The sequence below is a fragment of the Dendropsophus ebraccatus genome, chromosome 4 (assembly GCF_027789765.1).
Source record: "Dendropsophus ebraccatus isolate aDenEbr1 chromosome 4, aDenEbr1.pat, whole genome shotgun sequence".
In the NCBI taxonomy this organism is placed as follows: Eukaryota; Metazoa; Chordata; class Amphibia; order Anura; family Hylidae; genus Dendropsophus; species Dendropsophus ebraccatus.
The window spans coordinates 128,854,793-128,998,971 of record NC_091457.1 but is presented as its reverse complement, the minus strand read 5'-3'; the positions used below and the strand labels follow the sequence as shown (position 1 = coordinate 128,998,971).

General features: G+C 44.3%; 2 protein-coding genes across 7 annotated transcripts; one reads left to right on the top strand and one right to left on the bottom strand.

The window, feature by feature from the left end:
* Window positions 1-31,893: 31,893 nt before the first annotated feature.
* CCDC66 (coiled-coil domain containing 66) lies at window positions 31,894-64,965 on the top strand. Of its 4 annotated transcripts, none has more exons than XM_069967007.1 (19): window positions 31,894-32,042; window positions 38,456-38,520; window positions 38,625-38,650; window positions 38,737-39,148; window positions 40,296-40,419; window positions 41,835-41,914; window positions 42,466-42,593; window positions 43,014-43,172; window positions 49,234-49,365; window positions 49,597-49,814; window positions 51,532-51,616; window positions 53,860-54,021; window positions 55,020-55,164; window positions 58,183-58,317; window positions 59,012-59,517; window positions 60,302-60,342; window positions 61,253-61,518; window positions 62,513-62,640; window positions 64,710-64,965. In XM_069967007.1, exons 1-19 carry the CDS (start codon window positions 31,909-31,911, stop codon window positions 64,761-64,763), a joined length of 3,000 nt encoding a protein of 999 aa, XP_069823108.1. In that variant the 5' UTR covers window positions 31,894-31,908; the 3' UTR covers window positions 64,764-64,965. The 4 variants fall into 4 exon arrangements, with proteins under 4 accessions (XP_069823108.1, XP_069823112.1, XP_069823111.1 ...); XM_069967010.1 differs by lacking the exon at window positions 31,894-32,042 and adding an exon at window positions 32,087-32,149; XM_069967008.1 differs by lacking the exon at window positions 31,894-32,042 and adding an exon at window positions 32,093-32,261.
* A 20,417-nt stretch (window positions 64,966-85,382) lies between these two features.
* TASOR (transcription activation suppressor) lies at window positions 85,383-143,949 on the bottom strand. Of its 3 annotated transcripts, none has more exons than XM_069967004.1 (24): window positions 143,427-143,948; window positions 140,854-140,996; window positions 140,507-140,599; window positions 130,265-130,337; window positions 127,626-127,717; window positions 122,386-122,544; window positions 121,926-122,053; window positions 120,680-120,711; window positions 119,773-119,878; window positions 119,555-119,658; window positions 119,345-119,448; window positions 118,531-118,603; window positions 118,368-118,442; window positions 114,739-115,386; window positions 113,795-114,219; window positions 113,002-113,125; window positions 106,388-106,447; window positions 95,777-96,684; window positions 94,858-94,980; window positions 94,570-94,729; window positions 93,012-93,120; window positions 90,242-90,420; window positions 88,318-88,476; window positions 85,383-87,079 (listed from the first exon to the last, which is right to left on the bottom strand). In XM_069967004.1, the coding sequence occupies exons 1-24, from the start codon at window positions 143,740-143,742 to the stop codon at window positions 86,601-86,603; spliced, it is 4,872 nt and encodes a 1,623-aa protein (XP_069823105.1). In that variant the 5' UTR covers window positions 143,743-143,948; the 3' UTR covers window positions 85,383-86,600. The 3 variants fall into 3 exon arrangements, with proteins under 3 accessions (XP_069823105.1, XP_069823106.1, XP_069823107.1); XM_069967006.1 differs by having other exon boundaries at window positions 87,005-87,101; window positions 143,427-143,949; XM_069967005.1 differs by lacking the exon at window positions 106,388-106,447.
* Between the last annotated feature and the right edge of the window lie 230 nt (window positions 143,950-144,179).

Sequence of the window (144,179 nt, the reverse complement as noted above, 5' to 3'; positions counted from 1 at the left end):
AGTTTGTGTGAGGTATTGCAGCTCAGTTCCATTGAAGTGAATGAAGCCAAGTTGTAATAACCATACACTGAGGACAGGGTGGTGCTGGTTTTGGACAAAAGTTACTATATTTTTTAAATCCCTTTTATCCTATGTTTGCACACCATATAATGGCGGTCAAAGCTACATAATAAGCTGCTAGATAGCCATTTCCTACTGGATATCCATCCATCCGTAGGGCCCCAGGAAAAATTGAAGGATATATAATGGTAACATAGGTAAGAATTTTCTGTGCATGATAACACTGTCATAGTTAATAACACCAGTAAGCAAATATTATCACCACACTGTACACGTTACTGCCATACTGTTACTAAGCAAACCCACCAATATTGCCAATACTACCAGTATATAAGTAACAAATAATATCACCACACCATGAGCACGGCCATTACCACCACATAGTGACTAACACCACTATACTGTGACTGAATACAATCCACTATATAAAACACTAATATTACCAATAATACGAGTAATACCATCACACCATGCCCACTACCCTCACCATACAGTGACTGGATAATACCACTATACCATCACACCATGCCCACTACCCTCAGCATACAGTGACTGGATCATACCACTATACCATCACACCATGCCCACTACCCTCACCATACAGTGACTGGATAATACCACTATACCATCACACCATGCCCACTACCCTCACCATACAGTGACTGGATACCACTATACCATCACACCATGCACACTACCCTCACCATACAGTGACTGGATAATACCACTATACCATCACACCATGCCCACTACTCTCACCATACGGTGACTGGATAATACCACTATACCATCACACCATGCCCACTACTCTCACCATACAGTGACTGGATAATACCCCTATACCATCACACCATGCCCACTGCCCTCACCATACAGTGACTGGATAATACCACTATACCATCACACCATGCCCACTACTCTCACCATACAGTGACTGGATAATACCCCTATACCATCACACCATGCCCACTACCCTGACCATACAGTGACTGGATAATACCCCTATACTATCACATTATGCCCACTACTCTCACCATACAGTGACTGGATAATACCCCTATACCATCACACCATGCCCACTACCCTGACCATACAGTGACTGGATAATACCCCTATACTATCACATTATGCCCACTACTCTCACCATACAGTGACTGGATAATACCTCTATACCATCACACCATGCCCACTACCCTGACCATACAGTGACTGGATAATACCACTATACCATCACACCATGCCCCCTACCCTCACCATACAGTGACTGGATAATACCACTATACCATCACACCATGCCCACTACCCTCAGCATACAGTGACTGGATAATACCACTATACCATCACACCATGCCCACTGCCCTCACCATACAGTGACTGGATAATACCACTATACTGGCACCAAATAACAGCCACTATATAAAGACCAATATTCTCCCAAAGCAGTGACAATAAAACACAGGTGTTACACTCTGTCCCTCCAGCTGTTACAGAACTACAAATACCATCAGGACTGGACAGCTAAAGCATGACGGGAATTGTAGTTTTGCAACACCTGGAGGGCCGGAATGTGTGACACCCCCGATACTGAGGTAGATCCCAGCTGTATAAAGGTTCTGAAGACCTGATAAGTGATTATAGTGCAATTACATCCTGTCACTTTTCCTTTTCTTCTCCATCTGGCTCCGGCCATTATAAAGGCTTCTCTGGCCATGACTCCTCTCCACGGGATCTGTCAGACAGACATTTTAGGTTTCATGCTCCAGCAACATCCTCATCTATACATCCCCCCCATATAGAATAGCCCCCCCCCCCCGCTGTACATCCTCCCCATATAGAATAGCCCCCCCCTGCTGTACATCCCCCATATAGAATAGCCCCCCTGCTGTACATCCCCCATATAGAATAGCCCCCCCCTGCTGTACATCCCCCATATAGAATAGCCCCCCCTGCTGTACATCCCCCATATAGAATAGCCCCCCTGCTGTACATCCCCCATATAGAATAGCCCCCCCTGCTGTACATCCCCCATATAGAATAGCCCCCCCCCTGCTGTACATCCCCCATATAGAATAGCCCCCCTGCTGTACATCCCCCATATAGAATAGCCCCCCCCCTGCTGTACATCCCCCATATAGAATAGCCCCCTGCTGTACATTCCCCCCATATAGAATAGCCCCCCTGCGGTACATCCCCCCATATACAATAGCCCCCTGCATCCCCCTCCAATATAGAATAGCCCCCTGCATCCCCCTCCCATATAGAATAGCCCCCTGCACCCCCTCCCATATAGAATAGCCCCCTGCATCCCCCCTATATAGAATAGCCTCCTGCATCCCCCCAATATAGAATAGCCCCCTGCATCCCCCTATATAGAATAGCCTCCTGCATCCCCCCAATATAGAATAGCCCCCCTGCATCCCCCCCATATAGAATAGCCCCCTGCATCCCCCTCCCATATACAATAGCCCCCTGCATCCCCCCCATATAGAATAGTCCCCTGCATCCCCCTCCCATATACAATAGCCCCCTGCATCCCCATCCCATATAGAATAGCCCCCTGCATCCCCATCCCATATAGAATAGCCCCCTGCATCCCCATCCCATATAGAATAGCCCCCTGCATCCCCCTCCCATATAGAATAGCCCCCTGCATCCCCTCTCATATAGAATAGCCCCCCTGCATCCCCCTCCCATATAGAATAGCCCCCCTGCATCCCCCTCCTATATAGAATAGCCCCCCCCCTGCACCCCCTCCCATATAGAATAGCCCCCTGCATCCCCCTCCCATATAGAATAGCCCCCCTGCATCCCCCTCCCATATAGAATAGCCCCCCTGCGATGCCCTGGCCCCTGGGGGCCACTTCCGCAGTGCTGGTGTTATGAGCGGGCAATGACCGGGGCAGCTGCAGGGTGTATACTTGTCACGGTATAGGCCTGAGGGCGGCACAGCTGTAGGGCCGGTCTGAGGAATCTGCGGGTGATGATGGGCATGCGATTCTTCGCTGCACTTAGTCAGGGCACCAGTTAGTGGACACCAATGCCAGGGTTCAGTAACAGCGGTTTTATTATAGATGAGGTAACTAGTAGCAACAGTTCTGTCCGGATGCAACCGGGTATATAGCAGACTCTGACAAATAAGGCAGGAGTGGTGCTGCATAGGCTGTGAGAATACGTGCCGGATGATGGGAGTAGGAGTATGAGAGAAATAGCGTTGCTGGGTGGATTAGCTTGAGAGTAATACTTGCTGTGAATCCTTGCAGCGATGAGGAGAGATAACGGAATGACACCCAGATGAGAGGAAAAGAATCCGGTCACTTGAGCAGGCAGAAACAGCCGAAGACTGGTATATAGCAGCAGACTTAGTCACTCTTCTGTGGGAGAGGATAGAACCACACAACCTCCTTGCTTGGAAGCAGGGGCTGAACAACTTGTTAGGAGGAAGTGGGAGGTCACATGGTTGCTCCTGGCCAAAGCTAGTCGGCCATTGGAGGAACCATGGTTACAGGTCACGTGATCAACAGCCTTGCATACCACTGTACACTGTAATACACAGGAACACATGAGAATACACATGAGAATGCACATTACCAGAGAATACTAGGGGAAAACCAGCAGCAGTTGCAGTGCAAACACTTACCAGAACAGGCATGGACACAGCAAGAGAAATGGCCATAATAGGAGTAGTAGTCTGCATGTTCTGGGACACTGCATACCTCCCTAGCAAATTTTAGCCGACCTCGGCGAATCTAGAAGGCAGCAAACATGAATAGACTGGACAATCAAACAACAGGAATGAATGATGAGAGTGAGTGTGATGAGGTGTGTGTTTCCCACGCCCAAGGCACAGGTGAGAAGAGAGGGAGAATGAGAAACCCTAGTGGCAGGACTTCACCTAGGGGTGCCTAACGTACTCTGGCGACCAGGTAGCTAGTGCGTGAACCATCTGACGTGTAAGCCAGGACAACTTAACTGCTGGCGGGTGACCCTCAATATTCCAGCCAGTTAGACAGTAGGTTTTCTGTTAAATGTGTTACCCTACTGGAAAAGAGAACTGTGAAGACCTGTGTACTACCTTGGCGTGTTTGTGAAATGTCTTGGATACCTGGAAGAGAAAAGAACAAAATAATAAAAGCAAACATACATGGGGAGCTCCCTTTCATACCACTCAATCACACACACAAGCACTCCACAGGCCAAACACACGAAAAGGTATCCAAGGTGCGATATGTATGGACCAGTGTGAAGGTTAGGTATGACTATGTGTGATAACTACTGTGTTGGGACAAGACAGAGGCGAACAAATACTGGAAACAAAAGGAAGGGAAACACAACAGACAACAAATACTGCAAGGTCTTGAGGAGAACTGGCTCACATGAATCTGAATGAAACCTGAGAGAAATCTGAATGAAAATCTGAGGAAAATCTGCATACAAACTGGCTCAACTAAATCTTTCCAGCTATAGAGATAATATAGACAATAATGAGACTGGATGAGAAAATACACTCCTACATAAACTAGGCTTTCTCTGAGGTATATGTAAACTGACTTCTCTTACTCAGAGGAGGAGCTATCTGTCTTAGACACTGGAAAATATACTGTTTTACAAAAGAGGCACTCTACTCTGAGGCAATCTAAATAACCTTTTGCTTACTCAGAGGAGGAAATACAAAGACTTCGATAACACTGGAATACAATAGTACAATAAGTGCAATAATGAAATAAGTGCAATAATACCCTGTGTGGAACACACAATCACAGGAAAGTGCATTAGGAAGGAATGGGTTAAGTGTCTCTGTTAGGTAGAGTCTCTTTTAGGCAATTAGAACATCGTCCATGTAAAAGGCTCTGGGACAGGCACTAGAGAACCTTTTGTTATTGTAAGTGTCCATCAGCTCATGGCTGGTTAGTACAGGGAACTTGGTCAGGAGGACCAGGCACGAACCTTGAACGTTGCAGGAACTGGAACAAAACAGTTAGACAACAAAAACAGTTTAAGGGCTCTGGTCTCTGTAGCGAAGTGGAGGAATTCCTCTGGTAGAGCGCTCAGACAGTCTCAGCGGAGGATCCTCTTCAACAGTGATTGGTGCAGGTACCGGTGGAAGATCACCCCCAGTGTCTGGTTGTAAAGATGGAGTCGTTGGAGGCACAATTGGAAGTGGAGAAACCGCTGAAACGGGTACAGGGAACGCTGGATAGCCTACGGCCATGAGGAACGGTTCAACTTGGAACATTTCTTCCAGAGAGAGAGAGGTTTAGCTGGAGCTGCTGGGGGAGCCGGAGGCGTGGATGCAGGTACCGGACACGGTGCTGTAAGGCCCTGTAGGTCCTCCTTAGTGCAACGTTTTATCCTATTCCGATGCACCGTCTGTGGGGCTAGCCCAGGCTTTTTGACTTCATACACATCAGTCTCTGGGTAAGGGATAGAGGAGATGACATAGGGCTCAGGCTCCCAAAGGCTTTCAAGTTTGTGAGAGCGATGATATTTCTTTAGCCAAACTTTATCCCCCACTTGTAGTGGTGTGGCATTCGCCCTTAGGTTGTAGGCATCCTCTTGGCGCTGCTGAGCCTCCCCCATCCTCCGGTCAACAATTTCCCGGGCATCCTGGATTCTCCTCTGATGTTCCCGAACCCAGTCCGTTTCAGGTAGGGGGTTGAAGGTGTCAGGAGCTTGGACTCCAAGAGCACGGTCCTGAGGAAGTTGGCCTTGGCGGCCGAACATCAGGTAGAACGGGGAGTAGCCAGTGGAACAATGAGTGGTATTGTTATAGATCTCCACTAGTTCATCCAACAAGTGGGGCCACTCTACTCTCTTGGTCACTGAAGCCGTTCGGAGCATGTTGATAAAGACCTGGTTAACTTTTTCACACAGACCATTCCCTTGAGGGTGATAGGCCGTGGTGCGGAGCTTCTTACATTCATGGTAGGCACACAGCTCCTGGAAAAGTTGCGACTCGAAGGCCGGACCCCGGTCCGTCAGCAGAGACTCTGGGCACCCATAGTGCTTTACATACTTTACATAAAAAGTAAGAGCAGTGGTCTTGGCGGTCAAGTCCCTGACAGGTACCACGACTACCCACTTGGAGTAGTGGTCAACCATGGTGAGGGCGTAGGTATACCCGCATCTTGTAGGGGCTAGCTTCACATGGTCCAGGGCGACTAGCTGATTCGGCCGGTGGGAGGTGATTGGATGCAAAGGGGCCCTGACTTCTCTTCCCCCAGCTTTGGAGATATTACAGGCAGGGCACTCAGCACACCAGTTCTCGATGTCAGCCCTCATCCCGATCCAGTAGAACCGCTGTCGGATAGTGGCCTCCGTCTTGTGTACCCCGAAATGACCGGACCGGTCATGGTAGGCATCTAGCACCATCTTAGCGTCTCGTCGGGGAATGAGGATCTGGTGGCACCTCTCCCCAGAGACCGGATCAAGAGAGTTCCGCAGGATCAGTCCCTTCTGTAAGAAGAGCCTCTTTCTTTGCCTCCAGAGTCGCCTTAGCTCGACATCAGGATAGGGCCTCTTTATCCGCATGGGGACCCGACCAGTAGAGAGGTAGTCATAGATCTCCCCCAGGACACGGGACTCTTCCTGGATGGTCTGCCACCTGGCCAAGTCTTGCGGGGCCCTAGGTGGAGGCGAAGGCGTTTCAGGCCCGGCTACATCAATAGCACTCTGGGTAGCGAACCTTTGATAGAAGGGAGGCATTTCTACGTCTTCCCAATCGCTGTCCTCTGGGGCCTCTTCGCCCTTGGATAGTCGGGACAGAAGGTCTGCATTGACGTTAGCCTTGCCACTGCGGTACTTAATTTCAAACTGGAAATTGGCCAGTCGAGAAGCCCACCGCTGCTCCAGGGCGCCCAGCCGAGCAGTGTTGAGATGCGCCAACGGGTTGTTATCCGTATAGATGGTAACAGGGGTGGCAGCCAGGTAGTCCTTGAACTTTTCAGTGACGGCCCACACTAGGGCTAGTAACTCCAACTTGAAGGAGCTATAATTGTTATCGTTCTTTTCAGCACCCCGAAGACTCCGGCTGGCATAAGCTACGACTCTCTCTTGGCCATCTTGAACCTGGGACAGCACAGCTCCCAGGCCTTGGAAGCTGGCGTCTGTGTAAAGCCGGAAAGGAAGGTTATAGTCCGGGTAGGCCAGGATAGGAGGCGTGGTCAACAGGCGTTTCAGGGTTTGAAAAGCAACCTCCTGCCGTTCGGACCACTCGACGGGGAGTCGTCGGTTGTAGCTTTCTCGAGGGCAACCCCGGAGTAACTCATTGAGGGGCTCGGCCACTTGGGCAAAGTGGGGAATGAAGCGGCGGTAATAGCCGGCAAATCCCAGAAAGCTTCTCACCTCCTTGACGGTCTTAGGGGTATCCCAGTGTTCCACAGCCGAGATCTTCTCTGGATCGGGTCGTATCCCCTCAGCACTCACAACGTGCCCCAGATAGTTCACTTGGGGTTTGAGAAGGTGGCACTTGGAAGGCTTGATTTTCAGGCCGTGATAGATTAGGACCTGGAACACTTCAGCCAGATGATGGACGTGATCTTCGTAGGTACGTGAATAAACAATCACATCATCTAGGTAGAGCAGGACACTCTGAAAGTTGAGATGGCCGAGACACCTTTCCATCAACCGCTGGAAGGTAGCGGGGGCGTTGCACAGGCCGAAGGGCATGCTGGTGAATTCGAATAGTCCCATGGGGGTGGTGAAGGCCGTCTTCTCACGGTCTTCGGGTGCCATGGGCACCTGCCAGTACCCACTGGTGAGGTCCAAGGTGGAGAAGTAGGCGGCTGACCCCAAAGCAGCAATAGACTCTTCGATCCGGGGCAAAGGATAGGCATCCTTGTGGGTGATTGTGTTTATCTTCCTATAATCCACGCAGAACCGGATGTTACCGTCTTTCTTCCTCACGAGGACAATAGGGGCAGCCCACGGACTCTGACTTTCTTGGATAACGTTAGAGTCTTTCATCTCCTTGAGCAGTTTCTTGACCTGCTGATAGCTGGCAGGAGGGATTGGCCGATGTTTCTCTTTGATAGGCAAATGGTCCCCAGTGTTGATCCGATGCTGGACCAGGTTGGTCTTCCCGAAATCGAGGGAGTGTTTGCTGAAGGCCTCGTGATACCTTTTGGCCACCTTGAGGATGCCGTGGAGGTATTCAAGTGGGGTATTGGCATCGCCAATATGGAGTTCATCCCACCAAGGGGCGAGAGCCCTGTTTGAGTCCCTTTTAGTGCCACGGATGGAACTCTGATAGGCGATGGTCTCCTCACAGATGATGTCCTCAGGATCGAGTTGGTATAACATGGCCACGGTGGTGAACTTGGGTAGGTCAGCTGAGGAGTCTCCAAGGTTCACCAGACGGACAGGGACCTGACCATTGGAGACGGTCACCAGGCTTCTAGCGGCCCTGACAAGAGGTTGCCCCTCAATTTCAATAGCATCCAGAAGGGCCACATAATCAGCATTGTTGAGGCCTGGACGGACCCTGCACCAGATGAGGAACTCACTGTTAGCTGGGATGGTGATCGGACGAGCATCTCTAGTGCGGACACGGCAGATTTCTCCTCGAGGATTGGCAAATTTCCGCTGAGCGGCGAGCACCTTTATGGTCTTCTGAACGGCTTGCCTGTACTGAGGAGACATAGCACAAGACATAGAGGCATTCAAGGCATCCAACACTTCAGTGAATACATGACGGATAATATTCATGCCTAATACCACGGTCCCACTATCTCCCTGAGCCTCAGTAACAATGATACCCTGACGCGCTAGCTCCCGCTTCCCTATGCAGACAGTGGGTTCCCAGTAACCTAGTTGCACAATAGGACGACCATTACTAGCAATAAGTTTCAGACGGTATTTCTCAACTGGACCTAGGGTTCTCAGATCCCAATGTTCTTCAAACACATGCCTCGGGATAGTGGTAACCTGGGAACCTGTATCTACCAGAGCCTCCAGGGGGACTCCGTCCACCCAGAGAGTCACATGCGGGCATTGTGAGAGGAACCTTGAGAACCACTGTGCTTCCTGCGGGCCTGGATCTCGACCTCCTGGGTGTTGGCCCTCGGACCCAGGGGTAGCCCGTTTAACTGATAGCACTGAGAGCGGTAGTGTCCATGTCGCCTACAGTGGCGGCAATAGGGGCGCTCAGGGGATCTAAGTCTCGGTGGAGGGGGCCGATCGGGAACTGAATACTCAGGGCAGGGGTCCTGTGGTGGTGGAGGTGTTGGATAGGCCCCTTGTAGCCCCCTTAGGGCTTGGCAGAGAGAGTCAACCACTTGCGTAAGGAGAGCAGGGATCGCTGGTGAATTAGCCGGGATAGACTGTTGGGCAGCTTGTATAGCGGAAACTGGTGGAACCATAGTGGGCACTGGAGGTGGGGGTATAGGTCCCACCGGATCCGGGCAATCCGGACCTGGAGTACAGCCGGCACAGGGATTGTCAATGCCAACCACCCTCAGAGCCAGAGTCTTGAAGTCCAGGAAAGGCATTGTAGGGTTTTGGGCAGCTAGCATACGCAGTTGGCTCTGGATGAGTCTAGAGTCCACCCCCTCTATGAAGCGGTCAGTGATCATACTCTCCACAGCCGAGGGGTCTATGGTATCAACCTGTCTCAGGGCCCGGTAGGCAGATTGGAGTGCTAGTGCATAGTCTCTGAGGGTCTCACCTGGCCTTTGTCGTCGGTCATAAAACTTAAGGCGGACCTCCGTGGGTGACTGTACCTCAAATTCTTTACTCAGCCGGGTCAGGATCTGTTGTACATTAGCTTTCTCCGTAGCTGGCCATGACCGCACCTCCTCGGCAGCGGGACCCTCAAGTTGTCCTAGCAGCAACTGCACCTGCTGAGTGGGAGAGAGTGAGACAAGTTCAAGGGTGCGGGAAATTTTTTCCTTGAAATCAGCCAACGTGTGGGGTTCTCCTTTATAACTGGGAAGATTGTTGGGCCCAATGAAGAATGGGACCGCTGCGGTAGCCATAGCAACGGGAGCCGCGGGAAGCCTTCTTCGGGCCGTCGGCGAACTGCCGGACCCGTCAGAGTCACTGTGATGGCCGGTGGACATGACGAGGGGTTCTGGTGTAAGGCGCCTGGAAGAAAGTAGGGGCGAGGAGAGCTTTCGGGAACAGCAGGCACCGATAGGCAGGGTGTCCGGGACCGGAGAGGAATAGGGCGGAAGTCAGCATCAACACTTCCGGCGGTCCGGGCACAATCTCCTTCCCTCCTGCAACAGAGGCTTGGATACTGCAGGGCCGGGGCGGAGCGCGCGCGCGCGCGAAGACAGTGCGTCACCGGTTGACTTGACCCCTTAGCAGGCCGCAGCGCGGCAATAGCAAAGCCTCTGGGGGGATTAGCAGTACAGTTCTGGGGACACTGACAGTTGGCACAACACAGTCTTGATCCTGTTCGTGACGCCAAAAATGCGATGCCCTGGCCCCTGGGGGCCACTTCCGCAGTGCTGGTGTTATGAGCGGGCAATGACCGGGGCAGCTGCAGGGTGTATACTTGTCACGGTATAGGCCTGAGGGCGGCACAGCTGTAGGGCCGGTCTGAGGAATCTGCGGGTGATGATGGGCATGCGATTCTTCGCTGCACTTAGTCAGGGCACCAGTTAGTGGACACCAATGCCAGGGTTCAGTAACAGCGGTTTTATTATAGATGAGGTAACTAGTAGCAACAGTTCTGTCCGGATGCAACCGGGTATATAGCAGACTCTGACAAATAAGGCAGGAGTGGTGCTGCATAGGCTGTGAGAATACGTGCCGGATGATGGGAGTAGGAGTATGAGAGAAATAGCGTTGCTGGGTGGATTAGCTTGAGAGTAATACTTGCTGTGAATCCTTGCAGCGATGAGGAGAGATAACGGAATGACACCCAGATGAGAGGAAAAGAATCCGGTCACTTGAGCAGGCAGAAACAGCCGAAGACTGGTATATAGCAGCAGACTTAGTCACTCTTCTGTGGGAGAGGATAGAACCACACAACCTCCTTGCTTGGAAGCAGGGGCTGAACAACTTGTTAGGAGGAAGTGGGAGGTCACATGGTTGCTCCTGGCCAAAGCTAGTCGGCCATTGGAGGAACCATGGTTACAGGTCACGTGATCAACAGCCTTGCATACCACTGTACACTGTAATACACAGGAACACATGAGAATACACATGAGAATGCACATTACCAGAGAATACTAGGGGAAAACCAGCAGCAGTTGCAGTGCAAACACTTACCAGAACAGGCATGGACACAGCAAGAGAAATGGCCATAATAGGAGTAGTAGTCTGCATGTTCTGGGACACTGCACCCCTGCATCCCCTCCCATATAGAATAGCCCCCCTACACCCCCTCCCATATAAAATAGCCCCCTGCATCCCCCCATATAGAATAGCCCCCCCCTGCATCCTCCTCCTATATAGAATAGCCCCCCTGCATCCCCCTCCCATATAGAATAGCCCCCCCTACACCCCCTCCCATATAAAATAGCCCCCTGCATCCCCCCATATAGAATAGCCCCCCCTGCATCCTCCTCCTATATAGAATAGCCCCCCCTGCACCCCCTCCCATATAGAATAGCCCCCTGCATCCCCCTCCCATATAGAATAGCCCCCCTGCATCCTCCTCTTATATAGAATAGCCCCCCCTGCATCCTCCTCCTATATAGAATAGCCCCCCTGCATCCCCCTCCCATATAGAATAGCCCCCCCTACACCCCCTCCCATATAAAATAGCCCCCTGCATCCCCCCATATAGAATAGCCCCCCCTGCATCCTCCTCCTATATAGAATAGCCCCCCCTGCACCCCCTCCCATATAGAATAGCCCCCTGCATCCCCCTCCCATATAGAATAGCCCCCCTGCATCCTCCTCTTATATAGAATAGCCCCCCCCCCCCTGCACCCCTCCCATATAGAATAGCCCCCCTGCATGGCCACATGTGAAGGGGTTAAAAAAAAAAAAAAAAAAAAAAAAAACATTCATACCTCACCTCACTCCCAGCAGCTTCTTCCTCGGCTGGATCTTCGGTCCACGGCGGCGGCGGCTCTCCTCTCTCTCCTCCAGGTCCTCAGCGGCGCGTCAGGGAAGTGACGTCACCGCTGGGGGCCTGGTGGAGGTGGCTGCAGACGTGCCTGCGCGCGGCATGTCTGCGGCCCTCGGCACTTGGGGGGGAACAACGGGGCGGAGACACGCCACCGCAGCCCCCTCCCGCCACCACAGCCCGCTCACCTCGGCCCGGCTGACCCGCTCCTGACGTGCTCCGCCAATCAACGAGGGGCCGCTGCGGCCGGCCGCATCGGCCCCACATTGATTGGATTGGAGGAGCATGTCAGGAGCGGGCCGCAGCGGTGATTTTTATTTTTTCCATTAGACAGCCCGGGCGGCCCACGGACTGGTAATCTGGCCAGCCCAGCGGGCATTTGCCCGCCTTGCCAGATTACCAGTCCGGGCCTGCCTCCCTCCCTATTCATCTCATCAGCTTTATTAATTATACTCTTCGGCAGCCCTTCAAATATACAATTACATCAGATTGTCAGCTGTCTCCTTCATGTTAACAAATCTGCTGTATTTAACCATATACTGGTGGATTCTAAACTAAGTGACAGGAAATGCTGGGAATTGTAGTGTATAGATTTGTCTGTGAACCACAAGTGTCCCTCCAAAAAGTTGGGAGGTATGGAGGAAGGGCTGACTGCAAAGCATTATGGGGAAGCTTGATGTCATGTGTTTTCAGTCATCATCATCATCATAAACTTTTCAGCAATGAAGCAGCTTTATCAACCTGCCAGAGATTCGCCTATAGCAACCAATCACAGCTCACCTTTTATATCTTAGCAAGCTCTTATTAAATTAAAGCAGAGCTCTGATTGGTTGCTATGGGCAGGTTAGGCTGTCTAAGTTGCGCATGGCAACCAATCACAGTTCAGCTTTTATTTTACCGAAGTAATTTGAGAAACGAAAGCTGTGCAGTGATTGGTTGCTATGGGCCATATGAAACCATATTATTAAGTGATCTTAGTGTGGCCTAACCATAAGCTGTTTGCTTGGTTACAAGTGTACAATCTGCAGTAAAGCTCATCACCAGTAATTAATGGGTCAATGCTTCAGATGTGTTTACCTGCAGTTACCATGGTAACCGTGCACCGTGATGACAAGCGCTTATGTCATAAAGAAGGTTCCATAAAGCAATGCACCGCGCCCTGATCAGTGCCATCTTGGATGCGCCAGAGGACCTTGAGCTTGTATACTTTACTGCCCCTACCCTTGATGGAATTTGGAGGTTCTAGCAGGGGGAAAGGGGTGGTCTGCTTTAGACTACCCCTTCATCGAGTCGCCACCTTCTTGAGAAGTGGACCTGGATCTGTGAGGGAGAAGAGCTACAGCCACCTAGCCATCAATAAGGAGACATTGCAGCCAGATTTCTCTCACATCCAGATTATATTTATAGTATGGTATTACCCTCTAAGCCCAGGGGAGGGGCAGCTCTCCAGCCATGGCTCCCTCGAGGTTTCCCCCACAGGGGTTTTTTCCTCGCCTGAGTGCTGGATGGTGACTCTTTGTGAGTCGGGGGTCTGCCATTTTCGGTGTCATGTAATTTTAAATAAAATTGGGACCCATTGACACCTGATTTCTTTGTTTTGTGTCTTTATTTTGCGTTCTTTGGTGTAATTTATTATGCTTGGGAGTGTGGGATCCATCACATATTGCAGAGTCATAAAGCTGGACATCTGCCTGCTACACAGATCTATCACCTGCACAATGAGGGCAAGTAGGATGGAGCAGTGGATAGTAGAAATCTTGAAGAAAAAACATGCATCGCAAGGTTTATACCTACATCTGCAAGGTTTGTCAAAAGTTTTTTTTAAGTGACAGGGTCACAGAAATCATAGCATATCATAGCAACATGGACACCACCATAAATATACATCATATACTGTATACACAATATATAAGTATTGCACCCCCACACACATACATCCAGGTGTGGCCTAGGTACCTGCCCCTCCTCCCTAACATCCACAGGATAGGCAATATCAAGCTGATTGGTAGGGGTATCAGTGGTCACAAAATTGTGGGGAACATGTTCCCCTTAAATAAACAGTGGGGATGGTGCTTCAATAATTCTCTATGGGTCTTATTATCCCTTATCCTGTGAATAACTTTGGGAGAGGGGTATGTTCTCATGTACTTTACGGCCGAATTCAGACTAGGCATTTTTCAGAAATATGGCATTTTTGCAGGTCAAAAACGCTGTGACCAGATGTTAGCTCATAGTCAGTGGAGAATGGCGAAACGCAATACCCATGGGACATTTTTCTGTTATGTTTTTTTTTTTTTTTTTGTGACATCGTAGCAGGATATGTGTTTGGTGTTTTACAAATCAAGCAGGGACATCGACCCGGACCAGGTAGATAAAAGAGGATTTCTTCAGAAGATGAAAGCGGAACCAGCCAAAAATCGCACGTATGCCGCTGAATGTGATTAGGACACAAACATGCGCGGCATGAAAATGTATTTAATAAAAAACAATTGCAAGCTCTATGGCCTTTTAAACATGAGGAGTAAAAAAACGAAAGCACAAAAATTGTCTCAGTCCTTAAGGGGGTTAAGGAAGCGCTACAAGGGCACGGGCTCGAGTAAGTATACCCTGCCTGCCAGCGTATTTGCAGCGAGATTTGCTGCGGATCCCGGCCCTATTCTTTCAATGGCCCCGTTAACCCCCAGGCCGCCGGAGCATATACTTTACCTGATCCCGGCTCCGGCCGAGATCAGGTAAAGTATATGCTTGCTCCAGCTGCCCGCCCACAGCCCCGGCCGCCTGATCACCCCCCCCCCCCCCCCGCAGCCCCAGCCGCCTGATCACCCCTCCCAGCAGCCCCGATCACCCCCCCCCCCCCGCAGCCCTGGCCGCCCTACCTCCTCCCACCCCCGCAGCCCTGGCCGCCCGATCGCTCCTCCGCAGCCCCGGCTGCCTGATCGCTCCCCCGCAGCCCGGCTGCACGATCTCCCCCCTGCAGCCCTGGCCGCCCTACCTCCTCCCACCCCCCGCAGCCCCGGACGCACGATCGCTCCCCCGCAGCCCCGGCTGCCCGATTGCTCCCCCGCAGCCTGGCTGCCCGATCTCCCCTCTGCAGCCCTGGCCGCCCGATCGCCCCCCTGCAGCAATTGGGCGGCCGGGTCTGCAGGGGGCGATTGGTCGGCCGGGGCTTCGGGGGTGGGGGAGGTAGGGCGGCCGGGGTTGCGGGGAGGGGGGGGATCGGGGCTGCGGGGGGGCTGATCCGGCCGGCCGGGGCTGCGGGGGAGGGGGTGATCAGGCGGCCGGGGCTGCGGGCGGGCGGCTGAAGCGAGCATATACTTTACCTGATCCCGGCTCCGGCTTGCTGAAGACACCAGGAACCGCCGGAGCCGGGATCAGGTAAAGTATATGCTCCGGCGGCCGAGGGGTTAACGGGGCGGGCTGGGGACAAACTCGCAGCAGGGATGTACATTGAAAGAATAGGGCCGGGATCCGCAGCGAGTCTCACTGCAAATACGCAGCGAGAGGACTCGCTGCGGATCCGGCAAGTGGGTTTGTACCCTTAAACTTGAAACCCTGTGCCAAACGGGAGTATTTGTGTCCTAACTTTGCACCACCCCTCCGTCCCTCCTCCCCACCCTCTTCATCATTAGGAATACTCCAGGCAGATTGCCTCCTATTTCCCACCTGTGGCAGTCCGGCACATGGGCTGGATTGTTAAGCACCTGTGTAATGTTCAGAATGGAGAAAATGTTTCAGTGGCATTCCTAATGATGAAGAGGGTGGGGAGAAGGGACAGAGGGGTGGTGCAAAGTTAGGGCACCGATACTCCTGTTTGGCACGGGCTTCAAATTAAAAGGACAATAACTGCATCACCTGCCGAACGGACCACAGGACAGATCTTGGATTAAAAGCAGCTATCCGAAGGTACAAGTGGTTTGGGGGGTCAGATTGTGGGTACAGAGTGGCTTTAAGCTTACCAAAGTGCGCAGAGCGGAGATGATGGGGCACAGCATGAATGTTAAAGCCCCTTCACTCTAGCAATTGGTGGGGGTCTCAGCACCTAGGCCCAACCGATACATACTTCTGGCATATCACTATGACATATCAGAAGTTTGTTGAAATGATTGGCTCCCTTTAAATAGTACCTATCATTACAACAAACTTCTGACATGTTATAGTGACGTGTCAGAGGTTTGAATCGGTGGGGAGTGTGGGCACTGAGACCTCTGCAGATCGCTAGAATAAAGGGGCAGAGCATGCGTCTGAGTGTGTCTGCCCCTTTATTCTAGCAATCTGCAGTGGTCTCCGCTCTGACTGATAATGTAGCAGTAGACACAAGCTGGGAGACTATGGAACTTCCGGTAGATGCAATTACTGGAAATTTCATAGGCTCCATTGTTATCCCGTCCACCGCTACAAAGGCAGTGACGGCGGCAATGAAGGGGCAGATCACATGCTGCTGAGCATGTCTGCCCCTTCTTTATAGTGATCTGTGGGATCTCCGCACATGGACCGCCACAAATACATACCGGTGACATGTCAAATTTTTTTGTAATGATAGGTACCCTTTAAATAAATGACTCCATGACATTATGATGCTTGTGGATGGTGCATTGTCCTTCTGAAGATGTCCTTCTGCCATAGGGTACACAGCTGCTATGAAAAAAAAAAAGTTGGTCAGGCACAATGCTTAGGTTGGGGGCCATTTACATGTCCGCAATAGACGATCTGTGCACGGACTGTATACTGTGGCCTGGACCTCAGAACTCTTAACATCACACTACTGTACTGACACAACATGTACAGACTGTATATTGTGGACATGTGAATGTGTGAAAGTCTTTACGTTAAAATGTCCATCTATAAGTATCAGAGGACCCAGGGCGTGCAAAGAAAACGTTACTCAGACCATTACACCCACTCCATCAGCCTGAACCATTGACAGACAGGGTTCATCAGTTTACACTGCTTACACCAGACTCAGTCCCTTCCATCAGCAAAGTGCAACAGAAATCTGCATTCATCTGACCAGGCAATGTTTATTTCACTGCTCACAGATCCATTTTCTGTTCCTTCACTGGAGTCTTGTCTTCTGTTTTTCTTATCAAAGGAACTTTAGTTCTGAGCTGTGGGAACCCATCTCCAGTGATGAAGGACAAGCTGTGCATTAAGATACCCAGTGTTATATACCTCTGCATTTTGCCCTACACCTTTCATCAATGAGGTGATTCCATCTTCAGGATCCCCCTTTGAAAGATGTTTTCTCGTATCACACCACAACTCCACCAATCTCTTGAATAAGGGAGAAAAGCATTAGGGAAGGCTTAGAGCTTCTCTACCCATTCTCTGTGCGCTTAAAGGGGTTATCCAGCGCTACAAAAACATGGCCACTTTCCCCCTACTGTTGTCTCCAGTTTGGGTGGGGTTTTGAAACTCAGTTCCATTGAAGTAAATGGAGCTTAATTGCAAACCGCACCTGAACTGGAATCAACAGTAGGGGGAAAAGTGGCCATGTTTTTGTAGCGCTGGATAACCCCTTTAACTGAGATGGTCCTATAGGCATAAATTGGAAATCCATCTCAGTCTCATGACAAATGGGTAAAAGAAAAAATGCCTAGTGCTCAATTCTCTGGGCTCGTTCTAGAAATTGGTAGGAATTTGAACACTCAGACCCCACTCTTGGTATGAGTTATCAGAGTTTGGCTGGTGACCGGTTTACCCACTTTTATGTGGTCTATCCTATTTATACAACATGGCCGGACCAATGTATGAGTAAAGCACCTTCAGCCTGTTGCCTCAATCCTATTCCTCATAGATTGTAAGCACTTGCGAGCAGGACCCTCACTTGTCTGGATTAGTTGTGTGTGATTTTGTAATGTTTGATTTTTGTCTGTATATGTAACCAAAGAATTGTTAAAGTGTCCCTGTCATTATAACTTTCAAAATCTAAATCAACAGTAGATGTGATATCAAGCAAGTTTGCAATTTACATTCTTTATTTTTATTTTAGTAATTATAGAAAACACGGCACTTCCTGTTTTCTGAAACCAGGAAACAGTCAGAAATCAGGAAGTCCTGTGTATCCCAGGCCATCTGAGCACTCACAGAGAGAAGGCAGTTATGTGACTGATGGACACATTGGGGGACATGGAGTATTTTTTTGCAGAAAACGGCCAGATGTGAATAATTTTATTCGCAAACGGTGAAAATATATTTGCATCTGACCATTTTCTGCCTGGTCCGCAAGGGGGACGGGGAGGGGGTGTGGAAGGGGCAGAACGGGGGCGCTTAATTTAACATTATTTTCGCTGAAAAATGAACAGGAAACCAACGCCAGCTCTGATCTGACGTAGTTTTCTACGCCGCACACACTGGCGCCCACGGTATTATTGTAGCAGCAGTGCTGCGGGGACATTTTTAAGTCTGGCGCAGAAAATACCAGACTAATAAATGTCCCCCATTGAGCTGTGGCTGGAATTCCTGTGTTTAGTCTGTTTTTTTTCAACCAGCACAAGTCAGAAAATCTGCCATCAGGAGCCTGAACCTGGATTTCTGGTAAGTACAGCTTTGTTTCACAGCATGAAAACATAATGAATGTAAATTGCAAACTTGCTTTATATCACATCTACTGTTGATTTAGATTTTGAAAGTTATAACGACAGGTACACTTTAACCTCTTAAGGACATAGGACGTACCGGTACGTCCTATGTCCTCATTAGCACTTCAAAGCGGGGCCGCGCGGCGGCCCCGCTTTGAAGTGCCGCGATCCCGGGTGCCGCGTGTAGCCCGGGACCGCCGCTATTAGCGGGCACGGTCCGATCGCCGTGCCCGCTAATTAGCTAATCGGAGGCAGCTGTCAAAGTTGACAGCTGCCTCCGATTACCGGAGGCAACGTTTCCCTGGTGTCTAGTGGGGGAGATCGCTCCTCCGGGACCTTGTCCCGGAGGAGCGATCTCCGTTACTGATGCCGGCCGGGGACGCGTCCAAGATGGCGCCGTCCTCGGCTCGGCACTCGTTTGTTTCCGGCTGCAGCAGCCGAAAGCAAACGAGTGCCGATCTCATGGATCTCTGCAGCATATCTATGCTGCAGAGATCTCAATGAGAGATCCAAGTGTATATACTAGAAGTCCCCTAGGGGGGCTTCTAGTATATGTGTAAAAAAAAAAAAAAACGTGTTGTTAATAGTAAAAATCCCCCTCCCCTAATAAAAGTCTGAATCACCCCCCTTTTCCCAGGTTTTAAATAAAAGTAAACAAATAAATGAATAAATAAACATGTTTGGTATCGCCGCGTGCGTAATCGCCCGAACTATTAATTAATCACATTCCTGATCTCGTACGGTAAACGGCGTCAGCGCAAAAAAATCCCAAAGTGCAAAATTGCGCATTTTTGGTCGCATCAAATCCAGAAAAAATGTAATAAAAAGCGATCAAAAAGTCGTATATGCGCAATCAAGGTACCGATAGAAAGATCACATCATGGCGCAAAAAATGACACCTCGCACAGCCCCATAGACCAAAGGATAAAAGCGCTATAAGCCTGGGAATGGAGCGATTTTAAGGAATGTATATTGGTTAACAACGGTTTGAATTTTTTACAGGCCATCAGATACAATATAAGTTATACATGTTACATATCGTTTTAATCGTAACGACTTGAGGAACATGCATAACAAGTCAGTTTTACCCCAGGGCGAATGGCGTAAAAACACATTTCCCCCAAATAAAAGAAATGCGTTTTTTTTTTCAATTTCACCACACTTCGAATTTTTTTCTGGTTTCGCAGTGTACTTTATGCAAAAATTCAGCCTGTAATTGCAAAGTACAATTAGTGACGCAAGAAATAAGGGCTCATGTGGGTTTCTAGGTGGAAAAATGCAAGTGCTATGACCTTTTAAACACAAGGAGGAAAAACCGGAAACGTAAAAACGAAAATGGGCCATGTCCTTAAAGGGTTAAGTGCTGCGGCTATATAAATAAATAATAATAAAAATAATTATAATAATAATTATTATTATTATTGTAAAGACGACATGTCAAAAGATTTTTAAAGTGATAGTGCTGATTTAAATATTGACAGCTTATCTTCAGGGGTTGAATCAGCAGAATTAATTTGCGCCTTTTAAAGGGGAACTATCAGCAGGTTAGATGAATCTAACCTGCTGATAGCCCCCTCTAATGCCTGGGCTGCTCCAACTTGGCGCCGGTCCTGTGCTGTTAGTCGGTTTAATCTTCGGTTGGGAGCACTATTATTAGCACTACACCACCTCCACCAGCATCATCCAGCCCGCCTGCTCCATTGATAATGAATAGAGCAGGTGGGCCATTTGACGCTGTGAGGGTGGGGCAGTGCTAATAGTACTCCCGACCAAAGACTACGCCGACTAACAGTGAGGGACCGAGGAGTAAGGTAGGTCACATACCTTCCTCATCAGCATTCCCGGCGCTATAGGGGGCTATCAGCATGTTAGATTCATTTAGGGTGCGTTCACACGTAACGGATCCGCAGCGGATTTCTCGCTGCGAATTTGCAGCGGGATCCACTGCGGATCCCTGTCCTGTACACTCTAAGCAGACAGACTCGGAGCGGGTGGACATCCCGCTGTGAGTTTGTCATCAGCCCGCCCGTTAACCCCCCCGCCGCTGGAGCGTATAGATCACCTTCTCCACGCTCCGGTTTGCTTCGGGGCTCCCGACACGTCCCACTCAGCCAATCATTGTGCTGCCAAGCCGCAGCGCACTAATTGGCTGAGCGTGAAGTGAAGACACCAGGAGCCCTGAAGCAAACCGGATCGAGTACCAGGTGACGTTTACGCTCCGGCGGAGGGGGGTTAACAGGGCAGGCTGATGACAAACTCACAGCGGGATGTCCATCCCGCTGCGAGTTTGTCTGCCCAGAGTTTACAGAGCGAGAAATCCGTTGCGGATCTATTACGTGTGAACGCACCCTGCTGATAGTTTCCCTTTAATTGTTTACACTGGTACAGCACTATACATATAGCCATGGCTGTTTCTAGTACCACAGCTCAGTTCTATTCACTGAATTCCCTTCATTCTGCCAATCAGTGGGGGTCCCTGTGGTCAAACAAGCAATGGTAATAGCAGAATCGGTACATTTTACATGAACCTTACAGTGCATCGGTACGTCGCTTTACTTCGTACATCTGACTATTGGGACCTATAGAAATTACCTGTAAACTGTAAGGGAACCCACTAAGTTCTGGGTAAACTCAGGATACCCGGCAAAACAGCATGCCAACATATACTGTGGCATACTAGTGCCAGGTCATCAAGTTTAAGGGAATGAAGGTAGTCTACTTCTATTTCTAATTGTATACTATTATTTTGTGCCCATGGCCCCCTGCGCTTTGGAGTTCCACAAAACTACAGTATACGCTTGGAAATGGACTGTAGTCACTTGCACACTATGTTTAGTCTATTCAACTCTACAGACATCATGAGTACACCATGGTATATGTCACCATACCAGTCTGCTTGTATGCTAAAATATACCCAGAATGTAGGATCCATATTAGAGGTGAACATATCCTCTGCTGCATATATACAAGTCAAAATCCTGAATTCTTTGTTGTATTTTCACCGTGAACACTGGTTTTATGGGGATCACAAGTTACCTTGAGTTCTTTTATTAATCATAAAACCTCCTCATTATGAGATTGTTCATTAGATGCTGCTTACCACATAATGAAAGTAAAGAATTTTATTTCATCAACTTAGATTAAGTATGTGATTTCATATACAGACGAGACACGCGTTACAATAAAATACCTGGCATGTTATTATAAAGGGTTTTTATATTTGGCCTTGAAGTTAATTATTGTCTCCCATAAAAGAAATATGGTAGATATGTGCTACTATGCTGCCCTCTGCTGGAGAATAAGTATATTTACAGGGTTAATATTCCGGGATTTGATTGCCACAAGTATTGATTAGAGTATTGTATGTTAGAAAGCCTCACAAAGCACCCCATTTGCAAATGCACATCCAGAAAGTTTTTTAACCCTTTAGGGGAGTCACAGAAATAAAAGCGAAGTGTGTAAGAAATTTGAAAATTTTTATTTTCTGTGCAGAGATTTTATTGTAATCCAATATCTTTCATAATGATAAACCTATTACCAGAGAAATGCACCCCAATATTGATTGCCCCGTTTCTGCAGTTTATAGAAATACCCCATATGTGGCCCTATTGCGCTATTTGACGCAACCACAAGCCTCAGATATAAGGGAGCGCCTAGTGAATTTCAACGCCTCCGTTATATTTGGTCATTTTTGACCGTACCACTTCAGGTTGGCAGAGACTCTGGGGTGCCAAAACCTAAAAAACACCCCTAAAGTGACACCATTTAGAAAACTGCACTCCTCAAGGAATGTAACAAGGGGTGCGGTGAGCATTTGGACCCCACAGGTGCTTCACAGATTTTCAGAACAATGTGGTGTAAAAAAGGAAAAATTCTATTTTTTACACTAAAATGTTGTTCTAGCCTTCATTTTTCATTTTTACAAGGGGATAAAAGGAAAAAAAAACACCAAACATGTAGCGAGTACAGAAATACCCCACATGTGGACATAAAGTGCCAAGCGAGTACAGAAATACTCGCGAGTACAGAAATACCCCACATGTGGACATAAAGTGCCAAGCGGGCGCAGGACGAGTCTCCAAAGGGAAGGAGCGCCAATTAGCCTTTGCAAGCTGGATTTTACTGGAATGGATTTCAAGGGTCATGTCGCATTTACAGAGCCCTCGTGCTGCCAAAACACTGGAAACCCCCCACAAGTGACCCCATTCTGGAAACTACACCCCTCAAGGAATCTAACAAGGAGTTCAGTAAGCATATGGACCCCACTGGTGACGGGCACAAATGTGGAACAATGTGACGTGAAAGGGAAAAATTTCATTTTTTCACTTTCACGGCACAAATGTGGCCGTCATCAAGGGGTCGATATCCTCACTGCACCCCTTGTTAGATTCCTTGAGGGGTGCAGTTTCCAGAATGGGGTCACTTGTGGGGGGTTTCCAGTGTTTTGGCAGCACGAGGGCTCTGTAAATGCGACATGGAGTTCATCATCCATTCTGGCCACATCCAGGCTGCAAAATCCAAATGGCGCTCTTTCCCTTCGGAGGCTTGCCCTGCACCCACATGGCGCTTTATGTCCACATGTGGGGTATTTGCAGACTCAGGGGGAATTGCTCTACACATTTTGTGTGTTTTTTTCTCTTTTAACCCCTTGTGAAAATGAAAAATTTAAGGCTAAACCAACATTATAGTGTAAAAAATTTAATATTTCATTTTCACGCCATATTGTTCCACATTTGTGCCCGTCACCAGTGGGGTCCATATGCTCACTACACCCCTTGTTACATTCCCTGAGGGGTGTAGTTTCCATAATGGGGTCACTTGTGGGGGGGTTCAACTGTCTTGGCAACACAGGGGCCTTTTAAATGCAACATGGCCCCTCGAAATCCATTCCAGCCAAATCCAGCCTCAAAAAGCCAAATGGCGCTCCTTCCCTTCGGAGGCTTACCCTGCACCCGCATGGCACTTTATGTCCACATGTGGGGTATTTCCGTACTCAGGGGAAGTTGCTCTACACATTTAGTGTTTTTTTATCTTTTAACCCCTTGTGAAAATGGAAAAATCAAGACAAGATCAATGATTTAGTGTAAAAATTAAACATTTTTTACACTAAATGTTGGTCTAGCCTTGATTTTTTCCTTTTCCACAAGGGGTTAAAAAAGAAAGTGAACACAAAACGTGTAGGGTAATTTCCCCTGAGTATGAAAATACCCCACATGTGGATATAATGTGCCATATGCCCAGAGGGCAAGCCACCAAAGGGACAGAGCGCCATTTAGAGGCTGGAATGGAGGATGGAGGCCATGTCGCAATTAAAAAGCTCCTGTGCTGCCAGGACAGTAGAAACCCCCCACAATTGACCCCATTATGGAAACTACACCCCATAAGGAATCCAACAAGGGGGTACAGTGAGCATATGGACCCCACTGGTGACGGGCACATAAGTGGAACATGTGCCATGAAAATAAAAAAATTTTTTTTTTCATTTTCACGGCCTAAATGTGGCCGTCACCAGGGGGCCATATCCCCACTGCCCCCCTCGTTAGATTCCTTATGGGGTGTAGTTTCAAGAATGGGGTCACTTGTGGGGGGTTTCTACTGTCCTGGCCGCACAGAGGCTTTGTAATTGCATCATGGTATCCTCTAATGGGAATGGCGGCCATACCTACTTAGCTGGGAAAAGGGACAATTATTAATTTATTTGGGGGTATTAGGCCAATTATTGGTTTATAAGGTTGAAAATGACAGGTGTCCATCAAATTCAACCTGTGTTGATCCAGAGGAAGGCAAAAAACCCTCGTGAGGCAGACGACAGTAGCCTCATCACAGGGGAAAAATTCCTTCCCGACTCCATAATGGCGATCAGAATATTCCCTGGATCAACGTGACCCCTGAAATAGGAATAAGGGAAAGAATTTAGATAATGTAGAACCCCAGTGACGTGTGGTACGCCTTGAAGCGATCCAGTATGCAGAGGCCGGGGGGATCAGGACAGGTGTCACACTGGAAAATGGTGTCCTTCCTGATCCCCCTGTTACACCACACTCTGCACTTCTTCTGGGGTCTCCCTTTCTCCAGTGTGGGGGACGTCACCTGGAAAATGTTGTCCTGGTGCGATACGGGGTCCTTCATATCCAAAAGCGCTGGGTCCGCTCCATGGCTGCTAAATATTAGGGCTTTATTACTGCTTCTGATATTTTCGGATCGTGCTGCAAGCTACAGTAGCTCGGGCAGCGAGGGACCGGAAGAGGGGGTGCTGGTATAAAAGTTATCCCCGTACAGGTGGTAACCTTTATCCAGCAGTGGGAAGATCAGTTCCCGGACGATCTTCCCACTAACTCCGAGGATGGGGGGGGGGGGAGGGGGCATCTGGGGCTGGATTCGGGTGTCCCTTCCTACATACACTCTAAGGGTACATGCACACTGCGGAATGGCGAAGGATAACCCTTTGTGCATTCCGCAGCTGGCACCCGCCGGCGGACTGATGGAGGCGCGCGTCTCCGCTCGTGTCACACTCCATTATATGCACAGGCGGATTCTGCCCTCTGTCCAAAGAATGAACGTGTTCATTCTTTGGACGGACGACGGAATCTGCCCGTGCATAGAATGAAGTCTTTAACACGGGTGGAGACGCGCGCCTCCATCAGTCCACCGGCGGGTGCCAGCTGCGGAATGCACAAAGGGTTATCCTTTGCCATTCCGCAGTGTGCACGTACCCTGGATCTGTAAGTGTACCCTGAGGTACTGTCACAGAGTGTGTAGAATTTCACGCCATACCGTGATCTCTTATTGGGACGGTACTGGCGGAAAAGACGTGTCTGGGGGGCAGCGTACGCTACGGATGACACATCACTGGATGATGAGGATGATGAGGATGAATGGAGGAAAGAAGGATCCTCACTGGCTGTTTCAGTGTCGGAGACAATAATAGCGTATGCGTCCGACGCCGAAAACACCCTGGGGACCATCTTTATACGGGGATTGGTATATGGGGTATGTAAATGTGTAGTGGTGTAGTGTAAAACTTTATTCCATGTAGTGTGGTGTAGTGTAGTGTTTTTTACATGTTTTTTTGACAGTAAGAAAAAATATCCCTACGCTAGGAAAGGAGTAGCTGAGGGGTGCAGAACCCGACAAAACAGTTTTTTTACAGTTTGATCGCTATGATGGGCCGGCCGGTACTGGCCGGCCTATCACGGCGATCGTGGGGGTGGCATCGGCGCCATCTTTCCCCAGTACACTAATGGCGATTGGTGCTATCTCGGACAGCACCAATCGCCATTGCTTTCCGGGTCACCGGGTCACCGATGACCCAGAAAGCTGTTTTTAGCTGCTATATGCTGATCTGTATTGATCAGCATATAGCAGCGATCGTCGGCACGGGAGGGGTTAATCACCCCACGTGCCGACGAGCAGAGATGGCCTGCTATACATTATAGCAGGCCATCTTCCCCGACCGCTGTGTGTGAACACACAGCAATCGGGGAAACATCAGGCGTAAATATACGCCCGTTTGCGTTAAAGCCCACCCTGCGGGGGTGTATACTTACGCCCGATGTCGTTAAGGGGTTAAAGTCGTATTAACACTGCATGATTTTCCAGGGGAAGCAAGTGCCAACCTGTCAGCTGAGCACTCACTTTTCCTTTGCTGCCTGTGCTATTTCAGGCACAGACAACAAGCGGCTGCACAAACGATCCCTAGATTGTTTGGGCTGTCCACTTAAGGGCCCTTTTACTCAGAAAGATTATCTGACAGATTATCTGCCAAAGATTTGAAGCCAAAACCAGGAACAGACTATAAACAGAGATCAGGTCATACAGGAAAGCCTGAGATTTTTCAAATCCAGTCCTGGCTTTGGCTTCAAATCTTTGGCAGATAATCTGTCAGATAATCTTTCTGTGTAAAAGGGCACTAAGTCAGCTGTGGTCTGCTGCCGCCTCTTTTATTACACAGAGCGACGAGTAGCAGACTGTCGCTGACATAATTGTGCTCTTTCAGCATGTTGAAAGACCATGATCATCTGACATCCTGCTTGTCGACTGATTGCTACCTTTCAACATGTGCTCTAATGGTCCGTTTACACGGAGCAATAAATCGCCCAATCGATCGTTTAACGATCTTAAAGCAACAATTTGATTTTAGACAAAGTGAAAAATCATTTAAAAAATCGTTGTTGTGATCATCTTAAGATCGCTTAAGCCCATCTCACACATAGGGTAAATCTGTGAAAGACTGTTTACACGAAGCGATGTGCAAATTTTTAGCGAACAAACAAGGACAATTTGAGAACATGTTGAAAGATCACAATGAACGATTTCCCTCTCGTTGCTTGATCGTTCGCTGTGTTTCCACAAGCTGATTATCGCTCAAATGTGATCGTTATCATGAAAATTTTAACGATAATCGTTCCGTGTAAACGCACCATTATACTTAGTGATTATCAGCCTGAACGATCGGTAATTGGCCAAGTAAGGGTGCGTTTACACAGAGAGGTTTATCTGACAGATCTTTAAAGCCAGAGCCAGGAACAGACTATTAACAGAGAACAGGTCAAAAAGGAAAGACTGAGATTTCTCCTTTTTTCTAATCCATTCCTGGCTTATGGCCCTATTCCACGGGTCGTTTTAGAGGAGCAAACGAGCGCTATTAGCGCTCGTTTGCTCCTCGTTCGCCGCTCGCTGCCGCCGCTATTCAACGCGGCTGCAGCGAGCGGGTGAGTGCGGGAGGGGCGGCGGGGGGCTGCGGGGGGGCTGCTCGGAGGATCGCTGATCGTCCGGGCAGCCCATAGGATATAGCAGCATCTGCTGCCGATGCTCCTATTCAACGGAGCGACGGCAGCAGATCGCTGCTATATCAGTCGCTTGTTTTTCAACATGTTGAAAAACAAGCGACTGCAACGATCAGCCGACATGAACGATGTCGGCTGATCGTTGCACTCTATTCCACGGAACGATTATCGTCCGTAGTGGTCGATATCGTCCGAAAACGAACGATAATCGTTCCATGGAATAGGGCCATTAGGCTTCAGAAATCTGTCAGATAAATCTCTCTGTGTAAACGAACCAATAGGTGATAATCGTTTAGTGCAGCACTTCCCAATCCCAGTCCTCATGGCCCACCAACAGATCATGTTTTAAGCGAGGATATCCCATACTGTATAAGGCCATGTTCACATGGTGTAAGAGACCGGCTGTTCCGTGACCCGGCCGGGTACTGCAGTAACGGCCGGATGATCTTTTGGGTCGCAGAGTTCTGGTGTGGGCGCATCAGTGCGCGTCTGCATCAGAACTCCCAATAGCACACAATGAAGCAAGCGGCCGGAGCCGCTCACTTCATTCTGTGAACTGACAGGGTTTTAGTTCTTTGCGGCGCTGCTTGGGATCCCAGCCGGAGCATATTCTATGTGTATACGTTCCGGCTGGGATCCCATAAAAGAACATGCAGCGTGTGTAGTCGCACAAAGTACGACCGTTGTTCCCGATTGCAACAACAGCCGTCCTTTTACGCTGTGTGAACATTGCCTAATTATATCACCTGTGAAATACTAAGGAAATCCTCACACCATGACCTGTTGGTGGTCATGAGGACTGGGATTAATGCTGCGTTTACAGAGCGATAATTCGCCCAATCGATCATTTAATGATTTTGAAGCAATTTGGTTTTTGTAACGATCAGCGTTTAGACGAATAAATTGTTAGAAAATTTGGAAGAAAAATCGTTATTGCGATCGATTGTAAGATCGCTTAAGCCCATCTTTCACATAGGGTGAATCTTTGAAAGACTGTTTACACGAAGCGATCTGCGAATTTTTAGCGAACAACGATTTGAGAACATGTTGAAAGATCAAAATGAACAATTTCTCGCTCGTCACTTGATGGTCTGCTGTGTTTACATGGCTCAAATGCGATCGTTATTGCGAAAATTTGAACGATAATCGTTCCGTGTAAATGCAGCAATAGGCCCTTTAGTTCTGCCCACACATAGTGCCCATGATGGCCGCCCTGCCTTCAGACAGTAAGGGTATGTGCAAACTGAGGAATCCAGACGGATTGCCGGCCACTTATTCCGCAGATCGCCCCCGCTCGCGCATCTCTGCCTGTGCCGCAGACTCCATTCTGTGCACAGGCAGATTCCTCCGTCCAACCTTAGAATGGACCAGTTTATTCTTTGGGCGGACGGCGTAATCCACCTGTGCATAGAATGGAGTCTACGGCACAGGCAGAGATGCGCGAGCGGGGGCGACCTGCGGAATCCGTGGCCGGCAATCCGTCTGGATTCCTCAGTGTGCACATACCCTAAAAGTGTTCCACTCCCCAGTGATGGTGGTCTCCTAGTACTTCATGTAGTAACACTCATTGCCTTGGCTCAATAATAATAGTAAAAACTAGAAAATGTACCCGGCGCTGCCCGGGTATAAAGTGTCAGTGTCCTGTATACCTGTAGTGTCCTGTATACCTGCAGGGTCGTATTTACCATTAGGCACCCATGGTCTGGTGCGTAGGGTAGCACCTTGCAGAGGGGCAGTACCCTCCCGTTTAGACTTGACAGAAAATCCGGTGTCTTTTCGAGGGGGTATGGCGGTATTGGTCTGGTATAGCGGTGTTATCCAGTCACAGTATGGCGGTATTGGTCAGGTCTGGTATGGCAGTGTTATTCAGTCACAGTGTGTCGGTATTGGTCATGTCTGGTATGGCAGTGTTCTCCAGTCACAGTGTGGCGGTATTGGTCAGGTCTGGTATAGTGGTGTTATCCAGTCACAGTATGGCGGTATTGGTCAGGTGTGGCATGGCAGTGTTATCTAGTCACAGTATGGCAGTATTGGTCAGGTCTGGTATGGCAGTGTTATCCAGTCACAGTATGGCGGTATTGGTCAGGTGTGGTATGACAGTGTTATCCAGTTACAGTATCGCGGTATTGGTCAGGTCTAGTATAGCAGTTTTTTCCAGTCATAGTATGGTGGTATTGGTCAGGTGTGTTATGACAGTGTTACCCAATCACAGTATGGTAGTATTGGTCAGGTCTGGTGTGGCAATGTTATCCAGTCACAGTATGGTGGTATTGGTCAGGTCTGGTATGGCAGTGTTATCCAGTCACAGTATGGCGGTATTGGTCAGGTCTGGTATGACAGTGTTATCCAGCACAGTATGGCGGTATTGCTCAGGTCTGGTGTGGCAGTGTTAGCCAGTCACAGTATGGCGGTATTGGTCAGGCATGTTATGACAGTGTTATCCAGCACAGTATGGCGGTATTGGTCAGGTCTGGTGTGGCAGTGTTACCCAGTCACAGTATGGCGATATTGGTCAGGTCTGGTATGGCAGTGTTATCCAGTCACAGTATGGCGGTATTGGTCAGGTCTGATGTGACAGTGTTATCCAGTCACAGTATGGCGGTATTGGTCAGGTCTGGTGTGGCAGTGTTATCCAGTCACAGTATGGCGGTATTGGTCAGGTCTGGTGTGGCAGTCTTATCCAGTCACAGTGTGGCGGTATTGGTCAGGTCTGGTATAGCAGTGTTATCCAGTCACAGTATGGCGGTATTGGTCAGGTCTGGTATGGAGGTGTTACCCAGTCACAGTGTGGCGGTATTGGTCAGGCATGTTATGACAGTGTTATCCAGCACAGTATGGCGGTATTGGTCAGGTCTGGTAGGGCGGTGTTATCCAGCACAGTATGGCGGTATTGGTCAGGTCTGGTATGGCAGTGTTATCCAGTCACAGTATGGCGGTATTGGTCAGGTCTGGTATGGCAGTGTTATCCAGTCACAGTATGGCGGTATTGGTCAGGTCTGGTATGACAGTCTTATCCAGTCACAGTGTGGCGGTATTGGTCAGATCTGGTATAGCAGTGTTATCCAGTCACAGTATGGCGGTATTGGTCAGGTCTGGTATGGAGGTGTTACCCAGTCACAGTGTGGCGGTATTGGTCAGGCATGTTATGACAGTGTTATCCAGCACAGTATGGCGGTATTGGTCAGGTCTGGTAGGGCGGTGTTATCCAGCACAGTATGGCGGTATTGGTCAGGTCTGGTATGGCAGTGTTATCCAGTCACAGTATGGCGGTATTGGTCAGGTCTGGTATGACAGTGTTATCCAGTCACAGTATGGCGGTATTGGTCAGGTCTGGTGTGGCAGTGTTACCCAGTCACAGTTTGGTATACCTGTCCTGTAGTGCCCTGTATATACATGTACTGTATAGATGGAGTAGGGGGTCCTGTATACATGTACTGTATAGATGGAGTAGGGGGCCCTGTATACATGTACTGTATAGATGGAGTAGGGGGTCCTGTATATACATGTACTGTATAGATGGAGAAGGGGGTCCTGTATACATGTACTGTATAGATGGAGTAGGGGGTCCTGTATATACATGTACTGTATAGATGGAGTAGGGGGTCCTGTATACATGTACTGTATAGATGGAGTAGGGGGCCCTGTATACATGTACTGTATAGATGCAGTAGGGGCCCTGTATATACATGTACTGTATGGATGGAGTAGGGGGTCCTGTATACATGTACTGTATAGATGGAGTAGGGGGTCTACCAGTTATTACTGTGGATGTTGTGAGGCAGCTTCCCTAGCAACCATTGCTCCCTGTGAAAATGAGAGCAGTAATCCTATTGGTTGCTAAGGCTCCAACTGCCGTGTCTGCTGCAGCTAATTATATCACCTGTGTTTGCAGTGAGGAGATTTTCCCATTCATCTCTATGGGGCGCCTCTCTTCCCCCTCCCCCTCCCCTTCTGTACATCTGGCGAGGACGGGAACTTCGCAATAACCTTCCCGGGCACCCAATGTATCTGTGTGCCAAATTTGGGGTCAAACGGTTCAGGCGTTTGGAAGTCTATAGAGGACAGACAGACAGACAGAAGGACAGGCAGACAGAAGGACAGACTTTCATTTTTATTATATAGATAATAATAATAATAATAATAATAATAATAATAACAATAATATCACTTAGTACATCGGCACCTGAGGCTACATGCACACCTGTCTGTGCCAATCGGCTCCTAGCTACCTACAGCACTGTGGAAAAACAATGGCTATTGCAATAAGGAACAATAAACCCGATCCCCCAACCCACCCCCCAAAAAATGCTGGTCCTTAAAGGGTTCACCAACCTGTGGCTCTCCGGCTGCTACAAAACTACCACTCCCATCCTGCAATAATGCGAGCTGTAGGTTTGCAGCAGCTGGACAGCCACACGTTGGAGAACATTGCCAGTAAATCCTGCTTCTTTCCCATTTGATTTCTATGTCGTTAATCACTGCCTATGCAGCGGGTCCTCTAACCCGCCCTTATCAAAGATGGCGCCGCCAAGCTAACTGCCGACTGGCAGGCAGCCAACCCGGCACCGGATCACAGAGCTTTTTACCAACTGTCACCCGGTAAGTAACGCGAGTGCTGATTGGTCGTCCTACAATCCAATGGCTGCAGGCGTGATTGAGCTGTGCCAGCAACCAACGTACACACTGGGAGTCCGGGAAGTGCTGAGGTTAGGATGCCTGCGGGCTGAGAGAGGAGAGGAGGCTGACAGAGCGGCGCTGACGCTGGGGAGCCGGCCTGCGTGTGCCCGGGAGAGCCGAGCTGGGGGCCATGAACCTGGGGTAATGTACATGTGTGGAGAGCCTTATAATGGAGGGTGCTCATGTATTGTATCCTGACAGTGAGGCTCCAGGCATCACAATGGGGCTGACAGGACTGCTAGTAATAGCTCTAATGAACACGCTGGTCGCTGGTGCTGGTTGATACTGTGACAGTATATAGATGATGGCGGTCATCACTGGGGCGGTATATAGATGATGGCGGTCATCGTTAGGGCGGTATATAGATGAGGGCGGTCATGGTCATGGCGGTATATAGATGATGGCGGTCATCATCAGGGCGGTATATAGATGAGGGCGGTCATCTTCAGGGCGGTATATAGATGATGGCGGTCATCGTCAGGGCGGTATATAGATGATGGCGGTCATTGTCAGGGCGGTATATAGATGAGGGCGGTCATCGTCAGGGCGGTATATAGATGATGGCGGTCATCGTCAGGGCGGTATATAGATGATGGCGGTCATCGTCAGGGCGGTATATAGATGATGGCGGTCATCGTCAGGGCGGTATATAGATGATGGCGGTCATCGTCAGGGCGGTATATAGATGATGGCGGTCATTGTCAGGGCGGTATATAGATGAGGGTGGTCATCGTCAGGGCGGTATATAGATGATGGCGGTCATCGTCAGGGCGGTATATAGATGATAGCGGTCATCGTCAGGGCGGTATATAGATGATGGCGGTCGTCACTGGGGCGGTATATAGATGATGGCGGTCATTATGAGGGCGGTATATAGATGATGGCGGTCATCGTTAGGGCGGTATATAGATGAGGGCGGTCATGGTCAGGGCGGTATATAGATGAGGGCGGTCATGGTCAGGGCGGTATATAGATGAGGGCGGTCATGGTCAGGGCAGTATATAGATGAGGGCGGTCATGGTTAGGGCGGTATATAGATGAGGGCGGTCATCGTTAGGGCGGTATATAGATGAGGGCGGTCATGGTCAGGGCGGTATATAGATGAGGGCGGTCATGGTCAGGGCGGTATATAGATGAGGGCGGTCATGGTCAGGGCGGTATATAGATGATGGCGGTCATCATCAGGGCGGTATATAGATGAGGGCGGTCATCGTCAGGGCGGTATATAGATGATGGCGGTCATCGTCAGGGCGGTTTATAGATGATGGCGGTCATCGTCAGGGCGGTATATAGATGATGGCGGTCATCGTCAGGGCGGTATATAGATGATGGCGGTCATTGTCAGGGCGGTATATAGATGATGGCGGTCATCGTCTGGGCGGTATATAGATGAGGGCGGTCATTGTCAGGGCGGTATATAGATCAGGGCGGTATATAGATGATGGCGGTCATCATCAGGGCGGTATATAGATGAGGGCGGTCATCGTCAGGGCGGTATATAGATGATGGCAGTCATCGTCAGGGCGGTATATAGATGATGGCGGTCAGATGAGGGTGGTGTGGTATATAGATGAGGGTGGTGTGGGTTTTTCTTCTTGCCATGAATGTGGTGACCTGCACTAGATACAGTCTAGCATAGTTAAGTAGATGTGCGGCATACAGTGTATATACTGTGTAAGGCATTACTATAATACTGCTGAGCACAAGACCAATACTAGGGCAGTACGGCAGCACATCTGGGCAATGTAGGGACAACTGTACAGCACTGTATTGGGTTCTGCTCACATCATGTTCTTGGTAGTACTTACTGATGCCCACCTCTGCCGTAAGGCGGTGATGTATGGTGCTGTACAGGCATACGTTGTCAATAGATTCCCACCACAAAAATAAATAAAAGTCATGCTTTGGATACCTTCAGCTGGAGCAGTGTCATAGAGGAGCAGAAGTTTCCTCCCACTGGGGGTGGGTCGGCCCGCCTTCGGTGCTTCAGCCAGGGCCTGATGGTACAGTCCCTTTAAAGTGACTGTACCACCAGGCCCAGGCTGAAGCACTGGAGGCGGGCCGACCCACCCCCAGTGGGAAGAAACCCCAGCCCCTCTATGATAGGGTTCCATTGATTCTAATGGAGTCACGTCATGGAGGGGCTGGAGTTTCTTCCCACTAAGGGTGGGTCGGCCGCCTCCAGTGCTTCAGCCTGGGCCTGGTGGTACAGTCACTTTAAGCTAAAGGGCCAGCTCACGCTGAGCAGAAGGCGAGGAAAGACTTCTGACACAGAACAATAGTCATTAGTTACCGGTTGTTATTACGATCGTTGCTAAGATCGTTTACTCCTTCAGATCCCAGAAAAAGAACAGATGATTGGTGAATGATTAACAATGACTTTATGGTCAGCTTAAAAGATGTGATAGATGGCATGAACGATTTTCCGATCATTGCCTACATACACACGGAACAATTGTTTAAATTTGAACGATATGATTATAACAGGGCCCTAAGTGCTTGTATAGCAAATGACAATCGATAATTTTCTTTCTTTTGAACGATTTAGATGAGAAGAAAAATCGATCAGAAAAATCATTAATATGATCGTAATTGCATTCATATGTAAAGGGAGGAGGGTCTGTCACCAAGACTCATCTTGTCTATGTAAGAGCAATATATATATATATATATATATATATTTAAAAGGCATGTAAGCTGGTGCTTCTGCATTGGTCTGTGTCTTAATGTCTTGTTCCGGCCTGTAGAACAATGGTCCAAACTCCCAGCTTGTGACCTGTCAGCAACAAATATTACTGTGCACTAGTGGCCCCAGGGAGGACGGCATTGTCAAGAGTTAGTACTAGGGTCAAAATGGAAAATCACAGTAGTGTAAGAGTCATAGCTCGCTACTTGCAACTTGCTACCTACAAAGGATTGAACCCCATAGCTGTAGAAGGGACAAACTACATATATTTGTAGGATAAGAAGTCACTTTATTTTCTCAGGATCTGTGGGGATCCCAGAGTTTGGACCTCCATCAATGATAAAGTAATGGCATAGCCTAGCAATATCCTCACTAATAAAATGGAAATTCTCCTTTAGGGTGCCTTCACACGTACAGGATCTGCAGCAGATTTGATGGCCCAGGTTAAATTTAAAAAAAAATCTGCAACTACATATCTGCTGCAGGTCCTGTACTTGTGAACCGAGGATCCCCCTCTGCAGTGCCGCCGGCCACCCTCATGCACAGCTCTCCTGCCCGCCCGATGTCTTGGGGATCCCCCCCCTGCAGCAGCTGCCCTGAAGCACAACTTTCCTCCCCCCCCTGGCCACCCTGACACAAAGCTCTCCTGCCTTCTCTCTCCACTGGCGATCCCCCTCTGCACTGTTGCATGTCCGTAGTGCAAAGGTGGATCCCCAGTGACTTTGGGAAGGCAGGAGAGCTTTGTGTCAGGGTGGCCCGTGCAGGGGGGGTGGATCCCTGATGACATCGGGCGGGCAGGAGAGCTGTGCAAGAGGGCGGCCAGCGGCGGTGCAGAGGGAGATCCCTGGTGACTTTGGGCAGGCAGGAGTGCTTTGTGTCAGGGTGGCCGGTGCAGGGGGGATCCCTGATGACATCGGGCGGGTAGGAGAGCTGCGCACGAGGGCGGCCGGCGGTGCAGAGGGGGATTCCAGGTGACTTTTGATGGGTGGGTGGGCAGGAGAGCTGTATGTGAGGGTGGGCAGCCAGTGCAGAAGGGGGATCCCCGGTGACGGGGGGTGGGGGGGGTGCAGGAGAGCTGTGCATGAGGGCTGCCGAGCGGGTGGGCAGGAGAGCTGTATGTGAGGGCGGGTGGCTGGTGCAGAAGGGGAATCCCTGGTGACCGCGGTGGGGGGGGGGGGTAGGCTGTGCGTGGGGGCAGCCGGTGCAGAGGGGGATCCCTGGTGACTTCAAGCGGGTGGGCAGGAGAGCTGTATGTGAGGGCGGGCGGCTGGTGCAGAAGGGGAATCCCTGGTGACCGGGGTGGTGGGGGGGGTAGGCTGTGCGTGGGGGCAGCCGGTGCAGAGGGGGATCCCTGGTGACTTCAAGCGGGTGGGCAGGAGAGCTGTATGTGAGGGTGGGTGGCTGGTGACGCTTTGGCTGTCCTGGCATGATGGGAATTGTAGTTTTGCAATAGCTGTAGGGCCTGAGTTTGACACCCCTGGACTATAACTATATTAGATGAGATGTGAATACACCTTTTAAGGTTTAGTGTTCTTTGAAAGCATATGTTTCTTTATGTAGTTATGTAAAATATAAATATATTTTGAACACATTATGCTAAGTGGATGAGGATGGAGACTCATTTAGAAAACTAGGACGTGTCTTTTCTTAGGGGCTATGACATTAAATAAGGATATGTTTAATGAGTAGAATGCCTGGGAGCAATACTGTGCTGTGCGTCACATCCTTGTGAGGCATCCCTGGCTTCTTACAGATTCAGCAATGAATGAAGGAGCGTTATTAACCTCTTCAGGTCTGTACATGGCTTTATACGTACATTTCCTATTGTCTCATTAGCCACACTCTGGGAAGGCTCCCTGACCACTAGTGTAGAGTTTACCATTAGTTACCATTGTTGCTGTGTGGCACAAAGGTCCTGGCAGTGATCTGATGCTTGGGCGGGTTGCATCCGGGTGCACTGTACTGTAACACATACTGATACTGTAACATATACTGAAAGCTTTATAGGTTTTCAGTGAAATTGGCCTTTGTGTCTAAGATACTGGATGTGGAATACTACACTCGCCGACAACAAAATAATAAAGCACCAAGAAAGAATTGTCCCCATCAAATGAAACGTTTTATGTGTGAATGTATTAACAATATACACTGCAGTATTAGAAAGAGAGGGTAAGTTTAATAGGGGAAACTGTACAACTAATAGGAGACGCCAGTACCCTGTTGGGCCACCTCTGTCCTGGATAGAAGATAGGATATGGTTGGGCATGGAGGATACAGGTTCCTAATGGCATCCTGCAGTATAAAGCTGAACAGACCTGGATTCATAGCTAAAGACAGGCAGAGACATGGGTGTAATGAAGAGACCATCTGTGTCTGTATGGTGGGCAAAGAAACTGTGGGGGCTGCTCATTGCTGTCAGCAGAAGGCTATATAATATATAGAGTGCTGTGGAATACATTGCCACTAGAAAATAATACCTTCTGGGTTATTATTCAGCTTTTCACAAATTTACAATTGGAATTCCTTATTCCTGTTTTCTTTGCTGACATGTCTGCTTTAGTAAATCCAGTAACTATTCAGGACTAGGGGCCATTCACATGTGCACGGACAGTATTCTGCAGACCGGACCTCGGATCTCCCAACATCAGTATGCCTTAGATTCTGGCAGCTCTAAAAAAAATTTAAGGGTTGCTGTCGTTTTAAAAAAAAAAAAACATGTCAAAAGTTTTGAGCAGTCTGGGTCGAGCTCCATAGACCTAAATTATGCGCCCGACTCATCACGTGACAGAGTCGGGGAAGGATCACGGTGAGCGTGGCTTTCTCCTGGCTTGTTCTCATGATTGGTCAGAGTCTGAACACAGACCAGGACCGATCAAAACTTTTGACATGTCTTTTTTTTTTCTTTTTTTAAAAGTCTTCGCGCTACTATACTGATACAGCGCATCAGTACAGTAGTGCGAATATTTTAACAGTTGTGGGGCGCCCGGTATGATGATGGATGCTGATGCTGGGAGCTCCGAGGGCCGGTCCACAGAATACTGTCCATGCATGTACAATACGTATCGAAGATAGGCGGCACACTAGGCTGCGGTGAAAAAATAACTTCTTCTATTCACCCATCATGTGCATACTCTATATTCTGAGGCATATACTGTGCATCTTGGCACATTTTATCATGAATTGCTGCATCTTTTTTTGCCATCAATTCTATAGGTAAAACAACAACATTCAACTTGTTTCACCTGCAGAAGCCGCAAGGATGAAAAAAAAAGCATTGCAGAACAATGATAATATGCAGTAAAAACTATAGGGGACCCTTCCGTCTGGAAAGTGGTCTAAGTGTGTACATAAGTGTCCCAGAGGGGTAATGGGTTACCCTAAGAATTAGACATTATTTACTAATATCAGAACAGTATCCGGTTATGTAACAAGCCCCACTGATGGGTAACATCCACTGACAATGTATTAATGCTTATCCAGAATGCATGACCATGCAGAGTTTTAAGAAAACATGCCCCAGAATTGTTATTTTATAGGGAATACATTAGGTCTCTGAAGTATTGTGACTATCTGCTGTATAAGAAATCCCAATTATATGAAGCTATAAGCAGTCATTTATCTTTATGTGTCACTGTGCTTTGTGTTGCAGGGATGGACTTATGCTTGAAACTCAGATTCTGAATGGCAAACCCAAACTTATCTTGGCTCCCTATGGTAAGGCATTTATCACAAGATTTTAAGGTGTTTCTACTGGTTGCTTAGATGTATTTCAGTCTTTTATCTATCTATAATTCTTAATATTTATTTATTTTTACTAGGGGTACAGGAAAAGACGGCTAAACAGGTAATGTACTTTGAATCACAGAAATCTAATGAATAATTCATGTTTCCTTATGGCACTGACTAAATATTTTTTTTTTTCCTTTTCAGGTGGGTAATAAGGGAAGGGCACAAAAGACTACACTAAAAGGAAAGACTCCTGCTCAGGTTCTGCACGTGGTACACAACAACAACGCCAAACCAGAGCAGTCTGTGCTGAAAGGCAGATCCGCAGTTGGAGCGGTGCCCCCTGGTAAACCCCCCGCCAATGTACTCAAAGAACTGGAAAACAAACATCATGACCAAAATGTGCAACAAACAAAGCTGGATGCCGGGAGGGGAAAGCTTGTGCCCAAAAAGACATCTCATGTGCCAAAGCAGAGACTACAACAAAAGCCGGCAGTCTCTGCTGAGGAGCTGAGAGAGAGTCTAGTGTGTCTCACCCAGGAGCAGTTCCAGCAAATCCTACTGACCATCAATCACAGTAGCAAACCAGTAACCACCGACCAGACAGCTGACAAAGGTAAACCAGTTGTTTTTGTATAACTAAAGGCCTCTTTGTAGAGCATGTAGATTGCTGCTTGTTCACATATTGACAGATTGTTTTGCCACTCATTGTCTTGTTAAATACAGCGCTCCCTGATGCCTACAGGCAAGTCTCAAAGAGAATGGACTTCATACATGTTATTAGAAAGTTTTCCTTTTTTCCTAACCTGCCTGTAAAGGGGTTATGCAGCTATTCTAGCCAAAAATAAAGAAAAAGCAAATTGGTATACTTACCAATCCCCCAACATGCTGTTACGACCATTCTTGCTAGGTTCTGCTGCTCCGGTGGTCTGATTCAGTCTTCTCCAGTGCCGTCAGCCTTGTCCTGCTGCCAGTAAACTACAGCTCCCAGCATACAGCATGCCTGCTTCCAGTGAATGAGTTCTTCCTTTGGAGGTCACCTGACACTGGTGACGTCTGCTGTGGGCCCGGTTCATGAGCACATTGTAAAGCAAACCAGGCCCACAAAAGAGATACAGGTCACTAGAGATGAGTGCATGGTTGGGTTCAGTCGTTTGGCATTTGAATATCTGTGGCTAGGATAGTTGGATGCAGCCCTAGGGAGTCTGGGAAAACATGGATATAGGCTGTATCCATGTTTTCCCAGACTCCTTAGCCCTGCATCTAACTTTTTCAGCTATCAGTATTCAAATGCCAAACGATCAGACTCACATATCCTATGTCTCTGAGGGGAGGAGGAGCAGGAGAGGAAGAGGATGAGATGCTGCTGCTTTTGCTCAGCTTTGGTGGCAGGTAAATGCTTTCTGAGTACAGGCAAACAGTGCAAAAAAGATTTATACACTCCTATTAGATATAGGAGTTTAAAATCAATGTGATTTTATAAAAAAAAATCTAACTGGATAACCCCTTTTAAAATCTATATCAGGGCTGTCAAACTTGCAGCCCTCCAGCAGTTGCAGAGCTACAATTCCCATCATGCCATGGCTGTTCAGGCATGATGGGAATTGTAGCTATGCAACAGCACGAGAGCCTTAATTTTGACACCTCTGGTCTCTAGTTGATGAAGATGCCTTTATCTCTAGATGAAGTCACAGTATGCACTTTTTTTTATAAATCTCTTTCATGTGTAAGAAAGTCCTCATGATGCCGTTTTTATCTTTCAGTTGAAGAGAAACTAGATATAAAAGGGGAAAGCGTTGCAGAAAACCCAGCTACTGAGGAGGAAGAGACCGAGAGTAGACTAGCAGAGAAAAACGATCCTCTTACCAATGAGCTCACCAATGATGGGTATGTTCTGTGCCCTTGCAGCTGCTTTTATTGTACATTTTCTGAAGACAAACTCCGTTCACTGTAGTGCGGCACCGAACAGCTGATCAATGCTGGTTTCAGAACCTTACCAATCAGTTACTCATATTTTATCCTGTGGATAGAGCATCTGTAAATTTTAAATGCCGTTTTAAGGCCCCCATAGCTACCATGTCAGACCTGCTATTAGAGCCAGACGTAAGCAGGCTGTACTAGTAGATCACCAATCTGACAGTACAATGCAATGCTCTATTATTGCAGTGTACTGAATAAGCAGTAAAAAGATTGCTTGCACAAATCCCCTGGGAAGAAGAGTGTGAAAAAAAACTTTATAAAAATATGTAAATCAACTCCTACTAAATAAAGGAAAACCAGATAATGGTTGTCCATCAGAATCAGTTAGTGTCTGTTAATGAAGGGTGTCCTGATGAAAATGTAAACCTAGCCTTAGTCCCTATTTACTTAAATTATTTTTTATTAAGATCAATTTGCTACAGTTGTGCTCAATTTTTGTCCAGTCTGTTTGTAGTTTTTTTTTTCAATGGATAACTTAAGTGTAGTTTATGCTACACTTTCTAACAGTCTCTTTAAAGAGGTACAACAGCAAAAAATTTTTTCTTTCAAATCAACTGGTTTCAGAAAGTTATATAGATTTGTAATTTACTTCTATTAAAAAAAAATTTCACATCTTCCAGTACGTATCAGCTGCTGTATGTCTGTCACAGTGCTCTATGCTGCCCCTCTGCCAGCAACTGTCCAGAGCAGTAGCAAATCCCCATAGAAAACATTTTCTGCTCTGGACAGTTCCTGACATGGACATAGGTGGCAGCAGAGGGCACTGTGTCAGACTGAAAAGAATACCAGTTCCTGCAGGACATACAACAGCTGAGAAGTACTAGAAGACTTGAGATTTGTTAAAATAAGTTAATTACAAACTCACAAAATTTTCTGAAACCAGTTGATTTGAAAAAAATAAAAATAAATAAATAAATTTCGCCTGAAGTACCCCTTTAGGAATCCCGCCTCTACCAGTTACTGGCTGAGCGGGCTTAAAACATCACATCTCAAGCCCGTGTCAGAGACCAGGAAGCGGCCGGGCAGCTTGGAGTGGAGCAGCGCGATCCGGGACCTGGCGCTGGAACCGGGGAGGTAAGTGGAGGTCGTTGGCCTCATTCACCTCCTCCCCGGCCATAGCCAGGAAAACCCCCTAGCCTAGAGTACCCCTTTAACTTTATAGTGAAATAAAAGGTGCCAGTAAAAAGTAAAATATACAAAAAGAAGCCCTCACAATTAAGTTATTCTCATTCATCACAAATCTAGCACAACCCTTAGCCTATGCCTCAGTATATGGTCATGACCCCCTATTTTGTGACATATTCTTTGTGTCTTCCAATCAGCTTGTTCAGCACGCTGGGAGAACGTGAGAGAGACAAGAGTCTACAGGAAGCAAAGAAAGCCCAGTGGAGGAGAGAGCTAGGTATGTCTTCCATTCCGTACTGCTGATTGCTGTAGTGTCTTTGCTGAGCTGTGTAAATGGCAAGATTTGCTGCTAGCATGAATTATCTGCCACCATCTCTCCCGCCAGCCAGTGCATATTATTTCATATCTACCCTTCCAAGTAATAACTTAGTCTTATGCAAATAAGCTCTGATGCAAAATACATTTAACTTCCAGCTGTTGACATAAATAAGTCTGTTTTCACATTCCCATAGATTATCTAAAGGAAGGTTTGTTCTATCTCACTACTGGAAATTTATGATATTGTAATTACCTATGAGGCCTTGGGATATTTAACCCTCTGCTAAAGTCACGCAGGGCTCTTATTATATCTACAGACCCTGATATCAATTACTTAAACAAGTTCCTGCAGGGTTCTGTGGGAGGATGATCCCATCTGCTTACACCAGATCACAGATAGACTGGTAGACTGTCTAAATAGTGAACATTATTTCAACACAACAGTTTCCAGTGCTATGTTTAAATGGAAAGCATAAAGTTTACTGTGTTTTTTTTGCATATCCAATATAGATGAACAAGTGGCGCTAAAAAAGAAGTTGAAGGAGGCTGAAAAGGATGGAATTAATCTCAGGTATCGGGAAGGTTATGGCAGAGACTCTTCTGTTTCTCAGAGGACAGCTTCTTCTGAACTACCAAAAGTAAGAAATGCAGCCATCTTCTTTTATATTTTACAGGCTGTAAAGACAAGCCTTTTAATGTAGTTAGATGAAAGAATATATTGCAGAATTGATTCACTAGCAGTTTCATAACATGTTAGTATGGTAAACTATCTCCTTATTTGTAGCTTTGTTTTAGTAACCTAATTTACACTGTAAATTCGCTGATCTCTAGTGCTAACTATAGAGTCCCTGTGACAATTGGGACTTACAATCTGAATTCCCTATCTATACTTACTATAATGCTCTGTGAACCATAGATACTCTGGTTGCTTTACCATTGCAAAGCATTTTTGGTTTGAAGACCTTATGCTGTCTGCATATGTGTAAATCTACCTTTGGTTGTTTGTGAACCAAATAAATATTATAGAACACTGCAGTAATTGGAGTTTGTTTTCCTAGAATACACCTATCAATGATTATAGCACCCCAGACCAAGATGATGTCATGTTGAAGCTGTCTACTGGCACAGAAACCAATGAATCGTCGCCATTTGGAAGGGTATCGAGTTTCGGCTCCCCTGAGCTTCCTGCTGCAATCCGCAGTGCATTTGTTGTAGGGGTAAGTCTGTAAATAACCAGATCATTCTTTTTTGCTGATCTAATGTTGAGTCTACAATATTTTTTTTTGCATGCATCTATATTTTACATGCACAGAGCTGCTCCCATTCACTTAAGTGTGCAGAGTACTTCAGCTAAATCTGTTTCAAGTTAATGGGGCTCAGTTGCCCTGCACAGTACTTGAAAAGAAGCGTCACTGTGCTGGAAAAATTAAGATGTCATGGTGCTCCAATCACTGGTAATGCCAGTGGTCATATGTCCTACCCATTAGCAAACAGTAGCTTATGCTAGCAATATGCTGGCACAATACATATTAGATGTGTGCTCTGAAAATATGATCACTGGGTGTTCCACTGCAGGGGCACTGTTGTGATTAAAGGGGTTATCCAGCGCTACAAAAACATGGCCACTTTTCCCCCTCTCTTGTCTCCAGTTTAGGTGTGGTTGTGTAATTGAGCTCCATTTCCATTTTTTCCCTCTCTCTGGAAACGAGAGAGGGAAAAAAGTGGCCATGTTTTTGTAGCGCTGGATAACCCCTTTAACCTCTTAAGGACCCATGTCGTACCGGTACGTCATGGATCACTGTCACTTAAGGACCCATGACGTACCGGTACGCGGGTCCTTTAAGAGGGCGCCGCGGACCGGCCGCATGCGATCGGGAGAGATGGCCTGCAGAAATACACTGCAGGCCATCTCTCCCTGTCGGCATGGGGGGTTGTTAACCCCCCCATGCCGACGATCGCCGCTATTGGCTTATCAGTTCAGATCAGCCAATAGCGGCGATCGGAACCTTTCCCGATGACCCAGACCCGGTGACCCGATGACCCGGAAAAAATGGCGGTCGGTGCTGTCCGAGGACGGCACCGACCGCCATTACTGTAAAAAGTAATGGTAGCCAGGTGCCACCGGCCCGATCACGGCGATCAAAGTCCCCAAAAGTTATAAATACCTGCTCCGGACCCCTCAGCTAGGTAGCTGAGGGGTCCAGAGCAGGTATTCGTACATTACTCACCTGTCCCGGGGTCCTGATCGGCGTCTTCCGGGTTCGCGGCGTCCTCGTGGTCTCGTTCGGGTCTTCGGCTTCTTCCGTGACGTCACGTTCGGCTATTTTCGGCTCCAGCGTCGGGTTTTCGGGATTTTCCGCTCTGCTGCCCTCTAGCGGCTGATATGTGTAATACACTTATCAGCAGCTACAGGGATGTTCAGTATGTAATAAAGTTTTTTGTTTTTTTTGTTTTTTTTCTATTTTTTTTTTCCTATGCTAATCAGCAACTCCTCCTTTTTGGTGTAGGGTGTTTTTTTTCTCTATCCTACTGCCACGGTCTGCTGAAAAGTGCCGCACATAAGTGCGGCATTTATCAGCAACACCATTTTTGGCGTAGTTTTTTTTTTTTTTATACTTACTGTAAAAAAACACGTAAAAAACACTACATTACACCACACTACACTGCATTGAATAAAGTTTGACACTACACCACTACATACCCCATATACTAGTCCCCGTATAAAGATGACCCCCAGGGTGTTTTCGGCGTCAGAGGGATACGTTATTATTGCCTCCGACACCGAAACAGCCAGTGAGGATAAATGGGGGGATCCTTCGTTCCTCCATTCATCCTCATCATCCAGTGACGTGTCTGGGGGTAGCGTAGCGTACGCTGCCCCCCAGACACGTCTTTTCCGCCAGTACCATCCCAATAAGAGATCACGGTATGGCGTAAAATTCTACTAACTCTGTGAGCGTACCTCAGGGTACACTTACAGATTTAGGGTACGTGCACACTGCGCAATGGCGACGATAAACCTTTGTGCATTCCGCAGCTGGCACCCACCGGCGGACTGATGCAGGCGCGCATCTCCACCCGTGTCATAGACTCCATGTTATGCACAGGCGGATTCCATCGTCCGTCCAAAGAATGAATACGTTGGACAGAGAGCGGAATCCGCCCGTGCATAGAATGGAGTCTATGACACGGACGGAGACGCGCGCCTGCATCAGTCCGCCGGTGGGTGCCAACTGTGGAATGCACGAAGAGTTATCCTTCGCCATTCCGCAGTGTGCACGTACCCTTAGAGTGTATTAAGGAAGGGACACCCGAATGCAGCCCCCAGATGCCCCCCCCCCCCCCCCATCCTCGGAACAAGTGGGAAGATCGTCCGGGAACTGATCTTCCCACTGCTGGATAAAGGTTACCACCTGTACGGGGATAACTTTAATACCAGCACCCCCCTCTTCCGGTCCCTCGCTGCCTGAGCTACTGTAGCTTGCGGCACGATCCGAACATATCAGAAGTAGTAATAGGGCCCTAATATTTAGCAGCCATGGAGCGGACCCAGCACTTCTGGATGTGAGGGACCCCGTATCGCACCAGGACAACATTTTCCAGGTGACGTCCCCCACACTGGAGAACGGGAGACCCCAGAAGAAGTGCAGAGTGTGGCGTAACAGGGGGATCAGGAAGGACACCATTTTCCCGTGTGACACCTGTCCTGATCACCCCGGCCTCTGCATACTGGATCGCTTCAAGGCGCACCACACGTCATTGGGGTTCTACATTATCTAAATTCTGTCCCTTATTCCTATTTCAGGGGTCACGTTGATCCAGGGATTATTCTGATCGCCATTATGGAGTCAGGAAGTAATTTTTTCTCAGTGATGAGGCTACTGTCGTGTGCCTCACGAGGGTTTTTTGCCTTCCTCTGGATCAACACAGGTTGAGTTTGATGGACACCTGTCATTTCCAACCTTATAAACTAATAATTGGCCTAATACCCCCAAATAAATTAGAATTGTCCCTTTTCCCCAGCTAAATAGATATGGCCACTATTCCCATTAGAGGATGCCATGATGCAATTACAAAGCCTCTGTGCGGCCAGGACAGTAGAAACCCCCCACAAGTGACCCCATTCTGGAAACTACACCCGATAAGGAATCTAACAAGGGGGGCAGCGGGGATATGGCCCCCTGGTGACGGCCACATTTGGGATGTGAAAATGAAAAAAATTGTATTTTTTATTTTCACGGCACATGTTCTACACATGTGCCCGTCACCAGTGGGGTCCATATGCTCACTGCACCCCTTGTTAGATTCCTTATGGGGTGTAATTTCCAGAATGGGGTCACTTGTCGGGGGTTTCTACTGTCCTGGCAGCACAGGAGCTTTGTAATTGCGACGTGGCCTCCATCCTCCATTCAAGCCTCTAAATGGCGCTCTGTCCCTTTGGTGGCTTGCCCTGTGCCCATATGGCACATTATGTCCACATGTGGGGTATTTTCGTACTCAGGGGAAATTACCCTACACGTTTTGTGTTCATTTTCTTTTTTAACCCCTTGTGGAAATGGAAAAAAATCAAGGCTAGACCAACATTTAGTGTAATTTTTTAAAATTTTTTACTCTAAATCATTAATCTTGTCATGATTTTTTCATTTTCACAAGGGGCTAAAAGGTAAAAAAAAACACTAAATGTGTAGCGCAATTTCTCCTGAGTACGGAAATACCCCACATGTGTACATAAAGTGCCATGCGGGTGCAGGGTAAGCCTCCGAAGGGAAGGAGCGCCATTTGGTTTTTTGAGGCTGGATTTGGCTGGAATGGATTTCGAGGGGCCATGTTGCATTTAAAAGGCCATTGTGTTGCCAAGACAGTTGAAACCCCCCACAAGTGACCCCATTATGGAAACTACACCCCTCAAGGAATGTAACAAGGGGTGTAGTGAGCATATGGACCCCACTGGTGACGGGCACAAATGTGGAACAATGTGGCGTGAAAATTAAATATTACATTTTTTACACTATAATGTTGGTCTAGCCTTGAATTTATCATTTTCACAAGGGGTTAAAAGAGAAAAAAAAACACAAAATGTGTAGAGCAATTTCCCCCGAGTCCGTAAATACCCCACATGTGGACATAAAGCGCCATGTGGGCGCAGGGCAAGCCTCCGAAGGGAAGGAGTGCCATTTGGATTTTGGAGGTTGGATTTGGCTAGAATGGATTATGAACGCCATGTCGCATTTACAGAGCCCTTGTGCTGCCAAGACAGTGGAAACCCCCCACAAGTGACCCCATTATGGAAACTACACCCCTCAAGGAATCTAACAAGGGGTGCAGTGAGGATATGGACCCCTTGATGACGGGCACATTTGTGCCGTGAAAGTGAAAAAATGAAATTTTTCACTTTCACGTCACATTGTTCCACATTTGTGCCCGTCACCAGTGGGGTCCATATGCTCACTGCCCCCCTTGTTAGATTCCTTGAGGGGTGTAGTTTCCAGAATGGGGTCACTTGTGGGGGGTTTCCAGTGTTTTGGCAGCACGAGGGCTCTGTAAATGCGATGTGGCCCTTGAAATCCATTTCAGTGAAATCCAGCTTCCAAACGCTCCTTCCCTTTGGAGGCTCGTCCTGCGCCCGCTTGGCACTTTAGCGCCACATGTTGGGTATTTCTGTACTCGCGAGAAAAAGATACACTTTTTGTATCTTTTTTTTCCTTTTATCCCTTTGTGAAAATGAAAAATTGAAGGCTAGAACAACGTTTTAGTGTAAAAAATACTTTTGTCTTTTTTCACGCCACATTGTTCGGAAAATCTGTGAAGCACCTGTGGGGTCCAAATGCTCACCGCACCCCTTGTTACATTCCTTGAGGGGTTTAGTTTTCTAAATGGTGTCCCTTTACAGGTGTTTCTTATGTTTTGGCACCCCAGAGCCTCTGCCAACCTGAAGTGGTACAGTCAGAAATGACCAAATATAATGGAGCCATTGAAATTCACTAGGCGCTCCTTTATATCTGAGGCTTGTGGTTGCGTCAAATAGCGCAATAGGGCCACATATGGGGTATTTCTATAAACTGCAGAAACGGGGCAATAATTATTGGGGTGCATTTCTCTGGTAATAGGGTCATAATTATGAAAAATATTGGATTACAATAAAATCTCTGCACAGAAAATAAAAATTTTCAAATTTCTTACACACTTAGCTTTTATTTCTGTGACTCCCCTAAAGGGTTAAAAAACTTTCTGGATGTGCTTTTGCAGAGTTTGGGGGGTGCAGTTTCTGAAATGGGGTGCTTCGTGGGGCTTTCTAACACACAGTCCTCTCAAATACACTTTAAACCTGAACAGGTCCCTAAAAATATCTGATTTTGAAATTTTACCGAAAATTTGGAAATTTGCTGCTAATGTTTTACGGTTTCTATTGTTTAAAAAAAATGAAAGATAGTTTAATAAATGCCGCCAACATAAAATAGACATGTTGCTAATGCTATTTAATATATAATTTATGTGATATAACCATTTTCTGTATAAGCAGAAAAGGTTTAAAGTTGGAAAAATGCATTTTTTCACAATTTTTCACGCTATTTTTTTTTTTTTCATAAAGATTTGTTATAAGTATCGACTCCAATTTACTAGAAATGTGAAGTACAATATGTCACGAGAAAACAATCTCAGAATCAGCCGGATAGGTAAAAGCATCCCGAAGTTATTAATGAATAAAGTGACACTGGTCATATTCATAAAATTTACTCCGGTCCTTAAGGCCATTTCAGGCCCGGTCCTTAAGGGGTTAACTGTAATCTGCTTGGGGAACCTGGAAGCAATACAATGGGGGACATTTATCAAACATGGTGTAAAGTGAAACTGGCTCAGTTGCCCCTAGCAACCAATCAGATTCTACCTTTAGTTTTCAAAAGAGTCTGTGAGGAATGAAAGGTGGAATCTGATTGGTTGCTAGGGGCAACTGAGCCAATTTCACTTTACACCATGTTTGATAAATCTCCCCTAATATCTCTATAGTGCCACCACAGGAGATTTTAAACATTGCATGGTGGTCACTGAAAACAATGGCTGGCTGTGAATGCGTGGACAAGCAAGGTTGTCCAGAATAAGGGTTTTTGTTTTTTTTGTTTTTTTTTTAATATATAGCTGCTCGATGGTTTTGCATGATGGATTCCCCTATAACTATAATGCTCTTAAATAAATAAAAGGGTAAATGGAAAGTGTTTTTTTTTAACTAGACAACACTAAAAAAATATATAGTTATATATATATATATTTCTAATATTTCAGGAAGCAGCTCCACTTGACCACCCTTTCAGTGCTGTGAAACGTCAACAGCAGAAGAAATGGTTAGAGGAACTGAACAAGCAAAGGGAGGAAGCGGCAAAGCGTAAAATGGAAGAAAAGCAGAAGCTCCAAGAGGTAGCGTAATAATCATGTTATTTGCAAAATACAGTTTCAAATAATACAGCCATTCATTCCTTGCATGTAGCCCTTGCTTATTCTCACCATATCTGTAGTCTACGTCTCTGTGCTAGTCTTTTCTACTGGGAACAGCATATGCTTTTATTTTCTAATTTTAAAAGTGTTGAAGCTGTATATGTCTTTAGGGGTCAGAATATGCCTTTAATGCCACCACTATGTTTTATGCAGAGTGTTCAACAAGATCACTGGGCGATGCATTTTGATTCTTTTAAGAAGCAAAACCCTATATCTCAGAATACGGTAACATTTCAGCAGTTTGAAACTCCTCGAGCGACATCAGATCCACTGGTCAGTACACCATCTCCTTCTGCTAGGCATAGCCAGCAGGAACATATAGAAACTAGGAAATCCACAGAGGAAGATCATTTCCAAAGCCAGAAACCTGGGTAAGCATACTTATTACAGAGGTGCTAATGTTATGTAAGGGTATTGGTAATAGTAAGAAAACACTTTTAGGCTATGTTCACACTACGTAAAAGTACGGCCGTTGTTGCCAATGGCAACAACGGGCGTACTTTTACCGCGGTGGAACAATGCCTGTTGTTCTATGGGATCCCATACGCCGCCGCAAACAACTGACATGTCAGTTTTCTGGGGCCGGAATTCAGTGAATTTCGTCCGCAGAAAAACCTGTCAGTTCACACAGTGAAGCGAGTGGCTCCGGCCGCTCGCTTCACTGTGGGCTATGGGAAGCTCTGATGCGGGCGCGCGCTGAGCTCCGCGGCCGAAAGATCATCCGGCCGGTACTTAAGTACCGGCCAAGATGATCTGGCCTGGGTCACGGAACGTCTGGTCTCTTACGTAGTGTGAACATAGCCTTAGGGTGCGTTCACACGTACAAGATCTGCAGCAGATTTGATGGCGTGGATTTGAATCTGCAGCAGATTTGATGGCCTACAATTGATTTGCTTTGAATCTGCAGCTTTAAATCTGCGCCATCAAATCTGCTGCAGATCCTAAACGTGTGAACGCACCCTTAGGCTATGTTCACACTACGTAAAACTACGGCCGTAGTTCTTGCTGCAGAGCTACGGCCGTAGTTTTGCGGGGTGGAACATAACCTTACTTTCAATGGGATCCCGGCCGGAGCGTACACACATCGTATACGCTCCGGCCAGAATCTATGCGGCGCCGCAAATAACTGACAGGTCTCGGAACGGCCGGTCTCTTACGTAGTGTGAACATAGCCTTAGGGTGCGTTCACACACAATGCATCTGCAGCGGATTTCATGATGCAAGTGGTAATGTATGTCCGGACTGTGGGGTGTTAAGGGGGCTGACTTTTACATATTCGCAGCGGGATGACAATCCCACCGTGAGTATGTAATCTTATTGAAAGTGACAGGGAAGGATCCGATGTGAACGCACCCTTAAGACCAAAGAATGAGCGGGTTCGTTTGGGTAGACGACAGAGAATGTAGAATGAAGCCTGTGGTAGCAGCTGAGGCGTGTGCGGCCGCCAGCGGGGGTGGCAGTGTAGCATGTATGATGCCAGTCAAAAGTTTTAAAACAACTCAATTTTTCTATTGATATTTACACAGTTAAATGTACTTTGAAATAAAAACTAAATAAGTAGCAAACAAGTTAAGATGGATAAAAATAATAGAATAACTATGTTTCAACAAATTAGAGGAGTTATCCAGGATAATGAAAAGCATGGCTACTTCCTAAACAGCAAAACCACACCCACGCTGAGGACAAAAGTGGTGCTGCTTCAGTAAGAAAGTGGCCATGTTTTTCTAAGTCTGGATAAACTTTTTTTGGAAAAAGATTTTTTGACTCAATTGAGGCATTCCTTTTACAGTTGCATTCAGCTATTGTTCAGACATTTCTTCCCAACATTTTTGTCGAGATTTTCACTACATTACTGTCAGTCATTTTTGCACATACATTTGGCTGCATGAATCCGGTTACAGGTTGCCTTTTGTTATCGTACAAAACACCCTAATGAATTTTACATATTTTTCTTGCAAATTGGTCACCAGGATTTCTTTCTGCCATGCTAGCCACTTGTAGAGAAGAATGTGGCCAACTTTTGCCAAAAAAATTTGCTTAAAAATCTGTATTTTAAGTCCTTCTACTTAAATGATTACTTGTTTTTAGGTTCCTACGTACTATGACATCACTACTTGATCCAGTACAGATTGAAGAAAGGGATCGTAAAAGATTGAAGCAACTCGAACATCAGGTATTTGCTTTTTTTTTTTTTTTTTATTAAAGGGTTTTTCCATGAATGACACTCCACTCCATCTCCAGAGTAGGTGAAGACTGTCTAACTACTGGGACCCCCATCAATTATCAGATTGGAGGGTCATGTTTTCCCCGGTTGAATGGCGCACTGGTTGGCCATGTAAACGGACTCCCAATTAATTTCTGCAGGCCTAACAAAGATAACAGAGTACATTGCTTGGTTATCTTCCTTAGGCCCATGTTGTTGAATGGAATGGCAGCATGCACATGTAGCTCCTGTAGCTCCATTTAGAGGGGCACTGGAACCCAGTTTTTTTGTGGGAGTCCCAGCAATCTGCCTCCTGAGGTCCAGACACTTAATAACTTTTCTTGCAGATAAATGTTACATAAAACCCTTTTTATAAATCCATCCATCTTTAGTAATCTCATGGCTACATTTTTACAAACTTCACCACATGGGTATTTCCAACTTCCAGTTTGTTTTTTTTTGTTTTTTTTTACAGAACAAATATTTTGAAAAATAAAGCTATTAAATGGTACCTGCCAAGTCTTAATGCTTTCACTATGGCAGGTACTCTCTAAATACCCCCACTCAGAAATCCTGGTATCTTGTGCCCTCTCCTCATTTCCCAGGGTTTGAGGATTTGTGGCTGTATGATTTACTTTTCATCAGGTGACAAGTGACAATCACAATGCAGCTTACTACTCTGTGTGCACTCTCAGTGATGCAATATGAATTTACATGATCATCCTTGTGAGTACAGGATATATACAAGATTCTGCCTCCATTTATGTACACAACAAGCGCCATGTGAAAGGGCTCTGAATTTTTAGTAGTCTCTCTATTTAAAGGGGATTGTGTGAGGAATAAGTTTTTTTTTTATAGTAGATTTATATTGTCAGAGATTAGTGAAACTACAGTTCTGTTACGCGAATGCCGCAGTGACTGAAGAAGATGGATGCAGCCCTCGGAAAATGTCTGAAAAACATGTATACAGCCTATGGCTGAATGTCATGCATTCGGCATTTCACGAAACAGATCTCACTGTAGTTTCGCTCATCTCTATTGGAGATATTAACTCAGTGTAATGCAGTGTATATCAGCTCTTTTTTGTCCGATGTATGGTGGCCAGGAGAGATACACACAGACCCAGATGCGAGAAGACTCCTCAAGCTTAGCATCTCAGTTTACTTTTTACAGTAGTGAAAGCAAAGCAGTTAATGATTAAAAAAAAAAAAAAAGAGTTCAACAGTTACTTGGACACATATAGTGTCTGAAATTAGTCTTTATCAGTTTACGCAAAAAGGAGGGCAATAATTCATTTTGAGTACAATTACTCACATTCTGCTGGTTTCCTTAGGGCTGTATTACATGGCCCGATGAGTGGTGTAAGCGAGCGCCAATCTATTAGACGGCTTGGCGATCGTGTAGCAAGGGCGCCATTAAAGGGAACCTGTCACCCCCTGTGCCGGGGTGACAGGCTCCCGACCCCCCGTTAGAGCCCCCTATACTCACCTAATCCCGCCGGGTCGGGTGATGGAGATATCAGCCGCTGCAGCTCGGCGCGCGCTCCTCAGATGAGTCCAACGCTCATAGAGAATGACGGAGCGCTGGACTCTCCTGTCATTCTCTATGGGTGTTGGACTCATCTGAGGAGCGCGCGCGCCGGGCTGCAGCGGCTGATATCTCCATCACCCGACCATCTCCAGAAGCGGGACCCGACGGGATAAGGTGAGTATAGGGGGCTCTAACGGGGGGTCGGGAGCCTGTCACCCGGGCATGGGGGGTGACAGGTCCTCTTTAACGATGTCTGTGTAGCCCTTGTTTTTTCATAGAACGTAGTAACCTTTATACCCACCTGTGCACCCCCGGTGTCCTGCTGCCTTCCCTCTGCATTTCCTGCTCCCTGCAGCCGCCTCTGATTCTTCTGGACTCGTCTCTTCAGTGACAGGCCGCTCAGCCAATCACTTACCGAGACAGGACATCCCCATGGCCAGTGATTGGCTGAGCAGCCTGTCAGTACAAATATGGGGCCAGAAGTGTCAAAGGCGGCAATCGTCTTTCTGGTAACAGGAAACCTGGAGAACCCTTAGGCTGTGACTGGAGAAGATCACAAATCATATGAACAAATTATGTAGACCTTGTGAATCTGAAAAGATTTTACAGTACATTTAGCAATGTGACCACACCATGTTTTCTCCCAATAAATACATTTTACAACCCTCTTGTTAACTTGCCAGAAAGCCATAGAAGCTCAAGTTGAAGAAAAGCGCAGGAGAAAGCAGCTGGAAGAAGAGCAAAGGCAAAAGGAAGAACAGGAGGAGGAGAGGCGACTGGCAAGAGAACGGGAACAGATGCGGCAACAGTATGAGGAAGACTCATCTAAACAGAAACACAAAGAAGTACGATACTGTTCCAATGTATTCATTAATGTGTTCATTAATCCTTACATCCTGTTGTATAAGACTGTGCCAGTCACCCTGGGCATTATTGCTATTGGTTGATTTATTTTAGAAGACATTGTTTTGCATTTACAGATAAATTAGCAAGTTTATATGTGGTGTTCTGTGGGATTTTACTAGTTAAAGGGGTACTCTGGAGAGTAACAGTTTTAACTCTTATTACGTTGCTGTACTTTGTAGTGGCAGCTGTAAGGTGTGACACAGGGCTTCCCGCTGCCACCAACGTTCATGTCGGGAACTGCAGGGCTGTCAGAGTTCTGGTCCCTGCTCCCCCATTCTGATCTTGCGCTGCCACACACAGGGCACAATTGATACAGAGGAAGCCCACGCACCTACTGTTTACTGCATACACATGGGGGGGTCTGTGTCATTATCACTGTAAGTGTGACAGCCTGTGCAGAATAATTAGCGGTTATTATGATAGCTCTCTCTGCTATGGATCTAATGACCACAGAATATACAGTATATTGTGGGGGGCGGGGGGGGGGTCGTGTTCAGCACTGGATTAAAGCAGGGACCAAGGCTTGGACAGCCCTGCAGTTCCTGAAACAAACTTTGGTAGCTAAAAAATTATATAAATATTTGAGTTGTTATATTACAAAATAATGTAACCTTATTAAAGCAAATGTACTATATGGTGCAGTCCGTTTTTTAAACCGCCACCCAGTTCCCGCCATGTCTGCCGGTTCTCAATCTGCAGTTCGGCGCACCCCCAGTTCACTAATATCCCCTCCACACAGTGATGTGGCCAGACATGATTCTGAAGGCGGCATGTCACCCAGGGGAGGAGATATCTGCGGGTGGTGGTTTGAAAAATTCAGTAAGCAAAGTGGTATATTCTCTTTAAGCAATTAGAGTTGGGATTCCTCACATCTATGGCCCATCCTTTAGATTTATATGTCTGCTGTTTTGAACCTTAATTTTCCTTTTACCCATAGGAGGTTCTTGACTTGAAGACAAAAGAATTGTACTACAGTATGCAGAGGGCACAGGAAGAAGCACAGCGGCTAAAGCACGAGCAGCGGATGCGTCACTTACTCCAGAAAGGCCATGATATATCTAACCTACAAAAAAATGTAGCTGGTAAGAACATGATGATCTGAAAATTCCTGACAATTTGACACACACAAGCTTAGATAACAGAAAATAAGGAGGGAAACAAATAAATGTATGTAATTATATAGACAGAAGGCAAACCATAAGTATTACGTTAAAAACATTAAAATTATTTGCTTTATTATACCACACAATGTAAGTAAAGGGCATATTAAGCAGTAGTAGGCAGGCTTGGATTTTGTCAGAATAGTATGTGTCTGTGACCATACACGTCACTAATCCTACACAGAAACACTGTGAAAGGAAAGTCGCATATGCACAGTGGAAGAGGCTGAATGACATATTATATTATAAGCAGCTTATGGATGAGTATTGTCTGGACAAATTGCAAGCCTGGCCCTACAAGACTGCAGGACCTCACTAATGGGGTGCAGTTCCAATAAAGTACATATTAGTAAGTGGCATTTCATTATTAATGCATTGCTGTACATTAGGAAAAAACATGGCTAACGGCCTCTAAGGCCCCCTTCACACGTCCGGAAAAACCATCCGGATTTCCTATCAGGAAATCCGGACGGATTTCCGGACCCATAGACTTTAATTGGTCACAGACACCCTTCTGGATTTTTCCGGAAGGGTGTCCGTTCCGGAAAATATATCCGGAAAAAATAGGACATGTCCTATTTTTGTCCGGAATTCCGTCCCGGACGCCCCCATAGAAGTCTATGGGAGCGCCGGAATCACGGGCACTTTCCTGATGTACATCAGGAAAGTGCCCGTGATTCCGGATGATTGACAGCCCGCCGGCACCCCTTGCTGCCCGAACGCCGCGCCGCCACCACCCCAAGGGATCGGAAAGGACATCAGCTGCCCGCCGCATCGCATCACCCCGCCGCCACTCTCGACCTCTGTGCCCCCCCCCCCCCCCCCCGAAACCGCAGCAGGTTGCACCCGCCCGTGACTCCCACCAGCTGCCGCCGCTGTTCTTCTGCCGACAGGTGAGATACACAGCCCCCTCCACCCCCCACCCCCAATACTAAAACTCCCACCATGTCCTTCTAACAGGCCATGATGGGAGTTGTACTTCTGCAGCCTGTGGCCATCCAGGTTGCAGAAGTACAACTCTCATCATGTCCCTGTTGGCAGGCCATGATGGGAGTTGTACTTCTGCAGCCTGTGGCCATCCAGGTACACTAGAGGCAAAACGGATTACTATCAGGAAATCCTGATACTTTCCTGATGACTTTTGAGGTCTCCTGATCAGGATTTCCTGACAGTAAAAACTGACACGGACGTGTGAATGGGGCCTTAGGCTGTATTCCCACGTTCTGTGTTCCTCACGGAACACGGACGAGGAATGCCTGTAACAGAGTCTGATACGCGCCGCTCTGTAATGACAGCACCACGCGCGGCTGATTCATTTCAGCATCGCACATATCAGTACAGCTCTCACCCGCTCTCAGCATCTTATCAGATGCTGTCTGGACGGGAGAGACTCCGTTACAGGCATTCCTCGTCTGTGTTCCATGAGAAACACGGAACGTGGGAATACAGCCGGAGCCGTTCGCTTCATTGTGTGAACTGACAGGGTTTCCTACGGCCGCAATTGATTGAATTGCGGCCGCAGAAAACTGACATGTCAGTTATTTGCGGGGCCGCACGGCCGGAGCATATATGATGTGTATACGGTCCGACCGGGATCCCATAGAACAAGAGGCAATGTTCCACACTGCATAAAGTACGGCCAATGCCGATGGCAACAACGGCCATACTTTTACGTAGTGTGAACATAGCCTAAAGCTGTAGAGGAGTGCTGTGAAGCAAGAGCCAGAAGCATGGGTGAGGTGCAGGGGATTGCTAAATGGATTTGTACCAGATTTCAGCCGTGTTGGTTCTCCTGCATTCATAAGACTGCCGGCAAGTGTGTGTATGTGTGGTGCTGTGTAGCTGTAAATCTCTGCAGAGTTGTCAGAGGGCTGAACTCTATCTGCATGTGGCTTTTCCTGCTGCCTTTCACTGATCAGACAGGTCAGTGCCCAGTAGAGAGCGAAAACTATGCATCTCTATATATCGCTTAATGACAGACCATTATGTCCTGCTCTGTACGGGTGGGTTCACACTACCGAATTCTCTCGTATAAATTCCGCCGGCTGTACGCAGTCACTGACGTGCGCCTTTCCGCCGGCTCCATAGACACCATTCTATGGGCCGGCTGATTCCGCATTTCGCCGAAAGAATTGACACGTCCGTGACTGTGTACAGCCGGCGGAATTCCGCAGAGTTTATCCGCGAGAATTCCGTAGTGTGAACCCACCCTACTACTCAGAAACATCAATGGTGAGTAATGCGAGGGCAAGATCTGTGCAGTCATAAACAACCAATGAACAACATTAGCAATCACGCTGTTGTCAGTTATTTATTCAATGGCAACTGTAGAATTTAAATGGCTAAAGGGCAGATGCCGCACCTTTACTAAGCCTTGATGCCTGCCATAGTACATAGTAGTCTGCCTAAGGCATGCTCTACTACCAGAGCACTGATTGAACTGATACATGCAATGCCATCGCATCTAAGGATTGCTTTTAAAAAAAAACTAAAACAAAAAAAAACTAAGGGATATATAAAGAGTGTAAAATATATATTTTTAACAGTATTTAAAAAAAAACAAAAAAAAACTTTCATGTGGGCTGGAGATGTGATTTTAGGTATAGGTTAGGTTTACAGGGGGTAGGGAACCTTGGCTCTCCAGCTGTTGCAAAACTGCCGTGCCCATCATGCCTGGACAGACAAAGCTTTGTCTGTCCAGGCATTATGGAAGTTTTGCAACAGCTGGAGAGCCAAGGTTCCCTCCTCCGCGTTAGAATTATTTGTGCCACAGTCTCAAACTCTAGACCAGCGCTAAACAAATTTAGGATCATCAGAACTTTAAGAACAAAAACAAACCAGGTAATGTTCTCCTTAAATACTTTATTTATAATGAAGAAATGTGCTTATCAGTGTTTATTATGCATCTCTGTAAATGACAGATTACATGTGTTCCGTTAGGTGACACAGCCCGACCGGAGATCAGCAGAGCTGCAAGCCGCACCAATGACGCCCCATCAGATGACACCAACATTGTTATGAAACAAAGCACTTTCACAGTTACCTCACCAAGAAGGGACATGGCTGTACAGACAGGTAATCAATATTAGATTCTCTATTAGAAGAAAAACATTTTACAGTGGTAAGTAGGTAGAGCTCCATGATGTATTTTTATGCGGCTTGTGGTGTCCATTTTATCGATTTGTGCTCTACTGTAATGTAATAAATGGACATATTAAATATTCTTTAGTGAATAATTGCATTTTTTGCACGTTATTTTTCTACTTGTTGAACTTTTATACTGGTCATGTATATTTCATCCACCTGTCACTGCTGGTAAAGCATACTCTAGAACAGGGGCATCAAACTCAGGCCCTCCAGCTGTTGCAAAACTGCAATTCCCATCATGCATGGACAGCCAGGCAGAAGTAGAAGTTGAACATAATTATTTTAGTAAAAAGCAATCTGGAAGAGCTCTCATCTCAGACTTGTATGCCATGAGCTTGCTCAGCTCTTTATTGTGGCTCTCTGACCCCCCAAAACAGCCATATGTATCCATACACAATGTAGTCATTGGTGCTGAAGGACCCCATTCTTTCAGTAGGCAGGGTCTCGTTCTGACATACCATAGTAAAAATGTCTGAGATTGAGAAAAATCGTTTTGGCACTTTATATTAAAATGACCTCCACTATTAAAATATTTAGTGATTTAAGCTGTTTATTAATGTCTACCCTTTGTCCGATTCATGGTCCATTTTCTCTCTAACATTTTTCCTTGTCCCTTTTATAGATGACCTTAGTGTTGTCTCAAATCCAGATTCCATATCGTATTACAAAGAGACAACATGGAGACATGAGCACAATGCCTCCCCTGATATTCCAATAGAGTTCAAGGACCAACAGCGTAAAGCTGAGGTACAAACAAAAATGTCACATGTCCAGAGAGACAGAAACGACTCCAGCAAAGAAAACACTAATACCTACAATGATGTTTACGATCAGTTCGCAAGAACAGAAAAACAGGGTAAAGAGCACGGTCGCAAACCCGACTGGAATAAAAACAAACCTCAAAAGAAATACATCCCAGCTTCAGAGCGGTACCCCAGAGGCCTTCAGAAGCAGAGGGAGGAGAGCAAAGTGCGGAGACAGATGGAGCTGCTGCATTTAGTGGAAAAAAATTCTTCTAATAACTTGCACTTAAGAAAAGGTACTTCCCCAGAAAAGTCGCCAGTTCCTCAAGAAGAAGTTAAGATCTCTGCACATCATGAAGACCTAACTATACAGGAGGCTAAAAAGGTAATGGTTATATGGTTCTGCAAACAGCACTACACTAGAAGCAAGTCTAGGGGAAAGCTAGTATGTTAGTTTATTTTGCAATCCATGGTTTATACATAAAACTATGTTATGTAATACATTCAAGAGCTTATCAGATCCTTACAGTGACAGCTGAATAGTTAGAAAAAGTCCTGTGAATTTTAATATGGTAAAAAGTTTGGTTTATAATAATTTACTTACCCAATGATCAGTATTTGAAGCAGTAGCCATAACTGTCTAAAACATTACTGTCACTTATAAAAACTGGGTCAATCCAGCTGATTGCATGATACAGGTTCCATAGACTTATAATAGAGCCCGTCCACTCCAGTGAGTCCAGAGCAAGCGCCAAGCCTGGGACTAAAATGCACTGAACATTCAATCACCTTTTGGAAATGTCAAATGTTTTTATAAATGACAGTGACGCTGTGACCACGCCTGTCCGTAAGGAACACTTCTTGCCTGTCCCGTCCTTATTTTGTGAGTTTAATATAGGAGATTATTTGCATCCAGGCATTTCTCTATAACAAGGCTTTACCACTTGTAGGCCAAGAATTAAGGAGCCTCTACTCCTCCACTTTTAATTGCAGGGAATACTTAGAAGGGGGTACAGGGCTAAACCTATGCTTCATTCTTACAATTGCTGGTGGTCCCAGAGGTTGGACTTTCACTGATGGATAATTCCAGCCATATGCCACCACTTATTCATTTTGAAATAGGTGAAGGTGACTTAAGTATAATTTTATTTTGTGTTTTTTTTGTTTAGCAAGATGAGCGAGTGCAGAAAGTTGAATCAAGTTTTAAAAGGTAAGTTGATAGCCCTTATTTTTCTCTCAAATACATTTTCTCAGAGTCTTTGGTATCACTGTACTAATATCTGTACATTGTACAGCACGGTGGCTCGCAGCACTGTAGCCTTGCAGCGTTGGGGTCCTGGGTTCAAATCCCACCAAGGGCAACATCTGCAAAGAGTTTGCATGTTCTCTCTGTGTTCGCATGGGTTTCCTCCGATTACTCCGGTTTCCTCCCACACCCAAAACATACAGATAGGTGGATTTAGATTGTGAGCCCTATTGGGGACAGGGAGCAATAATTGGCAAAACTATGTAAAGTGCTACGGAATCTGTGTGCACTACACAAATAAAAAAAGCAAAAAAAAAAACATTGTAAACTGCGGTAATTGGCTAGAGTGTGTGTATATATTTTGTTAGGGTGGTCTTCATTTGGAACCACTTGAGTATATTTTATGGTAGCCAAAAGCCAAATTGGATAGAGCAGCACTGACCGTGAATGGATGCACTCAACACAAAAATGAATCTGGCCAGAAGCATAATTTATTGATCAAGTCATTTTCTTTTATACCCATTGCAGTGGGCTTGCATAGATGAATAACCATTTTTATTAGAATCAGGGAATTTTCCATCACATGACAGTACGGTAATACAGTAAAAGTCAATCAATTATTACCTTATTTTCTTTTATTATCTACATGGACTCATATCATTTATTACCTTTTTTTATTTCATTACTCACATTTTGATTAGTAAGCAGGTGTTTAGAGCAGGTCATCCTGACATGATACTTGCTTTTATGATATTTACTTCATATTAACTGATTACCATTTCCATCCCTCATAATAAATACATTTAATTTAATTGCGCTGTGTGCAGGATATACTGTATGTTACCATGTCATAATTAGAGTGCTGGTGTTTCAGATCAGACTCCCCGCCAGTTCCTGCAGTGAAGAACAGATTGCATCAAGCTCAGAAGAGATCCGCTGTTACTCCTATTCCTTCAGTTTACAATGGAAACTCTGTGTCCGTCCAGCGGCATGTCACACCAGACCTTGAGAAATTGGAATCTGACAGACCACCCTCCTCACAGTTTGTTCCATATGTTCGGACAAAAGAGATTTACTATCTAGATCCTAATGCCCCTATGTCCAGACCTTCAACACATGAGCCCCAGCACAATCTGACAGGTAATCACTAATGTGGTTTGTTTCATGTGGGTCTTTGGTTTTATCTTTGGGCAGTCACTGTTCCTTGTTGAGATATCTCCACCTATTTGAGCATAGGGGAAGTGTTATCTGTCTCGAGCTACCATAATGACTGTTAAGGCCCTATTCCACGGAACGATTATCGGCCGTATTCGGCCGATAATCGTCCCGTGGAATAGAGTGCAACGATCAGCCGACATCGTTCATGTCGGCTGATCGTTGCAGTCGCTTGTTTTTCAACATGTTGAAAAACAAGAGACTGATATATCAGCGATCTGCTGCCGTCGCTCCGTTGCATAGGAGCGTCGGCAGCAGACGCTGCTATATCCTATGGGCTGCCCGGACGATCAGCGTTCACCCGGGCAGCCCCGCTTCCCCGAACCCCCCCTGCGCTCGTTTGCTCCTCTATGACGACCCGTGGAATAGGGCCTTTAGCCCAAAGATACAACTATGAGTGCTCTGAAACTGCACTCTTAGAGTAAATCAAAGAGAGTTTGTTTTGATTGTAGGATAGCCGGTCAGTCCCATACTGCCCATGGTTCAGGGAGCGTTACACTAAGGGCCCTTTTACACCAACAGATTATCTGACAGATTTTCTTGAAGCCAATTGATTGATAATAATTCCTTTATTTATATAGCGCCAACATATTCCACTGAGCTGTACAGCACCCGTTGAGGCTCACAATCTATATTCCAAATTCACCAATCACAATGTTTTGGAATGTGAGGAGGAAACCCATGCAAATAAGGGGAGAACATACAAAACTCTTTGGGGATGTTGTCCTTTGTGGGATTTTAACCCAAGACTAAGAGTGCTAAACACTGAGCCACGTTTGTGCACTACAAAATATGCATTATTGTTGGCCAATCCTCCCAGACATCTAGGCAGTTAATTGGAAATAGGTTTTAAAACAATAGGAATGGTGCATTTTAGTTATGGAAGTGGGAATTTTACTTATAATAACTCTTTCTTTAGGCAATGACCAGGAATGTCGACAGAACTTTAGCTCCGATCATGCAAAAGACCCTTTACTGAACCCCAATGTTATCCGAAATAAGGACCGACAGCAAGCAATACTAAGGGGCTTATCGGAATTACGGAAGGTTTGTATTTGCTTTGTTCTGGTGTAGTCACCAGTTTTAAAATAATGGTATCAGTGCAGTTTACATTTAGTGGCTATAATAGGCTGAACTATAAATAATGCCAAGATGACTGAGAAGCGTGAAAGTCTTGAAGGGGTGAAGGCAAATAAGGTATAATCAGATGTGTGCTTTCTCTCTCTCTCTCTCTCTCTCTCTTTCTCTCTCTCTCTCTATATATATATATATATATATATATATATATATATATATATATATATGTATGTGTATATATATATATATGTATGTGTATATATATGTATGTGTATATATATGTGTGTGTGTATATATATATATATATATATATATATATATATATATATGTATGTGTGTATGTGTGTGTATGTGTGTATGTATGTATATGTGTGTATGTATGTATATGTATGTATATATATATATATATATAATACACACACACTCACCGGCCACTTTATTAGGTACACCATGCTAGTAACGGTTGGACCCCCTTTTGCCCTCAGAACTGCCTCAATTCTTTGTGGCATAGATACAAGGTGCTGGAAGCATTCCTCAGAGATTTTGGTCCATATTGACATGATGGCATCACACAGTTGCCGCAGATTTGTCGGCTGCACATCCATGATGCGAATCTCCCGTTCCACCACATCCCAAAGATGCTCTGTTGGATTGAGATCTGGTGACTGTGGAGGCCATTTGAGTACAGTGACCTCATTGTCATGTTCAAGAAACCAGTCTGAGATGATTCTAGCTTTATGACATGGCGCATTATCCTGCTGAAAGTAGCCATCAGATGTTGGGAACATTGTGGTCATAAAGGGATGGACATGGTCAGCAACAATACTCAGGTAGGCTGTAGCGTTGCAACGATGCTCAATTGGTACCAAGGGGCCCAAAGAGTGCCAAGAAAATATTCCCCACACCATGACACCACCAGCACCAGCCTGAACCGTTGATACAAGGCAGGGTGGATCCATGCTTTCATGTTGTTGACGCCAAATTCTGACCCTACCATCCGAATGTCGCAGCAGAAATCGACTCATCAGACCAGGCAACGTTTTTCCAATCTTCTACTGTCCAATTTCGATGAGCTTGTGCAAATTGTAGTCTCCGTTTCCTGTTCTTAGCTGAAAGGAGTGGCACCCGGTGTGGTCTTCTGCTGCTGTAGCCCATCTGCCTCAGAGATGCTCTTCTGCCTACCTTGGTTGTAACGGTTGGCTATTTGAGTCACTGTTACCTTTCTATCAGCTCGAACCAGTCTGCCCATTCTCCTCTGACCTCTGGCATCAACGAGGCATTTCCGCCCACAGAACTGCCGCTCACTGGATGTTTTTTCTTTTTCGGACCATTCTCTGTAAACCCTAGAGATGGTTGTGCGTGAAAATCCCAGTAGATCAGCAGTTTCTGAAATACTCAGACCAGCCCTTCTGGCACCAACAACCATGCCACGTTCAAAGGCACTCAAATCACCTTTCTTCCCCATACTGATGCTCGGTTTGAACTGCAGGAGATTGTCTTGACCATGTCGCCATGTGATTGGCTGATTAGAAAGTAAGTGGTAACGTGCAGTTGGACAGGTGTACCTAATAAAGTGGCCGGTGAGTGTATATGTGTGTATATATAATATTTATTTATTTATTTATTTGTGTATTGGAGTACACATGCTGTTTTTAGTAAAGATGCTTAACTGACTGGCTGAGCGGCCAGTCCTTCAGCCGGGTTGTATCGTCTGCAGCGCCAGGGGTCCCTGAGCGGTGTTCCAGCGCTGAAGAGGCACGGGGAGACATTTTAAGAAATTCTTGTACCCCTTTAAGATATGATCATGGATTTTTTTTTTTGTTTTAAGTCCAGGAAGAGCATTTTCCAAATCAGTTCATGTAACAATAACTTTGCCCCTTGTATAAAAACAAATACAATATGCAGATGGCGCAAAAAACCCAAAACAATGCTGTGACTGTACATAGGAAAGCGTACTGTAGTAATTGTCTGATGTATTATATTTATCAGTTACTTAAAGCTGTGTCTATGCTGCTCACGCAGGGTTTTTTTTTCTTTAGGGCTTGCTTCAGAAACAAAGGGAACTGGAGACCGGTTTGATGCCAGATGTTTAATATGATGGAAAAGGCTTCTACCCAGTTGTGTGTTATACCTTAGGACTGTGTGTGACTATCATCATTATGTTAACTAGATGCACTGTAACACGATTAATGTGAATTGTGTGTTTGCTGCTGTTTTGTGTATTTATCAAACTTCTTATAGGAGTGTTTGTTAATTTTGTAGACTGTTTTTTAATAATAAAAAATATTTTTTTAATGGTTACTTTTCAACTTTAGAACTTTAAGGAGTTTTCAGGCACAGTCAGTGAAAAATCGTGACTACAATTGTGCCCCTCCTGTAGCCAATGTTATCCACCTGTGGCCAGGTATTGCCCCAGTTAGCAGTTATATACCCCCTGCGGCCAAGAATTATCTCTGTAGGGTTACTCCCTGCTCACAACAATTGCTCAATACAATTACTTTGTCTACATAAGGTGGTAGTGTGGCCATTAAATAGCACTCTTACACCATCAAGCAAAAGGTACATCACTTCTTATGGAACTATAAATTATACCAACTACAAGAGGGTATCTATGCAACACAGTTACTTTGTCTAAGCTAATGGGGGTAATGCAGCAGTAGGATGTGAGATACACCAAGTAGCAGAAAAGGAGCAGATCTGCTCCCAAAACAGTTAGTCTGCCTGGGAGATAATATGGTTTGGTTACCCCCTTTCCATATAATTCTCAGTACCATTCTTGGCTTATATTCTGAAGATTGCAAATCTTACCATATAAAGGATTTCTTTGTAGTTTCTCCCCTCAAAAATGCATGTTATTGTTGATGGACAGGGCCATACCTCCGCCGACATCTGTGCCGTAGTCCGCAAGGCGGACTGACCTGACGGGGTTGCAGAGAAAGGGATGGGGAGTGCACTGACACATACAGCACACCCAACCTGTGCAACGCTAAAATACTGCAAATATCGTTCTTGTGGTTGAGGTCAGGTTACTGACGGTATTGGTATTTCTCGTGCGTCTTATTGGGGGACACAGATACCATGGGTATAGGCTGCTGCCACTAGGAGGCGCTGACACTAAGAAAGAAACAAAGGAAGTGACTCCTCCTGAGCAGGATATACCCGCCCACAGGCACTGAGGTAAACCAGTTTAGCTTAGTGTCAGCAGGAGGCAGACACAGGTCTGGGTTCTCCAGACCAGTTTCTTCCTTTATGTTTAGTTAGTTAGATTTTCTTTTTCCTTCTAGGTTCTATGGATTCTTGGGCACGGTGGGTAATCTAGACCCACCCTGATCCCCTCACTATGCGACCAGGGAACAGACCATAAATATAGATGGACTGTCTACCCTCGGTTGCCACCGGCCGGCAACGTGACACCATGGCACCAAATCAGTCTGACTGTCTGGTCGCCTTTCTGCGGACTCTGTATCCGCACAGCCCCTTCCCGCCTCGCCCCCCAGAGCTTGGCGCGTAAGGTGAGGCACCCACCGGCTGAAGACAGCAATGGTGAGTATGGGCTCCTACCTGGTGAGTATATTCCCCCTGCCCTCCCTCCCAGGCCACCATTGTATTCTTATAGACAACCCCCGGGCCATGCTTTCCTCACACAGGGATTTCTCCATCTCCCCATGCTCCACTCCCTCAGGGTCACTGTACCTCTGTGGCTCTCCCCTCAGTCAGTAACAGGCCAGCCCCCTCCTCCATTTTATTTTGTACTGGTGCCTCTCTGGGTGCCATGGGGTGTACAGTGAGGGGTCTCCCACTCCTGTCAGTGCTGTGCAGGCTGCAGTTTCCCGCCTTTTTTCCCTATTGTGGCTATGTCTGGAGTACCTGCTCTGGAGGATGCTCCGCCTCCTCCGTTAGGCCCCGCCCCCTGTCGGCCGCAGCATCCGCCATTTTTCTTAGGTTGCTGAGCCTGCACTACTGCACTGTGGATGCCCCGCCCCTCCCGTTAGGCTCCGCCCCCTTTCGGGTGCCGCGTGGGCCACAGCATCCAGCCCTGTATCTTATGTGGCTGATTCTGCACCCTGGGATGCTCCGCCCCCTCCCGTTAGGCCCCGCCCCCTTCGGGAGCCGCGCAGCCCGCAGCATCCTGATATTTTTCTTAAGTTGCTGGGACTTACTGTGGGATGCCCCGCCCCCTCCCGTTAGGCCCCGCCCCCTTTCGGATGCCGTAAGGGCCGCAGCATCACCATTTTTGTTATCTTTTTAACTCTATGGAGCCTTCACTGTGATGCCCCGCCCCCTCCCGGGTTGCCCCGCCCCTTTTCGGGTGCTGCGGACTGCAGCATCCTGCCGTGTGTCTGTGTGTGTGTGTTCGTGTTCTCTCCCGGGAGAGCTACCACACACACTGTTCTATTCCCAGCAGCTTCTCCTGCCACCTACTGGTGGAAGTGGTTATTACACCATTACATATATAAGAATGGCTTGCATCATGTTTTATTATGGCCAATGTTCCATATAATGTTCCAGCAACCCTTGGTCTGCAGATCCAGCATTTTTGGTGCTGGTTGACCCCTCTGTGTCAGATTTTATATATTTAAGATTACATTAATACTTATATACACATTCTGGTTCCCCTCCAACCACATACGCACAGACACATTCCCCATCACCATACGGTGTTTCTGTGTCCTCAGTGAGATCCTTCTGCTACATGGTGTCACAAGTAGGACACTGCACCAGACACGTTACTCACTACTAGACGGAGCTTACTGTGCTCTGAGCAGAACCCTCTGCTACATGGTGTCACGAGAAGTACATGGAACCAGACACGTTACCCACTATCCAGGTGGTGTATCTGTGCTCTGAGCAGAAGCCTCTGCTACACGGTGTCACGAGAAGTTCATGGAACCAGACACGTTACCCGCTATCCAGGTGGTGTATCTGTGCTCTGAGCAGAACCCTCTGCTACATGGTGTCACGAGCAGGACACGGATCCAGACACGTTATCTGTTTCCAGGCAGTGTATCTGTGCTCTGAGCAGAACCCTCTGCTACACGGTGTCACGGTAAGTACACGGAACCAGACACGTTACCTGTTTCCAGGCGGTGTATCTGGGCTCTGAGCAGAACCCTCTGCTACACGGTTTCCCAACCAGGAGAACCGTCTGCTACATGGTTGGTCATACAGGTTATGGGACCAGACACATCACCCATTGCCAATCATTGTTCCTGTGTTACTCAGAGCTACCCCCTCTGCTACAGGATGTCACAAGCACGACACATGTCCTGTCATTCACATCACCCCTTAGCGGGCGGTGCTTCAGACCTGCCTCTCATCTTCATGACATAGATTCCTTTACTACATGATGTCAGAGACATAGAACTGGACACGTTATCACCTCCCAGGTGGTGGTACAAGGTGATTCAGAGCTCTGCCCTCTGTTGCATGATATGGCTCCAACTACATTACCTGTAGTTTGGTGTGCACAGGTTGTGGTATTCTGTTACACGATGTAATACACCTTCTTCAGGTCCACTCATTATAGTGCATTATAGTGGTGATGCTTGGCATTTCTTGTGTCCAGTTCTCGTTTACATTGGGACACAGTCCTGTTCTCTTCCCTGCTCCCAGAGCACACCCTGTAGGCTTCTGTTTGCTTGTCTAGTTTACAGGTCTGACCAGGCACATTACCTGCTTCCAGTCCAGGGATTTGTATCTCTTGAATGCTGGTCCTTGGTTACTTACTGCTTGCAGCTACTCTGCTCGTGTTACCCTGTATATTACCTTTCATCCACGTAGGACTCCCATGATCGGTGCCTGTCACTTCAGGGGATCATCATAGGGTAACTTGTTACCACACCATTTCGTCTTCTGTATGTTTCCACTAGCAAGTCTCATTACCTGCTCTCGGGCAGTGTAACCTTGGTTTATTCCTCTCGGGCCGTATCCTTTCTAAAGCCCGAGCATCCTGCTACGTGTCCCACTACACAAGGTACAGAACCCCCTGCTTTACCTGCCTCTGGACTGTTGTACTGTCATACTCTGGTCCTCTGAGTGGCCGGCAGCATATAGGTACAGTCACTATTTCATCCTGGTACTGTCAGGGTGGTTCTTCTGTCCTTCATCTGGGCATAACTACCATGTTTTGGCATTTGTTTCACTGGCTGTTACCCAGTAGTATGGCTTGGTAACAGTAGTAGTATTGTATTGCCTAGACCGTCCCCTCTGCTATACTGCGGATGGCCCTCAGCGAGGTTTGTTCTTATTGTCTCATGGTGCTCTACTTCAGGAAGCTGTCCTTGGTCAGCACCAGCCACATTGCCTCTTCTCTTTGATCTGGGTGAAGTGAGGCCTCTCGGTTCCTCAGGTAAAACAGTAAGGGTTTCTTCTACCCCTGGTGTATGTAGGACATCGACTGCCTACATGACTCACAGTGCTGCTTTAGGACTTCTCCTTCTGCATCTGCCTATGGCCAACATGGCTAGTATTTAGTCTTCTCTCTCTTAGGCAGCTGCAGTCTCACAGGGTAAGGATTCCTGTTTACTGCCTGTACTGTTTCTCTACCGTCCTAAGCCTAGGTGTATGGTCCCTTTGTGGTCTAGCTTCTCCAAGTGTCCTTTTTTGGCCATATGGACTATGAAGCATTGTTGTTCTCAGTTCAGGGTTTTGCAGTGCTCCCGCATACACAGTTATTCTTACGCTCTGGAGTAGCACACTGTTGTGCATGACCCCCCTATCCTAGGTTTGGTTTTTTACTACTCAGTCAGGAAATCTTCAAGCAGTCCTTCTCTCCTCCGTGAGGATGGAATATTTAGTATAATAGGTATCCTACAGTCCTCCAGAGGACTGTTATTCCGAGATTGCTTCTTCCGACAGGCAGGTGTGGGTTTTCAGCCCTCATTGGCCTCTATGAGCACTCCTGCTTGACTTGCTTGTCCTTGGTCTTCTTGTTGACCTGCCATGCTCTCCAGATGGGACTCCCGGTCCCCCTCCCTTATCTTGTCTCCCATGTGGAGTCCTCGAGAACTTCTCCCTTAAAGATTTCCTCTACTTGCAAACAGGGTTGTTTACTGGCCCATGTCTGGCCCTACCTAAGGCTCTATCGTCTCCGAACCTATTGCATTCTGGCCAGGCTTCATTTGTTCGGCAAGTTGCCAATTCTCGATCATCTTTTCTCATTAACCATTAAAGTCCCCTTGTTTTCCTGTTGCTCTGTCCACCAGAATGCATCTGGCTCTCGCCTTTCCAATTGCCTAGGGATCCGGTTGAGCTGGTTGATCCGCTAATCTCTTCAATGTGGCCATTGGATCCCGCATAAGGTTCCTTTCTCAAGCAACGTCTCTGCTCACCCTTTGAGGCGTTGGTTTCTAGATCTAGTCTACATATGGACTCTAGTCTATGTATTAACTGTTGTTCCCATTGTCCTGTGACAACTCCCGTGCCTATAAGCCTTACCTCGACCTCCCTCGACAGTTTTCTTCTTTGACTCCATGCTCTCGAGTACCTCTAGGCTTCCTTGGAGCGGAGTGTTTTATATGATCGACCTCCTTTCTGAGGCTTTAACAGCCCATAGAGTTGTTTTTTTCCCAGCCTACCGGCTTCCTCTGCTCATCTTTTCTGTCGGACACTGCGGGGTACCTGGTACTACTGTACTCTTTTCAGGACAACTTGCTCAAGATTCAGATCACGGTTTTCTTTTCTCCCTCTCCTTCTTTCCCTGGACTGCATTACGCTTGGAAAGCTTTATTCTTATTAACATGTATGTGTTTCTCAGATGGGGTAACTCATGTCATAGGCCATGGCTTTCTCTTCACAGTGAAGACTGTACTCCTAGGCCTATGGAGCTTCCAGCCTGGCCATTCTTCCCTGCTCCATAGTCAGGGACGCAGCTTCTCCTGCATCTCATGTAGCACCTTCTATGAGAGACTCTCAGTCCTTTCTCCTTTATTTGACGCCTTAGGCCTCTAGGTGCCACGAAACACTTTCCAGTCTCTCCCGTCATGGTTGTATTTGCCTTTTTTCTGTTCTACCTCAGAGTAAGTCCCTGCCGCCTGTGGTCGCCTACTTGGCTGGGCGTCTGCTTTTTTCCCCACATCTAGCCTACTAGTTCTGTTGGACTCAATGTTACATCATGTTGCTGGCTTCTAGGAAGGCCACAACCCACTCTGCAGTGCAGCATGTTGCTCCAGGGACTAGACCCGCTTTCCTTTGCCGCGGACCTGTCGGGGTTTTCTCTGACGCATTCAGCATCAACCCTTGCTCTATTCCTATTTGATGGTTGTGTTGGTGCTATTTTGTGGCTTCTCGCCAAGCGCTCTTGTCTAGCGGTTATCTTTCCCACCCCATGGACTGCTTTTGGACGTCCCATGGTATCTGTGTCCCCCAATAAGACGCACGAGAAAAGAGGATTTTTTACTCACCGTAAAATCTCTTTCTCGTAGTCTTCATTGGGGGACACAGCACCCACCCATTTTTCTTTTGGGTTTTTCATCGGTATGGTAGTTTTCTCAGTTTTTGGTGTTATTCCTACTTTACCTGTTCTTGACTTCTCCTACTGCTCTGGCACAAACTGGTTTACCTCAGTGCCTGTGGGCGGGTATATCCTGCTCAGGAGGAGTCACTTCCTTTGTTTCTTTCTTAGTGTCAGCGCCTCCTAGTGGCAGCAGCCTATACCCATGGTATCTGTGTCCCCCAATGAAGACTACGAGAAAGAGATTTTACGGTGAGTAAAAAATCCTCTTTTTCACTGAATATCACCCAGCCCTAGCTGTCACAATCCCGGATCCATTCTCCGCTGATATTTTGGGTTGTGACACAGAGCAGCATCACTCTTGTGGCATTATTTAAATGCTGGGAGCTCTGAGGCTCACTCCGCAAGACACCGTCCGTGCACAGACTGGTTTCTGCAGAGGTGTGAGTTAAGTTAACTTGCAGCTCCAATTTACTTGCTGTGGTCACCACACCTGTAGATAATTGGAGCATTAAATGGTCCGTTTACACGAAGCGATAATTTGCCCAATCGATTGTTTAATGATTTTGAAGCAAAGATTTGGTTTTTATAACGATCAGCGTTTAGACGAAGTGAAAAATTGTTTAAAAAATCATTACTGCGATCGTTTTAAGATCGCTTAAGCCCATCTCACACTCAGGGTAAATCTGTGAAAGACTGTTTACATGAAGTGATCTGCGAATTTTTAACGAACGACCAAAGACTATTTGAGAACATGTTGAAAGATGCGATCGTTAATGCGAAAATTTGAACAATAATCTCTCCATGTAAACGTACCAAAACACTTTTAAATTCAGAGGAGGAATGGGCTTGAATTTAAAGCATGTAAGTGGGATCATATTGGCATTTTTTCTGTTCTTTTGGCTCCAATATTTTTGCTAATGCCAACTGAAGCAAAGAGGGCACATGCATTTCAACACCATACAGTTGCTGTGGCCAAACACATCCAAATTTTAACCATCCAAAAAATATAAATAGAAGCTACACAGAAAAGGGCTACTACAAATTAACAGGAGGGTATGAAGCAAGTGGTCCAACAGGATAAGGGATGCGTGTGGTCAAGAATCAAAGCATTTTACATACAATTACAGCAATACCAAATTAATGCAGTAAGTTTTTTACTACTTTTAAATTTTAAACATCTTAAGAGTTTGAACATTCACACATGAAGCAATACCAATTATAGTAATTCTTTAGTGTTTAGGGCATGTTCACACAGAGTTTCATTGCGTTAGAATCCAGAGGAGGGATTTGTTATCTGAAATTATCTTGTACCTGAAGACAAAATCTGGAGTATCCAGAGATTCGATGTTATAGACTTGAGATCCTTCCCTCAACTCGGAGGGTGTAATTTTTATTTTTTTATCTGTGGTTGAATTGGATATAGTTGGAATTGAGAATAAATTTTTCCCCTTTTCCTCTTGGTGTAGTTCCACCCCCCGACTTTCCTTTGCTCTTGAAGTCTTTATTACTTGCGTTTTTCCCAAAGGGCTGTGATGTGTTCCCCTTTGAATTTGATAGAACTTAGTTTGTTATTAGCAAATGTGTCTCCGGATCACAACTTCATCCACAGAGCTCTCCTAACAATCATTTTTGGCTGCAAATTTAAACAACTCAGCTGATGCATTAGCCAAAAATATAGTAGCCATTTTAAGTAGGGGAAAACTTCAATGGGAACACTTTTTATATGGTCCTTAACCTGTTGGAGCCACTTTAACAATACTCTAGTAACAGAGCTAGCTGCAATTTTAGTTTTATTGGTGTTCGCAGAGGTCTCCCATATTTATTTATTTTTTTAAGTAGATCACTTTACGATCCATCAGATCCTGTATTTGCATAGCGTCTTCAAATGGGATGGAAATACATTTGTATGTCTAAAGTCCAAAATCTGGGAGGATACTTCTAAAGTAAAAGCGCAGTCTCTTTTTAAACTCTCTGGACATGGACAACCTTTTCTCAGCCTCATTCCACTCATCCAAAATCATGTAAGTTTAGATTAACTAGAAAAATGTTGCACTTTTTTGTGCGTAACTCTCTGAACAGTTCATCCTGCACAGTTTTAGACTGTTTGACTTCTTCAATGTTCAAGGTATTGTAAATGGCTGGTAAGTATGTCCATGCCCCCAGGGTCACAGACATATTTCTTTTCTACATCTTCCTCTGCTGATTCTGCCTGTTCCCCCTCCTCTAATTCAGCCTTTACTTGTTGACAGCTGTCAGAAGACAATATATCCTTCCAGCAGTGTCTGTTGTAAGCCCTTCCCTGCATAACAGACAGGGAAAAGCTTACTTAATCATAGATCTAATATGATTGATAAATGTAAGTCTCTCATGACTAACATCATTAATACATGCACAGAGCTGTGTGTTATATGTATTATCAAGCACTGACAGCACAATGCCTAGACTTTGTTTTTTTGCAGTCTCTCTCTCCCCCTAAGAGATAGAGACAGCCTGTAAGCTAAACTTAAGCAGGTAAAAAGGGGGTAGGAGAGGGGGAGGCCACCAACTTATACAGACACCAGCATGAGTCTAGTTTCTGCAGGGTCAAGAGTGAAAAGATGCAGTGTCCATCCTTGCAATCCCAGCCACGATACAGTGCAACAGGGCCTTACTGGAATCTGCCTTCTTTTGAATTCCTGAGTTGAAGGGGTCCTGCGACACTTCAGGTATGACATGACGTCTGCGTCCCGGAGTGGAGTCACGTCGATGCCTAGAGCGCCCCAGCACGTCAGAGGTCACAGGAGACGTGCCGGTTATGTTCACATTCACACCGGCAAGGCTGACCAACCAGGAACGGAGCAACCACCGGAGGCCCAATCCTGGGTAACCTGGCCAGAGGACTCCTTCCCCGTGGAATGCTACCACTTGTTCTCACAGTGTCCTATAGCTTGCAATCCCCTAGTGAGCATGGTTGCTTTTGGCAATTTGCCTGTGCAGTGGATTATGCACAATCTCTAGTCTCCTACTGTAATGAAGAGTCAAAGAGGAGTTGTGGCTCAGTGTTTGTGCACCACTCTGACACGCCTCACCACTCCTTCCTCCTCCCTCTTCTTCATGAAGTTAACATTTTGTCATGTTAATGTGTTTTCCCTGAGTCCTATTAGCATTACAACAGATGGGATATCTCCACCCCTATGAGCTCTTTTAGGACAAAGGAATTTTAATGGTTAAAACCTGTGACTCCACCTCCACCGGCTATAACCCGGCGTTAGCCCCCCCCCCTTTACCTCAGTTATTTTTAAAGTAGTCGACAGGGAGGGACTCTTGTGATGCTAATAGGACTCAGGGAAAACACATTAACATGACAAAATGTTAACTTCACTTGCGTCCTATTAGCCTCACAACAGATGGGGATCTAGCAAGAATCACCCCCAGCAAGAATTACCCCCATTGGGAGGGCACTCTGAAGACACAACATTTAATACAGCTCTAGCGAACTCACTTCGCCTAGACAAGATGGAGTCTAAATGGTAATGTCTGACAAAAGTCAGAGGAGTAGACCAGGTTGCTGAAAGGCATATATTTTCAATAGGAACCGAGCATCTCTCTGCCCAAGATGTAGATACTGCTCTCGTTGAGTGGGCCTTGAGGAATTCCGGTGGTTGAAGTCCTTCTAATTCATAGCATGTACGAATACATTCTGAGATCCACCTAGAGATAGAAGGCTTTGAGGCCTTTTTCCCCTTGAATCTTCCTTGGAAAAGAACGAAGAGATTTTCCTCCTTCCTAAAATGGACCACCCTAGAAAGGTGAGTTTGCAGAGCACGAACCACATTGAGCAAGGAAAAGTTTGTTTCTTCTTCAGAAGAGGGAGAAAAAAACTGGTAACAGAATTGGTTGATTCAGATTTGTGTGTGAGGGCACCTTTGGCCTAAAGGTTGGTAAATATCTTAAGATAACTCTATCCGAGAAGGTGGTCACATAAGGTTCAGAAGAGCCCAAGGCTTGAACTTCTACTCTCTTCGCGGACATGATTGCTAGGAGAAAAACAACTTTTAAGGTAAGGAACTTGAGATCTACTTCTTGAAGCAGTTCGAAGGGTTCACCACATAGACATTTGAGAACCAGGCTAAGATCCCAGGCAGATGCTGGTCTGACTAGTGGAGGCCTTAGTCTGTCGATAGCCCTAGTGAAGTTTTTCACTTCCTGAATTAGCAACAGTTTCCTGCCTAGAAACGCTGACATAGCCGCAATCTGAACCCTCAAAGAACTGGGCCTCAAGCCTCTATCGAACCTTTAGGAGTAGCCCAGCGATGGAAAATATTCTTTATCCTTTCATAGGATTAATTAGTCGCCTCACTCCTAGAGTGAGAAAGCGTTTCCAACACCCTCTGAGATAACCCTGCAGGTCTCAATATGGGCCTATTAACTTCCAGGCTGTCAGATTGAATGACTTCAGATTGCTGCAGAACCGTCCGTTCTGGGAGAGAAGATATTGCTGTAAGGGAAGCCTCCAGAAATTCCCTTTGCTCATGTTCCACAGGACTGGAAACCAAACTCTCTTCGGCCAGAAGGGTATTATTGCAATGATTGAAGCCTGGTCCCGTCTGATCTTTGCTAATACTCGCGGTATCACTAGCTGGTGCTCCCAAGATATGGACATTGCGTCTATCACAACCGGGTTGTCCGTTGTGTACAGGGAACAGAACATCTGGAGCTTGGTATTGGTTCTGGTTGCCATCAGATCTATTTGGGGAAGCCCCCACTTGTCCACTATCTGATTGAAGATCTCTGTTTTCAAACTTTATTCTCCCGGAACAGTGAGGCCTCGACTGAGGCGATCTGCCAGCACATTCTGTTCCCCCTTGATGTGGGTTGCGGATAACCTCGTTATCCTCCCCTCTGCCCAGTTGAAGATCCCTTCTACCTCCTTGAGTAGGGCTTGGGACCTGGTTCCTCCTTGTTTGTTTATATAGCATACACACGCAATGTTGTCCGTCTGTACTCGTACTGCCTTGCTGTTGATTATCGGCGCAAAGTGACGTAGAGCTAGTCTGATTGCTCTCAGTTCTCTGACATTGGATGACATAAGGGATTCTTCTGTTGTCCACAGACCTGACACCTGGCGATCCTCCAGGTAGGCTCCCCATCCTGTACCTGATGCGTCGGTTGTCAAGATTGTCCACTGGGGTTCCTCTATGAAAAGACCATCCTTTATGTCGCATCACCATAGAAGAGATCTCTTGCTGTGTAATGACAGAGTAAGCTTGTTGTCCAGTGTTTCCTGGGATCTGTCCCATGTGTGAAGAAGTTGCCACTGAAGAGTGCGCATGTGCCAGAGGGCCCAGGGTACAGCGTCCGCTGTTGAAGAAAGAAGGCCCAAGAATTTAATGACTGTTCTTCTGGGAACTAGTCTTGTCTTGGATAGAAATTGACATCCTTTCATAGTTCTCGTCTTCCTTTCTTTGGTTAAGAAAATCCTTTAGGAGGTCGGCTGTGGCTGCAATGATCAGCCAGTCGTCCAGGTAGGGAATTATCCTGATTCCCTGAAGCCTGAGTTCCGCTACCACCGCGGACACCACTTTGGTGAACACGAACGGGGCTGTGCTTATGCCAAAGGGTAACACTTTGAATTGAAGGTGTCTCAAATGACCTCCGACATACACTGCGATCCGCAAACATTTCCTGTGGGGTTCCCAGATTGGTACATGGAAATACGCATCTTGAAGGTCGAGGGATGCTAGGTATTCGCCTTTCTGGAGAAGAAACCGGACCGACCTTATGGTGTCCATGCGGAACCTTTTCTTTATGATGTACTTGTTGAGAAAACGTAAGTCGATTATTAACCTCCACTTCCCGGAGGGTTTGGGAACTAAGAAAACCGGGGAATACACTCCTTTCCCCACATCTTCTGGAGGAACCTCCTCCAAGGCGTGTTTCAAAATTAATAGCTGGATTTCTTCCTCTAAAATCTTGCTTTCTGAGGGCCCCAGCCTGTGTGAAATTAAATACCTCTCTGGAGGCAGAGGATCCAGAGAAAGGGAGTAACCCTCCCGAACCAAATTCACAACCCAGGGATCTTTTATTGCAGATTCCCAGGCACTGGCAAAAAAAGGTAGACGGCCTCCTACCGGTAGGCATCCGTCAGAAATCTGACTTTTTAACGTTCCCTTTGGCTTGCTGACGTGTGTTACCTCTTCTATTGGCATAAGCTTCTCTCCCTCTGGAGGAGTAGTGGTATTGACACACCCTTTGAGGGGTTCTTTCCTTCTGAAACCTACGAAAAGGTTTCTGATTTTGTGGGAGTGACTTGCCCTTTTTATCCGAGAGGTCAAGCATGAGCTGATCCAATTCAGTGCCAAATAGACGTCCTGGAGTGTATTCCAGGTTACAAAGAAAGTATTTGGACGAGCAGTCACCAGTCCAAGGTCTCAACCATAACGCCCTACGGCTTGCGGTTGATAGGGACATTAATCTTGCAGCAAGTCTTACTTGCGGAGAGGAGGCATCACATAGGTAATCAATACCCATGTTGACTTGTTTGAATCTAGTTAGGATGTCATCTCTTCCCACTCCTGTTTCTATCTCCTCCTGCACCTTCATAAGCCATTTTCTTGGGGCTTTACTGACCTCCAGGGCTGCAATAGATACTGCTTCTTGCGCAGCAGCCACCGAGTATGCTCTTTTCAGCGATACTTCTAGTCTCCGATCCATGGGATCTTTTAAGTTGGAGCCATCAGCAGCAGGGACAAGAGTCCTCTTAGATAATTTGGCCACCGCTACATCAACCTTGGGAGCGGGTACCCAATCTTTAGATTTTTCTTCTACTAGAGGGTACATAGTTTTGAACCTTCTAGAGAGTACAGCCGCCTTTTCAGGCTTCTGCCATTCTACTCTCATCATGTCTAGTACAGAATCTTCAATATCAAACCCTCTGCAGCCTCTAGAGGTAGAAGGCCCTTCACCCTCATCTTCTGGCTGATTCTGTATCCTGACGGCTCTCAGCAGTTTAGCCATTTTTTCTGTGGGGAAATAGCATCTAACAGACTCCAGGTCTTCTTCCTCATCTGGGGAAGTGTCATATACTTCATCCACAACCTTATAGTCATTCCCGGGTGGGGATTCCTGCATGGGAGAGTCTTCTCTTCTAGACCTTTTCCTGGCAACGACCACTGGCTGACGAAGGGATTCCTTGAGGTCAGTAAATGCTTGGTTTAGGCCTGCAGGATAAGGAAAATGAGATTCAAGATATCCATGTAATGGAGTGTGGAAGATCTAAGCAGATATTCACTCAACAGTGACGGATTTCTCCATGTAGTCTTTAACCCAAACAACCACATCGTGGATGGTAGGTTCAGCATTTTCCGCAGGAGCAGACCGGCAGTCAAAACATTTAATATACTCCCAATCATCAGGAAGGGGATTATCTGAATACAATGATAATAAGGTCTTGAGCCTCAGACCACACTTAGCATAATATATTTTTGGTGGTGCCACACTGGGCACATGTAAGGTGCTTCTTTATCATAGCTGTTTTCCTTACAGGAACCAGTCCTCCTGAACCTTCTATTGAAGACATCTACCGAAGAAAAGTGTATTAAAATCATATAGCAAGCAAACCAATCCATCCCCCCAAAAACACTTACTCTCAAGATAGGAGACGAGCCGCAAGGCAGATATCAAATACTGTAGCTGTGTACTGGTGCACCAACAAACAGCACTGGCTGCAAATACCTTTGGCTTTAAATGGCCGAATTGGCGCCAATTAGGCCCCCCCCCCCCCGGAAACACGCTCACTGGTGTCCGGAAGGAAGGGCAGTAGTAAGGGAGACTGAGGAGAAGAGAAACCGCCGTCCTTAGTACCTCCTGTAATGTAGAAAACCCTGATTCAATCCGGCCGCGGGACCGTAAGTGCGTCACTAACGGTGCAACATCACTTCCGTTAACGCCGAGGACTCCGGCACCCAAGCCGGGAGACAAGCCGCACACACCATACAGGCAGTGAGCTCCCGAACGGCCCACAATACCGCCAGCAGAGTCTGAAAAGACTGCCGCGATGAAGGGCCACATCAAAAAGCGGGAGCAAACATTTTTCGTCCTCTAAAGCTCAAGGGACAAAGGAAAGAACTGAGGTAAAGGGGGGGCTAACGCCGGGTTATAGCCGGCGGAGGTGGAGTCACAGGTTTTAACCATTAAAATTCCTTCGTCCTGAGAGCTCATAGGGGCGGAGACACCCCATCTGTTGTGAGGCTAATAGGACGCAAGGGAATAATCAATGCTGCTCGACCTCCAGCTGTCTGTCAGAGGACTAATGTGCAATCAGATATAGTTGAATCTCCTAGCCTATGTTGGAGCTGTGGTCTAGGGGTAAATCACCTGTCCAGAGCCCACAAGTCAGTCTTTCTTTACTATATCTGAAAGTTTCTTTCAGACATAAACTGCCCACAGAGGACTGATCTGCAATCAGAGATATTGGCTGAGAGCAGGATGCCGGGCAGCATTGATAATTTATGAAGGAAAGGGAGTAGAAAGCAGCGGTGAGGTGTGCTACAGTGAGGCTCTAATGCTGAGCTCCTCTTACATTACGGTAGGAGACCTGAAATTGTGCATAATCCACTCAACAGCCAAATTACCAAAATGCACCATGCTCACTAGGGGACTGGCAGCTACAGCACACGGTCGGCACCTCAGGTAGGGTCCAGGTGCTGACCGATTCCCTTTAAAAGGTCTTTAGAGTCAACAATGGCACTCACCAGCTGGAACATAGGAAGCAGAAGATTCTTCTTCAGCATTTTACAGTGCCTGACATGAGAGACTGCAGAATCTATTGTAGGCAGATGAATGGCCATATCAATAATAGGAAGTACAGTACTCAAGTGGTCGGTGAGTTGGTGGGTGCAGCGTCTGTTGACTCAATGCTGAATGGGCATCAAGCTAAGACATCAGTCTCTGGAGTCATCTGATGCTCTCTGAAGAGATCACAGTACTAGCACCTTATTAGCATTTAGGCAACGGCCTGGAAAATATAAAGATCATCCTCTGGCCCCCTGTGTGATTAAAAATTGTTTCACATTCTTAAAAAGGGAATGTAACCTAAATTGTCTTTTGCTGATTTGAGACAGATACTAAAAATTGTTTTTTTTTGTTCCAATCAGTTTCTATTTGTGGACTATAATTTTTTTAATTTCATTTTTTGTACATTGTTATCGCGGCTGCCTCATCGCCTGAGCTATTTTTAACAGCATTTAGTGACATGCTTTACAGCAAGCATCATGGAAATAGATGTCAATAGACAGACTTTCTCCTTGACATGAATGTAAATCACTTCTGAGCGGGTTCTGTGACCTTTTAAAAGGTCATTCTACAGGAAGCGGCTATTGTCTGCTCTATCTACTGCTGTCACATGTCGCTGCAATGCTTTTTAGTCTCACTGGTGAGAGCTAAAACTGCAAGATATCAGGAATATTTTAATATAGATAGAAAAATGGAAAATTTGAAAAAGTCACCAAAAATTCTTAAAAAAAATATGTTTAACATAAAAACTTTATTTAAACAATGTCATTTTCTGATGACACATTTAAAGACCAATATCCCGGCTTGCGATCAAGAGAATCCCTTCAAACAATTTCCCTTCACGTTATAGCCTATGTCATTTTTAACATATTTGGAAATAACTTTATTTACCAAATAGGACTCCTTATCCCCACACAAAAGAGGCTACTTGAAGTCTCTTTTCCCTGAAAACTGCTGCCCAATAACTAGTGCAGCGAGGCGAGGTGTCAATGAGATAAGCCCTAGAACATGGGTGCCCTAGGCCTGTAGCACCTCTCTCCCTACCTTCATCCAGCCCAGAGGCCTGATGAAAAAAGGAGAAAGGCAGGGAGTGGGGCGCTGAAGGCCTAGAGCATAGATGTGCCAGGCCTGCCTCACTACTGGATTAAAACTTGATTTTGAGCATAATACCGGCCCCACAGGAAAGGCAGACCCAGGGACCAGACATGCTCATGTTGGAGGCTAGAAAATGGCACCAGCAGCTTAGGGTGGGTAGCAGCCGGTACGTATTCGCTTTAACATTTCCTTTCTTATCACTATTAAATTTTTGGGCACCCAAAATCAACCTCATTATCTGCAATTTGTTGGCTAGACAAGGGCTTCTTTTGTGGTGTAACCACTTCTTTGTAGTTTTCTGCACGTCTGCTTTCTGCTCACATAGAACCTTTTAAAACCAGCGCATCAACAACCTTCTCTAATCCTCAAATCCACCACTTATAGTGGTGCACTGTGTCACATCATAGAATAGTAGTCTTTATCAAGTTTGATAAAGACAGGTTTGTTGAAACGTCGCTGCTGCCGTGATGCATTTTACTATGAAAGAATACACTGTAGTTTTAACCCAGATTGATGCGGACCTCCCTTGCGTTTGTATATGGTTGTTGAAAGCTGTGTGGAGTCCACGACCTGGATGAATTTTGCATTTTATTAAGAGACTTGCGTGGTCCGTTATAGCTTGTGTGCTGCTGATCTCTATTTATTATCATAGAAAAGTAGGTGCTGTTCTACATTTGGCCAGAGAAGTAAAGGAGAGAAAGTCTCCCCTTGTGTACCATTAGGGGACTCAGTAGCTCAACAGCATCAGTAAGGGTAAAATCCCATTGTCATCTGAAAGTTTAATAAAATTTAACTTTTTTTTTTTTATTCTTTTTAAAAGAACGGGCATGCTTTAGAGAGTACCTAGAGTAATCATAGTGCTCTCACAGTTAGTTCCTATTCTTTCTATTTCTTGAAAGGACTTTTCTAAAGAGGAATTTCTTGAAAGGACTAAAGCTAGGCATTTTGCCAGCAGTACACTTACCAAAGCAGTTTAGTTTTCTGCCAACTCACAGCAAAGCACTTTATCTCTCTGCTAGGAGATAACAATGCCAGTGAAAGTGCACTTGACTGAAGCAGAGATGATTTACAGAACACTATATATGGTAAGTGGACGGAGACAAGGTTACTGATGCACTGGATTTTCAAGATGTCCATAATGACCCAGCTTTTAAAACTATGACATCATTTAACTCCACTCTACACCTCTGCTTCAGTGCACGTTGTTCAGCAGTAATGGACATCAGGTTTGCACTCCTACTACTAGTGCTCACTGACTATCAGCAAAGAACAAAGTCCCTCAAAAACATCCACAAAAGAAAAAGTTGTGGCACTCACCAGTATCTTGAAGTGACTTCTTTTAGTCAAAAGGCAGGTAACAAAGTGCAGCAAGATTTGGCAACAGCTGTTTCATGTAGAAAAAGTATGAGAAGTCCTGGGCTCACTTAAAGAGAACCAATCACCTAAATATAACTGTCCCTATTATGACAGTACATCTCTCCCTAAGTCTATTCATGAAGATACAGACTGCCTTTGCAGTCTGTATCTTTATACTTTACCTGATCCTCTGTTCCCTGGCTGTTCCGGTGAGCGCCGCCATCTTGATGACGTCACTTGCGTTCCAGCGTGACGTCATCAAGATGGCGGCGCCGCCGGAACAGCCAGGGAACAGAGGATCTGGTAAAGTATAAAGATACAGACTGCAAAGGCAGTCTGTATCTTCATAGATAGACTTCATGAGGATACAGACTGCATTTGCAGTCTGTAGCTTTATACTTTACCTATCCTCTGCTTCAGTGCCGCAAGGCCGGGCACCGCCATCTTGATTACGGGCCTTGCGTTCCACCGCTGGAACGCAAGTGACGTAATCAAGATGGCGCCGCCGGCCTTGCTGCACCGAAGAAGAGGATTAGGTAAAGTATAAAGATACAGACTGCAGAGGCAGTCTGTATCTTCATAAATAGATTAGAGAAGAGGGACTTTAGATAATACACAGCGATCTTGCGCTGTATAGCGCGAGATCACTGTGTGTTAACAGAGCGGCAGGCAAAGGATCATGGGAACCTTTCCTGCCACTCTGCATGACGGGAGTTTCCTGTCTCGGGCACTTTTGAAAAGAGCCGGCTCGAGACAGGAAAGTAAAAAGGGAATAATTCAAAAACGTGACAATAAAAATAATTAATTATATTTGCAAATGTCAATTAAATTATGATTTGCATCTAATTAAGGAATAAAAATTTTTTAACTTTCGTCCATGATTGGTTCTCTTTAAAGTGACTCTGTACCCACAATCTGACCCCCCAAACCACTTGAACCTTTGGATAGCTGCTTTTAATCCAAGATCTCTCTGGCGGTCCGTTCAGCAGGTGATGCAGTTATTGTCCTGAAAAAATTATTTTAAACTTGAAGCCCCGTGCCCAATGGGAGTATCGGTGCCCTAACTTTGCACCACCCCTCCGTCCCTCCTTCCCACCCTCTTCATCATTAGGAATGCCACTGAAACATTTTCTCCATGCTGAACATTGCACAGGTCCTTAACGATCCAGCCCATGTTCCGGGCTGCCACAGGTGAGGAATAGGAGGCAATCTGCCTGGAGCATTCCTAATGATGAAGAGGATGGGGAGGAGGGACAGAGTGGTTGTGCAAAGTTGGGGCACAGATACTCCCGTTTGGCACGGGGCTTCAAGTTTAAAAGTATTTTTTTAGGACTATAACTGCATCACCTGCCGAACAGACCGCAGGACAGATCTTGGATTAAAAGCAGCTATCCGAAGGTACAAGTGGTTTGGCGGGTGTCAGATTGTGGGTACAGAGTCGCTTTAAATGAACATGGTCTCAGCTATCTGACCCCTAGCATTCAAATAGCAACAGGATTATATGATGCATGAATATGGCCATGACAGGTAATAAGTGGAAAATAAAGTAGGCTAAACAAGTTTTTTTCTATGAACAGCACTTTAATGCCATATATGTAGTGACAACATATTACTGACAATGACAAAAAAAAAGAAAAAAAAAAAGTTTCTATATAGTATAGAAATACAGTTCCATGCTTCATAGGGACATGAAGTGCTGAAAAGTAAACAATAGAAATAAGGCTTTGTGTCCTTAAAAATGCACCTTTATTTAAAAAAATAAATAAATAAAAATTGTGACATTGTCTAGAAAGTGAGGCAAGACTATGGCTATGTAGTAAAAAAAAAAAGTTTATTAGAGAAATGCCAATTTTCAGAAGTGCGCGTCTCACATGTCCAGCACCAAATTGATCATCCAATGTTTTTCATTTTAATAAATCAGATGCAACTTTCATGGTCTCCTACAATAAATAAGCCCCAATGCTTTATAGTTGTAAGAGGATTTTTTATACTCACCTGTAAAATCTCTTTTTAAAGCGTTAACTGAGGCACAGAAGACCATGGGTACTAGCTGCTGCAACCCATTCAGTAAGAACAGAAGATGCCAAAAAAAAACTGGGTGATATTGTACAAGTAACAGAAAAAACTCCTTTCTTGCTCATGTAATTGAGGACACACAAGACCATGGGACCTTATGCTGCTTAATGGAGAGGTCAGTTACTGAGAGGGTGAGCTGCAAAATAGGATTGATTACTACACAAATACTGTAGATACACCGTCCAAACAAGAATCTACGTAACACCAATGGAGGGGGGCTGTCTGCATGGTTATTCACTGCAACATGACGGAAGTAATTATAGTGGACTTAGTAGAATGTTCTGATAGCGGGAGGGAAATCACAAAGATGTGGATATAAACACAGGCTTACACAACCAGGGAAAGAATATCATTATATAGGATAACTTGGTGTAAGTTGGGTTACCCACATTTCAAAATCTGCCCTCCTCAAATTCAGAGTAAGCCTGCTTTGTGAGGCCATAGTGAAAAAAATTGTAGAATGGCTCATCAAGGACTTCAGCTAAGTGTGGTATACTGAGCCACAATGTAGTTTGGTCCTAAACTAGCTGCTGCAGCAGACCGTAGACTAAGGGCCATATTAGACACTATAGTAAATTAGCGCCAATCTTCTAGATCAGCGCTCGTTCACTGAGCCTATTACATGCCTCGATTATTGCGCAGCAAGGGCTGTGTATATATATCTTTAGCGATGTCCGTGCAGCCCTTGCTTTAAAAGTGTAAAATAAAAGTTCTTGCATTACCTCTCCATGCTCCCTGGTATTCTCTTCACTTCTGTACGCTACCCACTGCTGCAGCTAAAGCTTCTGCAACGGTCTTTAAAGTGACAGGCCATTCAGCCAATCACAGGCCGCAGCAGTCCCGTCCCTCCCAGTGATTGGATGAACAGCCCATCACTTCAAAGTATGGCTCTGAAGTTGCACTGACGGCTGCAGGGAGCGTGGAGAAGCGACGATTACCTTTCCACGCTTCTGATGTTATGTCAGAACTTTGTTATTTTCTTTATATCAGCCTTCGGCCGTGTATTGCTTTTACACATAGCGATGTGCACCCGGTGGTCGATTATTTTAGGTCAGGACCTAAAGACACGACTGTTGTTTTTATTACACAGAGCAATGATCTGCCAAATCAGATTATCAATCCATGCAATAGGGACCTTACAATGGAGCCAGTCTCTTGCAATCATCCACATTAATTACCGAGTTAGGGAGTGAAGCACACTGCCGAGCACTTCACCCTTCTATGTCTCTTAATCCATAAGGGTTTTTGAAGTATGAGACCCATACCAATCTAAACTTTTGAAATCTTCATGCAACTTGTCTAAAATGTTATTAAAATTATGATAATGATTTAAAGTACTCAAGGAACAGAAATGAAAAGGCATTTAAAGGAAGAGGGGAGGATCATGGTGGAGGATTCCCTATAGACTAGACAACAAGAGTATAAAGAGCAAAATTAGGGAAGAGGACAAAGAGGATATGTGCTATGCTCACTAAATTCTTATTATATACCCCATATTTATTCTCTGATTTGGCAGGGCCACAATAAATGCACAGGAGCCAACAGGAACACTTTGTGACTCGATGGCCGGCGAGTAACTGATCAGCTGGAATGCTCTGTTCCACTCTGGATTCATGCCGTTCTTCCATTCTCAAAGAATAGAGACACAAGGGTACCATGTTTCCCCTGCTTTGCTATCTAGCTACAAAGAGAGAAATAAACACAAAAAAAAGTCATGCACGTAGGTCTGCCTCCTAGGGGCACTAAGATAAAGCAATAGCTCAGTGTCAGCAGGAGGAGCATTGCAAAGTCTTCTGTGTCCCGCAATGACATGAGCAAGAAACTTACAGTAATGGTCTAGGTTTTCCATTAAAAAGTATAAAACAAACTGTATGAAAAAAATACTTTCATGATAAAAAAAAAAAAAAAAAAAAACAAGAAGAAAAAAAGAGGCTAGTGAGTAGAAAAGGAAAAAACTTTAAAGTGCAGTTCTTTCAGTTCTTTTACGTAAAAAATTTATTTACTTGATGTGTAATGTACATGGTATAAGGATTCCAAAAAGAGGCAGAGAAAAAAGGGGGATTCCCCCTCAATATATAATAAAATGTTATTTTACTTTGTGTAAGAAACAAAACTTACAAAAAGTCAATATATAAATACTTCATTTATATTGCAAATAGGAAAAAAAAAATATCATCTATTTTACATTCCACTTCTGATCCCACTCAGAACGCTGTACGGTCTCTTGATCCGTTGACTGACTGTGTGAATTTGTGAAATAATTTTCCCCTGATGTTTGGTTAATCAAAAGAGGGTATACACTTGATCCAAGAAAAGTCTGATGTGTGAGAAGGTTGAAATGGGAAATACCTAATTGCCTACTGCTGTAGTCCCGGAAATTGTTGGAAGAGTCATCTCCTGTTGCACTGCTGTTGTCACCTGTTGTTGAACCGGCTGTAGAGACTGGTGTTACTGACTGCATGTAATCAGAATCAATGGTGGGAGACCTGGGCTTTAGACCCTCAGTTTGTGTATCCTCGGCTTCTGATTGGCTTGCAGCTTCGCTTTTCTCCGTTTTACGGTCTGCAGCGATGGCGCACACTTCAATCTGTGGAGCTTCATCCTCCGAGTCTAGAGACATATCCTCCTCTTCCTTAACATCAGTTTCTCTGAGAGCTGTTTTACAAAGAGAACTTTCCTAAATATTTGGCCACATAAAAAGAGACATTACTTATTCTGGCAGCCTTAAGACAGTGTTCCCTGGTCATGTCATCCTCTGCCAAAGGCAGGCAGAAATGAACCTTCATATTGTGAGATAACATACACAGTTGGCCTCTATTCACTTGAATAAGGCCATGCTGGCCAGGCAGAAACAGTAGGGCAGCAATGCAAGGTAATGTAGTGCTACAATATTGCTGTCTCCCATTCATTTACTGGACTGATAGGTGTCCTATAAGTTGGTGTGCTGTCACTACTAGATGTGAAACCAATTAAAAATGTTGGGGGTTAAAGGGGTAAAATTTGTACTGCTTTCATTTACCAATGGCATTCATTTACCAATGAGCGTTGATGTCTGATCAGTGGTTGCTTGCTGAGCCTTGAGACTATTCACACATGGTGTTTTTGCTGCAATTTTCCCACAATGTTACTGCAAATTGCGCAATCTCAAGTAAAAGAGCAAAAGTTTTGCATATCTGACAAAATATATTGCACCATTTTACTATAACTGCGCAAATCACAGCAAAACAGGAAAATCACAGCAAAGCACAAACATGCAACAAAAATGCCATGTGAATACAGCCTTCTTCATGCAGCCCTTTTAGTTTGTCGCTGTCAGTGGTACATTACTTGTTTACAAAGGGTGATGAACAGGTGACAGCAATAATTTAAATGACCACACATAAGATCCAAAAGGATGACGAAAGGGGCTATGGTCACTCAAGTAGTTTCATGGTGTTACTGTTGCCATAATGCAGCATCTTCATAAAAACGATGCAGTAAGGCAATGAAACTGCAATGTGTGAACACAGCCTGAGTGTCATTCAAATGATCACTTACTAGCCCTGGACATACATGGACAGATTACCGTGAATGAGACTTCCTAGGAACTAAACCGACAGCCTGTGTAATAAAAAAGGCCTTAAAGCATTGTGCTCATGGACAAATTATGGCTCCATACAAGCTCCAAGTTGCCAAGACCTATACTACAGTAACATTTGTAACCCCAATTTTTTATAGAAATATTGCTTTTTATACCCTAAAGTTAAAAGTAAGCAAAATGGCCAGCAGCAGCCGCTGTCCTCCCCTGTAGATACTAAATTGCATAGGATTTCTGAGCCCCTGACTAAACATTCTCTTTAAATACCAGCTAGGGGCTTCTGAGCATGCACAGAAAGAACAATATCATTAAATACCTGTCGGGTTGTCTGGATTGTCCAACTTGGGCAGGCATATTCCATCACTGCCGGAACTATGATGACCGACAAGACTGGTAAAATTCTGCATGAATTCTTCCATTTTTGTTACCACAATCCCATTGGCAGAATAATTAAGAAACAAAGATGCATTTTGTTCTGGAACGATATACGATTTTTTTTTTAATTGACAGTTTCATGTATACCACAACGTTTAGCCCCCTCCCTAAACGCAAGCCTCTGAAACAGTAAGGGCTTATGTATACAAACAAAATTATTATTATTTTTTTTATACCACATTGGCAGTAAGGGGCCAAACAGCCTCTATGATGCCACCAATGGCTTTGCCAGAAACTACTGGACTCCATAAGCCCCAGTCCCAGCACAATTATGTTTTGCTAGTGCTGAATGCAGTATGCAGACAGTAGACTTGGGGAAGCTGTGTCAGGATGCTGTAGCAGAGCCAGTGATCACATAACTATCCCCGCTCACTATGCTACACTGTGCCAAGCCTGCAGTGCTACTGAAAGCTTCCACAAGCCTAATGTCTATTCTAATGCTAACATGCATTAGAACAGACATGAATAGAGGCATTCACACTTTATTTAATAAAGTTATGTTACAAAGCTATATAACTTCATTAACCCCTTAAGGACAGAGCCAACTTGCATTTTTGCACTTCCGTTTTTTTCCTCCTTGTGCTTAAAAGGCCATAGCACTTGCATTTTCCACCTAAAGACCCACATGAGCCCTTATTTTTTGCGCCACTAATTGAACTTTGCAGTGACAGGCGGAATTTTTTCAGAGAGTACACTGAAAAAAACCCCCAAAAATTCAATGTGTGGTAAAATTGAAAAAAACAAAACAAACGCATTTTGTTTATTTGGGGGTATGTGTTTTTGCGCCGTTCGCTCTGGGGTAAAACTAACGTGTAATCGTAATGACTTGAGGAACATATATAACAATGATATGCAACATGTATAACTTTTATATTATGAGATGGCTTGTAAAAAATTCAAACCAATGTTAAAAAAATATACGTTCCTTAAAATTGCCCTATTCCCAGGCTTATAGCGCTTTTATCCTTTGGTATATGGGGCTGTGTGAGGTGTCATTGTTTGCGCCATGATGTGTTCTTTTTATCGGTACCTTGATTGCGTATATGTGACTTTTTGATCGCTTTTCATTACAATTTTTCTGGATTTGATGTGACCAAAACATTCGCAAATGTGCACTTTGGGATTTTTTTTGCGCTTAAGCCGTTTACCGTGCGAGATCAGGAATGTGATAAATAGTTCGGGCGATTACGCACGCGGCGATACCAAACATGTTTATTTATTTATCTTTATTTATAACATGGGAAAAGGGGGGTGATTTAAACTTTTATTAGGCGAGTTTTTTTTTTTACTAATATTAACACTTTTTTTTTTTACTTTTACACTTATACTAGAAGCCCCCCTAGGGGACTTCTAGTATAAGCACTCTGATCTCTCATTGATCTATGCTGTATATAGTAATATAGGAAAGATCGATGAGATAGGCACTCGATAGGCTTTCGGATAGGCTTTCGGATGCTGCGCCACTAGACCACCAGGGATCCGGCTGCATAAGTAATCAGATGCAGCTGTCAAGTTTGACAGCTGCATCTGATTACTTTATTAGTGGGCGCAGCGATCGGACTGTGCCCGCTTATAGCCACGGTCCTGGGCTACATGCGGCACCCGGGACCATGGTGGTTCAGAGCGAGGTCGCCGCGAGGCCCCACTCTGAACTCCCTGAGGCGGCCACAGGGCATAAATATACACCGTGTCGTTAAGGGGTTAACGAAATATTGAAAAAAAACACATTGCCAGAATACCCAACAAAGAGTACCCACATGTTCCAGCAAATAGTACAACATGTAGTGGAAATGCAGATATGTTACCTGTCAGAAATATGAGGTGCCGCTGCTGTATGTTCTGAACCTGAAGCTTGATCAAACAGTCTAGTTCTGGAGCTTTTCGGCTTTGAGAATCACAGTTATGATAAGAAAGAATCTCAACTAAATGCTTCTTCTGGTATGTGCTGAGGAGAGCCAAAATTTTCAGCGCATTTGGTTTTGTCCTAAAAGGAAACACAGGAGAAAATGAGAGAACATAAACGTGATGATTGCACTCTTCAGTTTATAATAAAGTAAGGGGCAGAATGACAAATCTTAGAGGATCTGACCTACTGTTAAAGGGGTTTCTGGCCTTGTGCCAAACTTACTCTGTAGTCTAAATTGCAACTGGGCCACTGTTCTATGCTGTGTGGTGTAAGTGCCCTAGTGTCACCATATAGTGTGCACATAGGGTGCAAAAAATATTGGTCTACTGCAAATTATAGCAAGTCCTGCTCTTAGATGTTAAGTGGAAGCAATTGTATCCAGTATAGACAATACTATGAACCAAATACAGAAGGGATGGCAGTGCAAATCTCCCTGGTAGTTCTTTACAATGTAATAAGTTTGTGTCAAGGCTCTTTGATGCTGGACCACATTTAACTGTGCCCACATCTTAGTACAGCAGTACTAGGTACATATGGGTTTGCTCTCTCTGGTGTAAACCAGTAAAAAATCTTGTAATTTAAAGGCTTTTTGAAAAATAAAATTCTGCATGCTGGATTTATATTATGGACAGACACAGCTATGTCAGTTCAGTAGCTTGGGGCTTTAGCCATTTCAGAGCTCTCTGTATAATAATGAATTATGATGCAAGGAGTCCTGTAAGAGGTGAAGTGTCAGCCTGTGATATATATCCAGCATAAGGACCGGACAGACGTGTAAATGCAGCCCGACATAGAACTCACTACGACTCATCGGGGGGTACATCTTCGACAGCAGTGGTGTCAAACTCAAATACACAATGGGCCAAAATTAAGCAATTGGACAAAGTCGCGGGCCAACCTTGATAATTATTAACCCCTTAAGGTCAAAGCCAATTTTCGTTTTTGCACTTTTGCTTTTTCCACTTTATGTTCATAGCGCTTGCATTTTTTCACCTAGAGACCCATATGAGCCCTTATTTTTTGCGAAACCAATTGTAATTTGCAATGACAGGCGTTATTTTTCCATAAAATATGCTGTGAAACCGGGAAAAAATAATTTGCGCTGTCAAATTGAAAAAAAAAGGAATTTGTTTTGATTTCGGGGAGTTTTGCATTTACGCTGTTCACCCTATGGTAAAACTGACTTGTTATGCATGTTCCTCAAGTCGTTACAATTACACTGATATATAATGTGTAACTTTTATTGTATCTAAAGGCTTTTAAAAAAATTCAAACCATTGTTAACAAATATATGTTCCTTAAAATTGCTCTATTCCCATGCTTATAGCGCTTTTATCCTTTGGTCTATGGGACTGTGTGATGTGTCATTTTTTGCGCCATGACATGTACTTTCTATCGGTACCTTGATTGCGCATATGCGACTTTTTGATCGCTTTTTATTACATTTTTTCTGGATTTGAAGAGACCAAAAATGCGCAATTTTGCACTTTGGAATTTTTTTGCTCTTACGCCGTTTACCGTGCGAGATAAGGAATGTGACGGACAATTATGTGTGCAGCGATACTAAAGATGTTTATTTATTTATTTATTTATATTTATAAAATGGGAAAAGGGGGGTGATTTGGACTTTTATTAGGGGAGGGGATTTTTTATTAATAAAAAAACATTTTTACTTTTATTTTTACATTAACTGGAAGTCCCCCTGGGGGACTTGTATATACATAGCACTGATCTCTCAAAGAGATCAATGCTGTCTATATACACAGCAATGATCCATTAGATGATTGATAGATTGCTTTGCCCTGCTGCAGGCCACAGCAATCTATTACAGAGCCAGGATCAGCATCATTGCGACGCTGAGGCCTGGCACGGGCAGAAGAACGGATTTCCCCCCCGCGATGCGTCCCACTAGACACCAGGGACGTGCGAGCGAAGCCTCTAAATGCAGCTGTCAGGTGTGACAGCTGCATTTACAAGCTTAATTAGCTGGTGCGGCAACGGGACGCGCGCCAGCTAATAGAGGCGCTCCCCGGCTGCACATATCAGCCGGGAGCGGCGCCATTCAGAGCGGGGTCCCAACATAGTCCCTCCCCCATAGTCTCTTATATAGTAGCCAGCCCTCCCCCATAGTCTCTTATAGAGTAGCCAGCCCTCCCCCATAGTCTCTTATATAGTAGCCAGCCCTGCCCAGTAGTCTCATATAGTAGCCAGCCCTGCCCAGTAGTCTCATATAGTAGCCAGCCCTCCCACATAGGCTCATATAGTAGCCAGCCCTCCCTATAGTCTCATATAGTAGCCAGCCCTCCCCATAGTCTCATATATTAGCCAGCCCTCCCCATAGTCTCATATAATAGCCAGCCCTCCCCAGTAGTCTCATATAGTAGCCAGCCCTCCCCAGTAGTCTCATATAGTAGCCAGCCCTCCCCCATAGTCTCATATAGTACCCCATGGCGGGCCAGACGTAATTCAAACTCTGAATTGCCTGGCGGGCCAAAAATAATGGCACTGCGGGTCAGATTTGGCCCGCGGGCCGGAGTTTGGCATGACTGTTTTACAGATTAGGTGCCCTGCCAGGGCATGCAGAAACCATCAAACATCTATTACTGCTCTATTACTTTTCTGCAACATGTCGCTATTATCACACGCCTGCTAGAACAAAAATCACTCACCTTCCAAGCTCCTTCAGTTTTTTCTGAAATTTGCAGTGGATTTTCATTTGCCACTTTCCTTCAGGACTGTTTATTTGCTCCAGGAACAAGAGGAATTTTTCCAGTTCACCTACAAGGTGAGAATTTTCTATGTGAATTTTCTATTTTTAAATTTTACTGAATATGTCTCACACAATCATATAAACATGTAATATTTACCATTTTCTGTTATGCCAAGACTGAACAGGTCAACGCTAATATCAGCTCTGGACATTCCAGTAACCAGTAATGATTATTACAGGTCAGAGGCACAAAGTGCAATTACATAGCAAATATTAGCTTTACTTAGAGCTAGGATTTAGTCAATGGTAAATTTTAGGGCAATGCTGTGGAGGCCATCAGGCCACAGTATACTAATGTACAGTAGGAATGTGAATGAGATTCATTGCAATCAACACAAATAAAGCCTTTAGGCTGGGTTCACACTATGTAAAAAAACACGGCCGTATTTGCACAAACAACGACCGTTATTTATGAAATAACGGCTGTTATTTGCACAAATACGGCCGTGTTTGTAGTGTGAGCATAGCCTTAAGCTGCGTTAACGAGTCCATATATACCCATGATACACAGTTCGTATGCATGTTGTGTATTATAGACTGAACTCTATGGGACTCTCTGCATCAGAGTTTACTATGATAGCGTGAGCTCCGGAACAGTTGAAACACTACAAATAGTGCTCTAGTCGTTCCAGAGCTCACCGAATCATGATGAATTATGATGCTGGGAGTCCTATTGGGGGGTCAAAGGGGTTATCCAGCGCTACAAAAACATGGCCAGTTTTCCCCCTTTCTTGTCTCCAGATTGGGTAAGGTTTCAAACTTCGTTCTATTGAAGTAAATGGAGCTTAACTGCAAACCACACCTGACCTGGAGACAAGAGAGGGGGGGAAAGTGATAATGTTTTTGTAGCGCTGGATAACCCTTTTAAGTCAGTGATACACATTTAGCATACGGACCGTATATCACAGACGTGTGAATTAAGCCTTACTGTTAGTAGTACGGGCCTGTTTACATGAGCTAAAGGGCTGTAGATGATGAGTGTCCGTCACAGTGATGCACACTTGTTTGCTGAGCCATTACAAGGCTCGATCAACTGTGAAGCCTGTCGGCACAAATGATTGCTGAATCGATTATGCAGTCCAATAACTTCATCACGTGCTGTCAGAGGGCACCATATGGCCGATAGGAATAATTTAAAATATTCAATCAGCCAACAAAGGAGCATTACCTTGTTCATTGGCTGATCGCTGGCCTTTTTACACAGACTATTTATTAAGAAGAACGCTCATTTTGCCCAATAATCAGCTGCCATCTCTTTATTGAAGATAACATGCTTAAAGAGAACAAACCAACATAGACTCAAGTACATGAGAACAGATATGAAAGCCAATATTTGCAGAATCAGTCTGCGGCTTACCATGCAGGAGAAAATCATGTGCACTTAAAAGTCTACAAAGGTTAACAATAATGATCAAACCCAAAACGGCCAAAAGGTGGGTAGTAAAAAGAAATCTTACCGGCTGTGACAGAATCTGGATTTAGTACCGTGTCATCACACACAATAAATCCTCCAGACACAAAAAGTTCATTGTATGTGCGGTTTTTCAAATCCTCTAGACTGTCCACGCCTGCAAAACTGACATCCGAACGCTTCTTCAACTCTGTCAGGGATGGGATCTATTGAAGGAAAGATGGAATTAATGCATTGCTAATGCCTACATAAAAAGAAAGGTGAAGTTTGGAAAAACCATGAACACAAAACAAATCTGGGATGCACAGGACGGTCAACAATTCTGATAACTCACCTTGTGAATACTTTGGGCAATATCTTCATTCTGAATAATAATTAGGAGTTTATCAGAGACTGTGTTACTATGCACATACTGGTCGGGGTAACACTGTACATTGCCAAGTTTTGTCAGGTACTCCTACACACACAAAAAGAGCAAACAAATATTAATTAAGACTTAGCCAAACAAAACAAAAACCCCAGCCAAACACATAAAAAGGCCGTCCACAGGTCTAAGGTTTCTTTTACAATAACCTTTGGCCGTCCGTGGCCACAAACAAATACTGATCAGTGCTCATTAGTAGTGTCATTACATGGCACAACTGATCAAAAAACTGACAAACACGTATATGCATATATTCATGCAGTCAGCATCAAGATCGCACAAGCAGTGTATACATACCTTTAGTGCTGCTGTGTGATTGGCCACTGTCTCCGGCTCCTGTCCTGATTTCCGACCATGAGCTTAACAGTGCCAGATCACACAGCATAGCTGATGGTATATATATACACTGCTTGTGTCATCTGGAAACTGACAGCATATGAATATCCATGCTGTCGGTTCCCTTCCTTTGCTTTCAGTCATGGATCACGTTTACACAGGGAGATGTGCGGCCAATAACGATAAATTTTAATAAACCACAAAAAAGGAATTAGCCCATGATCGGGGGCTTTCGTGTTTCTAGCAACGCTCCTGGCCGATAATCGGCCTGTGTAAAAGTCCTTTTAAACTGCACCATGTGACAATTATAATCACTAGGACTGTAGTTCAATATTCCCGAACTAGAGCTTAGCATCCATATCCGATCTTTGGGCTTCTCCCTCCATGTGGCACATGTTGGCAGTCGTAGGTAAACTGTGTATTTGTTGTAGCATAAAGCTCATAGAATTACTAGATAAGGGCCAAAACAATAACTGATAAGTAATTGCCTTACCTTGATTTCCCCACATACTGTGCTTTCTTCTTCTGCATGAATATAGAATTTTAATATGTTTTTTACTTGGGAGAATATCTTTACCAAATTGTTAAATACTTCTGGATTCATCTGATTTATTAAATCTTTAATAACCGTATGTGGTGCTGAAATACCAGGCAAGATGGGTGATTTGAGCGGACTTTTGAGTACATTGTCTTGTGAGGCATCTGTATGAGGACAAGGACTTCTATGTGGTGGAGCATCCGATGCACTGCTCGAAGAAGCCTGCTCTACGCAACCATTATGAGATGATTTGGCTAATTCAAAACATTGTGAAGGCTCGGCCAGTAAAATGTCTGGTTTAAGGTCTGTATAACCAGCTGTACTGCAGCTTTGCTGTCCATGCTCTGAACCAGTAACAATATCCTTAGTCGCATAAGATCCATCAATAGGGTAGTCAACATTTGTAGGTCTTGCACGTGAATTTACCACAATGTCCAGCTTTACACGTAGCTCATCTACATATTGCTGCACAGGTATCTCAGAGGCTTGAGCTGCCAGCCGGTCTGAAAGCTTGACCACCCTGTCTTCTGAGGACAGTAGGGGTGTGGAAACAGCAGTAAATGGAATATCTTTTTCTCTCAGAATGGCCTGAAGTTGTTCTGAAAAGGTGGTGTACACCTCAACCACAGTGTTCTCGATCACTCCATCCTGACAGTGTTTGCTCTTAAAGTGTCCTTTCTTCATGTGATCCCTGTAAGGTCCTCTATCGCTCCTAGAGGAATGTCTCCTCCCTTTCCTGTACTCTGCAAGTGGCGAGTATCCAGACCCTTTGCTTCGTCGTGTGTGATTAACTCTCGGATCATTTGAAGGGCCATCTTCTCTTGGTGAAGAGTACACAGACTGTTCTTCATTGAGTTTCAACCCTGAAAATGGAGAAGTGGCGGGGGAATAAAACAAAGGATTATTTACACAATTATGACCTTGTATGAACGACTTGCAGAAAGTAGTTAAACCTGCAATTATGAAATATGAAACAAGGTGGTAATAAAAAGTACAAATCCTTTTCTAACGCCAGTGAGGAACAAATCCATAACTGTGATTGCCGTTAGTTTTCTTTAACAAATTACATTAATACATTTCCTTCTCCATAATGGATATAGGATGGGGAAGCTTCCATGGCAGACAAATATGTTTCTTGAAATTAAATCACGACACTCAATTCAATTAAATAGCAGGCTAGGGAGGTGAGCCCCCTCCACATCCAGTGGCTGCTAATATCAGAAGACTGTTTGAAGACCTGAGCAATTTGACAGTTCACTGCAATAAATTAGTACTGCGGTGTACTGCACAACCAATAGAGGACTAAAAAAGGAAATATATATTTAAAAATCTCCCATAGTAAAAATGTAAACCAAGCTCCTTTCCCAATATTTTCAATTAAAAAAAACATAGTAGTAGGGTTGGACATCATAGCCAAAAATTAAAAAAGTATCAAAATGGGTAGGGTGGGTTCTGTCCCAGTCTCCGGCATGACAGGTTCCCTTTAATGCACTGCTTTGAACTACGGCTGAAACTTGATAAGTACATATCAGTGTTGGCACAAACAGCCACCGTGTAGTCTTGACCCAAGGCCGGTTTCATGTCACACAAGCGAACTGGCATACATCCATAATAAGAATTCTGACATATGGTTGACAAGGCATCAGTTTGTCATAAGTATTTAGAGATTTCATCAGAATTGACCCAGTATTGCATATATAGCAAATACTGATGGGCTGTCCTCTGGGTGAGAAACTGAATTGCAGAGATACAAAATAGATCATATACTAAAGACATACCATTGCAATAAAAGGCTCAAACATGGAAATGCAAGCAAATGCATCCATATTATAATGCTTCTCAATAGGCTTTAATGGCTGGTTTCCATCCGTAAAAAGGATGAAAGTAATACATGCTGTTGTGTCTTTTAAATACATATTTTATAAATCCATGTGAATAAGTATAAAGTAACATTAGTGCCGTATTAAGGACACTGTACACTCTTGTAAAAGTGGCTTAGAGGGACATTTCTGAGTGACGGCTAATAAGTGATCAGTATACAGCTGGTGGAGGACAGTAGTAATAGGTAATAGCTGAGAACACTAAAAAAAGGTACACAATTGTGGTCACAGGTAAAGAAAATGAGGGGAAACCGGCAGACAGGATGGTGGTGACAGACCAGAGGAAAATAGACATTTCCATCTCAAACATTTATAGCATGCCCACATGCATCATCAGACATTTATGGCATTTAGTGTGGCTATGTCAGATGTTTAGGATGGGAATGACACTTTAAGGGGAACCAATCACTTAAAAAATGCCTGTTATGCTATGGGAATGTGCTGTAGCAGCACACTTCCCAAACATGCTTTCACACACACCCCCCCCCTCCCTGCAATGTACAAGCCGAAAACGTTACAAACTTGGCGCCCTGTATGTAAATTGCCCCCATGTAGTCATCTGGGTGGTGAGCCTCCGGCAAGTAGTTACTGTCCCCTGGGCGTTTCAGAGCAGTAATCAGGCCCCTCTGGGCGTGATTAGACTGCATAATTGTGGTGACGTCACTGAGAGACACGCCGACCCTCACGTCGGCCTGCCCATGTCCTTACTGCACTGCACATGCGCAGTTCAGCAGGTCCGGTCCGCGTCATACTGCGCAGGTGCAGAATAGCCTTGAACTCCTTGTCGGATCTCCAGCAATGAGTTCAAAGCTATTCTGCATCTGCGCAGTACAGCGCGGACCCGACCCGCTGTACTGCGTAAGTGTGGCACAGCAAGAACTTAGGCGCGCCGACGTTATGCAGTCTAATCACGCCCAGAGGGTGATAACCGCTCCGGAACCCCCAGGGTACAGTGACTACTTGCTGGCGGCTCATCGCCCAGATGACTACTTGGGGGCAATTTACATACAGGGCGCCAAGTTTATAAAGTAAATTTTCGTGTTGTACATTGCAAGGGTGTAAAAGCATGTTTGTGCTGGGTGCTGCTACAGCACATTTCTATAGCGTAACAGGCGTTTTTTACATGATTGGTTCCCTTTAATAACAAAGAAAGGAGGGAATTTATCCAGACCAGACAACCCATACAGTAAGTAAAATTTCCCTTTGCTGGATTTATTCTGAGGTGCATGCCTCAACAAACTGAGACTGCCGTGCAAAAGTTACACATTGTTTGCACAAAAACGTTAGACTTTCGTCACACCTGCGCCTGGTGCAGCTTTAATAGTCCCCCCCCCCCCTTACCTTTTGGGACATGAAGTTTTCCTTTGTTATACTCCCTCTGGCTGCTGTGACTTCTAGTATCTAATAATTATTACTACAAGTAACTGCAGCCAGCAAAGTATAACAGGAGAGAACTACAAGTCCCAAAATATCAAGGCTGCAAATAAAAGCTTTTTATGTGATGCAAGGAAAAACTGCATCCACACCATGCTAAAACAGGTCAGGATGTATGCAATCCTCACATCACTTACAAACCTTTATGCCCCGCACAGTAATCTCATTTACAGAAAGCACAAAACAGAAATGCAGCTGCTGTTCACACTCTGCGCACATTATGTTTTTGTTTCAGAAGTTCAGGTCAACAGAGCACATAAGAAAACCCCATTACCAGAATTGCTGGCACTGGTCACATCACAACCAAAAATGACAAAAAATAAAGCAATGAAAGGTTATTTGGGTCAGAAAACAGCAAGACAAAGAATTATTGGATGGTAGTCAAAGTTAATGGAATAGATAAGGAGGCAGTATATGTAGATCATTTATAATGATCTGCATATTTTACTACCTCCATATCTATTCCAGTAACCGAGCACCATCCTGCTTTTTCTTCTACACGTATTCATATATGTTTTTGTGTCGGGTACACACTTGGACAGGTTAAATCACAGGTTGATACAAACCCCTCATAAAGATAACATGTCAGCTTTGGGGCCAGTTCACATGGAGCAAAATTCTTTGTCAATTCTGAGCGGAGAACAACGGAAGTAGAGGCACACAAGGCCTCCAATATACACAGAGACTGAGGCAGGCCACTTTTGGTCCGTGTGAACAGGCCCTTACAGTAAGGTGAACGACAAAACCCCTCCAAAAAAAAAAAAAGAAAATGTCAATAAAAGTTAAAAAAGGTGCTGTCCGTCACCCCATGACCAGATTTAAAAAAACAAAACAAACTCTCACAATAAACTCTTTGTAACAATTACAAAAGGAGTAACACTTACTTTACCAACGTCCTGTGCTTCCTGAGGCTTCCCTGTTTTCCCACCAGTCTCTGTATATGCATGAGTACTATGGCCGAGTACTATGGCCATCCACTGGCTGCAAAAGTGATGTGTCAACCAGGGCTGTGAAGTCGGAACTAGTTTTGGCTGGAGTCGGTCCGGAAAAAAACGTACCGACTCCAGCTTTAAAAAAAAAAAATCTTAGAACAATTTAAAATTAAGTTTTGATATGAATTTCATAAGTTTTGCTCATCAATTCTAATAGGACACTGGCCCTATTACATAAGGGTGGTCGGGGAAAAGTTGTCGGTCACTATTTGGCAGTTTGTTTCTGAGCTGGAAGAGTCCATTGTGTGGGGGGAGATCAGTGCGGTTCTCTTCCTGGATGCTGGATGACTGTATATGAGCGGCAGTGTAATATGAAGATATCCTGTGTAATATAGAGGAGGAGGAGAAGACATAAGTAGTGTAGCAGTAACCTCTGTCCTCAGTGTGGTGTTTTTCTTCAGTGTTCTATGGCTGCAGCTGTGTGTGTGTATATGTGCTATGGCTGCAACAGGCTGTGTGCGCGCTATGGCATGCTTCCACACCCACAGTGCCTCTCTATATCACTATGTGTGACCGCCTGTATATCACTATGGCTGACCTTATATTACAGGTATTTGGCATTGTTAGCAGTGTTTCTGTGTGTATGGTGAATATTTAGTTAGAAACATAGAAGATTGTCAGCTGGAAAAGACCACCTGCTCCATCTAGTCTAGTTGTGAGTAGTTCAGGACATGGAGGCTGGAGACTAGCTGCATCCACTGCACACACACAGGAGAATCTGCTTTATATCTTTCCTCATTCTCTTAGAAGTTGCCCCAGGATAATGTAGGAGCAGAAGTCGGTAGTCGGAGCCGGAGTTGGAGTTACAGCTTACCGACTCCAAAGCCCTGGTGTCAACACCACTGAGTTACTGACTGGCTGCAGCAGAAACAGAGGTCAACGGGTGACCAGGGAGGTGTCAGCACAGATGCAGCAGGGGACTGGTAAGAATAGTATTACTTCTTTTGCAATTTTATACCATTGTTACCTGATTATATTTACAGCATACAATCATTCTTTTTTTATAACACATATATTCCAAATATGGCAGTGTAAATAAGGCAAGGAGAAAATTATTGCACCATATAATACACCGTATACTCCAAAATGCATCCCAGAGCATTAAAATTCCCAACAATTCACTGTTCACTGTCTGCTTGGGACCCTGCTTTATGAGCAAAAGCAGGGATCTCAAGCCCTCGGCCCTCCATCTGTTGCAAAAAGTACAATTCCCATCATGCCTGGACAGCTAAAGCTTTAGCGGTCAAGGCATGATGGGAATTATACTTTTGCAACAGCTGGAGAGAGTGTAAGTGCCCCCACGATAGGAGTAAAGAGACTATAAAGATGGTGGGGCACATAGTATTCTGTGCACAGGCAAAAAAATATGGTATATCCCAATGTATAGAGAGGCTACGAGCACCCGGCCCGAGAAAATACTGTTGACCTGAAGCTCGAGGGAAATCAAGATATATAACCAGCAGGGAGAGCGTGAGCTTCAGTTCAGTAGCTGCCACGAAGACTAATGGATCGTCTGGATTGCAGTGGAGTGTATGCTCATCGTCTGAGCTCTTCTGACCTGTAATTTGGCAAAACAAGTTACTACCTGGTGGCTACCAGGAGCAAGACAGCGGCTGTGCTTAGCTTGGAGTGCAGGGACGCTTCGGAGGTGGAGTCACACGCTGATGGCGCAGAGATGGAGGAGGAAGTCCCGTTGTGGAGTCAGAAGGAGGCGCAGTCCGCAATTGATGAGATGGTTCGCCTTCTCCTGTCAAGAGCCGGCTCAGCAGGGGGCGTGGAATGGCTGCGCGGCTGTGTAAAGATGATCCCGTTACCGGGATTGGAAGAGGACGAGCCAGCAATGCCGAATCGGGATTTGACTGCTGGAGCAGCGACTCGCCGCGTTGCGGTGAGAGATACCGGCAGGGCGGCGAGCAGTCGTCGCAGGGCATATACTCTGCCTCCCAGACATGGTTGTAGGTGCCGAGGGGCCGGCGATTAACTTCCATTGTGGCGGCAGTTGGAGCATCGGTTGATGTCGCAGATTATATTGCACCGGCGGCACGAGCTGATGCGGGTCCCGTTGGTATGTGCACCTCCCCTCACAGACAGTTAGTAACTGTTTCAGGGCAGCTCAGCCTGACAGCCACATGACTCACATCTCTGCTCCTCTAACCTCGGACATAGTTACATGACACAAACTGTTACTAGCAGTTTGGGAAGTTTAGATAGTGTGGGTTTCAGTGCTTCCCAGCTTAAACAGCTAAAGTGTATTATCAATGCTGCTATAGCTGGGAAATCACTGCGTACTGACTCAGTTGCGGGTGTTTGGGAACAGGGCTGTGAGCTGCGTTCCCCATCCCCCCAGTACTTTCTAGACAGTGGCCGGTGGGCACCCCTCATGTAGATATGCAGAATAGTGACCGGGTTATATCCTCCTTATCGTGTTTGGATAGAAGATCTGGTGTAAATGGAAACTGCAGTTAAAGAGCCGATGTTATGTGAAGTGTCCCCCTTAGGAAATTATTTGTCTGCCACAGTGAAAGAGCGTATTTGGAAGCTAGAGTTTGTGGACGTTTAATCTCTGTTGCCATCTAAAAGAGAAAGTGTATGTGATAAAAAAAGATAAGGATGGTTGCAGGCCTTTTGTGTGTACGCAACGATTTTGGGCGAAAAGCATCCCCATATGTGTTTGGGTTTGTACCAGCATTTGGACACTATAATTAAGGCTTATTGCAATTTTGGTGGTGAGTATAGGGGGCTCTAACGGGGAGTCGGGAGCCTGTCACCCCGGCACGGGGGGGGGGGGGGGGGGGGGGGGGGGGGTGACAGGTCTCCTTTAAAGCTGCGTTTAGATTACCTGTTTGTCCGCGGGGGTATAATTCTATGGGTTTTAAGTTTGAGAGTAGTTATTTTTACGAAAAGGGTTTACCTATGGGGTATTCTATGTCATGTTCGTATTTCGAGAGGTTTTCTTCATTTTTAGAGTGGGTTGTGTTTGATCATACGGGTTTGAGTTATACTGTTCACTATTTGGATGATTTTTTTTTTATCAGCCCTCAATTTAGTAGTGTTTGCTCGGACTTGCTTTCCTCGTTTCAACTGATATGTCGTGACTTTGGTGTCCCGTTGGCGCTTGAAAAGACAGTTCCCCCTCGTCCGGTTATTAATTTTTTGGGCATTGTTATTGACTTGATAAATATGGAATTCCGATTACCAAGTGATAAATTGCTTAAGACACGCTTGGCCATAGTGCAAAGCTGTACTCGATCTTCCCTTGCTGTAAATACACAGGCTAGTTATTCGGCTGCATGGCAGCAGTGAAACAGTTTTTGTAGCTCTTGTTTGCTGGATATGTTCTTTCCTGACGTACAGCCCATGTTGTGCTTCATAGCCGAAATGATTTGTTCAGGCTTAGCTGTATCTAGTGTTATAAAAATCCTGTCGGGGATTTCTTTTTTCTTTAAGTTGGCTGGCATACAGGATATCACTAAGGATTTTGCTGTTAAACAGATGGTTAAAGGCCATGGCCGCACTAATTTGCCAGGCTGCCAAGCTCGACCTATTTCAGTGCCTCTGTTGGGCCGCTTATGTTCTTCTTTAGCTGATATGTTATACACCTTATGAAGCAAAATTATTTCACACTGCTTTTGTCCTAGCATTTTTTGCTGCCTTGAGGATAGGAGAGTTTACGGACGCTGGTCGTTTGGCAGTTATCCCTTTGCTGGTTTCAGACATTTCTTTTGGCACTGACAAGGTCGTCATTTTTATTAGACATTCTAAGACTGAACAATCTAGTAGAGGCGAAGTGTTGGTGTTACATTCCTTTTTGTCTCGACTTTTGTGCCCTGTGTCCACTTTAGCTGACTGGTGTGCCCTAAGACCTAAGGTACCCGGCCCTTTGTTATTACATGCTGACTTGACGCCACTGACCCGAGCTCAGTTTCTGGGTGTACTAAAAAAAGACTCTCTCACTTAGGGTTAGCCGGGGAAAAGTTTTCCTCACATTCCTTCCTGGTGGGCGCCGCTTAAGCTGCGGCAGCATTAGGCTTATCTGAAAGCATCATCAAGTGTCTGGGTAGATGGCGCTCTCTGCGTTTTAGATGATATATTCGCCATAATTTGATTATTTGATTCCCTTACAGCTTCTCCAATTGTCATATGGATTTTTGGACATTCGTATATATATTGGGCTGAAAATAGAGCTAAAATTAGAGAGGGGATGGGTAATTTGGGGTTTGACACTAATCTGGTTAATGTTTTATGGTTTGTTCAAGGTTGTTCCTCGATGGATGTTTTTAAAGCATTGTATTTATCTAATATGATTAATAAAAAGATTTAAAATAAAAATAAAAATAAAAATGTTTTATGGTTTGGGTTTAAGGGGCTTATCTGGTCCGAAGTAATGGAAAAGATTGGTAAGTTACATAAGGCTTGGCCCGCTCCACATGTGCTAATTGTACATGAGACGGGAAATGATTTAGGTAAGGTCTATATGTTGGACCTTTTATTTAATATGAAAAAGGTTTTTTTTGTTGCGGGATTTGTTTCCGGGCACATACTTAGTGTTTTCAAAAATAGTACCAAGATGGACTTGGTATGCGCAGGGTAATAAATTACTGCAAAACATTTGTAAGAGAATAGGAATACTGAATTGGAAGATAAAATACCTGGCCTGTATTGGTCGGATGATGTTCACTTATCTGCTATTGGTAATCAAATTCTTCTTGTTGGTTTGCAGAATATAGTTGAGTTATGGCTGCGCTGTTTTGGGGTGAGGCCATAAGGGTTCTCATGGCCTGGGTGAGGGTTAATCTCTCTAATGAAAGGATATGTTTTATTATTATTATTATATATATATATATATATATGGTTTTATGTATGGTAAACTTATGAATTGGTTTCTAAATGATATTGGAATTATAAACATTAACAAACATTGTGGCCATAATATTGCCAATGTTAATTTGGTTGTTGAGTGTTTTTATTTATAGGCAAAGTGTGGACTAGAATACCATGTAAGTACCCCCACGACAGAAGCAAAGAGACTATATAAAGAGGGGGGGACACATGGTATTCTGTGCACCGGCGAGAAAATATGGTATATCCCAACGTATAGAGAGACTACGAGGTCAAGCACCTGGCGCGGGACAATACTGTTGACCTGAAGCTCAAGGGAAATCAAGATATATAACCAGCAGGGAGAGCGTGAGCTTCAGTTCAGCAGCTGCCACGAAGTTACCCACCCTCCCCCTTTTTTACATGGACTCTCTTGTCGCAATGTTTATTTTGTGGGGGGTTAATCTCTAATGAGAGGATACGTTTTATTATTATATTTATATGGTTTCATGTATGGTGAACTTCTGAATTGGTTTCTAAAATGATTTTGGAATTATAAACATTAATAAACATCGCGGCCATAATATTGCAAATGTTATTTTTGGTTGTTGAGTGTTTTTATTTATTGGCAAAGTGTGGACTAGAATACCATGAACTTTGACACTTGTAAACTAGAGGAAGGAGCCTTACAGAGAACAGCTTTTGCACTGGTCATCCAAGTATTACATTTACTTTAATGGCTGCATGTTATACTATGGTACTATTTCAACTGCTCCAGATGTTCATATTTTTGATAAAAATGGAAATCAAGTAACCTTTATATTTTCTATAAATACCCAACACACACACGCACAAAAAAATAAAAATGGAAGTCCGCAATGAACATGCCCATGAAATGATTTTAGTTTGTTTTGTTTTAAGGATTTTATCCTTCAGCTCCCACCAAATTAAAAGAGCAGTGTTGAGGAAACAGTAGGACTCCAAAATGGTCTCCGATTAAAGGAGCTTTAGCACCTGGACAAGACACCTAAAAATCTGGCAGATCACAGAAGGTGTTCTTTAATCGTATTTATGAATTGAATACTACTACTCTACTATAACCTAGAAAAAAATACTTTTACTTTAGGTTACCATAAAATGTTAGATACACCAATACATGGTCTGCACTGAATCCATGTCCTCAAAATCTAGAGGGAAACTATTCTACTATATAGGACTATGTTACACCAATCAATAAGGCCTTTGACTACTTTGAAGCAGCTGCAGCAAGCTCAGATAGGGTACTATTAGCAATTTGTTTTTCCAGCAGAGCTTCTGCAATACCAGACTGCTTTAAACTCAAATAGCATGGAAGCGCCAAGTACAAACATATACTTCCATACATGCTACAATTACAACAGTGCTTAGCATATAACTAGGATCAAATGTGTTACCCTCCTCACCTTGTGGTTTTTCATCTCTAAGATTTCCAATATGATCCTCTGGTATTCTTCCTTCCTCTCCTGGGGGAAACCAGTAGTTAGAAATCATGGATTCTTGTCTAGGGTCTATACTAAAGAATCCAATAAGTTAAAAACAGGGAGTTTGGCAGTCCAAACTACTACAACTTACAATTACCGGATCCGGTGGTAAAATGGTGATGGTGATGATAAAACATACAGACACACACACTAAACGTTTGATGCATTACAATATACAAACAACTTGCTAATAGGTTATTACTTGACCCACTCCCGTGATCTGAAAACATGCAGGTCTACATGCAGGCTATAATGGAGTACAATCTGTCCAGGCCTCTGACGTAGCAAACTACATTTCAGAGCCCCGTCAAGGCAGCAGATACTTTGGGACAATTAGACCACATTGGGCCCATTAAAGTCAATGGGCAAGTCTGGCACTAGGTCTGCTTCTCATTTTGAGAGTTTATTGACATGTAGTTGACATAGGGCCTGTTTGAAGCCAAGATATGCAGTGTGAATTGAGCCTTATTTTTTTCAATCAACGGTCTATTAGACAATGGCAAGTAGCCCAGGTCCAATAAACTGACATATCAACAGTGTAAAGGTGAGAAGGAAGGAAAACAATGGTAAGTGTCCAACTCACTGGCAGCCCTGCATGTTATCATAATGTACGTGCAACTACAAAGTAACACACCAAAAAAAAATACATACATGTCACAAGACTTGGGGTGGCCATACACATTAGACAGAAGTAGGTTAATGGTTAAGTATTGCCATTGCTTGAATGATCAACTGGTAAACAATCATTTTGTAGACACACATTTCAATCCATATTGGTCATTATACTTGTTGATATTGCCCGAACGTGATCAACAACACCAGGCAATCAATGTCTCTTAAGTTATTCTTGGACAAAAGAAGTTTGAATGAAAAATATTTCTTTCGACTATATGACAAAACATTCAAATACAGCCTACTTCTTTCCAGATGATAACCGGTCAGCTAAAAATATCCTTAGTTGTTAGACCTCCCCAGTGAAAGATCATTTTGATTGAAATTGTCTGCTTTCATCAACTTTAAGCTAATGTGTGTGGGTACTACACATAGCTTAATATTCTGTAATATGTAAAGTCATTTAGCAGCCATGCTTCTTATGTATATGTACCTTGCAGAAATGCCTCGCTAAAGATGCAATTAGGTCCGTTTCATGTCATTTTTTTTTTTATTTTTGTCTCAACATTTTGGAAAATATCTTTTCAGAATTGTATTTTATGGGCTAAACAAATACTAAAGTAGCATTATTTTGCGACCAGGTCATAAAACAGCTTAGAAGGTGGTCTTGGGGAGGAGAGAGAAGGGGGGGGGGGGGTCTTCTGATGGATTACCCCTGAATCAGAGCAGCCTGCACGGTATGTGAAAACACACAGGCTACAGAAGTAAAGACCTATGGGGGAAAATGTTACTTTGTGCACTATAAAAAGTACAATAAGAAAAATGCATTCAAAAAAGGTGCCCAAAGCAGTTAACATCACAAACATATCCTATACCCAGAACATCAAACATATCCTATGCCCAGAACATCACATACATATCCTATACCCAGAACAGTGCCAACACGGTGTTAAAATACCATAGTGTCAAATGATAAAGCAATATATTAATCACTATGGAAATTAATAGGGCCAGTGTGTAAACATAAGTAGTTCATACAGGTTTCATCATGGTTTACAGCTCATTTTCCCCCCAATCTCTCAATTTTTTGGACCCACCCTTGGTATAGACAACTAAAAAAAATAATCAAGTAACGCTTCACATTTACTTGGTGAAATTGAAGATGTTAATGTCACTAATGTTAGTCTAGGATTGAAGAGAGGGTTGATAGATCTTCTAAAGTGTGTCTTGTTCTGACTGCTGTAATGATCTCAATTAGAGATGAGCAAATTTACAGAATAAATGAAGTTAAAGTGACACTGTCACCCCCTATTTGCATTTTGACTGCTCTCCACAGCTGTAAAGGGTAAATGTTACAGCTTTCATTACTTATTTTATATTATACCTCGTGGTGCTTGTTCTGGTAAAAAGTCGTTTTTATCACCTGTGGATTGATATATGTGGGCGGGGCCTCGCGCCCTATGTGCCACATTGCTTCGTCCCTAGCTCCACTTAGCCCTGCCCACCCCCTAGATTGTCCCACACCAATGGCTGCAGAGGGGGTGGGGCCTACGCGGCGATGACGTCACGGATGGGGCAGGGCTAAGTGGCGCTAGGGGACATAGAGCGCGAGTCCCTGTCCACATATATTAATCCACAGGTGATAAAAACGACTTTTTACCAGAACAAGCACCACGAGGTATAATATAAAATAAGTAATGAAAGCTGTAACATTTACCCTTTACACCTGTGGAGAGCAGTCAAAATGCAAATAGGGGGTGACAGTGTCACTTTAAGTGCTTAGTTAGCTTGGAAGTCAGCTTACCAGCCGAGTGCCTTAAAACTCTGTGCTGCTCTGCTCCAGGCGCCTTGAAAAGCTGGTAGACATTTCCCAGGACAGCTTTTCCAGGCACCCGGAGCCATGGAGTTTAGAGGCAGCCAGTCGATTAGCAGACTGAAGAGCTAATAAATCGATTTGCTTAGTTTATACTGTAAATTTACTCATCCCTAATCTCAATAAATTTCGCTATTCAAGTCAGGCAAGTTTCACACCAGAGTAAGGGCCCATTCACTTCATATCTTCTGCCTTTCATCAGGTTATATATAGGCAACCTGTCAAAAAAGGATGCCACCCTTTAGTCCAATAGGTTTACTTTTTAACAGGTTTCCAACATATATTCCTCTGATCGGTACCGGTCTGAACACTCAGATCCTGACTGATAAAAACTTTTGAAATGTTTCCCTGACATACAATGGTGAAGGAATCAAATAGCATCTAATTCTTCAGTTGAGTTTCAAGGCTTTACTCCATAACCAAATAAAAAAAAACTGTGGCGTTTTGACAAAGTATGGTCTTTATCATGCTTAATAAAGACGATACTATTTTCAAACACTTTTTTTTTTCGTATTTGGTTATGGAATAAAGCATTGAAATTCAACTGAAACATTATATGCTGTTGGATTCCTTCACCATTGTATACTCCATACGGGCAGCATGAAAGCATGAAATGCCTCCAACAGTGCATCCACCAGTAATAGACTAAGGTATTATAGGTGCTGCTGGACCCCTTGCAAATTGGTCATGTCTCTCTGACATGTCAAAAGTTTAGTTTCATGACAGCTATACTTTAATCAATGCAGTTACAAGTGTTTTATCTTTCATATTTGTCACACATTTTAACAGACAGTGAATTGTGCAAAAACTTCCCAACTTTTACGGTTCATCACTATTTATTTTTTTTTCGAAAACTCCAAGTAAATTTTACCTTGAGTTCTACAGTGGTAGCCGACTTACCATATGCCACAATTTACAATTATACCAAATCTCTGCTAACTCACCCATGCCCCAGCTGTGCAGTGTCAGCTGCTGGAAGACAGCCACCGGACTCCTGTAGCTTCCAGCACCACTGGAACTTCCCACTCAGCCAGTCATTGACTGCAGCAGTGTCCCACCTCAGTCACTGATTGGCTGTGGCTGTGACCTCACCAGACTGGGTTAATGAGCAGTCACACTGCACTGTGGGGACATGAAGATGGGTAAGTAGCGCTTATTTATTAAAGTGTCACTGTCATTAAATTTTTTTTGCAGAAATCAATAGTCAATGCTCTCTGCTGCCAACATTTCTCCTTCTCCTCCTTTCTCCCCTCTCCATAGCACAGACAGGATCTGTCTGATTGAGATTTCCTGATTCTGAGCAGTGGATGACAGAAAGCAGAGGAGGGGGGGACCTGGGAAAAGGCTTTTTAAATGCAGATAATGGCATATTTACCTAGTAAACCCAATTACAAAGTTTCTTAAAATCGCCTGGACTATTGATTTCTGCAAAAATAAATTAAACAACAGTGACTCTTTAAGCTATTTATGAAAAGCATTCACTTTTTTCATATTTTGGAGCAAGTACACATGACGTTAGCATTGTCATCTGTGTTTACTAAAGTACATTACTGCCTGTGCATGTAAGACATACCTAAGATATGTGCTAATATCCGGTAAGACTAGCCCTATGGGCCTGGGGTTATCCAGGATTAGGAAAAAACACTCTTCTCCTAAGTTGTTAGGCTAAAGTCACGCTGCATTTTTGCTGTCTGCTTAACAGGTACATTAAAAGAAATAAAATGGATAGTAAAAACGGATGCTGTTGTATGCCATAAATCAGAATCCATTTTCCATTGTCTTGACACATGCTTTTCTGTACATTAAAATGAAACGTACTATAATGCAAACACCCAGACAAGAGTGGCACAGAATTTAGAAAAAGTAGCTATGTTTTATTCTAATCCTGGATACCCCCTTTAATAAGCCCATGACTGCCATGATTTTCCAGCTGGCCCCAAAGATCTCAGAATGTGCTAAACAGGTAATAAGTGTCTGTCTACCCCACCAGTCATCCTGCAGGTGACTATTACGCCTATTTTGTCACATAGCTATTGCCTCTGTGATCTCTGAGTTCTACATAAGTGGGCTTTGCTTCAGCAGCAGCCCATAATGGTGGCACACTACAGTTCCTTGCAGATACTATCCACTGCAGATATTTTCTCCAGGCTGTTCTCATCCTTCCTATATTCCCCTAGCTGCTAAAGAGCAAGTCTCCACCCTCTTCTTATTTAAGATGCTAGTTCCCATTTCTTGTTGTTCCATAGGCAAACAGTTCATTCTCCTGTAACTCCTAGTGCTGCAACTGGGCATGTCTGTCCAACAAGGTGAATCAATCCAATGCAGTGTGCTAGAAGGCTGTGTTGACACATCCAGTAAAGCAATGAAAATGCAATGTGCAAATGTGGTAAACAATCGTTTAACCCCTTAAGAACCCATGACATACCGATACCTCATGGGAGCCTGTCACTTAAGGATCCATGACGTACTAGTATGCCAGTGGGTCCAGCAGCGCTATAAAATGAGCTCAGGAGCTGAGCTCACTTCATAGCATGTGGGGACCGGCTGCTATATGCAGCCAGGTCTTCACTGTTAATAACGGGCCGCCACAATCGCATTTAAAAGTTAGTGACAGGAGCTGCACTCCTGTCACCATCCGATCGGGACCCCTGAAGTGTAAGGCGGGGTTCGGATCTTTCTAACTGACTGCTGAAGATCTCTTACCTTCCTACTTGCAGTCAAGCATAGAGTCTGCCACAGGCAGGCTCTATGCAATGAACACAGATAACACTGATCAATGCTATGCTATGGCATAGCAATGTTCAGTGTCAGCAATCTAATATTAAACTGACAAACTGTAAAATGAAATAAAATGAAGCTTAAAAAAAAAAATAAAAAAAATAAAAAAAATAAATGACATAGCCCCTCCCCCAATAAAAGTTTAAATCCTTCCCATTTTATAAATAAAACATATAAAAATAAATAAACATAATATACTGTAGCGTGCGTAATCGTTTGATCAATTAAAATAATACAATTATTCCCGCACGGAAAACGGCATGAACAAACAAGCCCTTACATGGCCCTGTAGATGGAAAAATAAAAGTTATAGCTCTTAGAAGGCGAGGAGGAAAAAACGCCAAACTGAAAATTGGCCCGGTCCTTAAGGTAATTTTGGGCTCAATCCTTAAGGGGTTAATTGCTGTCCTTCGTTGCATACCCTAAAAGTCACAATTTGGGCAGTAAGTTATTATGTGACAAAACTACTAAGGATATTGAGGATATTCTGAGGATTTTTACTTTAGAATCGTGTTTTTTTCTCCAAGAACTGAGAGTACAGCACCTTTTTCTGGAATGGAAGGAGGCTGCAAAGACCAATCTGTGCATGATGTTTCTATGCTGCCTTCTTTAGACCTAAAGCAGTATAATAAAGCAGCCTTTGCCTCACCAACCCTTTAGTGAAAAGTAAGGGGTTAAGCCCACCATACGTTAAGAGAATTGTCATCTGACCCTCACTTGCCTAGAGCTGTCTCTCACTATCCCCATACACATGCACACTCGGCTAAGTGGGAAAGTGTTTTTAAGGAGAGGTGTAATCTTTACCTACACTCACATCTGTCATTAGAGGAAAGTTAGAAGACCCCAATACAAGTTGGTAAGGCTAAGTTTACATTTCCATTGAAGCCTTTATCCTAGCCCGGTTCAAATAACTGAACAAAGAAAAGAAAATAGTCAGCTTTTGTCTGATGAAAATTCAGTGAAACAATGGACACGGTCCAAAAAACCCAACCAATGCCACTAAGGTCAATAGGGTGCCCTGGGCTCTGTTACTGACTGTCTCTTTCATTCTTCTGTTCCCATAAAGAGAAGATAAACAGAATAGCAAACAGAGTCTCCACTCAGAACCTAACCTAAGTCATCCAACAGACATTTACCTAATGTGTATGGACAGCTTTATACACAGCAAATCTGACAAGTAAGCAACAGAACAGAGAAAAAGTCAGCTCACAGTGACTGTTCTAGGAAACATGCAAACATAAAAACCCGAAAAGCAAAAAAGCAAACACAATACCTGTAATTGGAATCAATTTCCAGTGCATTTCAGACTCCATATTGCTTGAACTAGAATTCTGTGGTGGGTAAAATTGTTCTGTAGGTGTGCTGGGACAGGGACTTGCATATCCTGAATATGGACCCTAAAAGTGAATTTAAAACAATAAAAAAAAAGGCATGAGGATAATAGGCCATCATATTAGAGAAACATTTATATCTAAGTAACACAAATACAATACTTAACTGGTAGCCAGAAATGTAAAGTTCAACTGTCATTTAAATGTCAACCAATAACTTATAGTACAATCATTTTAAGAAATTTTACAATAGGTTTTATTAAGCAAAAGAGTTTGCTTCTGTACTCAAAAATCTGTTTCTACAGCCTCCCCCCCTCACTCAAGAAGCAGCTTTTCTGTGTCCATTATGGTCTATGGAGGGGTGAGTGGCCGAGGGGGATGAGTGAACACAGAAAGGAGAATAGGCAGCCCTGCACAGCACATCATCCTGCAATCTTATCTCACCAAGTTCCTAGAGCAGCACTGATCTTTCTGACCCCTGAATCCACTGTTTTATGTACCCAGTCTCCAAACTGCAGGGCTGTCTGTCACTTTTTCCTGTTAACTCACTCCCTGGGCCCCTCCACCCTCCATAGACCATAATGGAAAGAGCAAACCTGTCTTCACTTTGCTCCTTTGTAATGTAGACAGTTAAGTACAGCTTTTTGAGTACAGAAAGAGGCTTTTTTGCCTAATTAAACATATTACTGAGTTTCTTAAAATTGCTTGTACTATTGCTTTCTGCTTTATTATTACCTGGATAATTTCTTCAGCATCCATTAAGTCATCGTTCACAACAGCTTTTTCAGCAAAGCTCTCATCTACAGGAGATGGGGTTACAGATGTTTGTTGATCCATACTTTCTTCTTGTACAAAAGTGCTTTGCTCTTGTACATAAGTGCTTTGCTCATAATGTACAGAATTATTTGCCACAGCTTCTGACGCCAATGAAAGTGCTATTTTATCGAGGTCTTCTTGAATAGCTTTTTTCTGCTCAGGAAACAGTTTGCTAATAGAGTTTATTATACTAGCTTCTAAAGATCCCAACTGTTCACTGTAGTTTTCAGGCTCGTCACTATCTGGTTCCATTTCTGCATTCTCCTGTCTCAGATCTGTATCTTGACCACCAAGGGCACATATTAAGGTGGACACAGAATGTACCGAATCCGCTACGTCATCTCCTTTTAAAAAGAGAACAATAAACTTTAGTCCATTAGGTCCATTGCACATTTTAATAAGAAATAACACTAACAGACCACTGGAATTCGACAGATTAGTGAAGGAATATAAAATTACTCGAGAGGAAAAACAAGCCCATTGGTGGGGGTATGCCCGCCACCAATTCTAAGAAGGGGGTTAAAATTGTCCCTGGAAGCGCTCTATTCACTCTCTATGGGTCCAGTTCAGAGCTTAAAAATGTTCATCTGTTCCATGGAGAATGAATGGAGCATTGGTTGTTCACACAAGATGCACACCATTCATTTCAGGGTCTTTTGTTCCCAACTCGAGATTGGTGAAGGTCCCAGTGGACGGACCCCCACCAATTAGCTATGTATAGGGCATAACTTGAGATGGGAGTGCCCCTTTAATTTTGTTGATTAGTGGGTGTTGTATGGTTATCTGGGACTAAAGGACAACCAAGTTGGCATTATCAAACTGTAACAAACTGTATTTTGATAGGAATGATTGTGATTACTTACCTTCATTAAAGAAGTTTTCAGGTGTTTGCTTCCACTTGGCTTCTGGGCTATTCTCAATATCCTTTGTTTTCGGTCCACTGGTTGGGGCACTGTTGGTTTCTGGATTATTTGAAGCATTCTTTTTCATGTAAATTAGGTCAATCAGACCCTTTAATCTGTCCTGGTCATAATTTGCATGATCAGAAAGTCCCTCGTGAGGAGCTCCTCTTGCCGTGTTTGTTGAGGGGTTATGATCATCTTCAATAGGTTCATAATCAGATACTGGACTGAACTGCTGAACCCTTCGATTTTCCACAATCAGTTCTTTTGCCCTTCCTACAGGCAAAGTATAAGCTTCTGACCCATGAATATAACTATTTAAAGAAGGGAGTATTCTATTGCGATCTTTAGGAGCAACATACAGTTTTTTTTTCGAATCTAACCTTTGGTCATAAGTCCTGATAACATAGTCTTTGTGCTTATGGGAGCCTTCTGCGCGCTCTTTCAGATATATGCGCACATGTTTCTCCACAACAATGTTAAAGTTGTCAGAGGTGTCTACTTGACTCTTAAGAATAGCATAGTGCAAAGCAGAAATAAAGGTTGGTTGTTCAGGTATAATTTCTGGGATGTCGGTCACGGCTAAGGATGAGGCTTTAAAACGAGTTTCTGTAACACAGAAAAAACAGCATAAACACACAAATAAATAAAATTAAGACCATTAACCCCTTAACGACATCAGGAGTAAATTTACGCCCTGATGCCAAAAAGGACGTTCAGAGCGGGGCCGCACGGCGACCCCGCTCTGAACCTCGGCGGTCCCGGGTGCCGCTTGTAGCCCGGGACCGTAGGTATTAGCGGGCACGGTCCGATCAAACATGACAGCTGCATCCGATTACCGGATTCAGCTGTTCCCTGGTGTCTAGTGGCGGAGATCGCTCCCCCGGGATGTTATCCCGGAGGAGCGATCTCAGTTTCTGAAGCCGGCCGGGGACCGCTCCAAGATGGCGCCGTCCCCGGCTCGGCCTATCTCATGGATCTCTGCAGCATATCTATGCTGCAGAGATCTCAATGAGAGATCGAAGCACTTATACTAGAAGTCCCCTAGGGGGGCTTCTAGTATAAGTGTTAAAGTAAAAAAAAAAAAAAGTGTTGTTAATAGTAAAAAGCCCCCTCCCCTAATAAAAGTCTGAATCACCCCCCTTTTCCCAGGTTATAAATAAAAGTAAATAACTAAACAAACAAACATGCTTGCTATCGCCGCGTGCGTAATCGCCCAAACTATTAATCACATTCCTGATCTCGCACGGTAAACTGCGTAAGCGCAAAAAATCCCAAAGTGCAAAATTGTGCATTTTTGGTCGCATCAAATCCAGAAAAATTGTAATAAAAAGCGATCAAAAAGTCATATATGCGCAATCAAGGTACCGATAGAAAGAACACATCATGGCGCAAAAAATGACACCTCACACAGCCCCATAGACCAAAGGATAAAAGCGCTATAAGCCTGGGAATAGAGCGATTTTAAGTGACGTATATTTGTTGACAATGGTTTAAATTTTTTACAGGCCATCAGATACAATATAAGTTATACATGTTACATATCGTTTTAATCGTAACGACTTGAGGAACATATATAACAAGTCAGTTTTACCCCAGGGCGAATGGCGTAAAAACACATTTCCCCCAAATAAACAAAATGCTTTTTTTTTTTCAATTTCACCACACTTTGAATTTTTTTCTGGTTTCGCAGTGTACTTTATGCAGAAATTCAGCCTGTCATTGCAAAGTACAATTAGTGACGCAAAAAATAAGGGCTCATGTGGGTTTCTAGGTGGAAAAATGCAAGTGCTATGGCCTTTTAAGCACAAGGAGGAAAAAACTAAAACGCAAAAATCGAAATTGGCTCTGTCCTTAAGGGGTTAATGGGGGTTTCCAGGCAAAATGGACTGATGTCCATTTGTTTGTGGGCGACAAACAGCTGGCTTAGTTCACTCAGTAGCAGTGTGACCTATAACTGCAGCCCAGCTTCAATTCACGTGAACAGAATCAAAGCTGCAGTTACAGGTCGCTACCACTACACATTCAATGGAGACAAACTGTTTCCAGCCTTATTTACTTTGTTGTGCGGGTGCTGAACAGCTAATCAGTGTGGGTGCCGACAATCCGGCTATCAGTGACTGATTAGTCATCCTCTGGATAGCTCAGTCTATTTTTGCCGGAAAACCCCTTTGAACATGTTCAGCAAATGTTCCTATTAGGATATACAGTAGCGGGGGGAAGCCGCCAGTCACTATCTCTGTGTGTGGCAACCTGTGCACAGCGAGCAATGATTACTATCTATAAAAACTGCAATACAATTTAACTGGAACCAGTGATGTTTTCAAAAATATATCCTTTATTGCACACTTCAGCATTCTTACAATATTCTGAATTTCAGACTATAAATTACTTATGTCAGAATAATATTGTGGCCTAAACAAGTGTTTTTCCTGAGTAATAAAAACAATAATTACTAATCCTTTTATATACTGCTATTGTTTCCTAACCCTTACCTGTATCTGATGTACCTGCAAGACGTCTGTGATATATGGTCCACAAGCTGAATGTATACCAGGGACTGAACGTTCGCCTCTTATGATGCAAGGAGCTCCAAAATAGTTAAAGCAACTCTGTACCCACAATCTGCCCCCCCCCCAAACCACTTGTACCTTCAGATAGCTGCTTTTAATCCAAGATCTGTCCTGGGGTCCGTGCGGCAGGTGATGCAGTTATTGTCCTAAAAAACAACTTTTAAACTGGCAGCCCTGTGCCAAACGGCCGTGGCCTACAATATCTGTGCCCTAACTTTGCACCGCCCCTCCGTCCTTCCTCCCCCTTCATCATTCGGAATGCCTCTAGAACGTTTTCTTGTGTCTGAACATTGCACAGGTGCCTTAACGATCCAGCCCATATACTGTGCTGACACAGGTGATAAATAGGAGACAATCTGCCTGGAGCATTCCTAATGATGAGGAGGGGGGGGGGGGACTGAGAGGGTGTGCCAGCCTAATGCATACACAATCTAGGCCACGGCCGTTGGGCACAGGGTTGCAAGTTAAAAAGTTGTTTTTTAAGACAATAACTGCATCACCTGCCATTTAGCTGTTTCGGAGCTCTCAGTATTATATTAAACCATGATGCCGAGAGCTCCATAAGAGGTCAAGACTTCACTCAGTGGTACACAGTCAGCTTGTGGACCGTATATCACAGCTGTATGCATACTGCCTAAGGCTGGGTTCACACTATGTATATTTGAGGCTGTATTTGGTCCTCATGTCAGGTCCTCATAGCAACCAAAACCAGGAGTGGATTGAAAACACAGAAAGGCTCTATTCACACAATGTTGAAATTGAGTGGATGGCCGCCATATAACAGTAAATAACTGCCATTATTTCAATATAACAGCCGTTGTTTTAAGATAACAGCACATATTTGCCATTAAATGACGGCCATCCACTCAATTACAATATTATGTGAACAGATCCTTTCTGTGTTTTCAATCCACTCCTTGTTTTGGTTGCTATACAGCCTCAAACATACAGCCTCAAATATACGTAGTGTGAACATAGCCTAACACTGCACATTTATAACATTCTAATCATACTCACCAGGCTGTAGAGTTTCTCTGGAAGCAGGATAAACGAAGAGTGCATGAAGGGGGTATGACTTCATACTTTGAGCACCTGAAATATTATAACACCAATTTAGACTGAATTACTAAAAGCTTTTGGATTATCCAGTTTATCCTTAAAGACACTAATGCACACTTACCATATGAAGCAGTCAGAGGGGTCGGGAAATAAAACAACAAGAACCCTCCGTCATTCAGTGGCTTAACCAAAGCCTACAATTAATTTAAAAAAATAGACATTGTTCAAATTATTAAGCACAGTGTATGCATAGACTCTATTAAAATATTGTCGTTTGGGCAGTAGGTAAAGAGAACTGATGTAATGGAAATCAAGCAGCATTCCACAGTCTTACTGCAGAGGTGCGGACAGAATCACTGACGGACGCAGCACCTGCCAATGAACCTCTTAAATGCCACAATCGCTATTAATCGTAGAATTTAAGGGGTTAAATGACACTGATGTCATTGACTGTAGGTGCCGCATTGTGGTGCACATGTACTTCATGTGCATTTAGGGGTTAAGGTTTATCTTGTGTATTACACTAGTATTTGCTTTTAATTTTTTTTAATTTTTTTTTAAGTTAAGTTTTAAGTTTGAGAAAGAGCATCTCACAAAAAAGTGCTCTTACACACACAGACCTGGCCAGTTCATCTGATTGCCAACCATGTAAGGCCTCAATCAGACATCCGATGTGCATCCACAGCTGTGCAAAAAGGCATTCAAGATAGAGGATCAGTGCTACAAATGCAGGCCGTATAATGGGTTGGCATTCTGCCCGTAGCCGCGGACTCGCAAGTACAGACAGGATTAGTGGATGTCTAACAGGGGCGTTACACGGAATTACCTATGCACACTGCCAAAATACTAGTCTGTAATGTTATTCTGTAATGAAAAATGTTAAAAAAATTAGCACAAACTATGCTATCACTTAACACAAACAAAATAAATCTTACCAGTTTATCTTTCTCCAGTTTTTGTAATAAACCCTGCAATTCCTTTCCTGTCTTGGTCTTGTTAGCCACTTCATAGAGACGGCTATATAGTCCACCTTTTAAAACTGTGGAAATGTAAATTAAAGACAGATTGCAGAAAAGATAAAACATATGATATACGTGTAGTTTTCCAGTAACACATTTTAAAACAAATTCTATTATGAAGCTTACCTTCCTTAGAGTTGCTGTGGGTTTCCTTATAGAACAGCAGTGGTGGAATTCTTTTTTTAATCTGTTCCAGGCGCATGATGACATCCAAGTCAATCTTATCAGGCCTAAGGAATGTAATGCGTTACAATTACGTTTACATCTTTTACAAGAGACAAGTACCCATATTTTGGGTTTTGGAAAGTAAAAAAAAAAATATATAGAAAAATGAGTGCACTCACAGTTTGTATGGAAAAAAAGGACCACTGGTAGATCTCAGAGAAGCAATGCATAGAAGTTTTCCTTTACTTACAAGCTGCCCCCGCCATAAAATAAAACTGCTTCGGTCTATAAAAAGAAACATATTATATTTAACGCAATTGAAATTTATTATCAAGCAAATCTATATTTAAACGTTTTAAGCAAATTAAAACGTTAAATACATGATTGTAAAATACAGCGTTTCTTTGAAAATAGGACGAGGTCTTATATTATTTTTATATTCATATTTATATTTCTGTGGTATTTTTTCTATGATCAACAATCACACATTGTGCTTGATTCCATTCTTGTACTCCATGTAGTAACTTTGTTTTCTCATGTTACTTGGGGGTATAAATATACAGTATACCAGTTAGAGATGGGAAATCCAGGAGGTCTGGGCATGGAGATTTATTTTTTTTTTTTTTGAAGTGCCAGGGAGGGAAACAATGAAAAGAAAAAAAAAACAAACATTCATTCACTTACCTCCCCGCCTCCAGTGCTGGTGCCCACATATCGCTTCTCCGATGCCCCAGACGCTTTCTGGTTTGAAAGAAGTCTTGGAATGTGACTTTCCAGGCCCATTCAGCCAGTCAGACGCTGTAGCGGGGTCCCACCTCTGCCACAGACTGTCTAAGCAGTCCTGGAACGTCATGTCCCATCTCAAACCAGGAAGCCGCCGGGGACTGAAGCAGCTGTGTGTGTGCACTAGCGCTGGAGGCGGGGAGGTAAATGTATGTAATTTATTTTAATCCTCTCCCCTCCCTGGCACTTTTGAAAAAAAATATCCCTGCCCAGACTTCTTTCATTAGAGATCCTTCCTCTAATCTCTAAAATGTCAGCTCATGTTATATATAATAATTGATACATTTCCAAGACTATACATACCATTATAATGATCAACACTGATGTTCAAAGGCCTGTTAAAAAAAAAAAAAAAACAGTATAGTATTCTCCAACTGACTCAAATGAGCAGAATAATCAAAAGTATATTACATTTGTTAAAACATTCTTTTTGTCATTCTTGCAAGGCGAGCCCTTATATCCCCCATGGAAATGGAATTGGACAACTGAAGGGATAGTGTACCCAAAGCCTATATATTTATATATTCAAGGATGTGGCTAGTCATTGGTTCCAGCGGTTTTACTTTAAAAGTAAAAATACACCACCAGACAACAGTTAAGAAATATTATATGTTTAAAGGGAATCTGTCACTAGGTTTATGCTGCCTTAGGCTGGGTTCACACACAGTATATTTCAGGCTGTATTTGGTCCTCATGTCAGGTCCTCATTGCAACCAAAACCAGGAGTGGATTGAAAACACAGAAAAGATCTGTTCACACAATGTTGAAATTGAGTGGATGGCCGTCATATAACGGTAAATAACTGCCATTATTTCAATATAACAGCCGTTGTTTTGAAATAACAGCAAAAATTTGCCATTAAATGACGGCCATCCACTCAATTACAACATTATGTGAACATAGCCTTTCTGTGTTTTCAATCCACTCCTGGTTTTGGTTGCTATACAGCCTCACAAATACAGCCTCAAATATACTGTGTGTGAACCCAGCCTAAGGCTGCAAGCACGCATCCGCTATTTTATGGACCTTACGGACGGGGAGGGCAAGTAATGGATTCATTTCTCACGTGGCATGATGTATCAATATCATGCCGGCAGCGGGGAAACGGTTTGAATCTCTGCAGGACTGTAATGACAGAGCCGCGGTGATTCAAAGTGACAGAAATGCTGAACAGATTGGTGTATTACTTACATTATTCTGTTCAGCAGTCCTCCTAATATGCAGGAGAAGAGGATTCTTGAAACACCCCTCCCCCACCCGCTGATTGACAGTTGACTGCCTATACACAGCATGGATAGGTAACTGCCTATCAGCGGCTGGTGGGTGGAGTTTTCTGCTTCTCATGAATATCGAGGACTACTGGGCTAATGCACATAATGGAGAGGACTACTTTTTGTCCATGTTATTCAGGAGGATATCTCTGAATAAGCTGCACAAAGTGATACATCATTGTGTTCAGCTTCTCGGCCACTAGTTTATGCTACCCTTATATAGGACAGCATAAACCTACTAAATGGAAATGGAAAAAACAAAATGGAAATACAGTTACCCTGATAGAGGTGAAGATGGTCTTCTTGGTTTCTGATCAGTCTTGTATGCAAATGACACAACGGCATATGGACACACATGTCTAGGTTTTTTGAGAATTTCATCAAATCCATACTCATAAAAATAATACTAAAAAAAAAAGAAAAAAAAAAAAAAAGGTATTACAACTTTATTTTTACATTACATAAACAACTTAAACAATTTGGTTGTAAATCAAAGCAGCGGTGTCATGCCTTAGGCAGTAGGACACTGGCGGTGGCACATGAGCCAGAGAGGTATGTGCAGTTTATTATTTTTAATTACTCTCTCCCCTGGGACAAATATAAAAAAAAAAAAAAAAAACCTGCCCAGACAAGCACTTTTAAGTCTCCCTAATTCACATAATTTTGCTGCCGTTTTTTATATATTTTATCAAAAATATAGATATGAATTCCACTGATTATATACAGATTAACAGGTACCTGAGTACGTTCAAATGCCCTGTAGGACAGCAAAGATGTAACTGCATTTGTGTTCTTTAATATGTGACATTCATGTTTAGGTGCTGGATCGAGAACAGCATTGCCACTAAATGACTCCTGGTTATTCCTGAAGTTATCATAAACAGATTTCATTTTTCCCTATAAAAAAAACAAAACACAACAACAATACTTAAATCAGGTCACCCAATTAAAAAAGCATACAGGATTAGAGGAGTAATTGAAATTCCCACCATTCTGGGTTATTTAAGCAATTTCTCAACCCCCAGAAGCTGTGGTCAGTCCCAACTTCATATCTATCTATCTATCTATCTATCTCTCTATCTATCTATCTCTCTATCTATCTATCTATATATATATATCCCTATGTAGCCTTAGGAGCCCTGGCATTTTACTCTCTTGCTACAACCTCCAGCCTCCAGTTTCCAAAATATAGTGGTTTTACTACTTATTTAGCACTCTACTTTTCATTGAACTTTATTGCAAAATCGGAAGCAAATCCTTGGCTAAGGGCCCTATTACTAGGGCTGGGCGATAATGGCCTAAATGAATATCGCGATTTATCGTACATGTAGCCGCGGTAACGATAAATTGAACGATAATTATGACACGCCCCTTTTAAAAGCCACACCCCTTTTGAAAACCCCATTTTCCGATGGTAATACAAACGTGGATTTATTCCATATAACTATGTGCAGCAAACTTCACAAGTAGTACACAACGTTTTGGCGTCTCCTACACCATTTTTAAGTGCCACTTGAAAATGGCGTAGGAGACGGCGAAACATCGTATATTACTTGTAAAGTTTGCTGCACATTGTTATATGTAATAAATTCACGTTTGTATTACCATCAGAGTGTATCTATATCATCTATCTCCTATCTATCTATCTCCTATCTACGTATATCATCTATCTCCTATGTATCTATATCATCTATCTATCTCCTATCTATCTATCTCATCTATCTCCTATCTATGTATATCATCTATCTATCTCCTATCTATCTATATCATCTATCTATCTATCTATCTCCAAAATTGATAAAAAGCAGCACCACAAAATCAGGATATTTGGTACCAGCGGATAGTCCCAGCCAGGGACGTAAGTAGCTAGTCAATAGAAGGATACTCCGCAGCACACAGGTAAAGTGCAAAAAATCGTTGTGTTTATTTACATCAGTGTAAAAACAGAACACGGCATAAAGTGAGACGCGACGTTTCGATGATCTCCATCATCATTTTCAAGATGATGGAGATCATCGAAACGTCGCGTCTCACTTTATGCCGTGTTCTGTTTTTACACTGATGTAAATAAACACAACGATTTTTTGCACTTTACCTGTGTGCTGCGGAGTATCCTTCTATTGACTATCTATCTATCTCTCTATCTATCTATCCATCTATCTCCTATCTATTTGTTTATACATACACACACACACATACATATATGTGTGTGTGTGTGTGTGTGTGTGTATGTATAGACAGATAGATAGGAGATAGATGGATAGATAGATAGATAGATAGATAGGAGATAGATAGATAGAGAGATAGATAGATAGATAGATAGGAGATAGATAGATAGGAGATAGATAGATAGGAGATAGATAGATAGGAGATAGATAGATAGGAGATAGATAGATAGGAGATAGATAGATAGGAGATAGATAGATAGGAGATAGATAGATAGGAGATAGATAGATAGGAGATAGATAGATAGGAGATAGATAGATAGGAAGAATCTATCTATATCATCTATCTATATCATATCATCTATCTATCTTCTATCTATCCATCCATCCATCCCCAGTCACTCAGTGGCTGCGGGAGGTCAGGTATAGGTCGACACCTCCATGTTCCCCCGGGCACCGCTCTCTCTCTCCCGCACAGGAATCCTCGGCCCCTGTCACGCAGTGATGTAGCACATATATCTGTAGCCCTGACTAAGCGTCACACACGGCTGCTTCCAGCACTGACAAAACATAACGGGGCTCCGAGAATTCCTGTGCGGTACAGAGTGCGGTGGCCAGTGGAGCATGGTGGTGCCGACCGATACCTGACCCCAACTGTATATGCGGGAGAGGGGGGCCAGGGCTCACCGTGCAGCTTCCAGAGAAGCTAGAAGTGAGCCCCCGGCAGCAGCAGCACAAAGCACTCACTGGAGGGGACCCTGCCGTCTGTGTGCAGCCTGTCACATCTCCAGCCTTCCTCTTCAGCCCCCCGCAGCAGGATCTTCCATCCCTTCCCCTGCAGCAGTATATGTGCGTCCTGGCTGGGATCAGGAGGTGAATCGGATCATCAGCTTTCCAGCCTTCACCTCTCCACGCGGGACCCCTCTCTCTCCCTGCACCAGAGCATGTGGCCGCCGGCTGGGGTTGAGGTCGGTTAACCGACGCCAGTGACGGTATCCGGTATACCGCCCAGCCCTACCTATTACACCAACAGATTATCTGACACATTCTAAAGTTATCAGAAGCCTGCAGTTTTGGTCGCATCGAACCCAGAAAAATTGTAATAAAAAGCGATCAAAAAGTTGCATATGCGCAATCAAGGTACCGATAGAAAGAACACATCATGGTGCAAAAAATGACACCTCACACAGCCCCATAGACCAAAGGATAAAAGCGCTATTATCGATATAAGGAACATATATTTGTTAACAATGGTTTGAATTTATTGTAATCGTAACGAAACATATATATCAAGACAGTTTTACCCCAGGGCGAATGGCGTAAAAACAAATACCCCCCAAATAAACAAAATATGTTGTTTATGTATATGCAGTGTACTTTATGAAAAAATTCTGCCTGTCATTGCAAAGTACAATTAGTGGCACAAAAAATAAGGGCTCATGTGGGTTTCTAGGTGAAAAAAATGCAAGTGCTATGGCCTTTTAAACACAAGGAGGAAAAAAACGGAAAAGCAAAAAGCAGAAGTAGCACAGTCCTTAAGGGGTTAAGGTTTTATTCCTCTCATTGGCCACTTCTTCTTTGGAGGCTATAGCAGCATTAAAACCACAAAGTGTGAATAGTAACAATCAGAAGGGCAATAAAAAGAGTACCAATGTTTCTATGGCTTCTACCAACAATGTTGTTGGCTTATTATGATGTGTGTCCATGATTTCCCTCAGGTAAAGCTAATTGAAGATAAGTCAAACACTACAGCTACTGCTTATTCAGATCTCCCAAGGCAAGCTGAGCTGCTGTATATGAACAGTTACGTCAGCCGCAACTATCAATATACAGGCAATTTACATCACATTAGCTTCCTCAGACAGCTCTTGGGAAAGTGGCTGTATAGATGATGTAACTCCCAATATGTCTATAAAATGTGATTTGAGCGCAGCCTTAAAGAGTCACTGTCGTATTTTTTTTTTTGCAGAAATCAATAGTCCAGGCGATTTTAAGAAACTTTGTAATTGGGTTTATTAGCCAAATCTGCCATTATCTGCATGTAAAAAGCCTTTTCCCAGGTCCCCCCCTCCTTCCTCTTTTTCATCCACTCTGAAAAATCTGAAAATTGTGACTTGTTGCAGGAGACGTACCCTGTCTGTTCTAGGGAGAGGGGAGGGGGGAGGAGGAAGGAGGGAGTTAGCCGGCAGCAGAAAGCAGATAACAGAGGATTACAGGCACGGAGCTGGGTGACAGCTGTAATCTGAGCTCAGACAGGTCACTGGTGATGGTCAGAACAGATAACGGGTGAGGGATTTGTAGATTAACTCTTTGTTGTCCTGTTTTGGTCTTTTCTTTAGCTCTCTCCATAGGAGAACAATGAAGACAGGGGGGAGAGCTTCAAACTGATTTTTCATGATAAAAATGCATTTTTCGGATAATAAACCCAATTACAAAGTTTCTTAAAATCGCCTGGACTATTGATTTCTGCAAAAAAAAAATTCACGACAGTGACACTTTAACCTCTTAAGGACATATGACGTACCGGTACGTCATATGTCCTCACTTGCACTTCAAAGCGGCTTTGAAGTGCCGCGATCCCGGGTGCCGCGAGTAGCCCGGGACCGCTGCTATTAGCGGGCACGGTCGGATCGCCGTGCCCGCTAATTAGCTAATCGGAGGCAGCTGTCAAAGTTGACAGCTGCCTCCGATTACCGGAGGCAACGTTTCCCTGGTGTCTAGTGGGGGAGATCGCTCCTCCGGGACCTTGTCCCGGAGGAGCGATCTCCGTTACTGATGCCGGCCGGGGACGCGTCCAAGATGGCGCCGTCCTCGGCTCGGCACTCGTTCGTTTTCGGCTGCAGCAGCCGAAAGCAAACGAGTGCCGATCTCATGGATCTCTGCAGCATATCTATGCTGCAGAGATCTCAATGAGAGATCACAGTGTATATACTAGAAGTCCCCTAGGGGGGCTTCTAGTATATGTGTAAAAAAAAAAAATAAAGTGTTGTTTATAGTAAAAAGCCCCCTCCCCTAATAAAAGTCTGAATCACCCCCCTTTTCCCAGGTTTTAAATAAAAGTAAACAAATAAATAAATAAATAAACATGTTTGCTATCGCCGCGTGCGTAATCGCCCGAACTATTAATTAATCACATTCCTGATCTCGTACGGTAAACTGCGTAAGCGCAAAAAAATCCCAAAGTGCAAAATTGCGCATTTTTGGTCGCATCAAATCCAGAAAAAATGTAATAAAAAGCGATCAAAAAGACGTATATGGGCAATCAAGGTACCGATAGAAAGATCACATCATGGCGCAAAAATTGACACCTCGCACAGCCCCATAGACCAAAGGATAAAAGTGCTATAAGCCTGGGAATGGAGCGATTTTAAGGAACGTATATTGGTTAACAACGGTTTGAATTTTTTACAGGCCATCAGATACAATATAAGTTATACATGTTATATATCGTTTTAATCGTAACAACTTGAGGAACATGCATAACAAGTCAGTTTTACCCCAGGGCGAATGGCGTAAAAACACATTTCCCCCAAATAAAAGAAATGCGTTTTTTTTTTCAATTTCACCACACTTTGAATTTTTTTCTGGTTTCGCAGTGTACTTTATGCAAAAATTCAGCCTGTAATTGCAAAGTACAATTAGTGACGCAAAAAATAAGGGCTCATGTGGGTTTCTAGGTGGAAAAATGCAAGTGCTATGACCTTTTATGCACAAGGAGGAAAAACCGAAAACGTTAAAAACGAAAATGGGCCATGTCCTTAAAGGGTTAAAGGCAGTATATAAAGTAGTAAGGATTTATTTAATAAACTTTACCTTTATTACTTTAAATATCAGAATATTCCCAGTTGCTCCTCCTTCTAACGGATTGGCCTGCAATAAATCGGCAAACTTAGACAGGTACACACCTGCAAAATAAAAAAAAACAACAAGGGTTAGGAAAAATATGATTTTTTTTCAAATATAAGACATAACAGGATTTCACAGCTTAAGGGTAAGGGCCATTTTACAAGGTTTGATGTAACACCAATCTGCGAAATCGTCACTTATTTGCAGAGCCTTCACATGGCTACTAGAGATGAGCGAACCGGGTTCGGGTTCGAGTCCATCCGAACCCGAACGTTCGGCATTTGATTAGCTGGGGCTGCTGAACTTGTATAAAGCTCTAAGGTTGTCTGGAAAACATAGATACAGCCAATGACTATATCCATGTTTTCCACATAGCCTTAGGGCTTTATCCAACTTCAGCAGCCCCCGCTAATCAAATGCCGAACGTTTGGGTTCGGATGGACTTGAGCATACTCGAGGTTCGCTCATCTCTAATGGCTACCAATCGTGCAGCCAGGCCTCACCTACAATGACTGCAATGTTCATATATGGCCTATTAATGTCATGATAGTGGTCTGCACATTCCAGCTTACACAGGAAGATGTGTGGGCGACTACTGATGATTTTTACACCTGCGCAAAAGATGCAAGTGAATTCTTGTTTATTGACTGATCTCTGGCTCTCTTACATGGGCAGATTATTGTCATTGAGGGTTCCTGCCTGCTGATAATCAGCCCAAGTAAAATGACCTTGAGGTACATATATAGCTGCGTTCATAATAAAACTGAAAATTTGCTAGCCTGGTGCCTCAACAAACACAATGTCTTGATCTTGCACACAGTGCACAAAACATGTGTTAAGCATTTAAAACTTAGATTCCTGGAAGCCATGAAACTGCATAAACATTTCTAAAACCGAAGGCATCCAAAAGCGGCTGATCTTTATTTACCTCTCTTTCTGAATGTTTTGTATTCTTAATCAAATGTATTTTCACATGAGATCGCATTAACTATTTTGAGTCTGGCTGATGCCATGTCAAGAACACCCCTTTGCACATTCACAGGGAATGCAGCTTCAGAAACCTTTGGCCTAATTCACACATCTGTTGTTCTGTCCGCGATTGCGGGCACGCAATTGAGGACAGAACATAAAATCAATGTTATTCAATGGCCTCTTTCACACGTCTGTACGTGTATACGGGGGTCGCGATATGTGCCGCAAAAAAATCGGGACATGTAATGCGGACTGTTTTTTGCGTCACGGATCGCTATGGTAATGAATTGGGAACGTAGTGATCCGTGAAGCACGGAGCACTACGGATGCACATTCATAGTGCGGCCCAAGGGCCACTGCACTATGGGTGTGCGAATAAGGCCTTTATCCTCAGTAACATGTGAGGTCCCAGAAATCTGAGTGCAGCCAACTTTCTTTCACAATTGAGGAGCGATGCAGTCACTTATAGTGATCCATCATCTAGTGCAAAGTGACTGCCCCTCAACAGGTACCTGTCATTTAGACCTTTATATGACACAATCGCCAATGACTGCAGCATTAAAATAATTAAATGACCAACAATAGCGTGATCACTGATGTCTGTCAATTAGTGGTGTGTGCCTTCATGCCTCCCAATGTAAGGGGTTAACCCCTTAAAAGTGATATTGTCCCACCCCCCCTTGTGGTTCTGCGTTTGCACCGTTTATCATGCAGTATGGAATGTGATTAAAAAGTTGAGGCAATTGCACTTGCAACGATACCAAATATGTTTAAGGCAGTTCGGGGAGGCCTAGCAGAGACCTCAGGCTGCATGGACAACAGATCAGCTCCCTGCGATATCATCGCATGTGTCTCTGACATGTCAAAAGTTGTTTTTTTTTATGGTTACTGGTATATTTTTTCTTTCAAGTGATTAGCAATTTAAATGTAAAGTAAAATGTAATTTTTTTTCTGGCACCAGTTGATTTGAACAGATTTTTTTTCCGTGAATAACCTCTTTAAAGCTTTCCACAGAAAATATGTACTCGGAGAAAGCAAAAAAGAAAAAAAAATGCTTGTATTATCAGTGCCAAGTAGCTGCTAACCTCTTCCTTTCTGTAACGAGACACCTTTTTAAAGCCACATCAAACAAGCAACTATATAACATTTTGAATACAATGTTTTTTGACTCTTCAGAAATGTATTGCAGTGTGCAAGGAGACATAAAATACATGCCAAGCAGACATATATATTTAAAGACGTATGTTCGCACTGAGCAAATGTGGCGGAATTCAATTCTTTAAGAGAAGGTGTGCAAGGCCTCCCACAGAGATGCCATTTGACACTGAGGCAGGTGGGATTCCTCCACATTTTCTCAGTGAACATACCCTTAGGGACCTTTTACACAGCAACAAGCGTTGCTTGAAACGCTCGTTCAGCCGATAATCAGTCTGTGTAAAAGTGTCAGCGATGTGCCAAGGAGAAGGAAAAAGCTTGCTCCTTGGCTGGTTGCATGTTTTCAGAAGCCCTGTAAATCATATCTTCCTCTGTAAACAGGAGATGTGCGATGGGCCATGTAAAAGGACCCTAAATCATTGTCTTCTGGTTCATCTAAAAGTATTCCTGAAATCAAACAAAATTCAAGAAACACTTACCCATTGAGGGCTTGCCAAGTGTGGTTAGTTTGGAGCTTCCCACATGTAACCCTTTCTCACTTATGCTGTGCACCTAGAATTAAAGGCATGACTGTCAAAAATATATCATATGGTATTTGTCACAAAAGGGGGGACAGACTGTGGGTACAGAGTCACTTTAAAGGGGTAGTGCGGCGTTTAACATTTATTCACTAACACACATTACAAAGTTATACAACTTTGTAAAGTGAATGGCCCCCTTCCCCGTGTCCCCCCACCCCAGAAGTGTGGTGCATTATACTCACTGACCCTGGCCGCCAGCTTGGGTCGACGACGTAATCTACGGGAGGCTGGCCAGACCGCTACAGCCGCCACCTCCCCCCCCTGCTGCGTCATTGGCTGAGTACAGTTATGCTCAGCCAATCAGGGCTGTGCAGCTAATGACGTGGTAGAAGTGGGGGGGGGGGATGAAGGACGGCTAGAGCGGTCCGGCCAGCCTCCCGAAAATGATGTCCTCGACCCAAGACTGTTGTCCTGTTTTGGTGCCTCATCTCCCTCTCTCCATAGGAAAACCATGAAGACAGGGGGGAGAGCTTCAAACTGCTTTTTCATTACAAAAATTAATTTTTCGGCTAATAAACCCAATTACAAAGTTTATTAAAATCGCCTGTACTATTGATTTCTGCAAAAAAGTTTTTTTAACGACGGTGACACTTTAAATTAGCATATGCTTAATAGACAGCCATCCTGCTAGAATGAGGTGACTTCTTTACTGTGAATTTAAACCTTTATTGGTGGACAAACAGTGGATTAAGAAGAAGATACCATAATTGTCAATATTGTAACTGTCAGGCAGCTTCCTGCTGCATGTGTGTGCCAGACTGTGGAGCTCAGGAAATGTTACCTTCAATAAAGCAAAGTTTTATCACCCGTCTACATCGCTGCACTTTTACAGAACATGCTTGCTTGCCCTCAGTGTTCCCAGTTTCTGTGGTAGGAAATCTCATGTCTTAAAGAAGCCAAGGATTTGTATCTTAAAGGAGTACTCTCGCGAAAAAGTTTTTTGCAAATCAACTGGTACCAGAAAGTTATAAATTTGCAAATTACTTCTATTTAAAAATCTCAAGTCTTCCTGTACTCAGCTGCTATATGTCATACAGGAAGTGGAGTCATTTCAGTCTGAAATGGTTCCTTTTCTGCTGGAATTTGCTACTGTCACGGACAGAGCAAAGAGCACAATTTCAGACTGAAAAGAATACACCACTTACTGCAGCACATTCAGCAGCTGATATGGACCAGAAGATTGGAGATTTTTAAATAGAATGAATTTACAAATCTATACAACTTTCTTGTATATCAGTTGATTAAAAAAAAAAAAAAAAAAAAGTACCCCTTTAAGGTGGGTATATAGCCAAATGATTGTTTGGCTGACAATTATCTCCTGTCCTCTCCCCATTCTCATGAACATTCGGCACGGCTGAACGTTCCTATGCTCTCTGTATGTTTTTACACAATTTTTTTTGTATGCTTTTTACTGTAAAATTAAATTATCTTTATCCAAGTAAACCGATGACCACGTTTACAGAGCTTTTCTAATATATAAAAAAAAAAAAAAAAAAAATATGAGACCTACAGGGCTTTTTCTGATATATGTGACAAAAAAAGGTGTCATTTTTTTCCACCATGCTCTATGCTTTTTATTGTACCTTGCTTGCATATCACTTTTTATACCAATTTTTCTGGGTTTGATGTGACAAAAACAAACAATTTTGAACTTTGGCATTTTTTGTGCATACGCTGTTTACTGTGGAAGATCAGTAATGTGATAATTTAACCCCTTCGGGACCAGGCTAATTTTCCTTTTTTGCGTTTTCGTTTTTTCCTCCTTGTGCTTAAAAGGCCATAGCACTTGCATTTTTCAACCTACAGACCCACATGAGCCCTTATTTTTTGCGTCACTAATTGTACTTTGCAATGACAGGCTGAATTTTTGCATAAAGTATACTACGAAACCAGAAAAAAATGCAAAGTGTGGTGAAATTGAAAAAAAAAAAAACGCATTTCTTTTATTTGGGGGGAATGTGTTTTTACGCCATTCGCCCTGGGGTAAAACTGACTTGTTATGCATGTTCCTCAAGTCATTACGATTAAAACGATATACAACATTTATAACTTATATTGTATCTGATGGCCTGTATAAAATTCAAACCATTGTTAACAAATGTAAGTTCCTTAAAATTGCTCTATTCCCAGGCTTATAGCGCTTTTATACTTTGGTCTATGGGGCTGTATGAGGTGTCATTTTTTGCGCCATGATGTTTACTTTCTATCGATACCTTCATTGCGCATATACGACTTTTTGATCGCTTTTTATTACATTTTTTCTGGATTTGATGCGAGCAAAAATGCAATTTTGCACTTTGGGATTTTTTTGCGCTGACGCCGTTTACCGTGCGAGATCAGGAATGTGATTAATTAATAGTTCAGGCGATTACGCACGCGGCGATAGCAAACATGTTTATTTATTTATTTGTTTACTTTTATTTATAACCTGGGAAAAGGGGGGGTGATTCAGACTTTTATTGGGGAAGGGGGCTTTTTACTAATAACTTTTTTTTTTTTTTTTTTACACATATACTAGAAGCCCCCCTAGGGGACTTCTAGTATATACACTTTGATCTCTCATTGAGATCTTTGCTGTATAGATATACAGCAAAGATCAATGAGATCGGCACTCGTTTGCTTTTGGCTGCTGCAGCCGAATACAAACGAGTGTCGAGACGGGGACGGCGCCATCTTGGACGAGTCCCCAGCCGGCATCAGACAGGGAGATCGCTCCTCCGGGACAACGTCCCGGAGGAGCGATCTCCCCCACTAGACCCCAGGGAAGTGCTGCAGCCGGTAATCGGATGCAGCTGTCATGTTTGACAGCTGCATCTGATTACTGTATTAGCGGGCACGGCGATCGGACCGTGCCCGCTAATACTGGCGGTCCCGGGCTACAAGCGGCACCCGGGACCGCCGTGGTTCAGAGCGGGGTCGCCGCGCGGCCCCGCTCTGAACGCCCGTCCTCGTGCGGGAAAGGGTTAAAGGTTACTGTCGTCAAAAATTTTTAAAATCTAAATTAACAGTAGATTTGATATAAAACAAGTTTGCAATATACATTCATTATTATTATTATTATTATTATTTTTTTTTTAGTTATCATGGAAAACAAGTCACTTCCTGTTTTCTAATTGTTTTTTTCCTGTTAAGCCCTGTCTATCCCAGGCCATCTGAGTGCTTACAGAAAATGGTCATGTGATTGATGGACACATTGAGCCGTGAATCTGTACTGGCAAGAATTTATGTGTTTAGTCTGTTTTCTACAACCAGCACAAGTGTAAAAATCTGCATTCCGGAGACTGGACATCGATTTGTGGTAAGTTTAGCTTTGTTTTACAGCATAAAAAAAAAAAAAAAAAAATGAAAGTACCATATTTTCCGGCGTATAAGACAACTTTTTAACCCCGAAAAATTAATGTTGGGGGTTAATGTTGGGGGTCGTCTTATTCACTGGGTATGGTTGCCCCATACGGGGGGGGGGGGGGGGCTCAAAAATGGCCCCATTCCCACAATATGGGGCGACCACTATAAAAAAAAAAAACATTTAACTCACCTAGGGCCCGTTCCCGGCAGTGTGACGTACACTACCTGCGCCGGAGATCGACGAACCTCTCCCTAGCAGCCGAGCATGTCATCGGAGAGGCTCGGAGACGCTCGGCTGCCGGGAGAGCTTTGGGAGAATGAGAGGCTTCGTCAACTTCTGGCGCCTCTCTCATTCTCCCAAAGCTCTCCCCGCAGCTGAGTGTCTCAGAGTCTCTCAAATTGAGACGCTAGGCTGCTAGGGAGAGGTTCAGCGATCTCAGTCTCCAGCGCAGGTAGTGTACGTCACACTGTGTTTAAGGAAGTCAGTGACAGGATAAGATCCTCAATCATGTTTTGGGGTCCCGATCACTGACAGGCAGGGGTAAAACATTTACCTCTGTCCTGTCGGATGGGCGATATGTGCATAGAGTATGCCCTCTGGAGCCGGTCCCGTGACGGAGATATCCTGTGTAGAAGCCGGTGCGCGCGCTGTGGAGATAGGTCCGGCGTCCATAGAGAATGAATGGAGCCGCGCACGCACTGCAGAGATGAGTCCAGCTCCATTCATTCTCTATGGACGCCGGACCTATCTCCACAGTGCGCGTGCCGACTTCTGACCAGGATATCTCCTCCCTGGGACCGGCTCTGGGAGCAGGACTCGGTGAGATGAGGTCAGTATAAGGGGATCTAGCTGGGGGTTGGTAGCCTGTCCCCCTGGCACGGGGGTGACAGGTCCTCTTTAAAGTGACTGTACCACCAGCCCCAGGCTGAAGCACTGGAGGCGGGCCGACCCACCCTTAGTGGGAAGAAACCCCAGCCCCTCCATGATGTGACTCCATTAGAATCAATGGAACCCTATCATAGAGGGCCTAGGGTTTCCTCCCACTAAGGGTGGGTCGGCGCACCTTCAGTGCTTCAGCCTGGGCCTGGTGGTACAGTCACTTTAAATATACTTTAAAAACCCTTATTTAAAAAAAAAAAAAAAAAAAAAAAACACACAATAAAAAGGATTAAATTATAAAAAATAAAAAGCGGTGACAATTTTTCTTTTACAATAGTATGATACCAATAAAATGGTAATGCCAGATAATGGCACAAAAAATGATGCCTCAGACAGCCCTGTAGGTGGAAAAATAAAAGCGATATGGCTCTTAGAAGGCAAGGCAAGCTTCATTGTGACTTGGACATCCGTGCATCGATGACCTTTGGCCATGAAGGGGTTAATATGGGAACTTTTTTTAACCCTTAAAGGACCAGGCCAATTTCAATTTTTGCGTTTTAGTTTTTTCCTCCTTGTGCGTAAAAGGCCATAGCACTTGTAATTTTTCACCTAGAAACCCACATGAGCCCTTATTTATTGCGCCACTAATTGTACTTTGCAATGACAGGCTGAATTTTTTTATAAAGTACACTGCAAAAGCAGGAAAAAAATTCAGTGTGGTGAAATTGAAAAAAACTTTTATTTTATTTGATGGCTTGTAAAAAATTCAAACTATTGTTAACAAAAATATGTTCCTTAAAATCGCTCCATTCCCAGGCTTATAGCGCTTTTATCCTTTTGTCTATGGGGCTGTGTTAGGTGTCATTTTTGCGCCATGATGTGTTCTTTCTATCGGTACTTTGGTTGCGCATATGCCTCTTTTTGATCCTTTTTATTACAATTTTTCCGGATTTGATGCAACCAAAAATGCGCAATTTTGCACTTCGGGATTTTTTTTGCGCTTGCGCCATTTATCGTGCGAGATCAGGAATGTGATTAATAGTTCGGGCGATTATGCACACGGCGATGCAAAACATATTTATTTATTTATAACATGGGGAAGGGGGGGGTGATTCAAACTTTTATTAGGTGAGGGATTTTCTTTTATTAACACTTTTTTCACACGGGGGCTTCTAGTATAAGTACACTGATCTCTCATTGAGATCTATGCTGTATAGTTATACAGCATAGAGTAATGAGATAGGCACTGCTGCAGCCAGAAGCAATCTAGTGCCGAGCCGGGATCAGCGCCATTACGGCGCAGACCCAGTCCTGAGCCGGACATGTGGATCGCTCCTCCAGGACAACGTCCCAGAGGAGCGATCCACCCCACTAGACACCACGGAAGGGCTGCATAAGGTAATCGGATGCAGCTATCAACTTTGACAGCTGCATCCGATTACTTAATTAGCGGGCATGGCGATCGGACCATGGTCGCTAATAGCCGCGGTCCCAGGCTACATGCGGCACCCAGGACCGCGGCCCCGCTCATAACACCCGTAGGCGGCCCTGGACGTACAGGTACGCCCAGGGTCTTCTAGGGGTTAATTAAAAAGTTTTTCCTCCCCCCCATTAGTTTACAGCCCCCTAAGGGACTCCCATGAGCAATGCATTCATAAGGGATTAATACAGTCCATATGTACTGCATTGATCCATGTATTTAGTGCTTAATTAATGAAGCCCCTGGACTAGAGTCATTACATTGCTGAGGCCAACCTTGGTAAGAAGAACAGGTCAGACGATCTGTCACTATACCACCACTGATGCTTGTTTTATGTGGGGCATACAATGCATTTTTATAATTGGGGGGTAATGTTATTTTAATGTACACTAGTGTATATTAACCAGTGATTTGTTGATCACTGATACAATACACTACACTACTACTGTAGTGCAGTGCATTGCCTATGTCAGCACTGAGCTGACAGGCAATCTATACAGCCATGCATCTGGCATACACATGGCCATCCAGGGTGCCTTCAAGAGGCCGCCCAGATAACCATAGACACAATCAAAAGCCCAGATCTCGCCAAGTATACCAGTTCATGCCACCAGAACCCGTTGCATGCCGCTGTCATGATTTAAGAGCGACATTTAGCAGGTCAAACTGCCCAGAGCAAAGGATTAGCAGTTACAAGGTAGTTCCGGGTAGTTACGTACTGACAGCGGATGTTCTGCGATGCTAGAGCTTGTGCACAGCAGAGCCTTCCAATAAAGCCCACCAGTGACCACCGTGAAAAGGCACATTAGCAGTCACTAATGGGTTAAGGTTATGTCTGCACATTGTGTACTAATACCTACACAACTGTAGCAGCAATCTTTGTGTGGGTTGGAGGTGGAGTGACAAATTCGATTCAAAGCGATACAGAAGGTTTGTACATATAAACCTGCTGGTATGTACCTGACTTTTACACACCGATTCCAAGTATAACCTTTGCTGCCTGATCCGTTCCGGTCTTTTTTGTATTTTTTTTTTTTTTTTTTTTGCAAAGTCAAAATATGTAAATTAGTAGTTTACTGCACTGGTCCACCCGCCTGCCACCCTCTTCTGCTTGTAAGAGGCTGACAGCAGGCCGAGGTATCAGATTAACATATTTGGATTTTGCTAAATAATACAAAAATGCCGCAGGCAGCAAAGATTATCTTTGGAATCGGCATGAAAAGGCCTACAGGTATATGGTTTGATTTGTAAGCTTTAGAAATAATAATAATAATAAACTCTTGCTTGCTTGTTCTCTTAAACATTGTAGTAACTTCAGTACTTGAGGTTTCAGACAGGAATCTGGCAGGTACTTTAGGAGTTTCAATACCAGAAGTTGAGTGGAGCCCACGTAAAAAGTAACAGTTCTGGCGAACCTGATATGAATTACTATATCTGCTAATACAAGTTTATTTCCTTTCATTAGAGATTAGTGAACATAGAGTATGTTCAGGTTCATACCGGTGGCTGGAGTTGGATGCAAGCCTAGAACTTCACTCATGTCTCCCTTTCATCAAAAATGCATGTATTACAAAACTTCCTACAGTAAACTTTTCATAAGCGTGCAGTCCAACCAGAAAAGTTTGTCCAGAGTCACACACAGTAAAAAATGAGGTTTGTATGACCATGTTGTTCCAGCATCACAGTGGGGAATGTAAGCCGTAAATATTAAAGCCAGATGCTGAATCTTTGTGTACATTTCAGGGGCATCCATCTTGCTGTTGCAATTTTTTTTTTTTTAAATCATGTCATGATATGTTTTGAAGTAAGCCTCATTGACACAAGCTGTGTTATTGAGATGAATGGGAAACATCACTTGACGTACTCTGTGACCTTTGAAGAGGTCACTTCACAGGAAGGGGAAGGCTGAGCTGTGAGTTTCATCTGTTGTCCTATCCACAAAAGATGTTAACTACTACAGCAGCCTCCTCCTTAGGGCCAGTTTACACAGAGCAAAAGCTGCAGAATCCCACCTGCCTCAGAGTCTCTTTGGGAGGGCTCACATGCCTCAGCTTCCGTTGCTCTCTGCTCAAAGAATTGACTTGTCAATTCTTTTAGCAGAGAGCGACGAAAGTGGAGGCACACAAGCCCTTGCATTGACACACTGGGGGAGGCGCTGCTTTTGCCACACGTGAGCTGGTCCTTAGAAAAGGGTTGTTTTTATGAGATGCAAGTCATGGTAATACTGACATATTATCTGTATTCTGTTGGTCAGCATGATTAAAACGATGTACAATTTATATGGATTTAAAAAAAAAAAAATGTTTAAATAGTGTGCTTAAAAGTGCCCTGCTCTGTCCCTAATAACTTTCTTTTTTTAGTCTATGAAGCTGTATGAGGGCTTCTATAAGTCAACCAGTAAGAGCGGCTAATGTTTTTCTATTATGACAAAGAGCTGATCAGGTTTGAAAGATTTTGGCTTTCCGCAACAAATACACTTTACATTGTAAAAGGATGTTTACGTTATGGCCTACCTCACTTATAGGCTATTTTATCACATTCATTTTTTTATAATATATATATATACATATACATACACATACACTTATGCATAAAAAAAGAAATAAGGACTTATATTATGTATGCTGTGTTTGGTACTAATTAAAGCCAGATGATAATTGACATTCTTTTATTTGTTGATTTTTTGGCTGTACATTTTTTCATCCCAATCTCTATATATTATTGGGCCAGTTGCCTGAAGTGCTAACATCAAGATATTGTAGCCTTGTAAAAAAAAACGAATCAAGAATAGACTTTCCGTCTATGGGAAATTTTTCGGGCGGGGGATGAGCTGTATTAGTTGTCACATGAAGCGATGCACAGCTGGCGGCTGATGAGGATTTTTAAACTTGTTGAAAGACAATGATCAGCCGACTAGCGAACAATTACACATTCCTCAGTTAATCGATGTCTTAACTATTACTTGAGGTGAAATCTGCCCTTTTAGTTTACTCTGCTTTAGTGCACATGAGATTGTATAGACTGGCCTATCAGTATTCATTATTGGGCTAGTGCAGAGCAGAGTGACAATTGACATCACATCCTGCTTTTGGTCTCTGTTTGCTGTTAATAAAGACCAAATGGCCTTGAAGACAGCCTCAACTGCAGTTTTCCGGTAAGACACCTAGTGGACGAATTTATAGCACAGCATTTCACACAAAAAACAAAAAGGGGGGGGAAATGAAGTAAGCTGCACAAGATGTAGTGTATGACCTTCCCTGCTGATTCAACATTTAACACCGACTGTGCCAATTTAATGATGTGAAGAGTCTTGGTATCAGAAATAGCCTATTGAGTGGATTAATTGTTCATGTGGAAATGCCAACATTTAAATGGGTAATTATTTTGATGGCCCCTTTAAGTTTCAAAACTGCTAGACCAAAAGAAACTTAATATTTAATGTTCCTTTTATATCGAAATGTTGGTAATAAAAATGTCTGACTGTATATTACCCACATGGTAATCTTAATTTAAAAAAAAAACAAAAAACAAGTAATACAGCGATTTTCATGTCCGCAGTTTGTTAAATGCAAAAAGAGCAACTAAAAAGTATCTTGAAAAAGAAAAGGAAACTGTATTCCATGTGAGAATAACTGAATTAGTAAAAAGGTATTCATGTCAGATGTAAAAACTGCATGCTTTGAAAGCCTTTACACAAAATGCATGCAGAAAGTAATTCACGGTGGAGGCCCCAAAATAAATTACATTAAAAAAAATAAAAAGACAAAATCCCACAAATGTATAGACATTTTTCCAATGTTCACTTATTTTATAGCAGCCTGACCCCAAACACAAAAAAACATGTATTCGAAAGGGGTTCCTTGCAACGTGTTACGAAGACCCCATGACAAAATCATAAAATGTCCTCCTGGTCAGATGCCCAGAGATCAGCTGTAATCAGTAGGTGAATCTGGTAATAGATGTTTCCCAGCAGAACCTGGCACGGGGAAAATTAAACATTACACAATGCCCATTCAAGGGTTATCTGTGTAACAAAGAACCGATCCTTTAGAGCATCAGATTCTCCTTGTAACTTTTTCCACTCTGGCCAGGAGAGAACAATCCTAAAAAATGGACCAGCACACCCCTAAGTGGATTATTGAAGAGGGGGGGGGGGGGGGGGGAAAGATTTCCCTAACTAGGAAACCCCTTTCACATGACAAGGAGGAAGGGAAAAAAATTCCCCAAAATCCAACATCTAGCCCAAGTCAAAGGCTCAGAGATAACATCCATTTAGGAAGAATCAGAACGTCTGAAACAGAAATGGGTAATGAAGAATTTTAAAGGACTAATAATTAAGCGTAGAGAAGACTCCATACCAAAAGTTTCCTTAGAATGTGCGTTGCTATAATAGGGGACATCAGGGACCAAATTAGCAAACGCACTGCATTCTTACCTGATCTTCATCAACCAAAAGAAAAGCATAAGATTCGACAAGTTCTTTTTCCGATCGACCCTCAAATTTCAATTGTCTTCTCTTTTCAGTGAACTAAGAAAAAAAAAAAGAAAAAAGTATGGAAATGGGAAAGGATTGAAAAATCCAAACTTTCTTCCTCCTAAATAGTATATTAAGCACACAAAACTAAGTGAACAATTAAAATGTGCCAACTAAGTTGTGTGCGCAACTTAAAAAGCGCCAACATTTGAGTTTAAATGTTCTAGAGAAGATTAAAATGTGCCTGCACCAGAAATCTACAGAGCACAGGGGGATCAACCTGCAGGACAACCAATGTTCTCACTGACCTCTTTTTCCAAGAATTCATTATGAACCATTCGAGCAGATTGGTAAGTGAAATGTATCTTAGAATTTGAATCCAAGTATGATGAATGTAGAATTTTCAATATCTCTTCAAAATCCCGCGAGTCAGAACTAATTGACTGAAGAGCTAAAAGATGAACAAAATAAAAATAAAAAGTTACTTCCAAGATGTAGTGTAACTTTTTAAAATGGTTATTGTAAATGCAAAAAAAACAAGAAGCACGTACAAAACTGGTGCAAATATTTTATTAAGCTTTACTTTCACATAAAATGTCCCATCTTGAGAATAATGTAACAAAACATGACAAGAATAGGAAAAGTAAATGAAATTTTTTTTTTAAGCCACTGCATATAACAAATCATGGTAACCAATGAGACACCATGTTCTTGACAGTCTTGTCCAACTGCTGGACTTTTACAGTATTACATGCAAGAATCGCTATATGTATAGTAGACTGCCATGTGAGAATCAGCCATTTATACAGTAAAGAAACTTGGGTGTAAGTTACAAAGGTTTGCTAGTTATAAGCGATCATGAGAAATTTTAATTTGTTTGTATACCTCAAAATACTGAGAAACTTGTGTGTTTTGGCACCTTCTCCACAATCTGCTGTGTGAACATGCCCTCAGGTTATGTGACTCGTCAGATGGCTTAATTGAACATTATGCTATCAATAATGCATTTATTACCAAGAAGCCAACATCTGAACTTAAACACTGGAGAGGATTGGGGGGGGGGAATCCATGCTTTCACAATTTTTTTTTTTTTTTTTACAAAACCTATGTGTCAGTAGGCTTAGATCAGACTTCAAATATGGCCATAAATACTCAACTAACACTCAGAAGGTCTGACACAAAATATATATATTTTTATATTACATTACAGGACATGCATATGAACGACTATGGAAACTGGGCGACACCAACTAACACTGTTTATATAACTACATAACTGGGTATGGGTCAGGGAAATAAGTGCTGGACTGAAAGTATTTTTTTTCTCTTCACACAGTGTTCTAATGTAAGCCTATACCAATCACTAATCTCACGAACAGTACGTAATTTACATTTCAGTTACCAACTCCTCATAGGAGGAACTAATTTTTCTCTTAACTTCTTAAAAAAAACCTTTAAAACTTGAGCTATACTGTACAAAACACTAAAAAATAAAATTATTGATAAAAACAGTCGCGTTACAGTAATATGTAAAGCACGCTGGCTAATGGAAGGCAACGTTTAACAGGAAGCTCATGTATCCCCGTGGAAGCTCAGAATTCTCAAAGGTTCTTTATGAACATATTAAGTTACACCATTATGTGCAGGTTTTTTTAATTCACCATCAATGACACAAGATGTTACTATACGAGGACACTTTAATTGCTCAAAATTAGAAGAAAAAAAAAAGGTTCTGTTGGGACATAACCACAAGAAAATAATTATAGCCTAAAAAGGCTAATAACCACAAAGGAAACCCTAGGGTCATATTCATGATCTAAGGTGTGAACTAATAAGATTCCCTGAACCATGGTTTTCCATTAAAAAAAAAAAAGGATGTACGGAGTGACATTAGGGTCTAGGGGTAGATGAACAGAAATAATTTAAAGCCTTTTTCTAATTAAAAAAGGAAATTTAAGATTTTAACAGTCATTGTAACAAATTATATTTTGGATTTTTCAGAACTATTGTTATTTTCCAACTGTATAATAATCCAGAACCTACCCAACTCCATTAAAGCCAAGAAAGTGTATTTTACTTATTAGCAGCCCCTAAGATTAACCCCCATACTGCAAAGTTTTCTAGGGAAGAGAGTTATGTCATAAAATTAATCCTATACCCCTATATTAGATTTGGGCTTATGAATATCCCCAAATAGGAACAGATAAGTCTTTATACAAAGACATCTATACATTGCCACATTCATGTTAAACTTCAACCTGCATCCAGTAATTTCCCCCTTTAACTGCTCAATTATGGTACCAACCGCAAATCTCCAAGAAAAACATTTGAGAAAGGCACAAGGTGCCCTGACTGCAATGATGGGCCAGGAGGAAAGCAATCTGTTTAGGAGTCCTCTGTATACTGGAAGTGGATGTCCAGCTCAGGGGGGAGGGGCATACAAAACTTAGCCCAATGTAATGCTGTCCTCAGATCATATAGGAAATGCCCATAGCTGTGGCAGGTTCCATTTTACAACTCCAGAAAGCCTGCCCACCCTTACAGCAATGCAAAGCCTCAGTAATGTAATGATTAACAACAAGTTACATCACGACTCCCGACTCGGCATGGGCGGAGCTTAAGAACGCGCGGGCGGAATCATCCACCCCCCAGCAGCTCTTACTAAGCCAACTGCTTCACAGGTCATCTGGACTCACAAGCGCCCCCTAGCTCTCACTAAAAGCTTTTCTCTCAATCCCTCTCCGATGTAACATAAGCCTGTAAACACCGGGCCCTACGCCGAGATCTACAGGGGCCCCTAGGTCAGCGCCGAGGTGATATTCCATAGGCATGCAACATGACAGCAGTGCATTCTAGCTACACAGGAGGAGATGGCGACAACCTTTCTTTTCTCTGCTCTTCTTTGGTATCTGAAAGCGTTTCCTGGGGGGCTCCTCTGTGGGGGTGCCGAGCCCTCTGTTCTCCATGTTGGACGCTTCACTGTTCACACTGCTGTTCCTCCTCTTGCAGCCAATTCTTTCCGCTGCTGCAGCCGCCGCCTCCTCTTCAGCTTCGCCATTTTGGGAGCCGCCGAGTCTTGCTTCTTCACTCGCTGCCAGTCTCGCACTACCACCACCCACGTTGACGTCCATAGCCGCGGCGCTGTTCTTCTCCTCCATTGCTTCACTGTCTTCTTTCTCTGTGACGCCGTTGAACATTATACACAGACTTCGTCCGGTCTTCGTCCTGCTTCTTATCTCCCTAAGTATCTTCTAGACACGGGGCCGCTAGGAGAGCTCAGAGCGAAGACGCCGCATCCTCCTCAGCCTCCCCTCAGGACGCCATCTCAGCGCTCTCCCCGCGTGTCCCGAGCTCCGCTCTCCTCTCACTACCATCCCCTCCTCCCTCTGCCCGGCTACGTCATCGGGTGGGCGGGTATAGGGGAGAACAGACCAATGAATGAACGTAATGCCGCGGCGCTGACCAATGGGAGCCGAGAAGAAGGATTCCTGTCAGGAGGCGGACGCCATTTTAAGGCTTGTTGTTTCTTTCTGAGGCGAGCCGCGTAGTGAGGTAGTCTCGGTATTACCGAGTCGCGGCCGGCTGCGGTTCTTTCTATACTTTCATGTATTTCCGAGTAGCCCCTCGGCCGTGG

What these genes read in the sequence shown, in the direction of transcription:
- CCDC66 (XM_069967007.1), top strand. Translation starts at nt 31,909, where the DNA reads ATGTCGTTAATCACTGCCTATGCAGCGGGTCCTCTAACCCGCCCTTAT. An exon ending in CCTACAAAAAAATGTAGCTG is followed by an intron (nt 55,165 to 58,182) that starts GTAAGAACATGA and finishes GTGTTCCGTTAG; the next exon opens with GTGACACAGCCCGACCGGAG. An exon ending in GCTTATCGGAATTACGGAAG is followed by an intron (nt 62,641 to 64,709) that starts GTTTGTATTTGC and finishes TTTTTTCTTTAG; the next exon opens with GGCTTGCTTCAGAAACAAAG.
- TASOR (XM_069967004.1), bottom strand. Translation starts at nt 143,742, where the DNA reads ATGTTCAACGGCGTCACAGAGAAAGAAGACAGTGAAGCAATGGAGGAG. An exon ending in ACTTGGCAAGCCCTCAATGG is followed by an intron (nt 127,718 to 130,264) that starts GTAAGTGTTTCT and finishes TTTATTTTGCAG; the next exon opens with GTGTGTACCTGTCTAAGTTT. An exon ending in CCATCTTCACCTCTATCAGG is followed by an intron (nt 120,712 to 121,925) that starts GTAACTGTATTT and finishes TTTTTTTAACAG; the next exon opens with GCCTTTGAACATCAGTGTTG.